The sequence below is a fragment of the Balaenoptera borealis genome (assembly GCF_965194805.1).
Source record: "Balaenoptera borealis genome assembly, chromosome: 5".
NCBI classification, from domain to species: Eukaryota; Metazoa; Chordata; class Mammalia; order Artiodactyla; family Balaenopteridae; genus Balaenoptera; species Balaenoptera borealis.
Genome location: NC_138862.1, coordinates 88,566,864 through 88,711,042, shown reverse-complemented (window position 1 = coordinate 88,711,042; position 144,179 = coordinate 88,566,864). Strand labels below are relative to the sequence as shown.

The following is a 144,179-nucleotide window of genomic DNA, read 5'->3' as shown; positions in this document are numbered from 1 at the left end:
TAAAAATATTTTAATGCACGCATAGCATTTCAATTTCAGTATGTGGGTGAACTCTAATTTACTGATTGACTCTGTTGTTAGATACTTAGATTATTTCAAATCTTTTTTATTATATAAAAATGTTCTGATGGCTAAATCTTCTTGCATAGCCATATTTGTTTCCTTAGGATAAATAGGTAGATCCAACTTTACTAGGTCTGAGTATATGTGCACATTAAGGTTCTGTTATCTGTTGGAAATTATCTTCTCAAAATACCCAAGCCGTGAATTCTCCTTACACTGGTATGCAAGAATCACCTGTACCCATCTTCATTTTATCTACATTCCCCATACTGGTAAAATGAAACAGCGTAGCATTTGTTTTTAGTGGCAATTTACATGTAACACAGTTTTAATGAATTAATGAATATTTTTCAATAATCTGAGAGACAAAAACACACCAGACAGTATATGGACAGCAACTCGATTTGTATTTTAGCACTTTTATGGGATTGCGGCATCTTGTCTGTGTTGTGACAGAAAAGATAGTGTGTGAGATTAGAACAGGGGTCAGCAAACTTTTCTGCAAGGGGCCAAATCGATATTTTAGGCTTCAGAGGCAACACGATCTTTCTCATTCTTACCCAACTCTACTGCTGTCCTTTAAAAGTGAAGTAGCCACAGACAGCATGTAAACAAATGGGGGTGGCTGTGTTCCGATAAAATTCTACTTATGAGAAGATGCTACAGGCAGCATTAAGCCAGCAAGTCATAGTTGACAATCTCTGCAATAAAATATGGGACTCCTCATATATGAATCTCAGGGTGATGAATGACCCAGCAAAATGAAACTCAGAGAATTACTTTACTTAATATTAGACTGTGTTTCTCTGGATGTCTAGTCTCAACAACCTGGAAGGGAACACAATGTTATCTCACGTTCTGCTCATTAGTTAGCTCTCCACTGGACTCCACCTGGATAGCTCCTCTGGGACTCAGCTCTCTACAACAAATACCTTTAAACCAAAAGCTTTCAAAAAAATCCTGTGCCCATGCCCACAGAAGACTGTTCAATATACCTTCTAATACAACTGTATCCTTTACTTTCACTTGCTCACCAGCCCAATTTACAGATCTCCAGCTCTTTCAGTACACTTAGTTTTAGAATTCTTCCAACTTTGCTATTTTATCTCATAACTCCCCTTGTATATTTTCCTCCACTTTTTAATTTTTTAAATGCCAGTCTTCTTAAATTTTACCATTCCATTTGTCTTGGCTCTTCATAACATAGTAACCTGCCAACACAAATTTTTGTAGAATTTAATTGAATGTAAAAAAATTATTAAGTTTCAAGTCTTTCCATGCTGACTGAGCAGTAAGTTTTTATTCACTCTTTCTACAGACATTATGGGACCCCTGTGTGTGAGATCCACTGCCACCTGTACAGGTGTCATGGAAATATAAGACTCAAGCCTATTCTTTGAAAGGTTATAGTTAGTGGAGAGTCAGCCAATAAACCATCGGTTAGAAGGGAATATAAGTGCCATGATATAAATATACACAAAAGCAAAAGGAAGGTGCACAATTAACTCAAATTGGGAATTTGGGAACATTTCCTGAGCAGAAGATGCTTAATATGACTCCTGAAGAATAAATAGGATTTAGGGTAAAGGGACTTCCAAGCAAAGGGAACTTTAAGCCCAAAGGCCCAGGAATATTAGAGAGAATGACCCTGTTGTGGGAATGAATCTGGATGATAAAGCTGAAGCAAAGACCTGTAGATTGAGCAGTAGGGTTAATCAACCAAGGAGGGCAGTAGTCTATCTGTGCCAGCCTGAGGAATATGTACTTTACCCCAAAGATCACAGAGTGCTGTCTCTACTAACCTAATTAGTAAGATAAAAAAGAATTTAAGACCTTGTATTTAACTGACACAAATGGGCAAAAAGCCAAAAGTAAATTGGCTCTACACAGGTCTCGGGATATTACTGGTTCTGCTGAGCCTGCATTATAAAAAGCTTTTCAAATCAAAGTCAACAGGAATGATTTCCTGAAGTTTTGAGTTCCCTCAGCAAACTACTACTAGCTCAAATTTTTTTCATTTATCCCCCCATTAGGCTGTGACCTCTTTCAAAGTTGGGCCCAGGCCTGACTCAGAGAAGGCATTCATTAAACAGTTATTGATTGAATGCTCTACTTCTTTCACTATTGTTTTAAGATTATTCATCATCTCTATCCACACCTCCCTCTACTCAGCAGTGCTCTTGATTTTCTCCACAATTTCTTTTTAAGTATAAAAGGCAAGTGAAATAAAAGAAGAGGGGGGTGGGTTCTAGAAGAGAATTACAGAGGTTTAGTGATTGAAGGCCCATCTAAATTTGAAGATGAGAAATTTCATCCAGTGGTGTTGAGCACTCATCAAAGTTCCATGGCCAGATACAACAGTAGTGACACTTAATCATATTGTGCACCAAATACTATGTGCTACATCATCTCATTTTACACTACAACAATCCTGGCAAATAAGTGGGACATGGAGAAGTTAAGTAATTGATCTAGGTTCACAGAGCTACTAAATAAATAGCAGAACCAAGACTTGAACCCAGTCTTTCTCTGATTCATATGTTCCTTATCTAAAGGGGTGCTCTTCATGATGAGGTCCATAGACTGGCAACACCAGAAAGCTTGTTAGAGATTCAATGTCTTAAACCAAACCTCAAATGTAATGAATCGGAATCTACATTTTAACAAGATCCCCAGGTGATTTCACTTGCTCACTAAAATTTGAGAAACACTGTTCTAAACCACTATACTACACAACTGGGATTCTTAGCTAAAAATGCCAAGTTAAGGAATGGATATTATAATAAAAATTTATAAGATTTTATATCTTGATCTTGGTAGTGGTTATATATATATATATATATATATATATATATATATATATATGTCACTGTATGACTTTATCATGTATGTATATAAATCAAAATAATAGATCTGTCAGCATATTTATTAACTAAACAATTCTTTTCAGAGTGTGTATGCTGAAAGAGTCTTGTGCTAGACACTGAGGTTTAAGCGCTAAAGAAAGAGAGGGAGGGAGGGGGAGAAAGAGAGAGATATGGAGAAAGAGGAGGCCTTTCCTCATGGAATATATTGTCAGGAAAGGGAGAAAGGTAACACACAAAATATTATAAAACAAGTTTATAATTATAATTGGAATAAGTGCTATGAAAGGAAAGAACATATATACAGCGTGTAACAAGAAGTTCTAATTTAGATTGAGAGAGTCAGAAAAGGTCTCACTGAAGAAATGACATTTAAAATGAGATCTAAGATATAAACAGGAATTATCTTGATGAATAGTCTAGGAAATAATTTTTCCAGCAAAAGGAGTGACATTTTTGCGGGTGCTGAGTTGGGAGAAGGTGTGGGGCATTTGTGCACACATAAGAAGGCCATGATATGTAAAGTACAGTGAGTAAGGAGAGAATGGCCAGAGCTGATGTTGAAGAGGTAGGCAGGGGACCAGCATCTACAAATGTTTGAAGATCATCATCATAAGGAGTTTAAGGACTTTTTCTAACTTAACAGGCACTGTTGAAGGTTTTTTAAAGCTGGAAAGTAATATTATATAGTTAACAGTTAAAAAAATTCACTCTGGCCACTGGCTAGAGAATATTTTGGAGAAAAAACAATAATGGAGAGGGAAGAGCAATTAAGAAGCTATGTAGTATCGTAGGCAATATTATTAGTGGCTTGAATTTGAATTAGGGTGTTTGACGTAGAGATGGAGAGATCTAGATGAACTTAAAATATGTTTTGGAGGTATGCTCAATAGCTCTTGGTGATTGAATGTGGGTGGTAAGAGAAACATAAGAGTTAAGGAGCCCAAGGTTTCTGGAGTGCATTGGAAGTGGGTGAGGGGTGGAAAGTACAATTTTAGTTTGATATATGTTAAATTTGAGATGCTCTTAAGAAATCTAAGTGGAGAGCCAAGTAGACAGTTGGATAGATGAGTTTGGAGCTCAAAAGAGAAATCTGAATTGGAATATAAATTTTCAAGTTGTTACCCTAAGTGGGGAGGGGTAATGAAGTGAAAATGGAAGAAGGCCTATAATCAATACATGGGTAAAAGTAGCTACCTGCTAACATTTAAAACACTTTAGCTACCTGATGCATATTACCCAAGACATATGAATTAAACCAGTTAACTAGAACTCTAAAGCCAACAATCTGGCAGAGTATAAAAAGTCAAAATCTGAATCTAAGAAGAGTTTATGCATAGAATCTCTAGACTGTAGGCTTTTTGAGGACAGGCAGCCATATAATTCCCTGCATGTTTCCTTGCATATGGTAAACTCTCAGTAAATATAATCAAACAAGCTAACTAAGAAATCAATACACAACAGTGTAATGGTAAATTGAAACCAGTGAGATGGGCTATCATCCTGGCATTGCTACTAATTTGGGGCAAGTCACTTAAAATGTCTGAGTCTCAGTTTCCACATTTGGAATATATTGGGAATAAACCAGAAGAACTCTGAGATCCTGTCCAGTTATAAGATTCTATGGCTTAACAATATACTGTGTGAATAGTGCTGCACCATATTTTCTCTCCTCCATAAATCTCTAGGACATGAGGAGGGCATACACAAACTGGGATATACGAGATAGAATATCTTAGAGCTGTCTAATCTACTTAGGAAATATGTGGCAAAGGATCAGATCCCAGCCACCCCGGTGCCTAGTCCTGGTGCTTTCTACTATCCACAGCATGGTTGTCTTCCAAAGGTCCATTAAATAGCAATCAGGAAATTACTTTCTGAGCAGTCAGGCTCTAGGACCTGTGAAATACAGTCAGTCTTCATCATTAACAGATTCTGTATTTGCAAATTTATCTACTCACTAAAATGTATTGTGACCTCAAAATCAATATGCGTGAGATATTGAGGTCCTTTGCAGAAGTGCGTACAGTGGTGAAAAACTTAAGTCACCTAACTGGTACATTCCCAGGTGACCTAGGACAGGACGATGCTCTGCCTTCTTGTTTCAGCTCTTACATTGTCTATTTAGTGCCTTGTTTTTCACATCTTCATGCTTTTTGTTGGTTACTTTGCTGTTTAAAGTGGCCCCCATGCACAGTTCGGAACTGCTGTCTATTGTTTCTAAGCACAAGGATTTGATGTGCCTAACAGAGAAAATATCCTTGTTAAATAACTATTGTTCAGACATCAATTATAGTGCTGTGTATTATGAGTTCAATGTTAATGAATCACAACTTTTATTAAATAAGGCGTACTGAAACAGAAACACATAAAACAAGGTTATATATTAATTGGTTGAAATGAAATGAAAACACTGTGACCAGAGTCTCTCAGGAATCTAAACCTGTATTTTTTCCAAGACCAATATTTCAGTATCCACTAATTCAGTGTTTGCAGTGACTTTACAGAACAAAACTACTGCAAAGAATGAGAATCGACATTCCTGTGTGCCACTCACTTGTATGTGGTATTTAACAGGTACAGGGAAGCCTCTCTAATTGTACTAGTTCACAATTCCCCCAGCAGGTTGCAGTTAGAGGTATGGTTTGTGGTACTTTCCTCAAATGTATATTGAATGAGTACTATGTGATATGCTCATGTGAGTCCATGGAGACTCAATTGCCATCAACATAAAGAGCGTCCCTGTCTTCAAGGCACTGACAGTGTGGTGCGTGATACAGACAATTAATAGGAAACCATGATAGAGTGTTGTTACATCTAAGTCCTTGAGATGGTGAGCTATCAAGTCTGGCTACCCCAAAGGGACATTATTTCAGCAGCCCTGGTGATGGGGAAAACAGATCTGTTAAAAACACTGAAGGAGGAGATGAGGGAAGAGAAGCACATAGGGCAACCACAAAATTCCAGAACTGAACACAGTTTTACTTATTTCTGAAAAGTATTTGAGGTTATTTCTACCGCTAGGCCTCTAAACTACAGAAAGGGTAACTGTGAAAAAAGAAATTGATCTGGGCTTTAATCAATACTTATTGTGAAGGAGACCTTCAAGATGGCAGAGGAGTAAGATGTGGAGATCAGCTTCTTCCCCACAAATACATCAGAAATACATCTACATGTGGAACACTCCTACAGAACACCTACTGAACGCTGGTAGAAGACTTCAGACTTCCCAAAAGATATATATATTTTTTTCCTTTTTCTCTTTTTGTGAGTGTGTATGTGTATGATTCTTGTGTGATTTTGCCTGTATAGCTTTGTTTTTACCATTTCTCCTAGGGTTCTGTCTGTCCGGTTTTTTTTGTTTGTTTGTTTGTTTTTTTAGTATAGTTTTTAGCACTTGTTATCATTGGTGGATTTGTTTTTTGGTTTGGTTGCTCTCTTCTTTCTTTCTTTATTACTTTTCAATTTTTAAAATTTTTCTTTTATTTTTTATTTTAATAACTTGATTTTATTTTATTTTTTTTCTTTCTTTCTTTCTTTCTTTTTTTCTCCCTTTTCTTCTGAGCTGTGTGGCTGACAGGGTCTTGGTGGTCCAGCCAGGTGTCAGGCCTGTGCCTCTGAGGAGGGAGAGCTGAGTTCAGGACATTGGTCCACCAGAGACCTCCCAGCTCCACATAATAACAAACAGTGAAAGCTCTCCCAGAGATCTCCAACTCAATGCTAAGATCCAGCTCCACTCAACGACCAGCAAGCTACAGTGCTAGATACCTTATGCCAAACAACTAGCAAGACAGGAACACAACCCCACCCATTAGCAGAGAGGCTGCCTAAAATCATGATAAGATCACAGGCACACCAAAAACACCACTGGACACGGTCCTGCTCACCAGAAAGACAAGATCCAGCCTCATCCACCAGAACACAGGCACCAGTCCCCTCCACCAGGAAGCCTACACAACCCACTTAACAAACGGTAGCCACCAGGGGCAGACACCAAAAACAACAGGAACTACGAACCTACAGTTTGCGAAAAGGAGACCCCAAACACAGTAAGTTAAGCAAAATGAGAAGACAGAGAAACACACAGCAGGTGAAGGAGCAAGGTAAAAACCCATCAGATCAAACAAATGAAGAGGAAATAGGCAGTCTACCTGAAAAAGAATTCAGAGTAATGATAGTAGTAAACATGATCAAAAATCTAGGAAATACAATGGAGAAAATACAAGAAACGTTTAACAAGGACCTAGAAGAACTAAAGAGCAAACAAACAATGATGAACAACACAATAAATGAAATTAAAAATTCTCTAGAAGGAATCAATAGCAGAATAACTAAGTCAGAAGAACGGATAAGTGACCTGGAAGATAAAAGAGTGGAAATAACTACCACAGAGCAGAATAAAGAAAAAAGAATGAAAAGAATTGAGGACAGTCTCAGAGACCTCTGGGACAACATTAAATGCACCAACATTGGAATTATAGGGGTACCAGAAGAAGAAGAGAAAAAGAAAGGGACTGAAAAAATATTTGAAGAGATAATAGTTGAAAATTTCCCTATTATGGGAAAGGAAATAGTCAATCAAGTCCAGGAAGTGCAGAGAGTCCCATACAGGATAAATCCGAGGAGAAACATGCCAAGACACATATTCATCAAACTATCAAAAATTAAATACAAAGAAAAAATATTAAAAGAACCAAAGGAAAAACAACAAATAACATACAAGGGAATCCCCATAAGGTTAACAGCTGATATTTCAGCACAAACTGTACAAGCCAGAAGGGAGTGGCAGGACATATTTAAAGTGAAGAAAGATAAAAACCTACAACCAAGATTATTCTACCCAGCAAGGATCTCACTCAGATTCGATGGAGAAATTAAAACCTTTACAGACAAGCAACACCTAAGAGAATTCAGCACCACAAAAGCAGCTTTACAACAAATGCTAAAGGAACTTCTCTAGGCAGGAAACACAGGAAAAGGAAAAGACCTACAATAACAAACCCAAAACAATTAAGAAAATGGTAATAGGAACATACATATCGATAACTACCTTAAATGTAAATGGATTAAATGCTCCAACCAAAAGACAAAGACTGGTTGAATGGATACAAAAATAAGACCCATATATATGTTGTCTACAAGAGACCCATCTCAGACTTAGGGATACAAACAAACTGAAAGTGTGGAGATGGAAAATGATATTCTATGGAAATGGAAATCAAAAGAAAGCTGGAGTAGCAATTCTCATAACAGATAAAATAGGCTTTAAAATAAAGAATGTTACAAGAGACAACGAAGAACACGACATAATGATCAAGGGATCAACCCAAGAAGAAGATATAAAAATTGTAAATATTTATGCACCCAACATAGAAGCACCTCCATAAATAAGGCAAAAGCTAACAACCATAAAAGGGGAAAGTGACAGTAACACAATCATAGTAGGGGACTTTAACACCCGACTTTAACCAATGGACAGATCAACCAAAATGAAAATAAATAAGGAAACACAAGCTTTAAATGATACATTAAACAAGATGGACTTAATTGATATTTATAGAATATTTCATCCAAAAACTACAGAATATACTTTCTTCTCAAGTGCTCATGGAACACTCCAGGATAGATCATATCTTGGGTCACAAATCAAGCCTTGGTAAATTTAAGAAAATTGAAATTGTATCAAGTATCTTATCTGCCACAACACTATGAGACTGGATATCAATTATAGGAAAAACTCTGTAAAAAATACAAACACATGAAAAAAACAAACAAACACATGGAGGCTAAACAATACACTACTCAATAACCAAGAGATCACTGAAGAAATCAAAGAGGAAATTAAAAAATACATAGAAAAAGATGACAATGAAAACATGACGACCCAAAACCTATGGGATGCAGCAAAAGCAGTTCTAAGAGGGAAGTTTATAGCAATACAATCCTACCTCAAGAAACAACAAACATCTCAAGTAAACAACCTAACCTTACACCTAAAGCAATTAGAGAAAGAAGAACCAAAAAAACCCAAAGTTAGCAGAAGGAAAGAAATCATGAAGATCAGATCAGAAATAAATGAAAAAGAAATGAAGGAAACGGCAGCAAAGATCAATAAAACTAAAAGCTGATTCTTTGAGAAGATAAACAAAATTGATAAACCATTAGCCAGACTCATCAAGAAAAAAAGGGAGAAGACTCAAATCAATAGAATTAGAAATAAAAAGGGAGAAGTAACAACTGACACTGCAGAAATACAAAGGATCAGGAGACATTACTACAAGCAACTATATGCCAATAAAATGGACAACCTGGAAGAAATGGACAAATTCTTAGAAAAGCACAACCTTCTGAGACTGAACCAGGAAGAAATAGAAAATATAAACAGACCAATCACAAGCACTGAAATTGAGACTGTGATTAAAAATCTTCCAACAAACAAAAGCCCAGGACCAGATGGCTTCACAGGCGAATTCTACCAAACATTTAGAGAAGAGCTAACACCTATCCTTCTCAAACTCTTCCGAAATATAGCAGATGGAGGAACACTCTCAAACTCATTCTACGAGGCCACCATCACCCTGATACCAAAACCAGACAAAGATATCACAAAGAAAGAAAACTACAGGCCAATATCACTGATGAACATAGATGCAAAAATCCTCAACAAAATACTAGCAAACAGAATCCAACAACACATTAAAAGGATCATACACCATGATCAAGTGGGGTTTATCCGAGGAATGCAAGGATTCTTCAATATACACAGATTAATCAATGTGATAAACCATATAAACAAACTGAAGGAGAAAAACCATATGATCATCTCAATAGATGCAGAAAAAGCTTTCCACAAAATTCAACACCGATTTCTGATAAAAACCCTCCAGAAAGTAGGCATAGGGGGAACTTACCTCAACATAATAAAGGCCATATATAACAAACCCACAGCCAACATCGTTGTCAATGGTGAAAAACTGAAAGCGTTTCCTCTAAGATCAGGAACAAGACAAGGTTGTCCACTCTCACCACTATTATTCAACATAGTTTTGGAAGTTTTAGCCACAGCAATCAGAGAAGAAAAAAGAAAAGAAAGGAATCCAAATCGGAAAGAAGTAAAGCTGTCACTGTTTGCAGATTACATGATACTATACGTAGAGAATCTGAAAGATGCCACCAGAAAACTACTAGAGCTAATCAATGAATTTAGTAAACTAGCAGGAAACAAAATTAATGCACAGAAATCTCTTGCATTCCTATACACTAACGATGAAAAATCTGAGAGAGAAATTGAGGAAACACTCCCATTTACCATTGCAACAAAGCGAACAAAATACCTAGGAATAAACCTACCTAAGGAGACAAAAGACCTGTACTCAGAAAACTATAAGACACTGATGAAAGAAATTAAAGATACCAACAGATGGAGAGATATACCACGTTCCTGGATTGGATGAATCAACATTGTGAAAATGACTATACTACCCAAAGCAATCTACAGATTCAATGCAATCCCTATCAAACTACCAATGGCATTTTTCACAGAACTAGAACAAAAAATTTCAACACTTGTATGGAAACACAAGAGACCCCAAATAGCCAAGCAATCTTGAGAAAGAAAAACAGAGCTGGAGGAATCAGGCTCCCAGATTTCAGACTATACTACAAAGCTAATCAAGACAGTACGGTACTGGCACAAAAACAGAAATATAGATCAATGGAACAGGATAGAAAACCCACAGATAAACCCACATACATATGGTCACCATATTTTTGATAAAAGAGGCAAGAATACACAATGGAGAAAGACAGCCTCTTCAATAAGTTGTACTGGGAAAACTGGACAGCTACATGTAAAAGAATGAAATTAGAGCACTCCCTAACACCATACACAAAAATTAACTCAAAATGGATTAAAGACCTAAATGTAAGGTCAGACACTATAAAATTCTTAGAGGAAAACCTAGGCAGAACACTCTATGACATAAATCACAGCAAGATCCTTTTTGACCCAACTCCTAGAGAAATGGAAATAAAAACAAAAATAAACAAATGGGACCTAATGAAACTTAAAAGCTTTGCACAGCAAAGGAAACCATAAACAAGATGAAAAGACAACCCTCAAAATGGGAGAAAATATTTGCAAATGAAGCAACTGACAAAGGATTAATCTCCAAAATATGCAATCAGCTCATGCAGCTCAATATGAAAAAAACAAACAACCCAATCCAAAAATGGGCAGAAGACCTAAATAGACATTTCTCCAAAGGAGATATACAGATTGCCAACAAACACATGAAAGGATGCTCAACATCACTAATCATTAGAGAAATGCAAATCAAAACTACAATGAGGTATCACCTCACACCAATCAGAATGGCAATCATCAAAAAATCTACAAACAATAAATCCTGGAGAGGGTGTGGAGAATTGGGAACCCTCTTGCACTGTTGGTGGGAATGTAAATTGATACAGCCACTATTGACAACAGTATGGAGGTTCCTTATAAAACTAAAAATAGAACTAACACATGACCCAGCAATCCCATTACTGGGCGTATACCCTGAGTAAACTGTAATTCAAAAAGTGTCATGTACCACAATGTTCATTGCAGCGCTATTTACAATAGCCAGGACATGGAAGCAACCTAAGTGTCCATCGACAGATGAATGGATAAAGAAGATGTGGCACATCTATACAATGGAATATTACTCAGCCATAAAAAAACCGAAATTGAGTTATTTGTAGTGAGGTGGATGGGCCTAGAGTCTGTCATACAGAGTGAAGCAAGTCAGAAATAGAAAAAGAAATACTGTATGCTAACACATATATATGGAATCTAAAAAAAAAAAAAAAAAGGTTCTGAAGAACCTAGGGGCAGGACAGGAATAAAGACGCAGACATAGAGAATGGACTTGAGGACATGGGGAGGGGGAAGGGTAAGCTGGGACGAAGTGAGAGAGTGGCATGGACATATATACACTACCAAATATAAAACAGATAGCTAGTGGGAAGCAGCCGCATAGCACAGGGAGATCAGCTCGGTGCTTTGTGACCACCTAGAGGGGTGGGATAGCAAGGGTGGGAGGGAGATGCAAGAGGGAGGAGATACGGGGATATATGTATATGTATAGCTGATTCACTCTGTTATAAAACGAAACTAACACACCATTGTCAAGCAATTATACTCCAATAAAGATGTTAAAAAAAAACCCAATAATTATTCTATGAAAATTTTAAAAATTACTTTGGAGAATTATTATAAAAATAATAATTTTTTGATACATGCAAAGCACTTTGTGACTTGCAAAGGCTTTACTGCATCAAAATAGTTTTCTCTTTAAATAGGCTTTATTTTTTAGAATAGTTTTAGATTTACAGAAAAATTGAGAACATATTTCAGAGAATTTCCATATATTCCACACTGAGATTCCCCCAACAATTAACATCTTAGATTACTATGGTACATTTGTTATAATTAATAAACCAATATGAAACATTATTGTTAAATCCATAATTTATCCAAATTTCCTTCGTTTTAATCTAATGTTCTTATTTTGTTCAGCATCCCATCTAGGTTTCTACATTACATTTAGTTTTTGTGTCTCCTTAGCTCCTCTTGGCTGTAAAAGTTTCTCAGACTTTCCTTGCATCTGATAAGCTTACCAGTTTTGAGGCATACTGGTAAGGTATTCTGTAGGATGCCCCCACTATTGGAATTTGTTTGATGTTTTTTCTCATGATAAGACTGGAGTTATTGGTTTTTGGGAGAAAGACAGATTGTTTTATACATTTGTAATACAGTTAGATTGTCTTGTTACACGCTGCACTCCTTCCTGAGATCCTCTGACTTCCTACATGATTTTTTCTTAAATTGCATACATTAAGGTTCACTGTTTGTGCTGTAAAGTTCTATAGGTTTTGACAAATGCATGTCATGCATCCACTGTGGCAGTATCATACAGAATACTTTCACCACCCTAAAAAATCCCCTGTGTGTTATTTACGAATCTCTCTTCTGACTCCCCTTGAACCATGGGAACTACTCATTATTTTACTGTCTCCATAATTTTGTCTTTTACAGAATGTCACATAATTGGAATCACACAATATGTAGCCTTTTCAAACTAGCTTCTTTCAATAACAGTAAGCATTTAAGATTTCTCCATGTTTTTTCATGGCTCAATAGCTCATTTCTTCTTATTATTGAATAATATTTCATTGTCTGGATATATCACAGTTTGTTTATCCATTCACCTACTGAAGGACATCTTGATTGCTTCCAAGTTTTGGCAATTATTAATAAAGCTTCTTTACACATTTGTGTGTAGGTTTTTGTGTAGACATAAATTTTCATTTCACTTGGGTAAATACCAAGGAGAATAACTGCTGGATCATATGGAAAGACTATGTTTTATTTTACAAGAAACTGCCAAACCATCTTCCAAAGTGGCTGCACCACTTTGCATTTGCTTCAGAAATGAATGAATGTTCTTGTTACCCTTCATCCTTGTTAACATTTAGTATTGTAGGGTTTTTTTTTTAATTTTAGCCATTCTGATAGGTAAGTGGTGTTATCTTATTGCTTTAAGATTGCAATTGAGGCATGACATGATATTGATCATCTTTTTATATGCTTATTTGCATCTATATATCTTTGGTGCGATGTCAAGATCTTTTGCCTGTTTCTAAATTGAGTTGTTTGGTTTTTTATTGTTGAGTTTTAAGTCTTCTTTGTATATCTTGTGTAAAAATTCTTTATCAGAAGTTTGGTGTGCACACATTTTCTCCCAGACCGTGTCTTGTCTTTATTCTCCTAACAGTATCTTTTATAGAACAGAATTTTTTATTTTAATAAAGTCTAATGTATCCATCTTATCTCTCATGGGTTATACTATAAGTGTTGTATCTAAAATCACTGTCAAACCCTAAGTTACAAATTTTCTTCTTTTTTTTCCTTCTAGAAGTTTTGTAGTACTGATTTTTATATTGAAGCCTATGGTACACTTTGAGTTAATTTTTGGAAAGGTGTAAAGTCTGTGTCAAGATTCTTTGTTCTGGTTTTTTGTTTGTTTCTTTGTTTGGTATGGACATTCCAGTTATTCCAGCATCATTTATTTTGTTTCTCCATTGAATTGCCTTTGCTGCTTTGCCAAAGATCATTTGAATATATTTGTGTGTATATTTCTTCCATTAGTCTACTAATTTAATTTAATCTACTAATCTAATTTATCTACTCTTTTGCCAATAGCATGCTCTCTTAATCACTGCTGCTTTATAGTAAGTCTTGAAGTCAGATAGTATCTGCCCTCCATCTTTGTTTTTCTTCAGTATTGTGCTGTCTATTCAAGATCTTTTGCCTCTCCATATAAACTTTAGGATAAGTTTGTCAATATCCACAAACTAGCTTTCTGGAATTTTGATTGGAATTGCATTGAATCAATACATCAAGTTGGAAAAAAACTGACATCTTGAAAATATTGAATCTTCCTAATCATGAATACAGAAAATCTCTCCACTTATTTAGACCTTTGGTTTCTTTCATCAGAGTTTTATATTTATTAACATATAGATTCTGTACATATTTTATTAGGTTTATACCTGAGTAGTTAATTTTTTTGGGTGTTATTGTAAATCATAATGCATTTTTTATTTCATATTCCAATTGTTCATTTCTGGCATATAGAAAAACAATTAACTTTTGTATATTAACCTTATATCCTACAACCTTGCTATAATCACTTAGTTGCAGGAGTTTTTTTGTCAGTTCTTTCAGATTTTCTGTATAGACAATCTGCCATCTGTGAACAAAGACAATGTTATTTCTTTCTAATATATATACCTTTTACTTTCTATTTTTGTCCATTGTGCTAGCTAGAACTTATAGTGTGATGTTGAACAGGAACGTTGAGAGGGGACTCAAAATAGTGATTTTTTTTTCTTTTTTTAACAACTTTATTGGAGTATAATTGCTTTAGAATGTTGTGTTAGTTTCTGCTTTATAACAAAGTGAATCAGCTATACATATACATGTATCCCCATATTTCCTCCCTCTTGCGTCTCCCTCCTACCCTCCTTATCCCAGCCCTCTAGGTGGTCACAAAGCACCGAGCTGATCTCCCTGTGCTATGCGGCTGCTTCCCACTAGCTATCGGTTTTACATTTGGTAGTGTATATATGTCCATGCCACTCTCTCACTTTGTCATATATATATGGAATCTAAAAAAAAAAAAAAAAAAAAAAAAATTGGTCATGAATAACCTAGGGGCAGGACAGGAATAAAGACACAGACCTACTATAGAATGGACTTGAGGACACGGGGAGGGGGAAGGGTAAGCTGGGACAAAATAGTGATTTTTACCATTTGTAACTGGAGATCCAGTATTATCTTCAGAGTTGAATTTTGAAAGATGTTATTTTAAACAATTGTTTTAATATGGGCATTACTCTTGGCAATCACTCAACATATCTTATTTCATATATTTCTAATAAAAATTTGTTTCTGAAATGATTTATCTTTTCTTTTGTGAAATGGTTTTCTACCTGTGTGAATTTTCAGGAAAAAGCTTTAGTTTCTTTTACAAGTCTATTCTGCTGTGATGAATTTTTCTATAACAACTATTAATTTTGCCCAAGTCTCTTTAAAAGTCTGTTGATAAAATGATTTATGATCCTGTTACTAGATGGTATATGTGTGACTGATATTGATGCAAAAAAGTAACAAAGAGATCGAGGTGTTTGTAGGCACTTGAATGTTTTAGGAGGAAACTAAGGTAGAGATTCCAGGCCCTTTGTTTTCCTATAAAAAGCGTATTGGTCACCAATTAAATGAAATATTAAGCTACACAGAACACAATATTCCACAGTTATTTAAAAAGTTATGTACTACATTCTTAACCTAGGATAGTATCAGTTTATGATTATAAACTCTGATCAAAAACAAAGATTTTGGAGAGTCAACCTAAATTGTCTTTAAGAAATGAACATTGATAAAAATCTATCTATATATGAATTGAAAGAGCTGACATGATGGTTCTTTCCTGTCAGTCTGTAGCTTTATATATAAAAAAAGGATACAGCAGTTGCCATGGCAAAATTCTGGCTCTGTTGAATACTGGAAGCTGGTGTATAAGCCTAGGATTTGATGAAACTATGTAATTTTGAAACAAACAGGCATATTTTACAGTCATTCACCTTATGTTGGTTTAGATTCTAGAATGTACAGCTATTCCATTTCACACAAAAGAACAGACATTTGAGTTTAAGAAACACTAAATATTCTTGAAATCACAGACTTAATTTTTAATGTCATGAATCTAGCATTTTAGGGCATATAAATTATTGAGCAAGAATTTAAGGAAATTATCTATGCCTCTTTTCCAGAAGCTGATTTTATAAGAAAAGTCATCACCACATTAATAAAAATATAATGCTTCTCTGCATTTACATCATAGATTATAAAATGTAGTTTCAAATCTCTTTCAGTAACTTGAGGTACATTGCATATATATCCACAGCTATCCAGTTGGGGTAACTTTTAAAGTTCTTTGGTCATTGGAATTCATTTGTATTCATCTCAATATTCAGGAGTATAATAAATGCATGGTATTCATGTTGATGACATATACTCCATAAAAGTTTGTCATTCTGCATTAATTAAGCCTGAATTAATGAACACTTTCAAAGTTTTGCAACAGTTGAATCACCAGTTCCCATCAAGCATGACTGAAGCAGAATTAGCTCATTCTGAATGCTAAAACTACACACACACACACACACACACACACACACACACACACACACACACACACAAGCAAGAAGAGCAATACACAGAATCTCAGTCAATTAAAATATTGAGGTAGCTGAGTGCATTGGCAGAAATGCCAAATTCCAGGCAGAACTTAAATCTAAGATCAATATATTTTGCTTTTAATTCTGTTGTAAGGACTAATTTTTTTCACACAATTTTCATCACTATGTAAAAAGCTTTGAACACTGTAGCATGAAACTTGCCTACATTACACCATGCTGGGAAAGGTGTCTACACTAAAGGTTGAATTTCTGACCAGTTTAGGGGTGGCAGGTGAATGGGCTTGATGGGGTTCAGGATACACTACCCCAAAATACGGCATTTTGGCATACTGAATATTTTAAGCTGAAGGAATCTGAGAAATGGCATGTAAAGGAGGGACTTTCTGAACGTCCCCTGAAGCAGATCATAAAACCCTCCTGTAAGAGGTGCCCTTCTTATGCCTAGAAGAAGGGAGCAGCCTCATCTCCAAGATGCCAAGAGGAATCTGAACAAACAGGCCTTGCTGTTTTCCCCAGTTTACTGCACTTAACTCATACCCTTTTATTTGTCCTATCACATTTTCCCACAAATTTCCACTCTTTATCAAACCTAGCATAAAAACACTCAGGCTTAATCAATTCTTTGGTTCTTCATTTCCTTATGAAGGCTCCCATGTCACACAAAATTTATATTAAATAAATTTGTATGCTTTCTCTTATTAATTTGTCTTTTGTTACGGGGCCCCTTTCTAAGCCGAGAACTTAGAAAAGTAGAAGAAAAAGATAGTTTTCTCCCCTATATGATCTAGGATAAACTAATACTGAAATGCTAAAACCCTGTCTCATTTAATTCCAGTGCCAATCCTTAAAGGGAAACATGGTTTCCCTTTCTAGAGGCATCAGAAGTGAGATTTAAAGGGGTGCAGTGACTCATCCAAGTTGCCAAAGGCAGAAACAGGAAGCAGATGCAGTATTTCTTATTCTAAATGTAATCACACCCTCCCCACTGGATAACTAATCCTGTCTTTGAATAACACAGAAAGGATAATTGAGAATCAAAACCATCTACACAGCCTACTGTCTACATTAACATGACTTTACTATTTCATTGTCCTCATCAAGGAAACTTTAGTATTCTAGCAAACTCTTACTCAGGAAGATAAAAGTTGTACATACCTTTATTGTTCATTCCAAGAACTTCGAGTTTTCAATAGAAAGCATCAAACAACAGTTTGTACTCTGAATCTGAGTCACTGCAATGCAAAATCCTCTTCTTCCTGTGTCTACCAATTCTAAGCTATTAATCATGATCTTAACTGAATCCTAACAAAATATGCCTCCTCCACACCTCTTTCCACATGGAAAGACAAGTCTTTCAATATGATTTCAGAATAATGCACCAGACTTCAGAATCTCAGTAAATATCCCAATGTTGTTCTTCTCCCCTCTGAGATGCTACTAAAATTGTTGAGGTGGTATTCTCCCTTACCATGGTAAGCAATAAACAATTCTGTCTTATCAGCAGGTTATTTTGTTGATATTTTGGGCAGCTAGATTTTGACAGACAGGGGAAGTTGACTTAGGTTAAACCAGAAGAAAACATGAGTTTATTTCAGAGATACTGAATTTGAGTTCCAGGTGGAACTTACAGATAGAAATGGTTATTTGCCTTTCAAAGTTATCTCAAGAATGATGGAGCTTCCTCTAATCCCCTACTCCAAATCTGAGTTTAGTATCTGTGGAAACAGAGAACCCTGTGCATACCTCATCATATCATTTTATAAAGAATCTATATGGCTTGGTAACACTTATGAGGCATAAAAATAAAATAAAACTTTATTACTCCTACCCAAGTTCTGAACTGGAACATCACCATTAGCATTCAGCGTACTTGAGGCAGGCTCCTGTCCCATCTCATCCTGCTGCTTTTCCCAGCTCCTAGTGATAACAATGTCCTATCTTGTCATTCAGAGCTACTTTTTAAATAAAATTTAAAATAACTTTATCATATATGTATGTCTGCCTCTATAATGTTTTTTAAGTTCATTTCAGCCTGTAGAAAAGGGAATCACATGTTTTTCCTCCCTTTTATACTGAATGTGATGTTGCCAAGACTTACCTGAGTTGTAGATAGCTATAGTACTTTCATTTTTACTGTTGTTTCCATAGCATTTTTCACACATGACAGAAGAGAAACAAGTTATAATTAAGCTTAAGGTGATTGCCCTAGAAAGATAGGAATTCTTCTTAGGGAGAAAAAACCTTACTTTTCTTTAGGAGGATACTCTGACTGACCTTTGTTAATTATGAAAAGAGAGACCTCTGTGCAAGATCAGGAAAGGGGAGACTGAGACAAAGGCGCTACATTGCTTTGCTTGTGCTGGGATGGGAAGGTAGGGGCTGTGGACCGAGGCTGGAGAGGGATAGCATCGTAGAAGAGAGGAAGTCCCCAGCACTAAGCTGCAGGCTGAGACCTGTGGAGAAAGATACCAAGAAGAAAACATCTGCAAAGCACCATAGCTCACTGTTTCCCCTTCTAGCCTTCTTCACTTCCGCCCCATTTATACCTAACACTTGTGTAAAAGTCTGTTACTGGCAAGAGTCTGTGTTTGTAGGCCTTAGGGAAATAAAATAGGAGAGGAGAGGCAGTAATGATCCCTAGGACAAAGCTGTGTGGAAACAGGACAGCAGCTTCAGGAGGGAACATGAGGTCATTAACACTAGGAGGGAATTTGGAGCAAGTACTCACCAGGTATATGAAAGAGCCCTAGGACCTCTCAAAACTGGGGCCTGAGGGGGGGTTACCAAACATCCCACAGTATGTAGGATGAGGGCTGAAGCCATATTGTCTAGAGATTAAAGGAAAGTGTGAGTGAGGCTCCAAAGTTCTAGGGGAATTAGGGACTGACAATTACACAGCGAAATGAAAATACTGGTTTTTCTATCTTCCTCACTGGAACCCTAAGGACTGTTTATCCTTGCTCTCTCCTTATGTCTCTGTATTGATATATCATGAATAAATGAATGAATGAATGAGAGGAATAAATAACCTCTGGAACAGAAACAGAGACTCAAGAAAGATCAAAGCTGAAGATACAGATATGGAGGTCATCTACCTAGAATTTAAAATGAGTTGCAGATAAAGAGGAAAAGGCCACCCTGGGATGAGGAAGGGGGCCTTCAGGTTGGGGAAGGGAAAGACTCCGTGTTCTGCATTGCCCGTACAGAATCCACCAGTTCTGCTGATTTGACCATCAGGCTGGCTCTTGCTCTAACCTCTGATTCATGGAAACTATTTGCATTGAGTCATTCTCCACTGAACAGATTTTCTTGGCTGCCATGGTAAGACAGGGAAGAAACATCTGAATCCAAGTGGAGCTGTTAACCACCCATTATAATCTTAGTGCCTCTATTGAGTCTTCTGTGACTGAATTTGCAGGTTACCAGTCCCAAATAGGGTTTGAGTTTCCTTGAAGAGTTTTCATTTTGTTTTTATTCTTAAACCTTGTTGTCTCTACATCCCCTATTCACTTTGATTCCTGAAAGAGGATTTATGGTACAATCTCCTTGATCATCCTACCTGGCCAGTGTCCAACTCCAAATGGAATATTCAAAATTGAAGACACATTAGAGGAATAATTACACATTACAGAGAATAAAATATCTGCTGTCTTGATCGCCAAAGAAACAGATATTCACCTCCTGAGAGACAAAACAATCAGAATGTTCTCTAGAATATAGTCAGCTTAAACCTTGCATTCAGACTTGGCACAGAGGAAATCTCCCTGGCTTTGCTCCCTAAGTGTGATCCGTGGGCTAGTAGCACTGGTATCACCTGGGAGCTTGTTAGAACTACTGACTCCCAGATCCCATCTGAGACCTACTGAATCAGGATCTTCATCTTTATAAAATTCCCAAGTGATTAGAACGCACACATATTTTTAAGGAGCTTTATTGCAGAGTACTGAAGAGCAACCTCAGGGCCTACCTTGGGGACAGTGAAGGCCTATGGAAGACCCCAGGCAGGGATGGATTGTCTAACTCAACACCAGAACAGTTTAGCTTTGGTCTGATTGTTTTAAGTGTTGATGTTTTATGTTAAACTTTTAAAAGGTAACCTCTTGCTTAGAGAAAATATGAAAACCATCACTCAGTGTGGCAATCAGAACCATGGTGAGTCCAAAATCACCCTGGAGTGTTTCCCAACCTGCAGCCTGGAGCTCCTGGTGGATAGATCCAAATATATCTACACCTGTTTTGTCTGGAGTCTTGATGCTTAATATCTTACACTAATTTTAAAATATATGTAGGTGCTATTAAAATTAATGAAACAGATTCATTTAAAAGTAGAAATTAAAAAAGGAAGAAAAGGGGAGCTAATAAAAGCATGATAATGGTCAGCAAATGGAGAAACAGAGAAGGAAAAATACTAACTCAAATCTAAATCATAGAAACTGGAAGAAGAAAGGTTTTCCACTTGCAGATGGTCAGCAGCAGTAAATATTCAGAGAGGAGAAGCAGGAAAAAATGTGTTCTATGAGATGTTGCAATGTGACTTCTAGGCATTTCTGTAGCTGTCGGTTTATTTGTCTGTCACAGGAAGCAGTTTGGTGGATTATGTCATTTTATAGCCATAATAATGTTCTGAGACAAACCAGCTGCCTCGGCCTGTTGCTGTGACCTCGAATGCAACAGATGAGGACTGAGAAAGGAACATTAGATTTGGCAATTAGGCAGTTACTGGTGACCATGGAGAGAGCAGTTTTAATTGAGTAATAAGGATGAACACCAAACTGCTATGGGGTGAGAAAGGGAAGCTAGCAGGATGGCAAATTTAGACGCTATTTCACTGTAAAGAAAATTTGCTAAGAGAAAGAGAAAAAAAGAGTAATTCGAAGAAACACCAGATTTAAGGATGAATGTTTTTAAGGTGGTGGAAAACTAAGCAAATTTTTAAATTGAGGAAAACAAAAACAATAGAAAGATTGAGAGGTAAAAAATAAGGGAGTTTATGATGGAACTAGTTCTCACAGGAGTTTCAATGACATGGGTGGAAAGAACAGGATCATTTCTGCTCTATTCTATGGATACCAACTATCTTATTATGAACTTTTTAAACATATAGTGAAAATGAAAGAATTTTTTCAGTGTATATCTGTATACTCACCACTATTTCTACAACTAACATTTTACCCTGTTGTTTACACGGCTGTCCATCCTTCTACCCCCTCAATTCTTCCATTTATTTTTGATACATTTCAAAGTAAATTGCTTTCCCCTAAAGGCTGTATCATGAATGTTATTGATTAAAATAAATCCACTTTCTCCAAATCCTCTCCCTTATTTGACATTTTTGGTCTTGCTATTCAGCTGGGTGTATAGTAGTATCCCATTGTGCTGACAATTTGGGGGGTGGGTGTTTATTTTTTGGTATCAGAAGGTAACCTTTCATAACACTTATAAAACAATATTATAGCACTTTTAACAGAAGATTGCAATTGTTAGTCTATAAATTTGTCTCCTCACCTAGCATAAACTCCTTATAGACAGGAGCCATGTTGCATTGTTCTTTATTTTTGCATAGCATTCAGCCCAGTGACTGTGTTCAATAGATGCTGGTTTAATTTAATTGAATCAAACATGTTTCTGCTGGCAATTCTATCAGTGTAGAAGCCAGCATGGAAGCCTCTCTCCCCCCTTCTCTTCGTTTTTTAGGGGATCAGTTGGCCAGTGACAGTATGAGTACAGAGAAGAATGACAGTCACAGTGGGGAAAAGCAGCATGGTATGTTCCCACTGAAGATAGATACGGGCTGGCAGTCTACTCTGCCTAATATTTAGACATATACTGCAGAGCAAAAACTTGCATATGAGATAAAAGTTTCAAGTTGTTTTTATCAATTTTATTTCAGCCATCTAGACTTTTGCTAATAGATACTACAGACAACCATAATGTGGACACTAATCAGAAAGTAAAACACAACTTCCAGGGAATAACAAAGGGTATTCATTTCCTTAAAAACAGCATGAAGCTGTATGCTAAAGGCTGTTTTATTTGTATGCAGTAATTCCCAAGAAATGTAATGAAATTCTTGAAGCATATTATTGCTCTAGCGACATATTAAACACACACCCAAATACACACACACACACACACACACACAACAACATAGCTTTGGCTCAGAAGCATCCTAAAATAGTCATGTACCATGCTTCTGAATTCATTCCTATAGGACTGAAGTATTCTTTTGTCAATTCACTTCCAAGAGCACTTGGATGAATAGCAAACTTCATAAAAAGGTATAAAGATGATAAATACAGAATGATTTGTGATATTATAATAAATCAAGAAATTATTTTGCTATAACAATGAAATGAATGGATTGTCAGAAACATTTTCAAGGAAAAATATTATTATTGGTATCATACTTAAATACTTCTACTCCACTCCATACTAGAACAGTATTTTTCAAGCACTTCCTAGATATTAATATATACCCATGTACCAATGTCTTATACATGCCTTTCAGAATATGATGTCTAAGAAAGAAGCAACTTTGCCTAGCAGAGTGTTTTTGATGTTTCTTCTCATTCCGCTGCTAGGATCTGAAAGATGGAGTTCTAATCAGGAAAGGGGGGAGGTGGTAATGAAAAAATGTTGAATGCCTACTGTGGCAGGGTCTGTTGTTAGTCCACAAAAAGGTTTTGTTTTCTGGAATGGCCTCTGTTGGTGAGACAAGGGCTGTATTTGGTAGCCCTCCTTGTATCCAAGAATAAGCAGATGTTGATTCTCAGCAGAAGAATGTGAACAAAAGTGATATGTGCTACCTCCAGTCCAAGACTTCTAAAAAGAAGATAAGGCTTCTCTGCTGTCTTCTTTTCCCTAGACCAGAGTGCAGGGGATTCCAAGACCCTAAGATAGTATAGCTGCAAGGTGGAAGAAGCAAAGTTCCCAAATCACACGGAGTGAAAAGCAGCCTCTTTAACAGGAACTTGCCTTGGACTGTGAGGACTTAGTTAAGCTCCTGAAGTTTTACCGATTATAAAACCAGTGACCTCCGTGACTCCAATAACTTGACCACGTGCACACATCGAGGAAAAGAAAAGCGGGGGAGGGGACTAGGATTTTGACCCAGATTTGCCTAGCTCCAAAATCGAGACACTACCAATCCACCCCATATATCCCTGTAAGTCGTAACATAAACGTTTCACAAGTGTAATGCACTTTAGAGGTAAATAAGTCCAAACTTGCTAACTTTATAAAAGAAAACTGTGGTAAGTGATTTAGCTAAGGTCACATAGGTCTATAAGTAACACATTTGGGAAAGTAGATCCAATATTCTTTTCGCTATACCATAATATAGAAGTGAGCAATATTTATTAAAATAATGCTCAACTCATACGTCAGCTAATGCAAGGAACCAATTCTCATTCTATTTAGAGTTTATCCTTTACTTCATTACAAACATTTTGCCGTTGTTCACTCGTCTAGGACGGGAGGAGTTGTATATATATACTTTCTCTGTTTGTTTATCTTGTGTCTTCTGTTTTCTATATTTGGATATCTTCCACTCATTTGAATCCGTTACTTTTTGCCATTAAGTTTTCAGAATACATAAATGTGGTAGAGTAAAAACAAAGCTCTTCAACACAGAATCATAAATTGTAGGCAATAGGAAAAAGTTTATGGTTCTTATAAACTTCTTATTTTACAGATAAGGAAACTGAAGCTTAGAGATTTGAAATAATTTTTCCAAATGTATAAAACTAATTATTAACAAATCTGAAACTATATCACAAATAATATCTGCCCTTTTTTCCACTGTACGGTCTCAAGTGAAAAATAAAATACTAATTTTAGAACTTTTTTGATAACATAAATACACTAAAGTCAAAATCAAGAAATTATAGAAATTGGGAGAAATAATAGGGCAGTGCTTGTCAATTTAGATATTCTTCATGATAAAGAGGAAGCCATAGTAATCAAAGAAAGTATGAGAAAAATTATGTAAAATTGGCATTAATATTTACTAATAAATGTTTAGTATAAAACTAGTTCCATTACTAACATTAAATAACACTATCTCTATTACGTTCATGATTCTGTTGTGCTTAAAGAATTTTCAAAGCTACTAAAAGAAGACTTTGTTCTATCTACTAGAAGTATGAGCCTCATTATTTTTTTCTTTTTCCTCACACAATTCCCATGAAGTATCATCAAAACACACTGTGTTGGAAAGAACGAAACCTCCCACAAGACTCTTGCTCATTGTGCAATTACCAAAAAAAGTGGTAGAATCTATGTGCAACATTTGTTTCCAATTTCAATTTAAGGAACCAGGATGTGAAGTCATAAATCATGAGTCTCCGTAACCATCTTGCTGGATGCGCACCAGCAGGATGAGTCCTGGAGTGCTCAATTAGCCCAAAGCTTCGGCTGCTTGGGATTCACATGGTTACCCAACAGTGGGTATTTGATGGGAAAAGAGGCTTTCCAGAGGCTTCTGAAAAACGCCACTGCTAAAACACCAAGGATATAATAAATGCACGTATTGGTCTTCCAGACTGAAAATAAGCAGTTATTTCATCCTATTATTGAAAGTCTGACAGATAACAAAGAAACAGGCAACCACAAGAGTTCTGTGATTGGGCATGGAAAATTGGAATAGGAGAGATGAGAAAGATTTCAAGACAAAAAGGGGACTGAACTATAAAATTGCCTATCACAATTAGGCATATCTTTCTTTTCAGCTCACTGAGTTTGGTGGACCTAAAAGCGCATGTTGAAAGACACTGTTTTTGGTGTGTTTTGTTTAAGAAATAGAGAAACTAAGTACAAAAAGGTATAAGAGTGGATATAATTAAGGCTATGAAGAGTCCAATTAAACCGGGACGCAGAATCCTCAATGAAACCAAGCTCTAACTTTATAAGGCTGTAATTTGATAATTTAGTAGGGGAAAACATAGCCAAAATACCAGGGTCAAATTTGGTTGTGATCTGTGCTGCAAAACGTGAGGATCCATTATCTAACTTTACTTTTCGTTGTACTGTATTTATGAAGAAGAAAGTTATTTTTCAGTCATAGCTGAAGCTAGAAACTTCCAACTTGGAACTCAGAGAGCACTTAGCTGCACCACCTTCCCAAAAGGACAAAGATTTTGGGTAGAAACAGGGCACCGCAGAATGTTCAGTAGTTACTGCTCTGGAAGAGTCAATCAGGAAAACTTGTGTTATCGCATTCTCTCATTTTTAGTTTCCTGGATTCAGGTACTTTCCTAAGGTAGGCTCTTCTGCTACTCTATATCTCTACCATGCAACACTTTTAATATCTTCTTAATACAGCTGTTTATCTTAAGGAGCTACAGAGTCTGAGGGTCCCAATCTCTACTTTCACAGATATCCCTCCTCTAATATTCAAGTTATAAATTACTTCCGTCTAACTCACATATAGTAGATTTTTTTAAGAAAGGGAGGAGATTTGAAACTTCAAGACCATTAGGGCATTTAGAAATTTGAGTACACTGCCAGTGACTATAAAAGGAGCAGATGTAAGGGTTCCCAAAACTTCAGAAACAATGTCTTGCCTATAAACAGAGCAATAAAAAGTGGTCTACCCAGATGTTTGGCTCCCAATGGCCATTTCAACACTTTGTGTTAAGTCATTGTTGGCTAACTACATAGCCACAGAGTAGGCCTGACTAATCACCTGATTCTGACAGCGAGTAGGAATGGCAAAGGGAAAGCACCTGCAAGTTATCAGTAAGCTCTTGCCTCCATTAATTAGACATCTTTCTCTTTTAATAAAGACTAAAAACAAAAACCAAAAAAATTCTGGCCTCCTCAGCTGTGTTACACACCACACCCATTGGGAAAAAGATGAAAAAAAAATGTAGAAAAATATATCCAACATATCAATGTGATCATGAAATAATGTAATGGGAGTTGGATACTTTTACGAGTATAATTGTCCTTATGAGATGTGATTCCATGAATTGGAGAATAGAAAGTGACTGCCATTATCTTGCTAAATGCTTTGGTTAATACAACAGGATGCTTACTTTCATCTGAGCATCACGGATTGTTTTGCTGCAACATGACGCTGGAACACAGATGTCAGGCAAATTATGCCTTTAGATCTGGCCCAGGCCTTTCTAAGTTCCATGGAAATGTGGGCTGATTTTTCATTCCAAATTGGCTAGAGCAAAGCAGGGAGGATTCTGAAGGAGGCATCTTTGCAAGAAGAGTGTCTCTCACGATTTAATTTCCATAGCAATTTAAGGAAAGCTTCTGGGGGCGGGGACAGGCAGTGAGTTGGTAGAATAATTGCTCAGATTTGACAGGATGTGAGAAAGCTGAAACACACAGCTTCATGTGCATAATATTAACCTCCACGCATTTCCAAAATGGCCTCTTTATTTTCAAATATATTCTCAACATCTGTGAATAGTTACTCTGAAGTTGAGTGGCATCATGACAGGTCAGAAAACGCCACAGGGCATAACAACATATATTTTTCATACCTAATCTAAAGTTCCTTGTAACATCAAGTAAGGTGGTTTTAAAATACATACTGACATCTCTCAAAGATTATAAATTTGTGGTTACTTCTGCCTTCTGTTTTATTAGAAATTCAAGGTGACAATAGTCGAAATAAAATCAGACTATGGCTATACACTAAGATGAATTTTTTCTTACACTGAAACATGGAATTCAGACATCTTAAAAATGGTGAGAATTTGGTTGTTAGAATTTAGCCTTTATAAGATAGTCTTTGTCTGTCAACATGGCTGTATGCGTTACACAGAAAATATGAAGTAGAAAATATTTCAAATAATAAACATGAGGCTGGGTGGAAAAGGGACTAAAGCGTTATCTTTCAAATCAGATGCACAGGGGTGTTGATCCCAGTTCTGCCATTCATCGACAATGAGAACTGGGTGAATCACTTTGCCTCCTGGGATTTCATTTCTTCATCTGGAACAGCAGTAATAATATCACCTTATAGGATTACCATGAAACTCAGCAACAACGTAAGTGAGGCTTTTCTCACAGGACTAGATTATTGAATGCACTTGATAAATGCTTCCTATTATGTATTATCATCTATAAAGAACCATATACTTGTTTTTCGTTCTGCCTACCTTGTACAGCTTGGAAAAAACATTACAATTTATTAAGTGGATCAATTTGTGATTTCTATTTTTTCTATCATAAAAAAAATGGTCAACTTGAGGTGAAATAATGTTGACCAAATTACAATTCTTAAGTTAATAATGTAACATATTTGCTGATTCACTAACTCTTTGTGTGCTATAAACACAACCTGATCTTTCTGAGACCAATAGCTTGAAACCTAAATTCAAAATTAGGTAAAAAGGTATTTTGCTCATTATTTTTTTTAATAAATTTATTTTTATTTATTTATTTTTGGCTGCCTTGGGTCTTCGTTACTGTGTGCAGGCTTTCTCTAGTTGTGGTGAGCAGGGGTTACTCTTTGTTGCGGTGAGCGGGCTTCTCATTGTGGGGGCTTCTCGCGTTACGGAGCATGGGCTCTAGGCGCGCGGGCTCAGTAGTTGTGGCGCACGGGCTTACTTGCTCCGCGGCATGTGGGACCTTCCCAGACTAGGGCTCGAACCCATGTCCCCTGCACTGGCAGGCAGATTCTTAACCACTGCGCTACCAGGGAAGTCCCTATTTTGCTCATTATTAAATGAACATTGATTGAATAAATCAAAAGACCTTTAAAAAACAGATTCAAGGAAACAGGCTTTAAAGAAATAAAATTTTAGGTGAATGACTTAATTTTTGGAAGAAAATAAAGCTCAACTTGGATCACTCTACTCCTCTGGTTTAAATGGCTATAGGACTCTCCATTGCATACGGAAAAATTTGTCCAAATTCTTACCGGGACATTCAAGTCTGCCCATAAATTTGTCCCATTGGGCTTCCTACCTCTATTCCTCACAAATCGTTCATATACACCAATGTCACTCAAAATGAGCTTTTCACTTTATACACATCTTAATTTAACACCTCTGTTGATGTGATAATTGTGTTTAACTTTTCCATAATCTCCTTTCCCATTATCATGCCATATCCACATGTTTGAACCATACAAATTTCTACAATACCAGTAGAAATATCACCCTTCCCACAATCCCACACTAAATTCATATCCTTTCTCTGAACTCTTTATAGAGTTCCCTGTATCTCTCTTATGATGTATCGTGATTAGAGATTATACCTCTTTTCATGTGTTATTTCGTTTATTTATGTGTCTGTCTGCTAAATTATGTCTTTCTACTAAATTACTCTTTCAGAGCAGGAACTGTATGACTGATCTTGATGTGAAGAGGTATTGTTATTTTCATTACCATATAGAGCTCCTGGTTTAAAAAATGTTTTATTACAGAAGAATGAATGAATAAATGAATGAACAAATGAATGAATAAAAATGAGTGTATAAATACCAAAAAATTATTAGAATAGAGCCAAAAGAAAACAGAATTTAAATATATATATAATACTAACAACATTTACCTGGTTGTTTCATTCCCCAGTATGTACCTTTTGTTCTGTTTGAATGGTGGAAATTTTCTTTTTAACTTTTTTAAAAAAATTTTATTTTATTATTATTATTTTTATACAGCAGGTTCTTATTAGTTACATATTTTATACATATTAAGGTATATATGTCAATCCCAATTTCCCAGTTCATCACACCACCACGACCCCACCCCCACTTTCTCCCCGTGGTGTCCATACGTTTGTTCTCTATATCTGTCTCTATTTCTGTCTTGCAAACCGGTTCATCTGTATCATTTTTCTAGATTCCACATATATGCGTTAATACGTGATATTTGTTTTTCTCTTTCTGACTTACTTCACTCTGTATGACAGTCTCTAGGTCCACCCACATCTCAACAAATGACCCAATTTCGTTCCTTTTTATGGCTGAGCAATATTCCATTGTATATATGTACCACAGCTTCTTTATCCATTCGTCTGTAGATGGACATTTAGGTTGCTTCCATGACCTGGATATTGTAAATAGTGCTGCAATGAACATTGGGGTGCATGTGTCTTTTTGAATTATGGTTTTCTCTGGGTATGTGCCCAGTAGTGGGATTGCTGGGTCATATGGTAATTCTATTTTTAGTTTTTTAAGGAACCTCCATGCTGTTCTCCATAGTGGCTGTATCAATTTACGTTCCCACCAAAAGTGCGAGAGCGTTCCCTTTTCTCCACACCCTCTCCAGCATTTGTTGTTTGTAGATTTTCTGATGATGCCCATTCTAACTGGTGTGAGGTGATATGTCATTGTAGTTTTGATTTGCATTTCTCTAATAATTAGTGATGTTGAGCATCCTTTCATGTGTTTGTTGGCAATCTGTATATCTTCTTTGGAGAAATGTCTATTTAGGTCTTCTACCCATTTTTGGATTGGGTTGTTTGTTTTTTTGATGTTGAGCTGCATGAGCTGTTTATATATTTTGGAGATTAATCCTTTGTCCGTTGATTCGCTGGCAAAATATTTTCTCCCATTTTGAGGGTTGTCTTTTCATCTTGTTTATAGTTTCCTTTGCTGTGCAAAAGTTTTAAGTTTCATTAGGTCCCATTTGTTTATTTTTGTTTTTATTTCCATTACTCTAGGAGGTGGGTCAAAAAGATCTTGCTGTGATTTATGTCATAGAATGTTCTTCCTATGTTTTCCTCCAAGAGTTTTATAGTGTCCAATCTTACATTTAGTTCCATAATCCATTTTGAGTTTATTTTTGTGTATGCTGTTAGGGAGTGTTCTAATTTCATTCTTTTACATGTAGCTGTCCAGTTTTCCCAGCACCACTTATTGAAGAGACTGTTTTTTCTCCATTGTATATCCTTGCCTCCTTTGTCATAGATTAGTTGACCATAGGTGTGTGAGTTTATCTCTGGGCTTTCTATCCTGTTCCATTGATCTATATTTCTGTTTTTGTGCCAGTACCATATTGTCTTGATTACTATAGCTTTGTAGTATAGTCTGAAGTCAGGGAGTCTGATTCCTCTAGCTCCGTTTTCTTCCCTCAAGATTGCTTTGGTTATTCGGGGTCTTTTGTGTCTCCATACAAATTTTAAGATTTTTTCTTCTAGTTCTGTAAAAAATGCCATTGGTAATTTGATAGGGATTGCATTGAATGTGTAGGTTGCATTGGGTAGTATAGTCATTTACACAATGTTGATTCTACCAATCCAAGAACATGGTATATCTCTCCATCTGTTTGTATCATCTTTAATTTCTTTAATCAGAAATTTCTTTATAGTTTTCTGAGTATAGGTCTTTTACCACCTTAAGTAGGTTTATTCCTAGGTATTTTATTCTTTTTGTTGCAATGGTAAATGGGAGTGTTTCCTTAATTTCTCTTTCTGATCTTTCATTGTTAGTGTATAGGAATGCAAGAGATTTCTGTGCATTAATTTTGTATCCTGCAAATTTACCAAATTCATTGATTAGCTCTAGTAGTTTTCTGGTGGCATCTTTAGGATGATCTATGGATAGTGTCATGTCATCTGCAAACAGTGACAGTTTTACTTCCTCTTTTCCAATTTGTATTCCTTTTATTTCTTTTTCTTCTGATTGCCGTGGCTAGGACTTCAAAGACTATGTTGAATAATAGTGGCAAGGGTGGACATCTTTGTCTTGTTGCTGATCTTAGCGGATATGCTTTCTGTTTTTCACCATTGAGAACGATGTTTGCTGTGGGTTTGTCGTATATGGCCTTTATTATGTTGAGGTAGGTTCCCTCTATGCCCACTTTCTGGAGAGTTTTTTTTTTTTTTTAACTTTTTTTTTGGGGGGGGTTATTTATTTATGGCTGTGTTGGGTCTTCGTTTCTGTGCGAGGGCTTCCTCCAGTTGTGGCAAGTGGGGGCCACTCTTCATCACGGTGCACGGGCCTCTCACCGTCGTGGCCTCTCTTGTTGCGGAGCACAGGCTCCAGACGCACAGGCTCAGTAAATTGTGGCTCATGGGCCTAGTTGCTCCGCGGCACGTGGGATCCTCCCAGACCAGGGCTTGAACCCGTGTCCCCTGCGTTGGCAGGCAGACTCTCAACCACTGCACCACCAGGGAAGCCCCTGGAGAGTTTTTCTCATAAATGGGTATTGAATTTTGTCAAAAGATTTTTGCATCTATTGAGATGATCATATGGTTTTTATTCTTCAATTTGTTAATATGGTGTATCACATTGATTGATTTGTGTATACTGAAGAATCCTTGCATCCCTGGGATAAATCCCACTTGATCATGGTGTATGATCCTTTTAATGTGCTGTTGAATTCTGTTTGCTAGTATTTTGTTGAGGATTTTTACATCTATATTCATCAGTGATATTGGTCTGTAATTTTATTTTTTTGTAGTATCTTTGTCTGGTTTTGGTATCAGGGTGATGGTGGCCTTGTAGAATGAGTTTGGGAGTGTTCCTTCCTCCGCAATTTTTTGGAAGAGTTTCAGAGGGATGGGTGTTAGCTCTTCTCTAAATGTTTGATAGAATTCACCTGTGAAGCCATCTGGCCCTGGGTTTTTGTTTGTTGGAAGATTTTTAATCACAGTTTCAATTTCATTACTTGTGATTGGTCTGTTCATATTTTCTATTTCTTTCTGGTTCAGTCTTGGAAGTTTATACCTTTCTAAGAATTTGTTCATTTCTTCCAGGTTGTCCATTTGATTGGCATATAGTTGCTTGTAGTAGTCTCTTAGGATGCTTTATAGTTCTGCAGTGTCCATTGTAACTTCTCCTTTTTCATTTCTAATTTTACTGATTTGAGTCCTCTCCCTCTTTTTCTTGGTGAGTCTGGCTAAAGGTTTATCAGTTTTGTTTATCTTCTCAAAGAACCAGCTTTTAGTTTTATTGATCTTTGCTACTGTTTTCTTTATTTCTATTTCATTTATTTCTGCTCTGATTTATGATTTCTTTCCTTCCACTAACTTTAGGTTTTGTTTGTTCTTCTTTCTCTAGTTCCTTTAGGTGTAAGTTTAGATTATTTATTTGAGAAGTTTCTTGTTTCTTGAGGTAGGATGGTATTGCTATAAACTTCCTTCTTAGAACTGTTTTTGCTGCATCCCATAGGTTTTGGATCATCGTGGTTTCATTGTCATTTGTTTCTAGGTATTTTTTAATTTCCTCTTTGATTCCTTCAATGATCTCTTGGTTATTTAGTAACATATTGTTTAGCCTCCATGTGTTTGTGTTTTTTACGGTTTTTTCCCTGTAACTGATTTCTAATCTCATAGCATTATGATTTGAGAAGATGCTTGATATGATTTCAATTTTCTTAAATTTACTGAGGCTTGATTTGTGACCCAAGATGTGACCTATCCTGGAGAATGGTCCATGTCTACTTGAGGAGAAAGTGTAATCTGCTGTTTTTGGATGGAATGTCCTATAAATATCAATTAAATCTATCTGGTTCATTGTGTCATTTAAAGCTTGTGTTTCCTTATTAATTTTCTGTCTGGATGATCTGTCCATTGGTGTAAGTGAGGTGTTAAAGTCCCCCACTATTACTGTGTCACTGTCAGTTTCTTCTTCTATAGCTGTTAGAATTTGCCTTATGTATTGAGGTGCTCCTATGTTGGGTGCATATATATTTATAATTGTTATATCTTCTTCTTGGGTTGATCCCTTGATCATTATGTAGTGTCCTTCCTTGTCTCTTGTAACATTCTTTATTTTAAAGTCTATTTTATCTGATATGAGTATTGCTACTCCAGCTTTCTTTTGATTTCCATTGGCATGGAATATCTTTTTCCATCCCCTCACTTTCAATCTGTATGTGTCGCTAGGTCTAAAGTGGGTCTCCTGTAGACAGCATATATATGGGTCTTATTTTTGTATCCATTCAGCAAGCCTGTGTCTTTTGGTTGGAGCATTTAATCCATTCACGTTTAAGGTAATTATCTGTATGTATGTTCCTATTACCATTTTCTTAATTGTTTTTGGTTTGTTCTTGTAGGTCCTTTTCTTCTCTTGTGTTTCCCACTTAGAGAAGTTCCTTAGCATTTCTTGTAGAGCTGGTTTGGTGGTGCTGAATTCTCTTAGCTTTTGCTTGTCTGTAAAGGTTTTGATTTCTCCATCGAATCTGAATGAGATCCTTGCCAGGTACAGTAATCTTGGTTGTAGGTTCTTCCTTTTCATCACTTTAAATATATTGTGCCACTCCTTTCTGGCTTGTAGACTTTCTGCTGAGAATTCAGCTGTTAACCTTATGGGAGTTCCCTTGTATGTTATTTGTTGTTTTTCCCTTGTTGTTTTTAATTATTTTTCTTTGTCTTTAATTTTTGTCAGTTTGATTACTATGTGTCTCTGCATGGTTCTCCTTGGGTTTATCCTGCCTGGGACTCTCTGTGCTTCCTGGACTTGGGTGGCTATTTCCTTTTCCATGTTAGGGAAGTTTTTGACTATAATCTCTTCAAATATTTTCTTGGGTCCTTTCTCTCTCTCTTCTCCTTCTAGGACCCCTATAATGTGAATGTTGTTGCATTTAATGTTGTCCCAGAGGTTTCTTAGGCTGTCTTCATTTCTTTTCATTCTTTTTTTTTTATTCTGTTCTGCAGTAGTGAATTCCACCATTCTGTCTTCCAGGTCACTTATCCCTTCTTCTGCCTCAGTTATTCTGCTATTGATTCCTTCTAGTGTATTTTTCATTTCAGTTATTGTATTGTTCATCTCTGTTTGTTTGTTCTTTAATTCTTCTAGGTGTTTGTTATTTAATCCTTCTAGGTCTTTGTTAAACATTTCTTGCATCTTCTCGATCTTTGCATCCATTCTTTTTCCAAGGTCCTGGATCATCTTCACTGTCATTATTCTGAATTCTTTTTCTGGAAGGTTGCCTATCTCCACTTCATTTAGTTGTTTTTCTGGGGTTTTATCTTGTTCCTTCATCTGGTACATAGTCCTCCGACTTTTCATTTTGTCTATCTTTCTGTGAATGTGGTTTTCATTCCACAGGCTGCAGGATAGTAGTTCTCCTTGCTTCTGCTCTCTGCCCTCTGGTGGATGAGGCTATCTAAGAGGCTTGTGCAAGCTTCCTGATGGGAGGGACTGGTGGTGGGTAGAGCTGGGTGTTGCTCTGGTGGGCAGAGCTCAGTAAAACTTTAATCCACTTGTCTGCCGATAGGTGGGGCTGAGTTCCCTCCCTGTTGGTTGTTTGTCCTGAGGCCACCCAGCACTGGAGGCTACAGGCTCTTTGGTGGGGCTAGTGGTGGACTCTGGAAGGCCTCATGCCAAGGAGTACTTCCCAAAACTTCTGCTGCCAGTGTCCTTGTCTCCTGGGTGAGCCATAGCCACCACCCACCTCTGCAGGAGACCCTCCAACACTAGCTGGTAGGTCTGGTTCAGTCTCCTATGGGGTCACTGCTCTTTCCCCCTGGATCCTGATGTGCACACTACTTTGTGTGTGCCCTCCAAGAGTGGAGTCTCTGTTTCCCCCAGTCCTGTCAAAGTCCTGCAATCAAATCCCGCTAGCCTTCAAAGTCTGATTCTCTGGGAATTCCTCCTCCTGTTGCCGGACCCCCGGGTTGGGAAGCCTGATGTGAGGCTCAGAACCTTCACTCCAGTGGGTGGACTTCTGTAGTATAATTGTTCTCCAGTTTGTGAGTCACACACCAAGCAGTTATGGGATTTGATTTTATTGTGATTGCGCCCCTCCTACCATCTCATTGAGGCTTCCCCTTTGTCTTTTGATGTGGGATATTTTTTTTTTTTTCAATTCCAGAGTCTTCCTGTTGATGATTGTTCAGCAGTTAGTTATGATTCTGATGCTCTCACAAGAGGGAGTGAGCACATGTCCTTCTACTCCACCATCTTGAACCAATCTCCCACCCTGAAGGGTGGAAATTATTATGTTCAAAGTAGTTTAAGTTGTGATTTTCCCATTTCATTGTTTGGAAGCTGTGAGATAATGAAAGAAATAGGCATTCTACTGTATTGTCTGCGGGTTCTTTCGAAGTGATAACTATCTAACTACGGACTAATTTTGCTATCTTTCTTTCAGATAATTTAATTTTTAGGTTTTTGCAATAATGAGCATTGATCTTTCCATTTAAGAAAGTGTTTTGCATATCATACCACTTAAAATCCCTTGTTAATGACTTCTCATCAGTATAAATTACAAAATATTTCCCAACAACAGAAGGAATTGTTTCAATATATTTAGACAGGAAGGTGACAACTGCTTAATTTTAGGTGACTCAATATCAAATACCAAAATAAATTCACTTTTAAAAACACCAAATCGTGCATAGCTAGCTAAAGTCTGGTAACTAAATATTGCCTGACAAAGATCAGTAAATTAGTAAACCGTTCTTTTAAAAGTTTTATCTCCAAGATGTCACTTATTTTAATGAACTGATGAGGACTATTATCAACTAACATGTGTTAAATGTAGTTACAAAAGTAACGAGGCTTGGGGACCAAAGATTAAGTATAAGCAAAACTTTACCTGTTTACCCAACAATGTGGATGTGAAAATAGTTCTTAATGAGGGTAACTTGAGGACTTAACAACTGTGAAAATTAACCCTTCTAAAAAAAAAATTGGTTGTGCCACTTTAAAAATGAGTAATTGTCCCCATGCTTACTATGTGCCAGGCACTATTCTAATTATCTTACACCTATTAATTCATTTAATGCTTACAACCACCTATGGAATATAGGTATTATTATTTCCATTTTAAGATTTGGAAACTGACAAACAAAGAGGATCATTTCCTGCATGAAGTCCCATGGCTAAGAAATCATGGAGCTGTTAATTAATAGTTATTAATAAACAAATATTAATAATGTTCATTTTAAAAAAGGAATAAATTTTCATTGCCAGTCTAGCCTCTTGTGTTGTACACTAGTAGTCCCTTGGGTAAGATCTCTTCTTCCTGCCCATATGACCCCCAGCCTTATGTATCATACTCCTTCCAAAACCTCCTCAAAGATTCTCTATCTGTACTGATAAATTTCTACAAGAACCCCTCTCAAGGTATTTGCATTATCAAGAAAAAGAAAAAGTGCTTGGATATAATCAGTGTAGTTTTAAATACTAACAGATGAGGTAGGGAAGAGCATCCATGATTATCCATGGGAAAGGGACATTTCCAGGGCTTCTGAAATCACATGCTTAACCTACAATCCTTGACCTACACATTCAGTTGGCTAACACCTCAGCGTTACTGTGTCACACCCCACAATAGGGAAATAATGTTATAATTAAAGATGACATCTATTATTAAAAGATCATTATGACAATAAGCAGTTTCATTGCCCATGTGTTTGCCTCTGACAGGGGAGTTGCCTCTGTCCAGCCCACAAGTGGATGTATGAAGACAGGACACAGGAGTGTGAGCAAAGATGACTCCTGACCCAGAGTACACACAATTAAGAGCCCCTGCTGGTCAGTGCAGACCCCACATCTGGCATTTTCCTCAAAACAACCCTAAACCTGATAGGTTTAATTAATTTACCTAAGAACCCACAGCTAATTTTAAGAGGCATTTAAAAACCTTGTCTATCTGACTTTAATACCTATGGGAACCAAGGCTTCTTGATGTCTTTCTCCAAAGTCCCTTACCTTTGATACATACCAAGATACAATCATCCTGGTGTATTAAAATAGCATAATTAGAGTGACCCTGACATATTTAGTAAGTTACATAATATTGTGAAGCTGTATTTGGGCCTGAAAAAAAATAATGAAAACATTGCCTATGCTAGCACTAAGTACTTCATTTTTTTCCATTTCACTTTGGTCGTACTTTCAAAGTCCTCTTGAATTTTGGGGCACTGGCTTGAAACTGATTTGATTATGGGATATACGGTTAATTGGTTTTTGCATTTGAATTAACTGCATAAATGTTAAAAGAATTTTTAAAAGAATTGTGCTCAGTTAAAATTGATGCCATGGGAGACATCACAGTTTTTAATATGAACAGTATTATTGTATTTCTAAAGAGATTTTCCTCACTTCAAAACCTTTGGATATACAAGCCTGTGAAAAATTCTGCTTCTCATGGTGGCTCTCAGCCAGGTAAAGCTGCATCACATGTTCTAAGGCAAACGTCTTTGTAGATCTATTGATTGCAACCATCAAGAGTCTACTAAAAACTGGAATGAAATAGCTATGAAATAACAGATACTTGTTTTATCTTTCTTCAGGCAGACACCATTGTAGCTTATAACTCTCTTTGAAATAACTATAGCATCATGCTCTAATTAATTCACCCAACTCTCAAGAACAATACATGTGACTTAAATATGAAAGGCATTATAATATCCATTTTGCAGATGAAGAAACTGAGCTTTATAAATGCTGAACAACTTGTTTCTGACCATAAAACTAGTAAATGAAATGAATCTACTTATTTTATAATAGGTTGTGGACACTGGCATATAACAATCACAGTTTTAACTATTCACAGGTCCTCAAGAAAAGACACAATTTGTACAAATTTATAAATTTCTTGGTTAAAACCTTGAAAACACTGTGTGTGCTAAGACAGGTGTAAGTTGGTTACTAGTCATTGGACCGAGTTACTGCCCAGAAGCTGCATCTCAACTTAATATTTTATTTTCTGTTATTTGCTGCTAATTTCATAAGGCTCCGAATAAATCAAATACATACTTTGGGTCATTCATTCTCCAAAAGTAGACTCTGTACCAAGGCTGTGCTAGATGTGGGAGATGCAGTAGTGAGCAAGGCTGACTCAGTCTCTGAATTGAAGGAGTCTGCAGCTAAGGACCAGCCATTAGGTAAGAAATTAGTAACAAAGCATAATAAGAATTATAAGAGGTGATTTTCAGGGTGCTGTGAGATCTAACCTAGGTATTGACCAGGAAATTTCTCCCTTGGGAAAGCTGAGACATGAAGAATAAACAGAAGTTGGGCAGTTTAAAGAGAGGAGGGCAAAATAATATGTTTCATTTTTGGTTTTGCTTTACTGCTTTATTGGGGAAAGAACATAGTATAATAATAGTGTTTATAAATTTAGGAATTTGTGATGGTCTCAGGATGTACCATTGTGAATGTCTAGATTCTAACCTGAGCTCTCCTCCACCTACTTAACTAGATTGGTTAGAATATGATGCACTTTCAAAGTCAGAAATTTGATTGCATTCTTAAGTGATGATGTTTTCCCCTGTCCCAAGTATGCAATCTGTGATCATAACTCTGTCGTAAGAAAGATGGCCTAAGAGAATGTGGATGGAAGGGAAAATTTTCATTGCCAATGCTGGGGGGAAAAATGTGTTTGAAGTACAGATGCTAGTTACATCATATACTTTTCTGTTTACCTTAAAGACATCAGCTTATTATACAGTTTATATACATACCATAAAAACACAGAGTCTTATATTTCTTTCTGCAGTGTTTGAAACAAAGAATTCATGTTAATTTGTATTGCTTCTTATAAACATTCTAATTTTTTTCAAAGTGTCACTAAGAATTTTTGCAAGTTTGCACTATATGTCTGAATATTCAGTAGTTATAGTACTATATTTTACATAACATCTGTTGGAAATATTATGTAGCATAGTGCAAATCTAACTGATTAATTTTAAAAAGTCAAATCTCAATTTAAAATTTCTTTTCTGAATAATGGACAATACCAGCTCAACATCAAGGATTACAGTCAGGGAAAGAGAATACAGTTAACACAAATCACAAAATGATATGTACAAAGGGAATTATATTTTTGACATATACCTCAAATTATTAATATTGTTCAAAATATTTGACTTTAAAATCCTAGAATGACCCTTCAGAATATTAACAAATTTGTAAAAATTATAGAATGTCAAATTTGGATGTAACATTTTTTAAGGTCAACTCTCTCATTTTATAAATGAGATGACTGAGGTTCAGAAATGAATGACATAACTAAGCTCACAGTACTGGTTAACAGTAATGTTGAGACAACTCACATATCTTGACTCAATATCTAGTTGTTGGGAGTCACAATACTACCAGCTTTATGTTTCACATAAAGTTAAAAATATTTCCAAGCAGACTTTTAAATGATTCTTCCACCATTTTGAATGCATGTCTGTTTGTATAGTTTGTGTATAACAGCAGAAAAGATAACAAAGCACAACTAAAGAAAACTCAAATCATGTTGATCATTGGTTTTGACCTTTGTTGATACGAGTATAGTTACAAAAATGTTTGAGAGTCATTGCAAAGATATCTTATGTCCCATCATTGACGAATAGGAGATGGACAAAACTGACGGGAAGTCAGAGATATCAATGTTCTTGAGTACTCTATATCTATCTACCTCTCTATCTGTCCATCTATCTGTCTGCCTGCATGCTATAATGAGCAGTTTGCAAGGAAATGAAATGATTGTATTGCCATGTGGAGAAAAATAGTTACTGTAATTTTCTAAACTGAGTAGTTAAATCATGTCTTTTGATGGCTATCATGAAAGCCAGAGGATCATAATTTTTGTGTTTTGGTTCTTGTTTTTGGCCATACAACATTTCAGCAGGTTATCTGGCCCATCTTTATTGTTGCATGGAATAAGTGGAAGTAGCATGGAATAAGTGGAAGTAGCATTCTTCAATGCAGGAAAAGGAAGACACTGGATCTGTCCAAAGTATAGACATGTAAATTGTTTGTAATTGCTGTTAGACAAAAGCCATTCTGAAAGTTGACATGCTAAAGTGAACAACAACAACAACAACAAAAACTCAAGATAAAGTAGCAGAATGCCTTGCATGTGGACAGGAAATATCGATGGAGAATTTAGCTGGCAACACTATTCTTAGAAGACCTTTCAGACAGGAGGGCAGAGCACTGCACTTTTGACAAGCATGCAGCCGTAGGCCAGTCATCAGGCTGACGGAGGGCGGAATGCAGGTCTGAGACAGAGGCTTTTGCTGCACATCTCGTAAGGACTGGGCATCAGAAAGGTATAGAACAAGGTCTTAAATGAAGAGTTATGAGACAAAAGTCCAGGAACTAGAACTGCAGTACAACAATAAGAAGGGGGAGGTGAGCTGAGGTTTAAGAAAAGAGGAGGGTTCCTGGCAATAGAACTGCCTGAGACAAGCCCCAGGACAAAGTATACGCTCAGATAGGTGGGATTTAGCTTGCTCTACCATCACAGCTTTGTGTCTAAATCATTGTGCCAAAGAATGGCACCCATTCATAAATCTATCTCTATCTTATACACAAGTCATGTGGATATGTGTCTGTGTATACATTTGCACCTAGGATTACCTTTCCCTTAATCTCAATTTCTTTATATTTTTCTTTAGAGTTTTATAGGTCCCCTTTCTGTCTTATATCTGACCATAGTCACCATCTATAAACACCATTTTGAAAATTGGTTCTAAAGCTATCCTTTACTTCATTCTGTGAAAGGAATTTTCTTTACCCCCACTAGTTATTTGGTGAATTAAATTTGGTAACTGTGTTGATATAAAAAAAAATGACTGAATTCAGGATGACGACGTTTAAAATTACTCTCTGCTGTGTAATATTTACTGACCACAGTCTAACAAATACCTCAATGACATATGGCTTTAAGTAGATAAATTGTAGTATCTTTTTCTTAACATGACAATCAGAAACAAATAAACTACAACACATAGGAAATAGAAAAACATGTTTCTGAGTTCCTGAGTCATACTTTAATATGACTACATTATAATTTTAAATGTGTATGTTAGGTCAAGGGTACTAACTTGTAGAAGTAATTTCTAGAGCAAGTTGGTCACACAAAGTAATATTAAGATATTTCTCCAAAGAATTCAAGGCAATTTTTTTTCACTCAACTTAACTAAGTCTTTTTCAAGAGACGTAGGAAATGAATATAAGCATTCCCACTATATGAATAAAAAGATGAAACATACAAGGTATTTATATAGTAACAATTCCAAATCTAGAAAAATGCATGAGGCTAAACCAATTCAAAATGTAACACTCAACTGCATTTTTAACTTTTTATAAACTAATTGATTTATAAATCACTGGATCACATTGCCAATTGGAGATAAAATATTTCGTGCCTTTTCCTGTTGCAGCTCAGACTCAATGTAAAGGATAAAAAGGGAGCATTTATTTGAATAAAAGAAATATTTAAAATCATATATAAAGATATCATTTTTCCTATTGAATTAGCAAAATATTTTAAATCATAATAATGTAAGAACATGAGAAATATACACAAATACAATCCTGGTTAAAGTGTAATTAACACTTTTTTTGGAAGAGCAATTTTCTTAAGTCTATAATGTTCAATCCAGTAATTTTACCTCAGGTTGTAACCTTAGAAAATAATAAGACATGCAGACATGGACTATATAAAAAGATATTCACTGATGTGTTATTTAATAACTAACACTAGAGGTTTGGTTTTAAAAAATTCTGATACATCCATGTGATGGGATATTATTAAAGCATTAAACATTTTTATACTATGTAATAAAATGATATAATAATAACAAAAACAGGATATAAAATAGCATATGCATGAGTTATGTTTCTTTGCTTGCAAGCAACAGAAACAAATGTTAGCTAATTTAAGCCAAAGATTATGATGCAGAAAAGAGAGCAAGGGGGTGGGGAGAGTTGGAGAGCAAGAAGGAGGAGGAGGAGGAGGAGGTGGAGGAGGAGGGATAGGCAAAGGGGAGCTAAAGAATCAGACTCAGAAGAAGCAGTTTTGGAAACCAGGGAGTGAAAGCTAATTGTCAGCTGCATCTGTTTACCACTACATGGCTCAAATCATTTTTTTTGTCTTTGAATCACTGTATTCAAAGTGTGAGGAAAGAGTCAGATTGGTGCAGTCTGAGTCAAGCATCTTTCACTTGGCTAGAGAAACTTCACTGGCAGTTCTTTCAATCCAGTGTATTATGAACAAAGTTTTGTTTTGTTTTGTTTTATGAAACAACTGGAAACCACCACCCCCCCCCCAAAATAAATAAAGGAATTAATGTGATAATACTTGTTTTCTTCCTTATTTTTTCTGTTTCCAAGTTTTGTACATTGAGTATTATTTTGTTTTCAGAAAAGTAACATTAATTTATTTTAAAAGAATGGTTCATGGAACAGAGCAAGGCAGGCTTAGGTAGGAGTTGTGTTTATTCCTTGCTTTCCCTAAAACTCACCAACCAAGCATATTTCTGAATGTGGAAACTCATATTTATTATATTCTTTTTTTTATTATTGGAGCATAATTGCTTTACAATGTTGTGTTAGTTTCTGCTGTACAACGAAGTGAATCAGCTATATGTACACATATATCCCTTCTCTCTTGGACCTCCCCATCCCACCCATCTAGGTCATCACAAAAGGAAACCATAAACATGACAAAAAGACAATCTTCAGAATGGGAGAAAATATTTGCAAATGCAAACGAAGCAACTGACAAAGGATTAACCTCCAAAATATACAAACAGCTCATGCAGCTCAATATCAAAAAAACAAACAACCCAATCAAAAAATGGGCAGAAGACCTAAATAGACATTTCTCCAAAGAAGACATACAGATGGCCAAGAGGCACATGAAAAGATGCTCAGCATCACTAATTATTAGAGAAATGCAAATCAAAACTACAATGAGGTATCACCTCACACTGATCAGAATGGCCATCATCAAAAAATCTATTATATTCTTTTAATGATGGAGGTTATTCTTTTGTCTAAAATCAGTACTACATAAAATGCCTCACTAATAATTCCTTTGCCATTTCTCTTATATGTTCCCAGGCTGTTCTTTTTTCTTTTGTTTTTAATGTACAATTGAAATGTGATGTTTTATTTTGCAACCAGCCTGTTAACCTTTCATTTAAAAGTTTCACTGCTAAGTTGAGATACAATAAAGTACAGCTTTTTTTCATCTTTAAAATGTATCTTTTGTTAAATACCAATTGATTACTAGAATATTTCATAGAAAATAACTTTATTTTTAATTAACTGTGGGCAGTCCTTCAAATAATAATACTTTTTTTCAGGTTTAGCTTTGGGGTTGATTTTGATACATTTTGATCATGATACATTTGCTTTTCTCATTAAACAAGGAACAGAGCAGTCAACTCAAAAACAAATTCCAAAGGAATCTGACAGGATTTGAAAACTGTTTTTGAAGTTTATTGGAAAGGAATCTCTTAATCCAGGATCACGGCCTTAGGTGATTGTGAGAAAGATGACTAGACTATGAGGAATCTAGGGAGGGAAGTAATAAAAGCGTTGTTTTTCCATCTTTCGAAGGATTGGAATGGAAGGAGAAAAAATATTTACTGGGGATAAATAATTGGAATTGATCCACATGGAACATTTTTAGAATCTATTTTTTATCTTTTAGACATATAGAATTTGCTCAAAGTCAGGAATGGGAACATTAACAGTAGTTATAGCTATCGGTTAAGATATTTTTTAACCATTAGGCATTTTTAATCATTATTTTATTTTTAATCATTAATCATAGAATGATAATTCTATAATTATAATTTTTAAACATTAAAATTCTTCATGGTATTAAGTAAATGTTATGTTGATATGGTAGAAGTATCACAGACCAGAAGTCCAAATAATCTTTTTCTTGTCATTCTGCCATTTTCTGGCTTGATCACCTTGGATTATTTACTTAATCTTGCTAATAGTTTCGTGTAGTAAAAAAAATAAATATAAACTGGCTGTGCCATTCACAACTCATACAGTAATTATGTGGATTAGATGAAATGTAAATATGAAAGTGCATGAAAAGCTGTAAATTTTCATAGACATGTAAGATGATAATACTGTTATTGTCATTATTATTATCATTATTAAGTGTAAAATGAGAAACTTAAGTTTCCAAATTATCTTTGGTTTCTGAACTACAGATATTTATCATTGTAGACTCTAGCACTTTAAAACTGAAGTAATTGAGCATCAATAATAGTGTTCTTGATATCGATGAGGGAAGATATTATGCAAATATTATGAGTTTTGATTTGTATACATTTTTTTAATGGATTAAAAAGCTTTCTTTCAAAAATCTATGAGATTTTGAGCAGCTTCCTATAAATTCTGTATGATTTTAGTGCTCATGAAAGGAGAGAGATTGACAGTGCCAGTAACTGTTTATCTTCAGGAAAAGACATCAGCGATTAAAACTTCTAAAGGCCTTGGTGAAGCACCGCCTCACAACAGAAAGACGGTGGGTCTGGCCTCCACGGGCTGTTTAATTCTGCAGGGAGGCCTAGAAAGGGCCCCATTGGCACCAGTGGTTTTCACGTCACAACCCATTAAGAGGTGAAATGGAGTCGGCCAATGTGCTTTATAGGCTGCGGGGCAAGGCTGTGTAGCAACAGTGAGACAGAGTAAGCCCTGGAATGGAAGGACTTCGGCCAAGTCAGGCTGCCTGGGGCTGAGGAATAAACAAGGTCATCTCTGGGGGGGCCTGTCTTACAGACCAGGGGGTGGCAAGCTTTTTCTGTGAAGGGCCAGATGGTAATGAGTTTAGGCTTTATAGGCAACATATTCTGTCTGTCATACTCTGTCCCATATTCATTCTCTCTCTCTCTCTCTCCACCCCCCACCCCTGCTGTGTATGTGTGTGTTTTTTACAGCCCTTTCAAAATATAAGAACCATTCTTAGCCAGAAGTCCTATAGAAACAGGTCATGAGAGTTAGCTCCATATGTAAATCCACTACAATACTAACCAGAACAAATCAATATTCTACCAAGCAACCAAATAGAGGGACAGGTAAGAATATCTTCTGTGCATTTTTTAATGACATACTGGATGAGCCTAACACAAACCATGTAATACAGTAGCTGTCTGGAAGCTACTAGATAAGCAGAAGAACAGAGCCAGGTCATAGGTCTGAAACGGTCTTTTAGGGTAGAATTTGGCCCGCTGCCTAGTCTGTGGAACCCTGTGATAGACAAAGACATTTGTCCATGTAAGGTGTGATTTAGTGACTCCCAAAATATGCTGTACCTCCCTCCAATCTCCTCAAGCCTCTTCAAACTAATGATCACAGATCCATATATTTTAATAATTAGAGCTTCGTACTTCTGGTTTCAATTTCCCTTCCTAAAATGAAGACTGTGTATCAGTAAAAAATTTAAAACCTTCACCTTCACCTGTGATTTAAATGTATCCATTACATTTTTTTTTTAATTAAGCCTGCTCACACCTCACTCTGCCCCCGTACCGTCCCCTGGTTGGGACATAAAAGCAAAGCGAGTCACATATAACTGTGAATATCCCAGACGATCACTGAGCCCTTTTCCTCACTTCTCTGCTGGAGCCTGGAGCTTGCCTCCTTTCTCAGGTCCTGAATCCTAAAACCTTTCTTCCCGTATCTGAAGCTCCTTTGATTCAGTCATCCTTTGTCTCCTATGTTTCACTTTTGGTCCTTGACTCTTGGGCTGTCTCCTTGCAATTTATCTTGTCTTCTCTGGATATGGCATTTCCTAAAGTCCTAAATGAGACTCAAATAGTAGAATCCACCTTACCAAATAATATGGAAACTAAATGAGATCATCAAAGTTAGGGGCCAGCATATAGGTACCCAAAAATCAATATTTATCAATAGGATGAAAAGAACTTCAGGGTGCCAAATGTCAGCAAGGTAGTGGGGGAGCAGTTGGAAGTTTTCTGCATTCACTCCTCCTTTGTTGGGGTGCAAAAGCAGAAGAACAGAGAAAATAATTATTTCCATATTTCTCTCAGAGTCATCCCAGCCTTTGGCTCTGGTATCCAAATTAGTACCAATAAGTTCTGTACAAAGAGTAGAAAAAGTTTGCCTAGTTGTCTAAGGAATATAAATACAAACTTTTAAAGAATCTAGAGCAGCAGCTACAATGTACTTCTAGTAAAAAGGTCTTTGTTATCTCTTCCAGATCCTGATTTCAATTATTTTAGATATATATCCAGAAGTAGGATTGCTGGATCATATTTGAGCTCTATTTTTAATTTTTTGAGGAAACTCCGTACTGTTTTCCATAGCAATTGCCCCATATTATGTTCCCACCAACAGTGTACAAGGGTTCCAGTTTCTCCACATCCACACCAACCCTTATTACCTTTTGATTATTGATAATATTTATGATGTTATAGCCCTCTGTAAGTAGCAGAAGACTGCCCAAACAATCTATGTAATATCTGGCCTTTGGAGACTAATGAAGTCTGGAAAAAATCACATAATGTTATGGTACCTTGATAGCTCCCCCACTTCCTCCACTCTAGAGGGTTGAGTACGGGTGTTCCCCAAGACCTCTATGGCTCCCTGCAACCCACATTAATACATGGTCTTTAAGCTGGAGGAGTAGGTGCTTGCTGAAGAGCAGCCACTCACTGTGAAGAGAGTTTCTTATGATTCTAGTCATCACTGGGAGGCACAAGGGCAAGGGGGAGCAATTCTGGATCACTGTGAGGAACGTGACTCTCAACAGACTCTCATCCCCCCTCCCCATATGAACTGTATGAGAAGTCGAGTAAACTGTGTGTTGCATGGCATTTGCAAAAGAAGAGCTCTTCCTCGCAAGAGACGTTAATTTGTGATCAATAAAGGTAAAAGTGCCTCTTCCAGAAAGTTTAAGTGGAACTCAGTAGGTAAATCTACGCACCACTCTCTCATTTCCGGTCACAAAATGGTAAACCTAAAATATTCAGTACATTTACTACACCCTCTGCAAAGGATACTCTTCCATTTCTTAACCCTTTTTTATTTACCCGGTAAAATATTCTTCTTTTAAAGCCGAATTTAAATGTCTCCAATGTCTGAGAACTCTTTTCTGATTCTCTAAGGCAATAGTTACCCTCGTTTGTATTCATACACTACCTTATATCTCACTTTGCATTTTAGTTATCATAAATATTTATGTTTCCCCAACATTATAAAGCCCTCTGTGATTAAGACAACATGTGTAATAAAGATATTTAAATCTGTGTCCTAACCTAGGGCCTGACTCATTATAGAAATGCAATATATATTTAGCTTACAAATAAAATAATCTACATAAAATGTACCAAAATTGAGGAGGAATTCCCCCAAATCTCAGAGATTCAGTCAGCATCACAGAAGTCGTAAACCTCAAGGATAACTATAGTTTGCTTTCAAAAGGTTGCATTGGCCAAGGATCCTCTTACCCCAATCACCAGCTATTGTTTTAAGATAAAACATAGCACATTTCATGATTTGATGCCATAACAGGTCAGCTGGCCAATGTTTCAGCTTCAAACTTTTCCCAGTATCCTTAACCAGTTCAGAGAGTGTTTAATAACACTAGTCATTTAGCACTTGTTGTCTCTAAAGCTCTTTAAAACACTAAATAATCGATCATCTCCCAACTCCCTGCAAGATGGGGAAGAATAATCATTCTGCCTTTACAGATGGAATATTTGAAATGTAAAATAGCATATTCAAGGCCAGACAGGAACTCAGCACCATGATTAAATAAAAACTCTGAGTTCCCAACATCCAAGCCTTGGCAAAGGAATTTGTCACATTGCCTTTTTATAGAGAAAGCATGGAAACCCGGGAGGGGGGTGCAGAAGAGAGAACCATGAATTTTAAAGCAATATGGAAATCTATTTCATTTAGGTTGAAGTTAATAGGTAATCAGCTCAATTCCTCCCCCTCCTGCCCATGAGTATCTGGCTGTCAGACCAGCAGTTTAGGTGACTTGAGGGACCAACACAGGCTGAATAGTGATAGAGGGGGCAAGAGAAAAATTAAGGGACAGAGAGGTCTTATATATGCTCTCATCTGTGCCTTTGGGGAACTTAAAAAAAGTATTAGCACTAGCAAGGCATTTACCTACTATGGGTTATTCTGTACAATGAGAATAGTGTTTTATGACCCATGGCAGAATTTTAGAACCAATTTAAGGAAGTTGTTCATCCAGGAGGTCTTCTTTGCTCTAGGCTCCTGGATTCACATTCCTGGTAGCATGTGCTTATGTCACTGACTGTTTAATGACTAACCAATGAAAAACTAGGTGTGTCCTACAAATCAGCCCTAGACAAGAGTTTGCATCTTCCTTGCCTCACATAAGTCAAAAGTTCATTTTACAAATTCATCATTGAGGGAAACGAGTTCTGATAGCAAGGACAGCCTATATCCCCAGGAAGTAATTTATCTTCCCACAGACATGCTCTGGCTTTAACAGCTGATAACAGAGCTGTGGGATAAGGAGAGCATTAGCCATAAATGAAATGTTCTCTTCTGGTGTTCCTCTTTTGGGCACTATTTAACTTTCAGTGGTTTCTGATTCTGTGACATGAGGTGGAATCACTAGAGGGGCAGAGTGAAGGACCTGAAAGGAAGTCACAGTGGCTTTCTGTTCAGGTGATTTGCAATAATATAAGAAGCCAGGTAGCTGACTCTCCTCAGAGTATCTCTCTCACTTGACTGCTCACTTGACACACCTTCACAGTCACTAAAGGGAGAAATGGATAAGATGGAGCTGTTGCCTCCAGGTGGCCAGAGGTGGGATGCTCATATAGTTATCTGACCCTTGCTGACAGGTTAGATAGGGATGGCAAAAATGAGATTATGCCTTCAATGTCTAAGAGTGTCACAGTTTGCACAGCATTTTCAGACACATTCTTGCAGAAGATCCTCTTTACAACCCTGTGAGGGGAGCAGGGCAGGGATTATTATCTCCATTTATTAGATGAAGAAACTAAGGCCCATCAGCATTCTGTGACTTTCCCAGAGTTGTATAGGTAGTTAGTGGTTGAGTCAGGATGGAACTTCAGAACTTCCAATGATGCCACCTTGTTTCTGTGCCCAGGTATGTCTGTGCAATTAGCTATTCATCCTGTTCTTATCTCCAAATCAAAGCAACCTATGTTCTATCAAATGAGAGATCTAAATGACCTCTTGGGATCGTTTCAGTGCCAGATATCCATCACCACACTGGTAGCTATAGCCCTCTGAGAACCAACCCAAGAATTTAGGAAATGTGTTTCCACATCTTTTCCAGATCACTTTGGAAAGAGCAACAATTAGGGCCTTTTGGTGGGGACCAAGACATCATACTCCATGAGGAATTATGAATTGTCATAACACTCAATATTTATTTGTTTATTCAAGTACTATGTGCCAGGAGTGAGGAGCTCACGGTATAGCAGGGAAGACAAGCACTGAATAAATAAATGCACAATGACTTAACTCCAAAAATGATATTTAATAAATAGCAATGCCCTGGATACTGGCCAATATGTGATGAACTTCTTATCAATAAACAAACCCCAAGTTGTAAGAGAAAATCACAGAAGAAAATATAATCCCCTTTGCGGACAATGATTTTCACTATTTGTGGAATTGACAGAAAAAAATAGTTAGGAGAGGCTATAAGCTATTTTAAAAAATCTGAAAACAGACCCTGTGGCCTCCATGCCACTTGTCCCTTAAGGAAGTAAGGTTTTTCCAGACCCTCTATCACACTGGACCAGTGACTGACTTATAGCTCAGGTGTGCATTTGCCTGCTTAAATCTGCCACTGTTCCAAACAGCTTGCCATGCTCTATATATAGAGATGACTTCACTCTCTATTGGAATGCAGCAGCTGTTCAGCAGTGCACACTGATATGCTACAAAGACTTAGGCCATATCTAATTGAGCACTTCAATACTGCAGAGATAGGCGCCTTGGAAATATTTAGATAAAATGCCTTTAGCCAGATGGAAGCTGGCCAGGACACCAGGATAAAATCTTCATCTCACAGAGCTGCCAGTACATCTTGGTGGGGGGTAGGGGGCTCCACAGAGGGCGGTGGCATCAGGAGAGATGCTGCTCTGTCCCATCCACCCCTCCTGCTATAAACATGACATAAAGAATAACAGGGGATAGGAGAAATTGACATTTTGCTGCTTCCTCCTTCTCCCTATGGCAGACCAAACAGAGCTTACTCTCTGTGAAAACAATCTGAATGGTGATGGTGCCCACATGTCAGAAAGGTGCCCAGTTTTAAGATTCCTCCACAAGACTGTGCCCCTTCCAGCTTCCAGATTTCCAACCCTGGAAGTTAATTGGTAAATATTATTAGATCAGGTGTTGCCATCCCACTGTTTCTAAATGAATTGGTTGTTCAAAATACTTTTATAAACTTATTTTTAAAGCTTAGCAATATCAGAAAACATTTCAAAAAGTGATAAAAATTGCAATTCCGTTTTAAAATGTGAAAGAAAACTCCTCAAAGTAGACAAAAAGTTACTGTTGACCATTCTAATACTTTAAACCAAAAATGAAGTTGTAAAGTTTCCCAGTAACTTTTTTTGTCACATCCCATAAACCATTCAATAAGTGTTTTCCAAAGAAACAGGAGAACACCACAAGATGAAACACACGAACAGAGGTAAATATCATCTGTGTGTGAATGCTGAGGGACACTAAAAAGAGCAAAACCCAGTGAAGATTAAGAAAAACATAATGGGTTTAATTATATTTAAAAGGTCCATTGTTATTGATGCTAAAAGAAGGTGGACATGTATTCTCTCCACTGGGGATTACCATTTGAGGTAAGACAAACATATTTTGTGTCCACATATCCTCAAGCGTTATCTTTCAATTCTCACCAATACACTGTGTGATAGATATTATCAGCTCCACTTTAAAGTCAAGGAAAAAAAACCCAGAAAGGCTAAATGGCTTATTCAGAGTCCTGGAATTTATTATAGAGTCCAGGTTTGATTCCAGACCACTTGATTCCAATACTCACCTGCCCACTGCCTACTTTTGTACAGCCTAATAGAGCAAGTCTTAGTAGAAGGGGGAGAAGGTGGAGCCATAAACACTGACAGAATTTGGATTTGAACAAAAAGTGGGGAATCCTCTCTTCTGACACTTGAGAGAGGAAGTGATTTTGACGGCAGATGTAAATTAGCCTGTAGGGCTTTATGTGAGAGGGACTCAGAGTCTATCATAGCTATGGCCTTGGTTTTCTAGACTAAAAATAAGATGTAGAGGGTGAATGGGGGTTTGAGAAGACCAGTGATTTTTGTAAAGTGTAGATACTCCCAATGTGGAGTCAAGCATTTCCTTCCTTTATTCTCCTGTCACTATCATTTAAACACCATGTAAGCATCCTAGAATCTCAAAAGTGACTTTCTCACCATGACCTCAAATATTTGTTCCTATTTAATCTGATGCTTCTTCATGACTTTCTTTCGTTTTGTCTTTTTTCATACATTATTTTCCACCTTCTGCTTATCATATGTTACTGTTCCCAAGATTATATAACTTTAGGGAATTATTTTGTTCATGTAATTCAGTCACCAACCTCAATCATTTCTTAATTCCCCCTGGATATTCTGTTTTGGATTATCATCATTTTACAAGTGACTTTTTGTGGTTGGAGAGTTCTTTTTTTCAGTCTTATGCTAGATTCAGATTTAAAGGCCTTGTTTTTAAAGATCTTATCATGAAAAAAATCTTCCATTTTTAACATTATACTGACCTCTAGAGTGCGAAACTTGAATATCACTAACAGAAAAAAAAGAAAAAAAAACCCAGCAAGATAATTGGCATCGACATGGAAAGCCTTATTTTTAAAAAACTCTAGTAATCCTTATTAAGGGATGCATTTAGGAGAACATTTTTTTTACTTAAATACATAACTGAAATAAATACTTGAATTTTCATACATGGTCACATAGGAAACATACCAAGAGAATCTCTACATAGTCTTAGCCACACTATAATATTTTAGAACAAGATTGGCTTAGGAATAAATAGCATAGCATTCTATTTCACATTTACACAGTGTCTTTTCTCTAAAGGAATTCAAGGTCTTAAAAAGCAAAATAAGAAAGGAAGAAAAATTGTCCAATTTTACAGAGATATGAAGAATGATAGAAAAAAGGGAGTTAGGACAGTCACGTAGAATCAAGATTTAATAATAGAAAAAGAGAGCTAAAAAGTAGATTCTATCACCATTTCTCTCTATCTCTCATTTTATAAATATGAAATTAGAGGCCCAGAGAAGACTTTATGATTTGCAAACTCAGATATCCTGACTCCTAATTCAGTGTTTTCCTTGTATAATGTAGCCTCTCCTTCTAGAAAGAGAATTGGAAGGAGAACTGCTGAGCTTCCCATTGACAAGAGGTAGTCCCAATGACAATGAGAAGGTGTATATATGTCCAGCTTAAGCTTCATGATGCTCTGTGAAAATACCACTTCAAGATAGAACTAGGGCCAACCATATGCTTTCTGAACTCAGCTGCCCGGCAAAGCCCTTTTTCTCAGGGAGCCCCAGGGCCATGAAGAGATCATAGAAATGGCTTATATACTCCTATACCAGATGCCCCTAGAACAAACCAGAAAATTTCAAGTGCCATTTAGCTAAAAAGGCCAAATCATACCATCTTAGTATACCAAACATATTCACATACATTTAATTTAGCCTTCTCAAGAATCAAAAAGCTAAGTATTGATATCCCTGTCTTACAAATGAAAATTTAAAGGAGTTAAATAATATAGGCTTCGCACTGATTTGAAATGATAAAACTGGCAATTGAACCCATGCTATCTTGTTTTTAAGTCTCATCTACCCACTCTACCTTTAGCAGGGAATATCTCTTGTTGAGAGTATTTCAACACTCAAGCAAGACTTATGACTAATGATGATATGTTTAGTGGTGAGTTCTGTTTCTTTTCTGAACTATCTTTCATATTTACTAGGTTTGAAATCACCCACTAGATGAACTCCTAAACCACTGGGTCATTTATTGGTCTTGACGGGATACAGGGATGACTATCAGTATGAAGTAATTTCCCATGGGTATACCCCAAGGCTGTTCCAGAAGTTTGGCAGTAGGAAGCCAGTCTTTCAAAATGATGTCAGTCTCAAAGTGAGACATCATTTTAAAGCGTATTTGATTTAAGTAAAACCACAGACTGATCTTACTCTTTCTTTCCCTTCAACCATCAAATAGCACACCGTTCATATCCTTGCACCCGGACTGTTACTTCCCCACACATGTATACCTTGAAATCATTCACCGCATCCTCAGACTGGGCAACTATGGATGCAGGGTCAACCCTGGGCATGAGCTGAAGTGGGTAACATTTGTCTTGACCCTCTACCACCTACATTTTCTCTTCTTTTCTTCCATATTGATGTCATACAAGGTCTCATAAACCAATGCATTCTGATTCTCACCAAAGTTTCGATTTATGCTAAAATGTAAATGGCAGACAACAGCATCAACTACTACTCAACCCAGAAGAATCTATATCTTACAGGTATCAATTCTTTTAAGCAAAAGGGAAAAAAAATCATGGTGATTGTGGCATTTTTATGGAGATGACAAGCCTTAATGTCATCTTCTACAGGGCAGGCTCTCTCCCATTATCTCAATGTATTCCAATGGGACATAAGAGCTCTATCCCAAAAAATGTCCAAAAAAGAAAAGATCTTATTTTCTAAACTGAGAGTTAGAAGACAAATGAAAGATAAGAATCCCCCGGTTTTGCCCTATATACTTCAGGGGGAAAAAAAGAGAAACCCAATATTTATTGGGTGCCTGTTATAGGTCACTCACGCTAATAACTCTCCCATATGTGCTATCTGATTCGTCTCATTTTGCTCTTCTTTCAAATCCTGTGATAGAAGTAATTTATCTTGTTGTAATTTTTCAGAACCATGTGGGGTTTGAATGTCAGAGTTGGAAATGAAATTCAAAATGGTTGTCAACCCTGTTTTCACTAATGCCACCTATAAGTGAACTAGTGGGTTTCTCTGTTGATATCCTTGCATCTGAAAAATCTCAGCACGATCTTCCAGAGTATTGGTTCTAGACTCAACCTTCCTGGGTTCAGCCCCAGCTAAACTGGCATGACTCTGGGCAAGGTACTTAACCTCTTTGAGACTCAGACCCCATTTTTTGTAAGAAAGGAGTGATAATTCTACCCACTTTATGAGGTTGTTGTGAGGATTAATTGCTATAAACCACATGAAATGATTGGCATGGAGGCTCAATAACTTAGATATCATGACCATTACCCCTAGGTCAGGGGTGATCTGTTGGCTTTTTCACATGCTAAGTCTGACTGAGTGGATTGGCTGCAGGAATATCGTGCTAAGAATTCACAGGAGGCCTCTGGGGAAAGAGTGATGTGCCTGATTCTGCCCTCGGAGCAGGAATGGGGCTGAAAACACCAAGTGTTCAGCAAATAGGCTTTCCTGGACCTAGGTGATGACTATCTCTCCTAGTGTTTTGCACAAAATTGTGCTTTGAAAAAATAAATAAATGATTGAATCAAGTAAATAGATAAATGAATTAGGGAATCACTATAAGACCTGCCTAGTACGGATCCTATATTAGCTGAACTTAGTCCCTCCTGACGCCTATTTCTCAGCTTCCTAATAACAGCTCACAGCAAACACTTTCTCTAAAACTTCAGTAGACCTCAGAGGAAAGGCATTTTTAAAATGCAATCTCCTTAGCTAGTGGGAAGCAGCCACATGGCACAGCGAGATCAGCTCCGTGCTTTGTGACCACCTAGAGGGGTGGGATAGGGAGAGTGGGAGGGAGACGCAAGAGGGAGGAGATATGGGGAGATGTGTGTATGTATAGCTGATTCACTTTGTTATAAACCAGAAACTAACACACCATTGTAAAGCAATTATACTCCAATGAAGTGTTTAAAAAGATGCAATCTCTTTCTTAGCATACAGTGTAATAGGCCAAGTGGATCTGCAGTTCTAAAATTCTATGACTCTAAGATTGGAACATGTTTTACTTCAATCAGTCACTCCAAATGGAACCTGTTTGTGGGATGTTGGACATGGCATTGTGCATAGAAGCAGAGCCATGTAGTTCACCTTTAGAACATCAAACATGTGGCTTGTCCACAGTAAGTTCAAGCCAGAGTATTGAGTTTTCAGTACAAAAATAAAAATCATCTTTTCTAGCCTTTGAGCTTTGTCTTCCACCTCTGAAAAGTTGTCAAGTTAGTTTCAGAGGGAGGCATATATTTTTCAAAAGAGAAAAAAGATCTCTACCTAGAAGATATATAAGTTTCAGACTCATGATGTAAATAAAGACCTTAGATTGAAGGGATTTGGGAAAATATGGGAATTTAGAAAAGTCTCTTATGAGCAACGTTAGAGAAAATTATTGAAAATGCTATAAAAAAAAAGAATCCAGCAATAAACTGAGCTGTTTGGATAAAAAACAAATCAATAGACTACAGCTTTAGTTGCTCTTTCTACTTCTTTTTCCAAGACTAGGAAAAAACCAAATTGTTTCATAACCATTATTATTCTTTGTACTGTGCGTGTACACCTAGAGGAGAAAGGTGCCATGGTATAGGCTGAGGTTCAAGAGAGAAGAATGAAAAGAATAAACCAGATGGAAGTTAATCCAGGAGACATTCAGGAAAGGCAACATATATACTTTTGCAATTGGAGTTGAATACAAAGAGATATAGTAAGTCATGTTGTAGGACCGTGAACCTCACAAAACAGAAAATTATGAGCCGTGTGTCATTATTGACCAAGAAGAGCATCTAGCAAGGCTCAGTGACTATTTTGGAATAAATAAATGTGCCCCAAAAGACCTAAAGCCCACTTTTCAGAGAATATCTGCGGCATTAGGTTTCCATGGAGCACACTTTGGGAACCACTGGTATATTGTTATGTGACTATGATATTAAATTTCTAGTGATATGTGAGTATAAAATAACAACTCTTTGTATACTTTTAGGGCTTACCATTCATTTTCACGTGCTTTTGCTCATTTAATTCTCAAAATTACCCTACTGGGTCAATATTAAATATTAATTTCAAAGATATAGAAACAAAAACTGAGAAAGGTTAAATAATTTGCCCAAAGTCTCACAAGTAATTATAGACAGAGCCAGGACTCGGGGCTAGACCTTTAGGCTTAAATCTGTGCTATTTCCAGCAATGACAGCAGTGACTAAGCAGGAAAAGGTTTGGGAATATATAGCCCCTTTCTTCTAAGGAGTATAACTAAGTTATGGGCACAGTCTCATTACTCTCTCAATATTTCAGAAGGGAGACAAATTATTGCATTTCCATTTTTCAGCAGTCTTTCTTCTGTTTCCCTTCACATTAGACTCCAAACAATATTTGCTGTTCCTTAAAGAATGCACAGTCTACAGATCCTATTAAACTGAATGATCCTTTTGTCCACTGCTTATGGATTAAGCTGAATGCCCCTGAATGGCTGAAACAAGCAGTGGACAAATTGGTCCCCCACGCTGATGTTATTGACAACATTCACCTGCTGAAGGGATATAGCCCTGACCTGCTTTAGTTACTTGGAGTCAGATCCTGCTTCTGTTGTCAAAGTTCTCCAGGAGGAGGAAGAGATCACTAGGCTGAGTTTTAAATGACTTTAATGAGAACAAAAACTGTAATCTTTTAAAAATTGGTAACAAGACGGAGGCCCTTTGGAAAATAAAACCCAAACAGAATTGGTCCAGAAACGTTTGAGGATTCTGCAGCTGATGACCAGGCGTGCAACAAAAACCAATCAGATTGATCTTTCTGTATATTTGAGCAAACTGCTTCTCATCTCTAAATCCAATTCCCCTTCTTTAAAACAAGGGTCTTGATGTCTATTCACCTTGTGGAGTTGTGAAGATTAAGTGAAAGCATGTGTGGTACCCAGTAAATGTCCAGGACCCTCTTTGTTTCATTTTTCTTGATACTCGGGATCATCACTTGAGAATATTGTCACTGAATTTCAGCCAAATGCCTTGGTATGATGATGAGTTTTGCCTCCATCAGAAACTGAATGCTCTAAACACTGCATACTGAGGGGGATGGGGGGGCAGGGGAGAGGAGTTTACATTGGTGGTGATACTTTTTCATTCTGATTTTTTGCAGCAGAGACTGTAGCATCCGAAAAGATTTTATAATCTGTTAGTGCTTCATGTCTAAGATTCTTTGGATCTCTGAAAGCCATGAGTGTTTATATCTAAATAAGAATCTGAAGCTAGCCTAGAGATTCTGAAGCTGAAGGAATCGGTTTTCTTCTATTTAATCTCCAGTGGGAACAGAGGAGCCCAGCAAACCTTTGCAGAATATTCCCTTTCCCTGATAGTGCAAAAAAAAAAAAAGCAGAAAAATCAGTAACACGATCTTGAAACCTGAACAATGACCTTTAGGAAATGTCAAAGTGAGAGTGACATAGAGGAAAGAGAGGTACTCTTGTGAATGGTTTTTTTTCCCCCAAAAAGCATACTTTGAAACATGAGATTAAAGCAATGAGTTTTGTGATCACAAAATAAAAATTTTATGCCACGAGCATAGCATTAAAGGCTAGATGTGCTGAGAATGAGAGAAATTTTAAAACAGTATTACATGTTCCTTAGTTGTCAAGATACATGAGCTTTCATCTCATTACATAGATGGCACAATTTCAAAATACCTATAAAATGGATTCCATACAACTTATTTCCAAATTTCAGAATTTTATATTTTTGTTAATTAAAGAATGAGAATGTATGTGAAAAGACATAACAGGTATAATTGCAGGGTCTGCTGTGACATATTATGCATATTTAACTCATTTTTCTAGATAGTAAATTCCTCAGTTCAAAGTAATTAGGATCTTTCATGGATCCCATAGGAGAGCATTTTCTGTTTCTTTAGGAATATTAGAGGTCAGTTCATAGCTAGGATTAATGCATAAAGATTTCTTTTACTTTATATATTATTCGTTTCTTAAGTATAGAGAAAGCATTGCTGTTTCTGCCTACCTTATCCCATACAAATGAAGCTTCAAATATAAGAAAATATTTCAAAATATAAATATAAGTTTTATCAATTTGCAAAGTGATTGCTTTGGTGATAATAGATTCTTATTAAACTTCCAACCAAGCCATCTGACAGAAGTCCCTGGCAATTAAACAGTATGAATCTCTGAAGGGGAAGAGAAAATACAGAGAAAGGGCTTCAAACCCAGTAGAGAAGGAAAGAGAGTGCAATGGCCATTATATCCTCTTTTTTTTTTTTTTTTTTCAATTTTAACTCTGCTCCTCTTTGGTCAAGGGTTAAAGGCATTTTCTTTGGGTGTTTAGGGTTTCTAAAATGAATAAGGATGAGATAAATTCTCCTCCTCTTAACTATCACAGTGTAAAAGTGCACATTCACAGTGATCGTTACAGCATCAAAAGCCCGAGAAAGCACTTTTGATGTAGAAGTATTTACTGTAAGCAAATTCAGAAAGTCTTATTTCTGTGGGCCCTGGATATTACTTTCAAGTTAAAAGAATTTCAAGTCAATAAAATGTATATCCCTAATAAAAAGTTCACACTAATCGGAGAATAGGATCTGCTCTGTTTCCTCCAGAACCCAGAAGCAAGATGCCCCGCTGTGAATGTGGCCTGAGTCTTAAGACCACCACTAAGCTGTGAAAATCAAAATGGCAGAGCTCAACTCCCCGACAACACATCAAAAATACATCTACATGTGAGAAACGCTTGCAGAAAACAAACTGAAAATGGGCAGAAAGGCTCTTCGACAGCAAAGGCTATAAAGAAAGATCACGGAGTTGGCTAAGAAGGGAAAAGAAATATCAGGCGAGGACCTGCACCCCTAGCAGGGGACACACAAGAGGAGAGGGATTACAAGGGCGCCAAGATTCTCCCACGAAGTGAGGGGTTCGAATCGCACATTGGGATCCCATCCCTGGGATCCAACCTCAGGATGATGAGTCCCTTTAGCTGGTTTGAAAACCAGTGAGACTTACCTGGGGCTGTAAGAAACCCAGACTCCATTTGTGAAAAGCATGTGCGTGCGTGCGTGCGTGCACACACACACACACACACACACAAGCTTACTCCCAGGAACAAAGAGGAGGAAGCAGATTGAAAATGGCTTGGGGCTCCAGTTTCCTGCAACCACCCCAGTGCACACCCCGACCCCCAAAGGGAGCCTGCTCCAGCCCCTCTTGATCCAGCCCAACTCTGCATTAGGGCAAAGGCTGCCATTGACTAGGAAAGTGCATGCTTGAGAAGGATGGAGCTGGCTGGGACCCAGCCCTGCATCTGAATAGGACCAGGGAAGCCCTTGCCAGTGTGGGTGGAGGTGGTGGTTGGAGAGTAGCCTGGGGCTCTGAGCGGACAGTGTGCCAGGACGGCTGAGTGCACAGCCGTGTGCACCTCGGGTGCCTGCTCCAGCCTCTCCTGCTCCAGTCCTGCTCCCTACAGGGGTAAAGGTGCCATTGCTAGGGGAGGTGCACGCACTTGGAGGAAGCAGAGCCAGCTCGGACACCCAGTCTCTGCACCGGGAGAGGGCAGTGGATCAGAAACAGCCTGGGGCTCTGACGGGCTCGCTGGGACTGTCCCCGCGTGCACCACAGCCCTCGCCTGTCGCCAGCTCCAGCCTCTCTTGCTTTAATTTTTTCAACTATTTTTTTAAACATAGGTGCTACATTTATATCTGCCTGTTTAAATTCTGTCATATTTCACCTCTAGCCTTCTAGTGTGGCAAATCACTGCTCTCCACTACTGTGGAGGTATCTTTCCAGGCGGGAGAGTGCACGCTTAGAGAAAATGGAACCAGCTTGGACCCAACCCTCAGGGCTTCTGTTTCAGCACCTTGGGTCCAGACCCCGCCCCCAATAGGGCAGTGATGGCCCTTGAGCACAGGAGAAGCACTCGTACCTGGCTGTGGCTCTAGCCCCCTCATCTCCAGTCACACCCTCCACCGAGGCGGTGGTTGCCAGCACACCCTGGGGGGAGATGTGGCCCATGCTCACTTCAGATCCAGCTCTCCCACCAAAGCCGCTGGGCACATGCAGACGGTACAGGAGCATTCCCACACAGGGACACCCATTCAAGATCAGGATAGGTAAATGATTTACCAAACTTCATAGAGACGGAGAAAGTTAAACAAAATGAGAAGACAGGTATTTGTTTCAAATGAAAGAACAAGGAAAAAAAACCTGAAAAAAAAACCCCTAATGAAACAGATGTAAATAATTTACCATAAAAAGAGTTAAAAGCATTATTAATAAGAATACTAACTGAACTTGGGAAAAGAATAGATGAACAGAGTGGAAATTTTAATGAGGAACTAGAAAATATAAAAAAGAACCTGTCAGAGCTGAAAAATACAATAACAAGTGACAAACACACTAGAAGAATTAACAGCAGACTAAGTGATACAGAATAACACATAAGTGATCTGGAAGATAGAATAATGGAAATCACCCAATTATTAATAGAACAGCAAAAAGAAAAACAATTATTTTAATGAGGATAATTTAAGGGACCTCTAGGACAACATCAAGCATACTAATATTCACACTACAGGGTATCCCAAAAGGAGAAGAGAGAAAGAAAAGGGTAGAAAATGTATTCGATGAAATTATGCCTGAAAACTTCACAAAGCTGAAGAAGGAATCAGATTTCCAGGTAGAGGAAGCAAAAAGAAAAAAAGTCTGAAACAAGATGAACCCAAAGAGACCCACACCAAGACATAATTAAAATTACAAAAGTTAAAGAGAGAATTTTAAATTCAGCAAGAGAAAAATAAAGAGTCACATATAAATGAACCCTCCTGAGGCCATCAACTGATTTTTCTACAGAAATTCTGCGGGCCAGAAGGGAGTGGCCATGATATATTTAAAGTGCTAAAAGGGAAAAGCCGGCAACCTAGGATACTCTACCCAGCAAGGTTATCATTCAGAATTGAAGGAGAGATAAAGAATTTCCCAGACAAGCAAAAAGTCCTAAACTGACCCTGTAAGAAATGTTAAAGGGTCTTATCTAAGTGGTAAAGAAAAGGCTACAACAAGAAATGAGATTTACAAGAAAGGAAAAAAAGTCCACTAGTAAAGGCAAATATATAGTAAAGGCTGTGGATCAACCACTTAAATATTCTATTAAAGGTTTTCTTTAACAGATAAAGAGCTATTCAGGTTATCTGTTTCTTCCTGAGTAAGCTTAGATAGTTTATATCTTTCAAGGAATTTGTCCCACGTCATCTAAGTTCTCAAATTTGATAGCAGAAAGCTGCTCAAAATATTTACACATTATCCTTGCAATGGCTATAAGATCTGTTATTATGATTTCAATTTGAAATATCTTCTATGTTCCTTTGTGATTTTTTTCCTTGACCCATAGATTATTATATTATATTGTTTTAGTTCCAAATATTTGAGGTTTCCTGAAGTTTTTACTATGGATTTCTAATTTAATTCCATTGTAGTCAGAGAAGTTATGCGGTATGATTTCAATTCATTTCTATTTATTGAGGCTTGTTTGATAGCCCAGCACATGATCTATCTTAGTGATTGTACCATGTGTTCTTGAAAAAAAGTGTATTCTAGGGTTTGTTGGGTGCTGTGTACTACATATATCAATTAAGTCAGGATGGTTGATAGTGTTGTTCAAATCATCCAAGGCTTTAATGGTATTTTTGTCCAGCTTTCCCACCAGTTTTTGAGAGAGAAGTGTTTAAATGATTGTCAAATTGTGTATTTCTTCCTTTAATTCTGCTGGCTTTTTCTTTATATGTCTTCTGTCTCACTATTACTTTTCAATGCAACTCTTCCAGGTACTGACTCAGTGTAAGGGAACCCAGCACTATGAGGCTGTCAAATGGGCCGTCCATTCTCTCGCGCTTTTGGCTGCCCTATAGATTTTACACCTGCTCCCAGGTGAAATATAGCTCAAATGCCAGTCTTAATTTCCAGGCCTCAGTCTTCCAATATATCCTAGCCTGATCATTTTTCACTATCATGCTGTCTCTCTCTTGTTTTCAAACAAGTGTTTATATTTTGCCCAGCTTTTTGTTTAACCTCAAAAAGTGGTTTGGAAAGATTTACCTAGTCTGTCGTACTGGAAGACATCAAAAGTTGCATAATTTGTTAAGCTTATAAGAGGACAACATAACATTTAACTATAGTATTATCATTCAATGGTTAATTCCAGAAAGTCAGAGAAACAATCAAATATTACCTATTCCAATCAAATTAATTATATTATGTACTTCAGCACATTTTTATTATTTTGACATATATACTATTTATTATTCTCATAAGAAAGGATATTTTCCAAAGCATTATTTCTAAATACTAGAGAGAATTTTTTGATGTAGATGTATCACAACTTACCCCCAGTACCCAACTTTTACAATAAATATTCTCATACATAAATTGTTATTAGATTTGCTAATAGTTTGTTTTATAGATTTTTTTCTTCTTGTAGAAAAATTGCTCTTGGAATAACTTAACAAAGTCAGCATATTTCCATTGCTCTATTCTTACTTGTTAATTTACACTTTTATCATTATTATTATCATCCTTTTGTTTTCCCATAAGTTTGACTAGTTATTTTTTCTAACATTACATCTTAACTGCTTGATTCACACATATTTACTTTTTAAATTTATACAAAAGTTTTTAAGGCCACAACTTTGTCATGGTCACATCATATCCATGTTGTTAATTCCTAATATAATTCATCATGTTATATGTTATATCTTATGTTTATATGTTCATTTCTAAATATTCTACAATTACAATTGTGTCTGGTTTACTCTTTAACCTGAGGTTAGGTTAAGTTTAGAGTGGGTATTTTTTTCCCATTTTTCAGGCACAACTAAAACATACAAGTTACTTGAGATTTTTGATGAGGTATTAAAAATCATGTTCTTCATATTCTGACACTCCTGACCTATGACTATGCACAATAGGCATGAGATTTGGGATTATCTTTTGGAAGTAAATGCATCATTTTGTTTAGAGGGTAAAATGTTTACTTCAACCTTTCACCCTCCAGGGCTATTTTTATTTTGCTCTTTTATATTGCTTGCTCTTGGTGAAGCCAGTTGCAATGTCATAAGTGAGCTTAGAAGTGGATCTGAGACCTTCCAACAGCCACAAAAGTGAGCTCGAAAGTGGATCTTCCTGCATTTGAGCTTCGAAATGACTGCAGACCTGGCCAACACCTTGATTACAACCTCTTACTGACTCACACAATCTATGACATAAAGAATGTTTGTTGCTTCAAGCCACTTCAGTTTTAGAGTAATTTGTTACTCAGAAATAGATAACTAGAGCACCTCCCATTTCTTTTTAACAAATATCAAATAATAATAAAAAAAAAATCCCAAGTGATAAGGCAATGTATGGGAAAAAGAGAATAAGACTAAACCAAGTATGGTTAAAACAAAATTATGGTCAAGTCTCAACTGTCTTTAAGTAGAGAAATCAGACGTACTGGTCTCCTAAGAGGAGGCGATAAGAAACCCTGGCTACCTGTCCCTGTGATCGGGAAGAGAAGATCCAATGCTGGGAACTAGAGGAGATGAATGGAGTCAAGTGCATAGTCTATGGCCCCCAAAACACTGCTCTACACAGGAACCAAATCCATGGCCATGGCCTCACCTTCACAATCCTATGTCTCAGTGATCTGTATCATGGAAGTGTCTGGCTTCCTTACAGACTGCCGATTGACATCTGCTCTGCAATTGAGCTTCAGGTTCATGGCAGTGCTCTGTATTCCAATCTGTTTTGTCCTTACATGTATTTATCAGGAATTATGATTTTAATTGGGTCCAAAAGCTAAAATTTCTGTGAAGGATATTTATTTAAAACCACACATGAAGTGCTATGCTCTATCAAATCCTTTGGGAAGAATCCTCAAGAGAATTACATTTCCTGCCGCGTGCTTTATCTCTTTCACAATATACAAGATGGGATTTTTTTCCTTCTGGAGTGTTTTAAGATCTCTGACATCTAGTTTAGAAAGTGATGAACGTGCAACTTTAGTAATATCTTGCTTTAGTCATAGGCAACATCAATTGACGGAGATGCCTGTGATGTTCATACTAGTGCACTCTATCATAGCCACATTTTTCCTGTTAAAATTTGGATTTGGCCCTGTCACTTGACTTGTAGAGAATGGGTTATCTTGTTTCAAAAATATCTTTGCCAACTATCAGTCATCATTAGTGGAAACATCTTTTTTTCTTCCTGCCTCATCCTGTCTAATAATTCAGTAAGCGTACTTTCTCAATCACATCTTTGTTGTCTTTTCTCTGCTTATCCTGCTTTGCTCCAATTTTTCATTTTAGTGTAGCTGCTCCCAATTCTGGTGCCTTTTGAAAAATTGACATAAAGCTTCCTTCCCTCTGCTTTCATTCTCTTCACTTGGCAAAGGAAGGATCCTGAAGCCCAGAATAGACACTTTTATTTCCATTTGTAAAAGGCCACCTATGAATATCTATAGATGTGCGATTGTAAACAAGAGAAGTATTTGGGGAAACGTTCATTAGCCAGTTGCTCCCAAAAAGCAGTAGGGCATACTACAAAGGCGTTCAGGCTTTGACACAGGTGGACCTGGGTTTTCACTCCAATTCTGCTATTTAATTGTGTGGCCTTAGGGAAAGTTTTAAATGCTTTCTGAGTATCAGACTCCTTACATATTAAATGGTATTTACCTAGGATATTGCTTTGAGTTTTAAATGCAATAATGTATGGTAAGTGCTTTAAAAAGAGCCTGGAATATAATAAATGCTTGAAAAGTATCAGCCCCACTTCCCCCCAAAAAAGTTGGTTTGCCAACTACACTGTAATATTATAGGCTTTTCTATAATAATGAGGTAGATATTTTCTCTGTCATTAAATATACAAGAAGGGAATTCAGCTGCAAAACAACCATATTTAGGGAATTATGCAGCCCTTTTAACAGGGTGTACTTCAGGTATTTGTGGACACACAGTTGGCTCATGAATAATGTATAACCACCTGTTATTAAATGTGTGCTCTATTGTCAAGAAATGCATAATGGCCACTAGATAGAGAGATAGAGAGAGAGATGGATAGATAGATAAAATCATAAGATCACAAAATCTGAAAATGAAAAAGACCTGAAATAATTTGTAATGCAACCCCTAAATTTACAGATGGAGCGGGGAGGGATGAAGCTGAATTTACAAGAACACAGTTTTCCCAAATTCCATTCCTGTGCTATTTCCACTATGCCAGTAGGTGGTCTGTAGATGTCTCCATAGAATCCTGCAATCAAATAACACCAAAGAATTTATAATCCTTTGCAACTCTTTGTACAACAAAAAACATTTAAAGAATTTGAATTTGTAAGTCTACTTATAGGAGATCATTACAGATTAGTTGCTTTTTTGATACAGCCAAGCATTTTGCCTGAACTATATCCACACCTCATTGACTCCTTTTGATCACTGTGGGTAGGACAATAAATGGCCTTTGGAGATAAAAATGGATTTCCCACTTAAATCATTCAACCACACACAATCAAAATGTGTTGAAAGTAATAAGTTCACTTATCAAGTAAAATTCCCGAAGTGTATAGCCTTGTCTAGGCCAGTATGTTAAGCCTTTTGGCGGAGTTTATTAGCACTTTAAAAACACTAGAATGAAAAAAAGAAAAGTCTCCCTGATTTCAGATTCAATTAAAATGTACTGAATATCAACTATGTTTTAGGCACTTTAAGGGACACTTTTACACACATAATCTTAGTTAATTTTATAACTCTGGAGGACAAGTGGAATTTATATTTAACTTATGATGAAACTAAGGTTCACAAAATTAAGTTATTTGTCTACAGTCACATACGTACAAGTGAGAGAGCTAAGTTTCCAACTCGAATTTCAATTCCAAGTGCAATGCATTAATACTATAATTGCTTCAGAAAGCCTCTTGGGTATTTTGTTTATGTGTTTGCTTTTACCAAGAAAGAGCAATATTAAAAAATGTTCAGCAAAATGAAAACAAATCAAATATAATCCTATTACTCTGGTATAACTTTTCTCTGTTTTTGTGTGTATTCCCCAATGATATTTATCCAAAAGCATTCATAATTTTATGCAGCCTTAATCCCAATGTCTGCTTGTTTTTATTATCATTTTGACTTGAACATGTACCATGTTTTTGCAAATGCTTTTTACTATTTTTATGATTGTATATTTAATCACTTTGTTGGACAATGATTTATTCCTTATTCCACTAATATTGGATATTTAATACAATAATAAACAATTTGTGAATATAGCTTTTTTTTATTTTGTTTGAATAATTCTTTATGATACATTTCCACTAATTAGAATCCTGGGTTTAAGAATATGGATTTTTTTCTCTTTATATTTTTTGACATATTGCTTTCAAAAAAGATTATATAAATTTATACTACATTGTTCACCAATCTTGCTCTAATATCTACAATACTGGGAGAATACTTCATGAAAAATAATCTAAGAATAGAATGGAAAAGTCCATTCATTTATGGGAGTGGACACTGTGCAGTTGTAGAGGACCGCACACGCAAAATGTTACAGTGTTTGGTTTAATGCTCTGCTGTTGCCGTCTTCAAATTTTTAATAACTTCATTTTTGACCTTGTGTTTTGTAAGTGAAGTCCAATGGGACAATCAAGCAAAAGAGATAAGAGCGAAAGGTAGCGTGTCCGAAATTCCTTGGGCCCTCATTTGTACATAGTGTTCACAGTGTCCTATGAGCACAAAGTTTTGATGCACCCACAATGTGTAGGAGCTCTGTGAGATTCAAGGTAAAGGTAAAGCCGCTAAGCTTATGCCTGCGTGAGTGGGGATGCTAACAGCCCTGAGAAACCACATCTTTCAATCAAATCAGAATTTGCTTCAAATGCAGAAAGAAGGCAGTACGTTCTAAGAAAGACGAACCACGTAGGAACTCTGTCATATCCTTTCTTATCAGTGTTCCTTTCCTGTAATATCCAACCATTTTCACTGAAAATCATGACCATAAGAAACAAAAGATAGGGCAACCCATAGTTCCTTTTCTTTTTAGTCCTTCCTTAGTCATAAATAAACTGAAGATGGTGTTGACAGAATGTACAAATGTCAAGAAATGAAATAAAAACAGTTGCTTAGGGTTGTGCATCATTTTCACCCTTCTGGTAAAAACAACAAAAAATGCATGTATGAACGATGGAAATACATATTGTGCAATTTTTGTGAGTTGCATATAAATCAAATGTTCTTATATTTGTATATAAAACTGGCATTGCATAATATAAACAGTGAAATTCATACTAGTAACTTAAAATTTTAATTTTCTTTACTTAGAACAACATTAAGCAGCAAATAAAAAAAGAAAATGCTTTCTATTTTAGTACCCTCAATGGCACTTTTTTCCTGCTTTTTGAACAAGGAGCCTTATATTTTCACTTTGCATTGAGGTCTGCAAATTATGTAGCCAGCCCTGTCTTTAAGTACTGAGAAGCTGTCAAGTTTATGGTAGTGGATACGTGTTTTCAAAATTCTGATTTTAACTTGAAAGCTCAGTTTTTATCATTGGCCACAAATACTGTCAGTTGTTTGCCTTGAAGTGACAGGCTCACTTCATTCTTTTTTGAGAAAACGTCTGCTGAACACTCAAGTCTGAATAACCATCGTTTCTTTCAAGCAAAAACAGTATTTCATTTTGAAAAAAAGGGGAGAGTTCAGCGCTCAACAAATGCACAATGAGACAGCCATCACCTTTTGTATACAGCAGAAGTGCTTTGTGCATATATTGTCCCACACAGTATTAAAAAGACTGGTACTCAAAAACTGAGATTGAGGGGACTTCCTTGGTGGTGCACTGGTTAACACCACACGCTCCCAATGCAGAGGGCCCGTGTTCAATCCCTGGTCCGGGAACTAGATCCCACACGCATGCCACAACTAAGAGTTCGCATGCCACAACTAAGGAGCCCATGTGCCGCAACTAAGGAGCCGGCCAGCCCCAACTAAGGAGTCCACCTGCCACAACTAAGACCCGATTCAACCAAATTAATTAATTAATTAATTATTTTTTTTAAAATTGAGATTGAATAAAATTAATAATTTTTACTGCTCCATCCAAGGCTTTTTTTCCCCTTTCCTGTACATGTATGACAATCAAGAAATGTCTACCAGTATGGTTTATTGCTACTACTGTGATTCCTGTTAAGACTATAGCAGTTTGTCCTGCCATGGCATTTGCATCAGCTGTATAAATGTCAACACAGTAAAAAAAAAAAAAAGAAAAGTAAATAATTTCATAGTATTATTATAACAATTTTGATTACATGGACCTCTAGAAAGAGGGTCTCTGGTGCCTCCAGAGGTCCACAGACCACACTGAGAATAACTACACTAGCTGATTGGTTTGTGAGGTGGAAAAAATATCATACATTCTTTGAAATGTAATTTGTATTTAAAACAAATAAAGAAATTAACCTTTACTAAATAGTTAATATACAAATGGACACCAGAACCCTCATTTCTGCATGTCAAATGATTATCTATCACACATAATAGGTAAAATATACTAAGGGAAGAACAAGATTTCCTCAGTCCAAAGAGGTTGACAGTGGTGACCTTACTCGTTTGTTCTTTTATATTTTTATTTATGATGTCAAGTGGATTTGCCTATTCTATAATGCTTTTGAGCTTGGCTAATCCCCACAAAAATGGTCAAAGACCTTTAAATATTTCTGCCAAGAAACAAGAGGCTAAAACTAATAAAGAAAACACAAGTAACCCAAACTTAAATGGTAGAGCTGGCACTTGTACTCCTGAAGTGAGCTCATCATTTGTCAAGCTATTAGGTTAAAATCAGTGATGAACTAATCAAATATGATAAGAAGTCAGTCAAAAATGTTCAAAAGTATCAAAAAGACTATTTGATAATGAAGGATGATGAATCTAACCCTAAAATGTATATACTCTATTTGAAACGTTAAAGAGAGATATATATAAAACACCTATATACAGCATATTCATGAGTGTTCTTAATTATTAAAAAGTAGATAAATTAAATAAAATTATGTAAATACAAATAAAAAGACTATCAATGATGATAGTTCATTAGGAGTTCATAGAGAAGAAAGAAAAGTACTCCAAGCAAATAATAACCAAAAGAAAACAAAAAGCTGGTATAATAATACCAATGTTAGACAAAATAGAATTTAAGAAAAATTGTTAATAGAAATAAAGAGGAACATAAAATCATGATAACAGAATAACCCATAAAGAAGATATAATAATCACAAATGTGTATCACTGAAACTATGGTCTTGTAATGTATGAAGGAAAATTAACACAATGGAGAAAGTGACAAATCCACAAAATGCAAATTTTTTACATCCCTCTTTCTGAAACTGACAGATAAAACAAGTTAAAAATAATTAAGGACATCGGAAAAGTGATCAACACTATTAATAAGCAAGTGTTAATAAATTTGGTAATACCTAATAAAATTAGATGTACAGTTGACCCTTGAACAACATGCAGGTTGGGGTGCTGACCCTCTGAGCAGCTGAAAGTATGCCTATAAATTAGAGTCAGCCCTCTGCACCTGTGATTCCTCCACCCTCTCAGATTCAACACCATGTAGGACTGTAGTATTTCCTATTGAAAAAAATCTGATTATAAGTGGACCCACAGCGTTGAAACCCATGTTGCCCAAGGATCAAGCGTATTCACAGTTTTCTACCCAGCACTACCAAATAGGTATTCATTCGACTATTATAATAAAGAAAAAATTGAAACAACCTAAAAGTTCACCGAAAAGAAACAAGATAAAAAACATACATCCACTAGTAAAAATAAACTTATACTGTTTCAATATTTTTAAGTGAAGAAAAAATGAAGACAGAACAATGCATATAGTTTAACATGTGTATGTAAAAAAATCACATACACACATATCAACAAAATATGTTTGAAAAATGGATTTATAAAACATGTGCTAACCAAACTATTGAGAATAATTACCCTTGAGAAAGGGCAAGGAAAAGATTTACATTTTATTGACATGCATAAGCATTGTTTGAGATTTTTTATGATAAGAAAGTATTTAAATATAATGTATGTAACAGAGATAGAGAAGAAGAGAATGTAGCCGTCCCTGGGTAATGGCAGGATGTTGCAGCAGAAAAAATAGAAAGGTCTGTATTGGCAAGAGTGTGGAGAAAGAGGTGTTTTCATAAATTGTGGAAGTGTAAATTGATATAAGAGAAGGAAACTTGTTAGTACCGATGATCCCTGACATCATCCAAATGTTTTCTGGTTAATGGTTGCACATCAAGCTGTGTTAAATCAAACTCATTTGCTATAGACACAAAAATCAATTTATAAAAGATTAAAATTGATGCCAGTAAAACAAAGGATTTGTACAATTAGTAAATACATATAAGTTATAGCATAAATGCATTTTGAAGGAGTAGGGTGGGGAAGGGTTCTTTTGAGAAATGGAATGCCTCCGACTTCATGCTACACAAATCCAGTGAAATTTGGAATGATTATTTTCCCAGTAAAGACTCCTTTAGCAGGAATTACTCATTGCTCTGAAGATGCCCAAATAATTTCTAAAAAATAGGGTTTTAGTCTTAGTTGATTGGCTGTACATGAATAACTTTGAAAGAGTTTGAGTGATTAACATAGGAAGAGACAATTTTTTTTAAATTAATTAATTAATTTATTTATTTATTGGCTGCGTTGGGTCTTCATTGCTGCCCGCGAGCTCTCTCTAGTTGCGGCAAGCGGGGGCTACTCTTCGATGCGGTGCATGGGCTTATCATTGCAGTGGCTTCTCTTGTTGCGGAGCACAGGCTCTAGGTGTGCAGGCTTCAGTAGTTGCAGCACGCGGGCTCAGTAGTTGTGGCTCATGGGCTCTAGAGTGCAGGGTCAGTAGTTGTGGCGCACAGGTTTAGTTGCTCCGCGGCATGCGGGATCTTCCCGGACCAGGGCTCTAACCCATGTCCCCTGCATTGGCAGGTGGATTCTTAACCACTGAACCACCAGGGAAGTCCCAGAGACAATTATCAATGGCAGCATCTTCAACCAACGTTTACTAGGCAAAGGGGATATGTCTCTAGGAAGAGTGGCAAAGGATGGTTGGTATTAGATTCAAAATATTCTTGTGAAGAAAACCATTTTCCCCTGTAAAATACATGAAAAAATCTTTAGGAAACGTGCCACAAACAGTGATCCAGAGAAGAAAATAAATTGTAGTATCACTAACAATATTTACCGGGCCTCAAGGGGCTTCCCTGGTGGTACAGTGGTTAAGAATCCACCTGCCAATGCAGGGCACACCGGATCGAACCCTGGTCCAGGAAGATCCCACGTGCTGCAGAGCAACTAAGCCCCATGTGCCACAACTACTGAGCCTGTGCTCTAGAGCCCACAAGCCACAACTACTGAAGCCCACGTGCCTAGAGTCTGTGCTCTGCAACAAGAGAAACCACCGCAACAAGAGAAACCACCACAACAAGAGAAGCCACTGCAATGAGAAGCCCGTGCACTGCAATGCAGAGTAGACCCTACTCGCCGCAACTAGAGAAAGTCCACGTGCAGCAATGAAGACCCAGAGCAGCAAAAAAAAAAAAAAAAAAAAAATTTACCTGGTTTCAATTCATCATTGTCTCATTTAAAATGTAATAACCAGGCATCAAAGAACTAGTTAATTAGTCAGTCATTATTACATCAAAATAACTGTTTACTATTGCTTGAATCTGTATTTGAGGACTATTAGAGAATAATCTTAAAGAAAGAAAACGTCAAAGGTATTTTGAGAAAAGGATTGAGAGCATGAGAAAATAAAATAATTATTTGCCTCTACACACAGAGCAGGAAAAAAAAAAAAAAAGATTAATGAAACCAAGTCCAGAAAAAAAATAAAGAAAGAAAATAAGTTCTAGTACACCCGCATAAGCCAAATGCATTCAAACAGCCAAAATTTCAAAGGACATTCATAGACTAATTATCAGCATTGGGAAAGACAATGAAATGTAATGACAACTAGCATGTGAAAAAAAAAAACTTATTTTCTAAATAAGTTTTAATCCCAATATATGAGTTTAGGAAACAAAACTTGTGAGCTTTTAAAATAAAGATATGGAAAAGAAAATCTTAAATGATAGTTGGTAAAATATGTATTTTATATTATCAACAGGAGATGCTACATTAAAACTTGATTTCAAGGAAACAAACAGATACTGACTTCATGCACAGATGTTTTGGAAAAATCGATAGGTCACAAACTGTTATTTGCCTAAATTGGCCCTTTCTTTGAATTGAAAACCAACTAGTGTAAGCCTGCCAGAAAGGAGGACTCTTAATAAATGAATAAATAAGTAAATGGAAGAATGCGAGAATGGATGGATGCATGGATGGATATATGAAGGTGAATACATCTTCAAGTTCAATTAGAAATTAAATTAAATCTATAATTAAATTAGAAATTAAATATAGAATAAGAATAACAACAAAACTGTTTCTCTCATAATAATCCCTAAATAAGAACCAAAATATAATTTGGAATACACAGATGGTACAGGGCATTATTGAAGAATACAAATAAATAAGGCAAAGAAAAGAACTGATTTAAATATAAGGGGAAAGTAATAGTTAGGCACTACACAAAATAAAGGAAACCAAGTTCTGTATTTAACCCAGATCTATTTTTTTCTATTTAAATTCCAAACTAACTGAGAGTTAGGGCTTCTGATGCAGTAATTGATGAACACAGATCAAAAGGATTTATAAGTAATGGGATTGTTCTGACAGCCCAAGATGACAGCTGAATATGACAGAAATGCCAAAGGAAAAAGCTCAAATTTCTTGCATCTCTAAACACTGAAATGGCTGACTGTTTCCTTCTCAGCCTGAGCATGTTTAGATGTCTGAGAATTTATTTCACAGATATAAATACAATCCTTTTTTCTCAGTTGGCATTAAGCAAGGGAGATCTCATATAGGGCCAATTCTAATTTTCTTAATCTCAAGGCAATGAGTCTTAATTATTCCCTGTAAATTAATTATTTTATAAAAAAAAATAGCATGCAGTAGTGTGTGCCACAGGGACCGGCTGCTGGGAAGAGTTAATGGGCAGCTGGCCTATTACCAGTGAAGGAAGAAAGCCTTTGGCCTGAGTTCTTAGACTTTATCCAGCTCACTTGTTAGATCCTATTAAAAAAAAAAAAAAAAATCAGAGAAGCATGGAAGTTATGTAGCATATGCAGAGGAAATATTTATGATACAATGTTGTTTTTAAAATTCCAGAGGAAAAAATAGCATATACACTATGATGACAGGCATGCAAGGACATAAGTGTGAAAAAAGACTGGAAGAAAATACAGAAAACTGTTAACAAATTGATTGGATTAGTGGGATTATGTACCTTTTTTTTCTTTTCAGTACTTACCAAACTTTTTTGATGGTGTAATATAATTATTAAATTTTTTAAATTACATGCAAAAGACATTTTAGATCAGATTTTTTAGATTGAAGGAGACTATTTATTGTTCATTAAAAAAATACCAGTGTGCAACTTGAATTCTCTCCAAAGGGCTCATATTTAAAGACAGACAAAACTAACAAGGACTTGTTTCCAATCACCTAATGATGGAATCTTGACTTGTTACCTGTTATTCACATTGCTTAAAATAAAAATTAGTCAGTGGAGTTATAGTTGTTTTGTTTTAGTTTTTTATTTTCTCTTACTGTGAAGCTAGAGATGCTAGAAAAACTGGTAGACATTATAATTTTTTACCCATATGGAGGTATTAGTGAGAATAAAAGTCATAAAATAATGGCAAGCAAAATGCTAAGCCTTGCAGTGCCACTAGAGAATAAAATAGTAGCAAAGCTTCGTTCACAGACTCTCCACCTATAAATTTCCTTAGATGGAAACAGATCTGAGTACCAGGGCAACTATGTCCATCACCGACAGATGTCTATGCAGTTGTACCTAATAATTTTCACCTCTCTGTTTATTTACCTAATGGCCTGTATGCCTGCCGTATTTGTGTTTATTTTGGGTGGTATGTTACAAACATCATTAACATTTTTATAAGGTACAGTAACTACTATGTATAAAATAAATAAGCTACAAAGATATATTGTGCAGCACAGGAAATATAGCCAATATTTTATAATAACTATAAAATAATATAATCTATGAAAATTTTGAATCGCTATGCTGTACACCTGAAACTATTATAATATTGTAAGTCAACTATACCTCAATTTTAAAAAGGCAGTAAAATATTGTTAAGTTGTAGGAGGAGGTACTAACAGTGTTATTATGATTTAGTAAATGGATTCCTGAATAGTCTTTCAGATAACTATCTATTAATAATAGAAGGACCCAATTATATAGCACAGTTACTCAGTGCAAAAAGAGGTAGAGAAAGGTAAGCTATTGGTCTGGGAAAAACAGGAGATATGAGAGATAGAAAATGAAGCTAGGAGGAAGTTAAATTCACACATGTAGGGTAATGACAGAGGAAGACAGTAAAATCATGGGGAGACCTATCTGAAAGTGCACCGAGCTTTGTCATTAACTCCACGCATTCGTACTTACAGGAGGACTGGTGATACGACCTGAAATGAGGAGGAGGAGAAATGGAGCATTTTAAAGACAAAACTGAGAAGTTTGGTTATAGGCACACTGAATTTTTCAGTTTTGAAGAAACCTCCAGGGAAGCTTTCTTGTAGGATGTTTGAACTAAAGGGCTGGAGCTTGATGGAGAGATTTGGCAAACGATTAGGACTTAGGAGGAATTGATTTATATATAGATGAAGATTTAAAACAGAAGTAGAGGATAGTCGCTTCCACAAAATAAAGTTTTAGAACAGAGGACCAAGAAATGAATTTGGGAGCTTCTGATGGTCGATGGACTGGAGAAAGAAGAGAGATAGTGGAAAAGCAGAAGAAAAAGTGAGGAGAATGGCAAAGGGAAGTGTGGGAAGGACTGCATTTGTCAACAGAAAAATATCACTGAGCTGTCAAGGAATAAGAGGACTGAGGAGAAGCGTTTACATCTGAATAATAGGGCATCATAATGCCATTGAAAAAACTGGGTCTAATTCAATGACAGAGGCAGAAGCAGAGGGAGAGGGGATCAGAAGCTGGATCCTAGCAGTTTGGCTGCTGAGAAAACAATATAAGGCAGGTCAATGACGACAAAGCACTGCAGAGGTAGTAAAGAGTCTTTGTTTTTACTTGGATGGAAAACTGGGTTTTTAATATATAAACAATGAGATCAGGAAACAACAAAGGAAGATTGGTAGTTATAAAGAGAGGAAGAAAAGTATGAATGGAATGTCCATCAGAGAAAGAGACAGATGGGGTCTGTAGAAAGAGCACGAACAATATGGTTAGCTTCAGAGGGGAAGGGGCATAGAACACAGAAATGACAAAACATACGGGGGCTTAGAAAAAACTATGCTTTGTTTTAAAAAGCCAAGAGCAGTTATCCGATGTAAATGATGATGAAGATAGAAAAAAACAGGTACATATAATATGAAGATAGATGAAACAGAGTGCCTACCAAAGGGACACATAAAAAAATCTGTTGAGAAGCACTAATGAAGTTTGACCAACACTGACTCTTCAAAGACTGAATTTATGTGTTGTTTCATCCAGAAAGAGAAGGAAAAGCAAGTTGGGAGTCAGGCATGTACAAAGTCCTTGAGTGTGCCAAGGCCTGTGTTTAGGGTAAGGTAAGGAATTCGGTGTGGCTGGAGCATAAGGTGTGTGTCAGAAAATGACGAATTCAGGAAAGAAAGCAAATGACACCTTCCTTAAAAAGGATTTTAGGTTAATGGCAGGAATCACTTTTGTTTCTCACCCTAGTAATAGCTTCTGTGAGAGTTAAATTACCTTATATGCCCCAAGACACAGTCCCATATTCCTCTCCAGGCAACCCCTCCCCCTCCACTGCCCCTACTTGATGTGTGTATTGACAATAATTAAATAGAACTGAATCTTGACACAGCTGGCTGGGTGCCAAAGCACTTTCTATTATGCAAACCTCTCCCTGCCAGTGTTTATTCATCCAACATAAATTGAAGAGCTAGTTAAGCACTTATATAATAAGTAGGAGGAGTAAGCCAATGTAATTCTGAATCTCTTTTTTAAAATATTTTCTAAACTAAGGGATAGCCTTATTATAATTGTTTGGAGAAGTGTTCTCCAACTTACACCTTTCTTTTAAATATATAATAAAGTATCAAAGGGTCTTCTCTTGCAGACAAAATCTATGCTTCTAGCTATAAGATATTAAAGGTGAAGTTATTTTATTTCCTGTGAATACATTTGAAATTACTGATAGTTGCTGGAAATTTTTTTTTACCAAGTCTCTTGCCAATTCATTTATATATTAATTCAACGACATTTTACCAGGAACCATGCTATGTACCTGACATAATAGGCAGTGAAAACAGAAACAATCCCTAGTCTCACTGAGCTTAAAATCAAATAACACACAAATAAACACATAAACATTGAAGTAAGTTTTTTGTAGGAAAGAAAAATATGATTTTATAAGAGTGTAACACATACACAAAAAAATTAATCTGGATTGGAGATTGGTGAAAGCCTTCCTGTAAAAGATGATACTTAAGTTAAAATCTAAACACTGAGTAAGCATTAAGTAGAAGGAGAAATAATAAGACTCTTTCAAACAAAGACTACTGGGAGTTTGCTAAGACAGTAGATTTCAGGCGCTCTCACCACACACAAAAACAGATAACTATGTGAGGAAATGATATATTAATTAGCATTACTGTTGTAATCATTTCATGATATATATGTATATCAAACCATCATGTTGTACACCATATATGGAAATTTTCTTTTAAAAGAGAATAAGTGAGGAACCTGAGGACACGGGGACGGGGGAAGGGGAAGCTGGGGCAAAGTGAGAGTAACATTGACATATATACACTACCAAATGTAAAATATTTAGCTAGTGGGAAGCAGAAGCATAGCACAGGGAGATCAGCTCGGTGCTTTGTGACCACCTAGAAGGGTGGGATAGGGAGGGTGGGAGGGAGACGCAAGAGCGAGGGGATATGGGGATATACATATACATATGGCTGATTCACTCTGTTATACAACAGAAACTAACACTGTATTGTGAAGCAATTATACTCCAATAAAGATGTATTTTAAAAAATTAAAAAATAAAAAATAAAAAAGAATAAGTGGGAGGATGCTGTGGCAAAAGGAAACCTACAGAGTCACCTCTACATGCGTATCCTCATCATATGCCCACATAATTGGGGTGCAGAAGGATGTGGTAGAACCCCCTATGGTCTTCTAAGAAGTGTTATGAATCAGAGATAATAGGATAAATTGGCTTCACCTTGAGAGAGGAGTCAGATTACTTCCTGCCAGTAAATCAAGGAAGAGTTATCTTTCTTTAAGGAATTCCATAGGGATACTCTACCAACTCTGTTCCCTTGAAGTCTTAATTCTTAACAAAGGAATGAATCGAGCAAAAGTCTCCTGCCAGGACACAGAGAGCAGGAATATTTCTTTGGTGGTTTCCAAAAAGGAAAATGTTAGTAGGGGACCGCATCAAATGATTGGTTTGAAACGTTTTTTTTAAATACCTTGTCCTAGACTAAATAAGAATGAGGCAGTGTAAGGCAGTAAAAACACCTAACTTTCTCAGGTTTATGAATGAGGGCTCAGAGCAAGAGAAGTAATGAACAGTCCAAAGAGGTAGTCTGGGCCTTTTTATGCCAGGAGGACTCTGGCACAAGGAAATATATTATCCTTTCCTTCAGAGAGCGACAGAGAATGATATTTTCCAACTGCCTATTGAATTTATTTCATTTTCTTAATGTAGTGTCTCTCAGTATATGGTTTCACATTTGTTTATGCTCAAGTAGCCAACTGTGCATTTCTACAAAAAGGAATCCGAGCTCTGAAAAAGCAGCAACATTTTTCACCAAAATGTAAATTCCTGAACAGATCACTCTTCCCTGAAATATAAAATGTGAATAACAATTTTTCTTTTAACATTTTGTAAAAGCCTTGTAATAGTTATCTCTCAAGCAGCTGAACAAAACTGGGTTCTGTTTACAGATCAAATCACTTTAATAAGCCGAGCAGAGAAGCAGAAATGTCAGTAATCGCTATCCTTTCATTTCCAGTCCTGTTTTGATGGGTTAAAAAAAAATAGTAAATCAAACTAGTCTCCAAAATCTCATTAAATAAAATCAGTCAAATGTGGTAGCCAAAATGGTATTATGAAATCCATGTTTTCATTTCTATTAAAGTTTACATAAAGCTATTCAGAATCCAGACTTACTGCTGTCTAAATTCTAAGTCATCCAAATGCTGTTGTGCATTGAGTGTGCTTGTACACAAATGGACAGTCTAAAAGAGCCATATTACCTGTGACAACTGGTCCTGTGAATTCTTAAATGAATGCAAATAAGAATTTATATTGATGTATCTGTGGCCCCAAACCCCTACTGTGTGGGTATCCTATGGATTTGTAGCAATCAATTCACCAAGTAGACCAAAGTAAAGCATTACATTATTTCTCAGTTTTCTTCTTCTTGCTTACACTTTTTTTCTGCTATTATTTGATAGTGAGAGTTTTTCCTTCATTAATAGCTCACATTTAATTCTAATGCTCCTTGTAGTAAAGATTCTTTTGCTGCAAGGCTGTTAAAAGGAGTGGAGCGCACATCAGGCAATGCTTGCTGCATTCCCTGTGAGCATCAAACAACTGTCATTCTGCTAAATGAGTTGTCATTAGCAGGCAGAGCCTTCTGGAGTCACGCAGAAAGAAATCTAACTGAAGTAATGACTATTGCAGGAGCCCTGATAGAGTTTAGAGGCTTAGGGGTCCCCTTCCCCCATTCCCCTATCCAGTGCATGAAGCAGTCTTTCTAGAGTGGGGATATTTGGCTTGGGACTGGTGACCTAAAATTACCTCTGAAATCTGGCACAGTATGTCAACTCTAGCATGAATATTCTCTCCTCTCAGCCAGCATAATTGGCAGGCATCTCATACACTGCCAAGCATGTACCAGAGTTGGGAATGATGAATACGTTAGGGTGACTTGCAAATATAAATTAGTAATGGTTTCCTTTATTCAGTTTAGAATTTCTGTGGGAAATTATGGCCTCAGCTTCCTTGGTCTTCCTTGATAGTTTTATTATGGGGATTTCAATACTTTTCCCCAATTCAGACCTTATCATACTAATGAATGTTCAACCCCCAGACACCTGTCACTGTCTCTCTGTCTTTCTTTCATATAAATAATACATCTTCATGTGCCCATATTCCATCTTCTCATGCCAAAATTTGTATTTTTGTGATTTATTGCTTTTCTATTGAACTCCTAAATTTGGACAAAATGAAAAGATAGTCATATTTGTGAAGTGACTGAACTTTTCTAGAGACAAGAGGTTATTACTCATTGATTTAAAAAACATGAATTAGACCCCTCTGAGAGTAGTTGTTCCCCACTTGAAATCCCTCACTTGAAATCCCTTAGGGGCTCACAAAGCTATTAATGGAAATCTTCAAGTTACTTTAAATATTTCAAAAGTTAAAATAGTAATCATGTATTTGCCCATAATGAGACTGCATGGGCTAACTAAAATGTCAAGTTTCTCTGCTTTGGCTGGAGTTATATCATTCCTTCGGCATTCCCAAAGTGATCTCAGCAATTTCATGATTCCTCCCCATGGATACGTTACAGTTATAATATCTACTGTTATGCTATATATTATAACTAAAGATATATCTTTACATATTCTTAATAATTTTTGAATTCTTGATTATAGCTATCTGCATAAATTTTCACACATCCCCCAATAAACTCTAAATTTCATTACGTAGCATAGTCAGAATAAGAACATTAACCTTGAATATAGATAAATTTGTGAAAAAACAAAGTTTGTAATCCCTCTACAAGAGTCATCAACTGGTTAATGAAGAGCAGAGAGCAGCAGCGCGGCCTGGAAATGAGGAGCTGGGCTGTCACCCAGGCTCCCCTTCCAGCCCCTTCATCAATTTCTCAACATTCATCAACTTCAGAATATTCAATGCAAATATAAATCTGGGCAAAATGTCTCTACATCATGTACCTTTATGAATGTTTATCTCAGACTGGTGATAAGTTCTTACTGGCCTTCACTCTTTTTAAAAGAGAAGTAAGGAAGTGAATTATATTAAATAAATGTAACTTGTTGAACAAAATCTTTCAGAGTATAAAATCCATTAACGAGGGATTAAGAATAATAAAAGTAGTCTTGGAAGGGGGAAAGTGTGAGATTCAGCATTCTAATCTATTCCTTAATGATCATTTTTATTTTTTATTTTAATTGAGATATAATTGACATGTAACATTGTGTTAGTTTTAGGTGTACAACATGATTTCATATATGTATATAATGCAAAATGATTACCACAGCGACTTTAGTTAACATTAATCAGCTCACATAGTTACAACTAGTTTTCTTATGATGAGAACATTTAAGATCTACTCTCTTAACAACTTTCAAATATACAGTACAGCGTTGTTAACTATAGTCACCATGCTGTACATTACATCCCCAGGACTTATTTATCTTATAACTGGAAGTTTGTACATTTGGACCACCATGTAATGAATGAAGGTGGTTAATGATCATTTTTATCTTTAATTTTTTTTCTTGATAAGATGGAAAAAATACAGAAAACTACAGAAAGGAATATAACAGCCTATATGTAAACCCTCCCTGGATGAGTAAAATTTATATTTTACTTAATATAAAGCTTAATTTATTTCATAAAAGAAACAAAGCTTTATAGTTAACATTGAAGCCTTCTTTGATCTCTTCTCCAATCCCAAGCTCCACCTTCCCTTCCCAAACTCAACTATTGTCATTAATTTATATCTTCCTAATCCATGTTTAAATGCTTTTATTAAATATATTCATGTTTCCATAAATAGAATATATTATCATTTTGTGTTAATTTAAAAATTTATATAAATGCTATCATATTCTAGATATCACTTGGCACCTTGCTTTCTTTAAACTCAACATTGTATTTTAAATCATTTAGGTTTAGTTTCATTTTACTACTGATTAGTTTTCTATTATATAACTGTATCACAATTTATTTATCTTAATGTCCTTACTGATGGACATTAAGGTTATTTCCTACTTTTGTGGTTACAAACAATACTGCTCTGAAAATAGTTACGTGTGTCTCCTGACACACGTATAGGAGGCAAGATTCTTTAAAAACACAACAAATTGAAAGTTTTCAAATGGTTCTAGGGTAAGGTCTACAAGGTCTGGATGATAAAGAGAGCTCAGTCAAGCAAGCATGGGAGAGGAACAACAGGATCTCTTTTGGTAACAGAACACCTTGTTGATGAGGAGGTTAATAGGTTTTAAATGGTATCTTTACAAAATATATTTAAACAGAGCTAAGAAAATATTACATTTCATTTTTGATTGCAGAATAACACTACTTTACTTGAGATAAAATTCTTCAAAACAGGTAAAGTGATTGCAGACATATTCAGTTACCGACAAGATAGTGTTCTCACCCCTGCATCCTCCCTTCTGGATCTGGTCTGAGCTCTGAATCTTTAACATCAACTCTCCAGCATGGTCCCTCCACTCTAGCCAAACCTCCCCACTTACCACACTCTAAACAAAACTTCTATTTTTCCTCTTCCATGCCTTTGCTCCTGCTGTGCCCGGCCTGGAAAGCCCCTGCTCTGGTTTATGGTATTCTTTCTCTCCTCTCCATTCCTATAATACTTAGTGTGAGCATCTCACTCATACTTAATCACTGGCATCCTTGTTGCAAGTGACATATGTTTTGACATAATGCAAATCAGGTCTTTAAGATCTCAGCCAAGCAATTTTCAGATTCTGCTGCCTTCAAGTTCCAAGTTTTGTATAACAATGATACATTTATCCTAGTCTTTTTTCTCAGAGGTGGAACTTTTCTTTCAAGGTTTAGTGAGTCATAACAATAGTACCCATGTTAATGAGACTATTATAATAAAAATAACCAGCACTTGTGAACAGTTTACTATGGATCTGGGTCTGTGCTAAACATCTGATCTGTACTATCTCATTAATCCTTAAATGGCTCTGAAGAAATGAAAGGCACAGAGAGATTAGGTGAGTTGTTTTAGGTCACACAGCTGGTAGGCTTCAAACACAGTTGAGTCAGGCTTCAAACCCAGGTCTGTCTCATTCCACAGCCTGATAACATTAAATTGCCTTTCATGTTAATAACTAGAGAAATATGTTCGTTTTCTCTACAGGAAGCTAATAAAAACCACGATATCCATGGAAGTAGGGAAGAGTATAAAGAGTGTTGAATCTGGACCCACTTCACCTTGAGTTCAAGCTCTACCTCTATTTTTTACTAGCAGCAAGGAAAGTTATTACTTACAGTCCTAATTTCTTTAAGACAGAATGTCCCCTGAGATCCTTGTCTGTTGATACACAAATGATACTCAGTCTTTGTAGATTTTCTTATTCTGTACTGTCATAGCATTTGGCGTATGTCTCTGCTTCAGCAGCTACATTGTTATTCTTTTATGTATTTTTTCATAATATCCATTTATCAGCACTTACTTGATATGCCATGCCCTATTCCAGATTCAGGAACACAGGCGTAAAATTCACACAATAGCCCTGCTCTCATAGAACTTAGATTCCAACAGAGAGAGAGAGAGACAGAGATAATAAAATATAAATAGATAAAATAAATACCTTTATAAAAATATAAAGCTAGATAAATTCTATACAAAGAGCTAAAATTGGGTGATAGAGAGCAACTGGGTATATTTTAGACTGGGGAATAAAGAAAGACTTCTGTGAGAGACTGAAATGTAAGCTACTAAATGAATCACAAGAAGGACTCCAGCCTTGCAAATATTGGGAGAAAGGAAGCCTCAAGCAGAGGAAAAAGCTAGTACAAAGAACCCAGGTTCCTTCCCTACTAGACCATGAGTTCCACCCAGAACCGCTTTTATGTGTTTCTGATTGTTTCCCTATGGTGTATTTTAACATGTTACTCTATTCCTTCTGTATTAATGAGCCATTGCTGCAATAATGCTGTGTACAATAAATCATATAATTTCTCTGCTTAAAATCTTTCAGTGACATCTTACTGGATACAGAATAATATCCAAAACTCTAAAGTGAAAGCTTCACGAAGATAAGAATCACATTCGTCCGGTTTGCCATGTCTCCAGTATCTGACATGAAATGGATGCTTGTACTCATAGCATAACAATAAATGAACATGTGAAAGAACCTGGGCTCTGTATCCCAGTCCTTCAGTTCCCCTGAAGGGATTACAACTCACTTTCCGCTTTATGTTTTAAGCCACTCTCTTACCCTTTGCCGTTTAACATATACATTTTTTCTACCTGAAAAACAAAACTAACTGACAGTAAAAACAACAAAAACCTTTCCTTTTCCTTTCGCTGCTACATTCTTCATTCTTAAGTAACACAAATTCACTTGTCATTCACACTTGGAATGTTGCTTCTACACACATTTGTAAGTTGCTCCTAACATACATAACCACCTAAGTCAATGGACATATTTTTTCTTCACCTTATTAGACTACTGCACTTCCTCTGGTGCTGTCAATCTCATGTTCCTGTAAATATTTCACACAGCATTGCTTCTGATCAAGAAACTCACTTCACAGCAAAAGAAGTGCAGCAATGGGCTCATGCTCATGGAATTCACTGGTCTTACTATGATCACCACCCTGAAGCAGCTGGTTTAAGAGAATGGTGAAATGGACTTTTGAAGACTCAGTTACAGTGTCATCTAGGTGGCAATTCCTTGCAAGGCTGGGGCAAAGTTCTCCAGAAGGCTGTATATGTTTTGAATCAGCATCCAATATAGGGTGTTATTTTTCCAATAGCCAGGATTCAGGGGTTCAGAAATCAAGGAGTGGAAATGGGAGTAGCACCATTCACTACTACCCCTAGTAACCCACCATCAAAATTTTTGCTTCCTGTTTCTGTGACTTTATGTTCTGCTGGCCTAGAGATCTTAGTTCCAGGGGAAGGAATGCTTCCACCAGGAGACACAGCAATGATCCATTGAACTGTAAGTTAAGACTGCCACCTGGCCACTCTGGGTTCCTCATGCCTCTGAATCAACGGGCAAATAAAGGAGTTATGGTGTTGGCTGGGGTGATTAATCCTGATTACTAAAAAGAAATTGGACTGCTACTCCATAATGGAGATAGGGAAGAGTGTGTCTGGAATATAAGAGATCCCTTAAGACATCTCCTAGTATTAACATGCCTTATAATTAAAGTCAATGGAAACTACAACAACCCAATCCAGGCAGGACTACAAATGGCACAGACCCTTCAGGATTGAAGATTAGAATCACCCTGCCTGGTAAAGAATAATCAGTCGAGGTGTTTGCTGAAGACAAAGGGAATACAGAATGGGTAGTAGAAGAAGATAGTTATTAATACCAGCTAAGGCTATGTGACCAGTTACAGAAATGAGAACTATAATTGTCATGAGTATTTCCTCCTTATTTTGTTATACATATGCTTGTGTGTATATATATATGTATATTAAGCAGCCTTTGTTTTCTTTCTTCTCTTATTCCCTTATGTAACATAAAACATATTGACTTTATATCAGTATTTAAATATTGTTAATTTTACATCATAGTATTTAAGTTATGATATATCAGGAGAAGAGTAAACATCATTCAAGGACTTTACTTCTTCTTCTGGCAAAGGGATTAGTGCATTTTCAGGTATATGAAGAATAGTTGTATCATGTAGGAGGAATTATGACCTTGTTATTGTCTTTATTTGGAGATTAATACAGTTTAAGGAGATGCATATGGGTGCAAAGTTGACAAAGGGTAGACTCATGATGGTTAACTTTACAAGTCAACTTGATTGGGCTAAGGTATAGCTGGTAAAACACTATCTGGGGATGTGTCTGTAAGGGTGTTTCCAGAAGAGATTAGTGTTTGAATCAGTAGACTGAGTACAGAAAATCACCCTCATCAATGTGGGCTGTATCATCCAATCCATTGAGGGCCTAAATAGAGCAAAAAGATGGAGGAAGGGTAATTTGGGTTTTTTTGCGTGAGCTGGGACATCCTTCTCTTCCTGCCCTTCATATAAGTATTCCTTGTTTTCAGGACTTTGGACTCAAAACAGTTTTTGAAAGATCAGCCCCCAGATTCTCAGGCCTTTGGAATCAGACTTATATCATCAGCTCCTCTCGTTCTCAGGTCTTTGAACTCAGACTGAATGACAACACCAGCTTTCCTGGTTCTTCAGCTTGCAGAGGGCAGACTGTGGAAGTTCTTGGCCTCCACAATCGCGTGAGCCAATTCCTATAATAAATCTCTTTTATACACACACACACACGCATCCTATTGTTCTATTTCTCTGGAAAACCCCAACTAACACACTCCCTCTTTCCTAAATTTTTGATTTTCTTTCTATTCTCCAGCCACCCCTTAATCTTCCTCATGGGCTGTTTGCTCCTCACCCTCCCGCCCTAAATGGTTTATCCTCACTTCTTTGTTCTTTTTTCTTTATGCCTAAAACACTTGAAGAAATAAACCCAAACTCATAGCAACACCTAATACCTATATGACTATGATACTCATGTCTTATTGTTACCCTAGATATCGCTTGCCCATCACAGACCTATATAATAATGGCCATTATTTACTGTTTGCTTATCACAACATAGGAACTGAGCTTAAAACTTTACAAATGTTGTTTATTTCTCCAAACTTTTGAAATAGATAAATAATTATTTTCATTTTACATAGGAGGAAACAAGAGCTTTGACAGGTTAAGTGTTTTGCCCAAGACCACCCAAATAATGCCAAATCTGGGCTTTGAATCCAAGTTACCTGACTCCAGAGTCCATGGTTTTAAACACTATATTATATTGCTTCATATTCAAGGGTTATTTAAGTTAGTTACTTTCAAGCATCTTAATTGCAAATTGTGTTGAATATAATTCATCAGGATCCAAACTGAATATCATGTATTCAGAGAAGGTTTTCCTAAAAATATGCTTTCTGCCTAGAAAACCTTATGTCTTACTGTTCCATTTGTTAAAAATTGCTTATCTGTACATTTCTTCATGAGGCTTCTCTTGGAAGAAGAAGAACCTTCAGGATGAAACAAAATATATTAAAGCACAGAATGTATCTGCTTTGATCAATCGTTCAAGGCTAAAATTTCCAGCTTGAATTTTTGTTTTGTTTAGTTTTGTTTTACTTTGCTTTTGGTTAATGCTCTAGTGGGCTCTTTACACCAGGAAATGGTGGATAATCAGTTTATTAATGGCTGGATTTCTTTTCTTTAAGGAAATAGATGGGACAGACATATGGAGAAGAGATGTTTAACCAGGTTATTAGACAAATGGATCAAACATTCAAATGTTTAAAGGCCAACACAAAAAGCTGAAACAGGGAATGGTTAAGGGCATGGGGCTGCAATCAGATGATATGAGTTCTGCACCCACCTTGAAACTTGGCCATGGGAAAGTCATTTAAACAAGGTAGCTCTATATTTCTCATATGTCATATATCTCATATGTAATAATAGTAGTAACTACCTCTTGAGATTCTTGTGAGTGGTAATAAGATCTGCTGTGGGTAGGACAGTGCCTTACATACAGTAAATATTCAACCAGAGTTGGCTGGATTATTATCACCTATGCTTTCTTCATGTCCACCAGCTCCACCACAAGATCACACACCAGACACTCACGGCTGCAGTCCATAGTGTGGCAGTGCATTCTCCCAGGCATGCCAATCTGGTTTAGATCAAGACATTAGTATATGTTTCGAATTCCACCTTAAAAGAGGAAGCAGGCTAGTGAGCCATGACTGCTTAATGACAGGAAAACCACCTGGGATTTCTACACACTTGGCGAGGTGCTGCAACATCTACCAGTTTGTGTGGAACAGAGAAAAATTAGATTTAATTCTACCTTTTGTCAGTCTCATACCTGACTTAAACTGTCTGAATATATATCAATAAATAGTATGAAGATTGAAAGGCAAGCCCAGGGGTATCTAAAGGAATATTTTGTATTTTTACATAGGATGTTTAATGCTTTGAGGAAATTGGATGAGACAGAGCCTACCTAGATGTTTTAGACTGTGTTATAGGTAAACTACATCATGGAAATTAATTAGAAGCTTCAGGGAGATGCTTACCACTTTCAGATTCTAATTTAGTGGGGTGTGGTAGAATGGTAATCCAAATTTACCTACAATAATTATATTTCACGTTTGTATTTACTGTGTATGGTACTTTTTCTGTCCATAATAGCTAATCTGATCCTTATAAAAATACTGTAGGTTAAAGAAGCTATCATTTACCTATCACTATTTTGTATATTCTAAATATTGTTACTTATGGAAGGTTGGTATAAATTTTCTGATTCCATGGTTAGTGTGCCACAAATAGGACTCAACCCAAAGCTGCCTCATTAACTATGACCAGGATACATTTATGCTCTAATAAAGTCCTAATTTATGGATTTATCCATTTACTGTATAATAGTGATAGTGTGAGGTTGTGCAAATCCCAGAGCTGCATATTATGGTGAGTCCACACGTATCTGCCCATCCTGTTTACATTCTCTAGCCCTAGAACACCTTTAGTCATGAGCTTCATTATTAAAACATGGTCTCTCAGAAAGAGGTTGCAAAATGTGAAAGGCGTAAAAGGAGGAAAGAGGTAACTGATGGCTCAAGGAAAAATTGTCTTTCTTCCTTTTCTCCACTTGTGCCATTCTTTCCATTTTCTATATATTTTCCCCACCGAGGCCCTCATGTTACCGAACCAGGTTCGTTTTGTTTTGCCCAACACACAGCAAGAAGCCAAAATGCTGAGACACCAGATTTGTAGCAAAGAGAGGGTTTATTCGAAAGGCAGCCAAGTGAGGAGACAGGAGTACAACTCAGAGTCTCAGGGGTCTTGTGGGATACACAATGAAAAAGCAGAGGGTCTGAGGTGTGGAGAGCATGGGAAAAGGTGATTGGAAAAAGGTGCAGAATCTTCGTTCTACACAGGCGTAACTAAGCTATAGGCCTCAGGCACGTTCAAAAGATCGCTGTGCAGACAGGCATGCCCAGTTGAAGGGTCAGTGGTGCCATCCAGTCTTAACCAGCTCAGCTCCAACAAGACACAGCTGACCCCAAGTTCCCAGGAAACAACTCAGGCAAACAATTTGTTTAGGCTGGGTGCTACTTGGAGGACATGGAAGTCTTTTGTAGCAACAATTAAAGCCACCTTGATTAGTGAAGACAGGTTACAGGTGAAATGGATTTCACTAATGATTACCCACGGTTTCACCCATGATGGCAGCATTATAGCCCCTCTCCTAGACATGACCCTCATTTAGCTAAAATACAAGATGCCCCTGAGTACGCATCACTGAGGTCCACACAGTTCTGTAAAAACAACTGACTAGGGACCATTTGGCAGGATTGTTAAAGGTGTTCTCTGCAACGTGTTTGATATCTCGCCCGCGGAGCCCACAGACAGATCTCTGTGGCCTGTGACATCCTCCCTCGAATACAGCTACAGCTTTGTCCGTCTCCTTAGGTGAGGCGGCACCTCACAAACATCTGTTCCTTCAGTGCTTCTCTGACCTTGATCTGGGTTACAGATCAGTGAACCTATCTTGCATCCCTCAGTGCACCCAAGTTCCAGGGCACCTGCACAAAATCAGGAAGAGAACTCGGTGTTCTTTCACACATTTTGAGCAAAAGTAAAGCACTCAACTTTGTATATAGTAAAAAAAATGCAAATCTTCCCCAAATCTAATAAACGCAAATCTTTCTCAATCTAGTAAACCTATATTTGAGAGAAAAAGTAAGTTCATCCAAATGGATGTTTATTTTAAAATCACTGAATGCATATGTAAAATCACTATTTTCTCACACATACTCTAGAAAATTCTATAATTAATATTATCAACATCATTTGGAGTTCAAGTTTACTAATGTGCTCTTTACTCTTGCACAAAAACTCAAAGCCCCATTCTGACAAGGTTGGAAGTGATTTCTTGTAGAATAGATTAATTATATTTGCATAAGGAAAAAGAAAACATTAGCATGACGTTTTCCCCTCAACTTGAAACTCATTTTTCATATAACTGTATATGACTCTCTCCTTTTAGGGGATCAGTGCAATTCTAAAATATTTCAGCGAACTCACAAAAAAGTGTCATTGGGTTCAATTAAAATGTGTTAAAATTAACACACTATTTTTTTCTTTATCTCACTCTGTGTAATAGGATACTAATGAGTGACCCTGTGGGCTCTGGTCAAGAGGGTACTCTCTTAGATCATTTAATATCTGGAATGAAGGCACAGAGTGGTGGACTAGCTAAAGTTGCTTTAGTTGCCACAATTGTCTTTATCACCTCTTCCCCTCAATAAAGATACAATCTAAGAAGAAAGTTTGCTTTATATTCAAACACAACTTCAATACAACTCCCATAGCCACACCCTTCCTCAGTGCTTTCAACCAGATTATCACTCCTAAACTTCTCCTTATAGAAATTTTGAGACCATGACTTGGTCCTTTATATTACAATTAATTCTTCTTCACTTCCTAGGGAAGGGTTATATCCCACCCTGGAATAGCCCACAATATGCTACGTAGGTAGTTATGAGAGAGTGCAAAGCAGAGATCCAATTCTGAGTTATGGACAAAGGAAAGTTTATACAAAAATTAGACCAAGAAGTTGAGATGGGAAGTGGGGAAGAGGGCAGAGGAGAATTGGGGAAGCCATGGAATATTAATAGGAAGCTTCCCTAATAAAACTCAAGCGCAGATGTACAAGGTCAGGTTCCAGGGGGTAAAATTCACTAAGGAAAAATAAATCATTTGGGGGAAAAAAAAGTTTAAAAATGGCCTCATTACAGTGACTATTTGGGGCAAAAATAAAATCAGAAGAGGAAAAGAGCTAGCAAGTCTTCATACACTACAAAACCTAAATTAGCTTTCAGTTTGGGAGAAAGTGCACTAACAGATGCCAGGTCCAACAGAAATGCCTCTGGCAACAGCAGAAACACTAACAAAGGCAACTTGCAGCTAAGGAACAAATGGCCAGGGCATTAAACAAAGAGACATCCTCTCACAACGGCATGTTCAAAAAGACTGATGTCTTCACGCTGGGACATCACAGGAATTTTCCACGTGAAATGTGACTTCGTGAGATCCATAGAGCTGCCACAAACCAAATCTGTTCTAGGTCCTAGAACTATAAACAAAATAAAAATAAAATAAAATGTTTATAGCACTTGAAGCTACCTAAGCAAAAGTTAAGCTTAAAATTTATTTAACTTGCCCTGGGATGGTTTTCCCCACACACTTCAAGGAAAAGGGGATACGTGCACAAGAATTTTGTTCTGGTAAGAAAACACAACCGATTTGGTAAAATTGTGAAAATGGTCATGAAAAGGATCAAGTGTCTCATTCATTCATTTATGCCCTCAAATATTCAATAAACACCTACTATGTACCTGTTGAGCTCTGTGCTGGACACTGGGAATACAAAAACATATCTGATTTTTTTTTAATGATTCCTCTCAGTATACCCTATGTTCATTGACTCTGACTCAGAATTTGCAGTTGGTTTGGAGCCCCAGGTTCTGATAAACCACAGAGGGAACCAGGAGAGTTCTGAAAATAGCATCATGGGAGGAGCAGTTGCAGGACTAGGAATGGGCAGCTTGGAGATCCTGTAGGCACTTGATCTCTTCAAACATTTAAAGAGCCGACTTGTCAAAGAGAGGGTAGATGTGTGCTCTCAGTCTCCAGAGGACAGAACCACAGGAGTCATAGGGATATTTTGACCTAATAAAAATAAGGAGCAGATGGGAATTCCCTGGCAGTCCAGTGGTTAGGACTCCGCGCTTTCACTGCCAAGAGTTTGGGTTCAATCCCTCATCAGGGAACAGCTAAGATCCTGCAAGCCGGGTGGTGCAGCCAGCAACAAAAACAACAACACTTAAGTGGCATGGACATATATACACTACCAAACGTAAAATAGATAGCTAGTGGGAAGCAGCCGCATAGCACAGGGAGATCAGCTAGGTGGTTTGTGACCACCTAGAGGGGTGGGATAGGGAGGGTGTGAGGGAGGGAGACGCAAGAGGGAAGAGATATGGGAACACACATATATGTATAACTGATTCACTTTGTTATAAAGCAGAAACTAACACACCATTGTAAAGCAATTATACTCCAATAAAGATGTTTTTAAAAAAAAGGGGGGGAGGTGGGTGGCAGGATGGGCTGCCTTAGAAAAGTGTGAGCTTCCTAACTCTGAAAATATTCAAATAGAGGCAGAATACCATCTTATTAGAGATATCCTAAGGGGGCTTTCAGCTCTTGTACAAAGTTAGATTAAATCTATTAATCTGAGATAGCAGAGCTGGTGGTTTTGGAAGAATCAATATTATTGATTCTTTTTATATTGAAAATCATAAGATTAGCCTTTCATAACTTTAAAATTATGCTTTGTTATCTATTTTGGGATTTTTTTACTGATAAGATTATAAAAAGGTAGACACATGTGGAGCAATAAATATGCTCACCTTTAGGGATTAGGGTAGAGTACGTGTCTTTAGTTCCTTAAGCTCCTAGTGGAGCCTAGGTCTTAGAAATTTCTTCAAAAGTTCATTTCTCCTACTGTGCCACAAGTTTCACTCTGAAAAAATAGTAAGGGTATCAATGATGCATCCTCCAAGTGCAGGCCTGAGCCTCCTTACAATTAGGTACCTTGTGGTCACTGGAGGTACACTGCTTTTTAGACAGAAATACTTCATTACCACTGGTTGGTCATGAAATACACGTTTTGAGTACCTTATGGCCAAGTATGCATCATTTGTATGAATGTTACCTATTTTAATTGAATATCTGGTCAGTCAGTAGTTATTTCGGTCCTGGGTATTACAAGGCAGCTTTATGGAGGCTATCAAATTGCTTTCCAAATCTGTTGAAGTGGCAGTTGTTATAGGATTAACTGGATCAACAGAGTCTAGAGAATCTGAAGTTGAATCAGAATTGGATTCCTCTACTAAATAATCTTTATCCTCTTTGGAATCATCCAAAAAAATCTTTAATACTCCTGTTTCTCCTTATAAGAGTTGTTTCTTTAACACTAATATCTTTTTACTCTTTTGTTGGGGCTTTTTTTTTTTGGCACTTTAGTTTCCTCCTACAATTGGATAAATAAAAAGTAGAGTAGAAACACATAAAAATGGGTGATGGGGTGAGATAGTATTTCTCAGATATTAATTGTAATTTAGAACTATAATATTTGGACAGCATGATGCAAAGTGTAAGAACAGACTAGTTTGAAACAAAAACATGTGTAAAAGTTTAGAATATAATCAAGAGGTACCCCAATAAGTGGTATTGGGAACACTGGCTAATTGCTTGGGGGAAAAAGTTAGATTCCTACCTCTTACCATTATACATTTATCAAGATTAAAATATTTATATATAAAGAGAGTAAGCCATACTGATAGTAGGAGAAAATAAATTTTTATTTTAAATGACATCATGGTGGAGAAAGTCTTTCTAGGCATGACACCAAAAGCAGAAGCCAAAAGTAAAAGACTGATAAATGCAATTATCTAAAAATTAGAACATCCCATATAATGACAAAAGAAATAATTAAATGCAAACATAAACTGGGAAAAGTATTTGCAACATATTTGAGGTGAATACATAAAAGTTCTTAAAATGAATATGGAAAAGAGAAAAAAGTAGCCCCCCCAAAATGACCTTAGGACATGAAGAAGTAACTGGTAAAGAAGAAATAAAAATGGCCTATGTTTTAAATGCCCTGACCCATTAATAATCAAATAAATAAACATTATAAAGACAATAAAAGGTAGCATTTATCTATTAGAGTGGAGGCAAAAAGGATATCGAAGAGGTAAAGAAATAGGAACTTTCATACTCTGCTGGTGGGAGTATAATTTTTAAAACATTAATCATTTAAACAATTAATTTAAATGTTTTAAAACCTTTCTGGCAGGCAGATTGCAAAATATATTGAATCAATTATTATATCCTTGACACAGAAATTCTCTTTCTAGGAATTTAGCCTAAGGGAAAAAATTAGATGTACATAAAAGCATAAAATGAAATAGCATCCATTAAGGATTACAATGTAAGCATTCATTATTTTCATGGAGAGGTATTTATGTGATTTCCATAATTTCCTGTTTTAAAGGATACTGTAATAAATTTGCTTCTACATATATTGATATATTTATTCACAATGAGAGAGTTTCTTTGTCAAGTGAGATTAGTCATCCGATGCCCTTACATTCTTTATACATAGGTGTCTCATTTGCCTCACACAAATTCCAGATATTCTCCCTTTGGATCTGTCATTGAGGATTCTTTCCTTTCTCTTTCTCCCTTTCTTTCTCCCTTTCTTTCTCTCTTTCTTCCTCTCTTTCTTCCTTCCTTCCTTCTTTCCTTCTCTCTCTCTCTCTCTCTTTCTTTCTTTCTAAAATAGCCTAATCTGGAATTAATGGTGCAATTAGTGTGCTATTGCCCACCCTGAGCCACAGCCATCAGATGAAGAGCCAACAGAATGGTATTAGCCTTTGGACCAACAAATCAGTTCAAGCACATGTGTAAATATAGGAGAAACACCTCTACCATTATGTCTGCCTTCACTTTGGATCATTTTAAGGGGCACGTTGAGAACATAGCTCCATTCCCCCACCTAAATAACCAACAATCAGTGCCTTGCAGATGAGTTGTTGCAGTTCCTCATGTTGAGATGTTCCTTAAGATTTTCAAGCATAAGTATTGGCCCCTTCATGCTTTACCGTCAGATATAACTCTTAGTTATCACTGGTGGAAAGACTTGAAGGACTTGAGGAAAATTTAAAGAGTGGGAAAAGACACGAAGCTTACTCAGTTTTCCACACTATCCATAAAACATCTTAGTGCCCAAGATTTAAGTTAACTACTGCCACTCTTCGTTACCTCTAGCCTCTGCTTTACCCACCTGAGTCTACCTGTACACTGGTATTGAGAATTTTTATACCTGCAGTGCCTTCCCCTATTCCCATTTCATCTTCTCTTTTATCATCTTTGCCAAGTCCCTTAACCACCTTATGTATTCTTTGAAGATAGAGGCCTGTCTCTTAGTGCTGCCTTACTTGCTGGCCAAAGAATGCTCCTTCTATATCCCACCACTTTGAAGAATTTGGAAAAGCCAAATTTAAGGGTAAGGAGACACCTAAGATATCTAATAATCTCATGTCCTGCTATTAATAATGAGTCTCACCATGGGAAAACCAAGTGTGAGGACAAAACGGAGCTCCTCTGGGGTGTCTCCTTTATAAGAGGGTCAGGATAAAACAAACAAGGAGGCACAAAGGCATCTGAATTTTAATGCTCAGCAGCTGGGGTCTCCCTTCCCACAACCTTGTCCAGGTAAAATTCTCTTTCTCTGAGTTTCTCTTTCTCTGAAATCCTCATTCTACCATTCATCTACGATAGGCAGAATTCTTGTCACATTTGTTGAGTTAGCCCAGACCCTACACAGACCCTGACATGCAATATGCACTCAATAGTGTGATGATTTAATATGAAGGAATAAGCTAAGTTCTCTCTCTTCTTTTGGGATTTCATGAGAGGAAAAGCATCCAATTTTGTAAAGATAATTACAAAATTTATACATCTAGTAAGGAGTTCAGTTGTATCTAGAATAAGCTTCCTTTCCCTGAAGCTGAAAGGCTACATATCAGTGCAAGACCTGTGTGCCTAAATTTACATTAGACGCTATAGGGAGTTTCAAAGATAATACAAGATAGACTATGTCTAGGAAGAGATTATAATGTAATAAGAGACAAGTGAATTTCAAACACATATATGACACTGACGTAAACTAAATAAAACATATATAGAAATACGTGTTTTCAAATTTAAAAAGAGGTTGCTGGAATCATTAGGAAAGCTGACGGATGGTAGGCTAGAGAGAGAGTCCACACTTTGTACCACTCTGGGCCCTGCTCCTTGGCTGTTTTCCACCACAATTAGTTATCTGGCAACCTTGCAAGATCTTAATAAAAATAACTCATAAGATTTAGTCACATCAGGAAGGCCATCAGAATGAGTGATCACAAATGTTTTGAAAGGGTCACAAGCTAAGTCAGCATATAGGATACTCTTTGGGAAAAAAAAATGTCTTATCTCTTTCATCTCCAAAGAAAACATTAGAAGACTATTGTTACAACCCTGGCACTCTCATTCCATTCCCCCAAAATCTATTAGTATCATGTTATGAAGTTTGTGCCATTGCCAGGGGGTCTGATAAAATCCCACAGCATTTCTTTCATTTTTTCTTTCTCAGAGGAATAAATGTTTTCCAATACTGTTCTACACATTGCCACGCTTTCTAACCTAGTTCATACCAGATGTATTTTTACCTGCAATTACTTCAGGTTTCATGATGCAAAGGACTTTAAAAAGACATAACTACAATATTTATATTAAAAATTACACTCAAGAGATTGTGTAAAGCCCCTCACAGTTCACAAAACCCATTTGCCCATAGTTGTCATTTTAAACTTAAAACCACCCCTATGACTTGTTTGGGCAGGTTGTGGGATTTTTTTCCCATTTTAAGGAGGAAAAAATTGAAGTTTCAAAAGGTTAAGGCAAATTCTCAAGGTTAACATAGCACAAATAATAAAGTAATTCTTGAAAGTCATGTGTCTGCCTCCAAAACTGTGATCACCTGTATCTATAGATAGGATGCACAGCTGGGGAAAAGAGGGAGAGCAGTAGTGTAATCTTTCGTAGCACCCCTAGCATAGCGGTCTGGAGGCCAATGATTTACTAAACTCAACATACCTTCATAACAAGAACTCCATTAATCACCTTTTCCTTGTTATCCTACCTTTACCACCAGGAATGGCACTTCTCAGGTAAGACCAGTTACATAATTTTCAGGAACCAATGTCCAGTTCTTAGGGTCTTCTCAGTGCAAAACTGAAAAAGATTGAAAAATGCTTTCCTGAGATTTTATTATTAACTCAATGTAACCCTCTTAATTTTTGGATACTTCTGTTTACCTCATACCTCCAGATTTCCATTGTTTCCTCAGGCTCTTACTATCCAGAACAATCCATCAGATCTACCCTCTCTGGGAAGAACCCTACACACTTTTCTGCCACCTTTCCCATGACATTAGAAAGAGGAAAATAAATGATTCACAATAAGACATTAATGATAGTAATCTGATGAGTGGATTTCTCATCTGATGGCAAAAGTATTTCTTTTGTGAATCTATAATGGAGTCACTTCGGACATTTGTGATCAGCCACAAGGGGAAAGAGAGAAAAAATTTGGAAACAGTCTTACTAGCAACTGCTAGCCTTAAGCCTCACCATAACTATTAATCTGGATATTCTCAAGTCTACAATCCTAGGTTTACATAAATAATTTATCCATATTGCTTTTTAAATAAATAATTACATTTTTTAAATGTTTAGACTATTACACTGAAATACTGTCCCAATGAAAATAATGAACTGTCATTCACAAACACATACTTTCACTGTCAACATGTTATATGAGAAAACTGTGAAAGAGTAAAGGAATTGAATTCTGTGGAAGTTCCCCAGTGGATCTTCCAAGGTAAATAAAATGTCCTCTTTCTCTGAGCCGTTTTAAGCCTTGATTACATTAACTTTTAAAAAATGCACAGAGGAAATACTATTTTAGAGAAGGTTCTGAAATTGCCATATTTTTTGGAACTCTGGTACCTCACGGATGACAGCATATGTCACTGTTAACCTTGTGTTATATTTCTGAACCAGTGTCCAGCACAGCCTCTGAGGCCATCTGCTTTTTATGGTTGTCAGCCCTGAAAATAGCCTGAGATGGCTGAATCCCTGGAACACATTTTTCCTACTGTTTGGATTAGAATAGCACTTCCACCCTAATCAATCTCTCTATTTTAACTTAAGCATGTATTTGACAAACTTGCTAGGTTTGATTCTTTAGTATACGCAGTAGACTTTAATATCCCAGGTGATATTTGACATGGGGGAAGTTTCAGTGCCCATGAAACAGAATGCTAGTCACATTTGCTTTGCTCTCTGTTATGGGGGAAAAGAACATGTACTAAATAAAACCACAAGAGCAGGGATACTAGGAAGCCCTTGTTCTGGTATTTTCCTCGAGTTAACACTTGCACTATCCTCCTTGCTCATTTAGATACTTCTGGTTATATAATTTTCCTATATCTATTATGATTTCTTGCCTCTCTACATAGCTCTTTGTTGCTCTCCTGACTATCTGTGTCTGATGGCTGAGGCACACCATCAAAAATGTGTGCTCAGACAAATGGTGAAAACAGAACATCTGAAAATGCAGGACTATTTCATGCAGATTTATGACTCAAACAGGATCACCTTTGTCCCAATTAAGCAAGCCTACTTGAAGAAAGATGGCTGAAACATTGTTTTTATAAAGAGAGATTTTTAAAAATGTCTCAAATAAAGCTAAAAGAAAAAGAACATAGGAGAAGATACAGGAAGAACATTACCTACTAAGTCATTGCGTTTGGAAACCTTGGAAACACGTATTAAATTGCTCTGTTTCTGAACTGGATGGAGCTCTGTGGAAATCCTCCTGTGACTTCTCTCACTGCCTTCATTCAATTTTATATTGTTTTGAAGGTCCAGGCAGAGAGGATATGTAATTGGACATTTGGTGAATGCAGAGGAGTGAAACTGTGTCCAAAGTTATTAGCTTATCTCCGTTTGAAGAGCAAGGAGAACATTTTACTTCATCTAACTTTTTTATAGCAATCAATTAATCCTTTGCTTCAAGGATGACAACAGAATGCCTTTATTCATTCTCATGGAAACACTGACATCTAGTGGGTCACTGCATTAATGCAGGGCAGCACGAAGGCTAGGGAAACTACTCCAAGTTTGGGGATATTCAATGTTTTATGCTCTCTTTGATTAATTAATTTGGCCCATTGACCTCTCTAGCTAGCTCCTGCTTAAAATTGTGGATAAAAAATAAAAATTCAAAGAAAGTTACAGAAAACAAACTTAGCACACCTAACCAATAGCCTTCAGACACCCTGTAACTAAATTCTTAAGGATTATTTTAGTTGAAGATTTAATTATTATTCATATGAACCAATATTAGCAATGGTTCACTGAGCTTTAATAATGATAGAAACTAATACTTAGTATTTGGAGACCTATATAGTCTGTCACAGTAGTTCCTAAACTTTATTTCAGAGGTGATGTTGACGAGCAGTATGAGCTCTCTGCCACGCTAAGTTCTGTGTACAATTTCAAGGGGCTCATAGAACCAGTGAAGTTTGAGATTTCTGGTAACTGACTATACTGCTGAACTGAATGAATAAGCATTTTCAGAACTCTAATGGAAAACTGATGAATTCATAAAAGTGTTAACAAAAGATCAAGATGAAAAAAAAAATAATTACATGGGACTGAGTGAACTGATGAGGATGATTATAATTTTTGTGACTTTCTGTTTGAATTAAAAAAAACAAACAAACGACATGGAGAACCTAGTGGCAAGATGGGAGTAAAGACACAGACCTACTAGAGAATGGACTTGAGGATATGGGGAGGGGGAAGGGGAAGCTGGGACAAAGTGAGAGAGTGGCATGGACATATATACACTACCAAAGGTAAAATAGATAGCTAGTGGGAAGCAACCACATAGCACAGGGAGATCAGCTCGGTGCTTTGTGACCACCTAGAGGGGTGGGAGGGAGACGCCAAGAGGGAGGAGATATGGGGATATATGTATATGTATAACTGATTCCCTTTGTTATACAGCAGAAACTAACACACCATTGTAAAGCAATTATACTCCAATAAAGATGTTAAAAAAAAAAAATCCCACAAGGACTCAGAGGCAAAAAATATACAAATCAATTTTCACTGCAAAGTAAAGGAACTGTTACAGTGGAGGATTACTGGACTGAATGTCAATATTATGACATAGTATGAGTGTGTTTCGTGTTTGGTAATTGCAATCATTGTTGCTTTTGTTGTGGTCATCCATTTACAATGTTTGGTGTCAGTTTATTTATCTCTTGTAAAAATAAAATACAGTGTGTGGGTGTGGAAAAAAAAAAAGAACTCCTCAACTACTAATAACAGTTGAAAACTTTCATATAGCCTTTACTATGTACCAAACACTGTTCCAAGTTCTGTTACTATATTAACTCATTTAATTATCACAGCTTTTTAAAGTAGATATTATTATTACCCTTTCCTTTTCTCAGAAAAGGAAATTGAAACACAGAGAGATGAAAATATTTGCCCAAAGCTACCTAGGTACTAGGAGGTGTAGTTAAGATTCAAACTCAGGGAAGCTGACCTCAAAGTCCATGCGCTGTTCCACTGTCTGGGGCCTCTCACAGAAGGGGCACTGCAGAGATGGCTACCTGGGCAGACAGAAACCTTACATATTGCTCTCATCATGGCCAATCTCTTTAAGCAATCTCTTCAGACTACTTATTTTATATTCTTCGGTTGCCCAGAGTTGCATCACAGCAAATAAATATGCACTACCTAATTGGGAGAGAAGTAGGCAGGCGGAGAAATAAGACAATATGCTTTGGAGCCTTTAAAAGGGAGACGTAGTGCAAGTCTGAGTTACTAGGTCCTTCAGGTCTTACAGCATTGGGCTGACAGCCATTGGGAGTATAAAAGACTAGTATATTAATTCCAAAAACATTGAACTTGAGCAAATAATGTTAGTTCTGGGGGCCAGAGATGTGACAGACCTTCTTTGTCCTATATGACCTTTAATCTTTTACTTTCATATCTTGTACTCCATAAAGCTCTTTCAAAGCAAACTACCTGGATTAACTCTTCTGTGGTCAAACCAGGAGAGAAGGACTATAACATCTGCTCTCTAGCATGCATTTCTCCGGGGAGGCAATGAGGTTAGGAACCAGGGTGTATGTACTGGATTACCATCCTCCAAGACGTCCCTTAATCCAGCCCTGGACCATCCTACCTGCATTCCTCCCCAGAGATTGGAAGGAGATGAGGGGAAGAGGCTGTTGGACAACAATAAACCTGCTTCACTAGAGCCCTTCCCCCACACCCCAGAGCACTCAGCTGCCGTTTGGAATCCATTTTCAGGTGGTAAGAGAGGGAGGTCTTGGAAAAGATCTGCTTATTTCCAATGCGTCCTTTATAAAGTAGGCACTCGAGTTCTTTGACCTTGCCATGCATCTTTCCTTTGAAATGGAAGCAGTGAAGACTTTAAAAACATTATCTCGGGCTTCCCTGGTGGCGCAGTGGTTAAGAATCTGCCTGCCGATGCAGGGGACACGGGTTCGAGCCCTGATCCGGGAAGATCCCCCATGCCACGGAGCAACTAAGCCCGTGCGCCACAACTACTGAAGCCCGCGTGCCACATCTACTGAAGCCCGCGTGCCTAGAGTCCGTGCTCCGCAACAAGAGAAGCCACCGCAATGAGAAGCCTGTGCACCGCAACGAAGAGCAGCCCCCGCTCGCTGCAACTAGAGAAAGCCCGTGTGCAGCAATGAAGACCCAACACAGCCAAAGATAAATAAATAAAATAAATAAATTTATTAAAAAACAAACCAAAAAAACCCCATTATCTCCTATTCTAGAGAGTTTTCCCTTTTCCACCCTTGGCCCAAACACTTAACCAAGCTAGAAATAGGGACTGCGTCACATAAATACAACTGGGTTTGTTAACACAGAACTTCTAATGCAGATAAGGAGGAACAGATGTGAATGTCCATAGATGGTAAAATGTTTTCTCCAGGGTATCCTGATGAATCTAAAAGAAAGGCACACATGTTTCCCAATTAAGAAAATGCCTGCCAAGCAATGGGTAATACCATATGTCTAACCTCTTAAATGAAAATGAGTGGCCAAAAGCTTTTTGATAAAAAAGAAAAGAATTATTTGTATTTGTGGCCTGGTATTCTGAACTTGCAAAATATCATCTTTGCATTTTGGTTATCTCCACTATTATCTTAAGTATACTTGGACTATTTGATGGTGCTGTCGTAATTCTACAATTAATCTAGGGATATTTACCCTTCTCTTCTTTGTCTTTAAAAACACCATTTTCTCATTTAAGGAGAGAACTCGGTGCATTCCCAGTATAGTTTTAAGTAATTTTTAATATTCAGTGATAAAGTTCTGTGCTTCATACTTCACCACTGGGCTATCAATTTCTCCTCACAAACTCCTGAGGGATCAAATCAAAAGGCTTTTGAAAAATCAGAATAAATTCCATCTACTAACTCACCTTTTCCTTAATCTTTTCTGAGAAATTTGAAAGACTTGCTCAATAAATGTTAAAAAAATAATAAAGGTCAGAGAAAGTTCATAGAATTCTTTCTAAGAGGAACATTTTCTTAAGTTCATCAAACTGGAATTTTCTAACTATAGGGGAAATAAGTAGCCTCATTAAGAGAGAATTCTGCTTTCATTTGTCCACTCAGTGTACAGAATTGTGTTCTCCTGATCTAGGTATCTATATTTAACTTAATACTTTGTAAAAATGAGAGAAGAATTTATTGCAAAGAACTGAAACTTGCAATACAGTGATAACCAGGCATAGATTATAACACATAGGACACAACTAACGAAGAATATTAGGTTGGTTCTGAGATGAATACCTCTTTGTTAAAGACCAACGAAGCTCCTTTACCAGTGGGATTAAGGGTATGAGCTCTCTTCAGTCTCATTCCAACTCCTTGGGTGCCATATGGCTATTGCTCCACTAGGGTGTTGTCAAAATATTTAAAACTCAGATTTGAACTTTGCTTAGGTACTTGTTAAATTAATAAAATTAATCTATAATGTTATAGTATACATATATGATTTTATAATAAATGTAATATATATAATATCATTCATTCAGGGTTTACTCTTCTAAGTGTCCTACCAAACACTGCATTGTTTTTATTTCATTTAGTTCTCCTCTAATGAAACATAAACTCCATAAAGGCAAGGACATTTTTTTCCTATTCACCACTTTATCACCAGTGACTGAAACAGTGCCTGCTATGTAATTTGTCAAATAAATGTATGAATGTTGAAAGTATTATGATAAATATTTGACAGATGAAAAAACTAAAGCTCAGCAAAATTGCCTTGTCACAAAGCTATCAAAGAACAAGTCCCTTATCCAAGGTCAAACAGTAAGTTTTGAGGCTGAAGTATAACCCAGTTTTATCTGACTTCAAAAGCCAAAAGATATATTTCAGAGTAATAAAGTCTACTGCTATAAAAAGCACTGCTTTTTTCCATATGCTGTCTGTGAATTGTTAGCCTTGTCCCTCTAATCTGAGTGGGACACTTGGTTTCTTGGTGTTCTTTGTAAGAGACTCCACTCTCTCCTCTGCTATTAAGATAGGAAGCATTAAAGCCCTCTGCAGGAATACTGTTCCTACTTGGTGCCAAACTGAAAAGTGGTCTCCCATATGGGCAGGAAGGTGATATTCCCACGTACCACAATTACACACAGCTCACAGCAATAGCTCAAGACAGTACATACTTTTTAATACCAAATATCATATAGTTTGTATTGGGTCCCTCTATTCTCTCAGCCATTTACCTTCTTTGCATTGGATACTTACAATTTTCCTGCTTTTCCCCAAACTAGCTTCCTATCCTCAATTTTTTAAGATACAGGCTGCATTCAGAAACTGAATGATACTCATATTAAAATCTTGTGTTCAAGATTGAGCAAAAACTAGGAAGCAGTAAAACATGGATGGACCTTGAGGGTATTATGCTAAGTGAAATAAGTCAGATGGAGAAAGACAAATACCATATGATTTCACTCAGATACGAATATAGAAAACAAACAAACAGGGCTTCCCTGGTGGTGCGGTGGTTGAGAATCTGCCTGCCAATGCAGGGGACACGGGTTCGAGCCCTGGTCTGGGAAGATCCCACATGCCACGAATCAACTGGGCCCGTGAGCCACAACTGCTGAGCCTGCGCGTCTGGAGCCTGTGCTCCACAACAAGAGAGGCCGCGATAGCGAGAGGCCCACGCACCGCGATGAAGAGTGGCCCCCGCTTGCCGCAACTAGAGAAAGACCTCGCACAGAAACGAAGACCCAACACAGCCAAAAATAAATAAATAAATAAATTTATTAAAAAAAAAGAAAACAAACAAATAAACAAAATAAAACAAAATAAATGAACAGACCAAACCAAACAAAAACAAACACATAGATACAAAGAACATAGTAGTGGTTACCAAGGGGAAAGGACAGGGAGGAGGATGAAATAGATAAAGGGAGTCAACTGTATGGTAACTGATGGAAACTAAATTTTTGCTGGTGAGCATGCTGTAACGAATACAGAAGTAGAAACATAATGTTGTACACATGAAGCTTGTATAATGTTATAAACCAGTTACCTCAATAAAAAATAAAACAAACAAATAAATAAAATCTATTAATTTTATTAAAAATTAATAAAACATGTTAAAAACGTGCTTCCTTGACTGTTTGTGTGTGGGTCTCTGTTCCCCGCTCCTTGAGGAGGAGCGCTCTGGTGTAGCTGAGGGAGTCCTGGCTGCACCGTTTCTAGCCATGTGATTTGGGGCAGGTGTTTTATCCCCGAAACTTTCATTTTCTCAATGTGTGAATCTTGGGATAAGTTAAAACTTACCTTAAGGGCTGTTATTTGACCACTGAAATTTTTTAATTTCTTGTTTTACTCTGCAGGTAATAATATAAGCACATGTTACAAAATTCAAAAATACAAAAGAATATTTAGTGAAAAGTAAATGTCCCACCCACCCTTGTCTTCCAACTCTGAAACTAAGAACTGTTTCCTATGAGTCCTACCAGAGGAATCCTTTGCATATTCAAGCAAATGTAATTTTTATTAATGTTTTAACAACATACCTGGTGTTTTGTCTTTCTTTTTTTTAATCTATCAACATTTCCTTAAGGTCTTTCCATACAGGAGAGTTCACCAAAATCTTACTCATACTTTTGAAAAGCTGTATGGGATTATTTCTGTACCACAAAAAATTATCTTTTGATTAATACGGAAGAACAAACAGGTAAAAACATTCAAGACATTTTGAAAAGAGAATAATGATAGAGAATTGGCCTACCCAGCTATCTAAATGTTGAAATACATTCTGAAACAGTAAGTAAAACAGTACAATACTAGTGCAGAACAGACCACAAACAGAAAGAATATTAAAAAGACCTAGTATACATTTAAAAAATTGGTATATGATAAAAGCTATGTAATTATTTGGATATCTGGAAAAAGTTAAATTATATAATTATCACATCCCATATATATTCTAAATGGATTAAAGAGTTAAATATAAAAGAAAAAAATGAAACCATAAAAGAAGTAAAAGAAAATGTAAGTAAGCATCTATTTGATCTTGGAGTTAATAAGGACTTTTTAAGCAAAAGATGAATCTATATCAAAATCAACCATACCAAAGAAACTACAGCAGAATCAAAAGAAGAAACTATAAAGAAAAGTGATAGATTTCTATGATTTCTATTTCTATAAGTTTGACTGTGTGTAGAGTAAAAAATTCATTACATGAGAAAAATTAATAGGCAAATTACAAAAAGAAATATTTTGGAACATATATGACAGACAAATGGCTAACAACCTTTACACTGAAAGACGTCTCACCGATAGCAAGAAAAATAAAAACCATCCAATATAACTGTAAGCAAAGTACATAATGTGACAATTCACTAAAGAAAAGCTTATACAAATGGCCAATAAACATTTTTAACCTATATCTAACTTGCCAGTAATACAAAATGGTAAGTAATGCTACATGAACAATGAAGTGTCTTTTTTTTTTTCCATGTGTAAAGTTGAGAAAGATAAATGCACAATTCTCAGTACTAGCAAATGCTCAGTGAAATCGATGCTTTCATATTCTTACTACCTTTCTGAAGGGTAATTTGATATGTTATTCAAAAGCCTTAAAGTTGTGAATTTTTTGTCTTGTATTTCTTTTTATAAGAAGTTATTCTGGTAAAATGATCAGATTATACAAAAAGATTTATGTATAAGAATGTCCATAGAACATGGAGAAAAGTTTCAAACAACTTATATGGCCATCAGTGGTATGTTAGTATATACATATTTTGCTACACTAGGCAATTGTTAAATTTACGTTTTATAGAAAATGTAATGAGAAAAAAGTTCTCCGTAAATAGCTAAATGAAAATCAGATTATAAAAGATTGTATGCAGTCCATTTTAAACATGTGTACATAAATGTACACAAACATATATATGTCCTATAAAAAAAGATAGAGTTTTATACAAACTGATGCTTTTCTGAGTGAACTAGTAAAGAATAATTTCTTTAATTTTGTACAGAAAAGTATTATCTTTATAATCAGAAAAAGTCAAAAAATGTCATTTTTAAATTAGGATCAGAGCAAACATCCCTGATTTAGATATCTAACTATTATTGTGTCACATTATTTGTATCAGACCTTACTGAATGTTGCTTGGATATAAATTTTCTTTAAAAAATTGCAAACAAATAAATACTATTTCAGATCATCTTTAGGGAATCTCTCAGCTCTAAGACTAAAGTCCAAAATATCCCGAGAGGCTCTAAATATTATTAAAATATTTTTATGTTTTATGTTTCTGCTTTGTGTTGAAGCAGTTGTTTAGATAAAAAAAAAGTAATTGTGTAAACAAACACTGCTGAAGCCTAATTAAGAAACTAAAATACCAGTAAGTGTGACCATGTAGGTAAAGGACTAGGATAGTTCCTGTAGGCATCAGCCATGGAATTTGCCAAGATAAGTCTGCCCTACCCAGCAACAACTATGACATCACATGTTCAAGTTCTACCATTGGCACAAAAAACAAGAATCAGGCTGGTAATCTAGGTCAAGAATTCATTTCAGCATGAATCACAATTTTTTAAGAGTGATTTGCCAATAATTTTTCAGTTTCTTTTCATGGTTTTCTGAGAAAGTCCAAAGCCATGATTTAGTTACATTACTTGAATTGACAACAAAGCTAGTCATGCATGAGAAAATCATTACTAATGTGTTTAAGCACCCTTAAATCTGTTTCTATTTCACTTCTCCCACGCTATTAGGACAATCAGCTCCACTCTAGTTTTCCAGTACTTCTAGTCAGGGTTCAATTCCCAAAATCAGATGAAACTGAGGACTACTTTAATTATCTAGAGATCTTCTGAGATACCCAAAAATGTCTGCTGATGCCCAGTTACCCAAAAATGTGCCAGCACCAAGGGCAGCAATACTTGCAAGTCCATTTTACATAAAACTTTCTAGCTAGCATTTCTTGATTGATTGATAGCTGATACACAGCAGTATATATCAATCCAAAATAGACTGTGGTAGATTATTACTTAAAAATGGAAGAAATGGATTTTAGCACACCAATGCTGCCACTGAGAACAAGAAGAAAAACCAAGATAAAAGATGGTAATCATCTGTTTGAAGTCAGCAGACTGCAGCAACAGAAAAGAGAATTGGAAGAACCGTACTCCAGAGAGGGGAGAACGTAGCAGAAGTAAATGGACTTCTGCAGTCACTTTTACCCTAGAGGCATTTGCCAATTCTGTGAATGGGCACACGGAGGAGAATCCATTTCGTACCCGAAAAAAGGATGCTACTGGAGGACAGAGAAAGAAAAAAATACTAAGCCTTTGGTGGAGATACGTGGGGGGAGCCTCAGGCATACTGCTGGTTTTCCTCTCACAGCAGTTACCAATTTCTGGAGCAGTAGCAGGCAGAAAACTAAACCTTAAGCAGACAGTTTCTGAAAGATTAGGTAAAGCTTTGGCAGTCTCATAAAAATATACCATTAAATAAGTGAAAAGCCAACCCACAAAGTGAGAGAAAATATTTGCAACAATATATCCAACAAAGGTTTATAGCTAAAATATGCAAAGAATTAAGTATCATTATCATACTAAGTGAAGTAAGTCAGACAGAGAAAGACAAATATCATGATATCCTTATATGCAGAATCTGAAAAAAATGATACAAATGAACTTATTTACAAAACAGAAACAGACTCAGAGACTTAGAGAACAAATTTATGGTTACCGGGGGGCAGGGGGGGCAGAGTGGGAGAGGAGGGATAGATTGGGAGTTTGGACATGTACACACTGTTATATTTAAAATAAAATGCCTTTCCATGAAATAAATAAATAAATAAATAAATAAATAAACTTTTGTTACATTAAGCCATCGCTGGCCGGGGGGGCGGGGGGGGGAGAAATTTTTCTATCTGTTAATACATTTCCTTTGTAATGTAAAAATACATGTGCATTTTCTCTCACCATGATGATATTAGCCTTAAATTGTCTATTTTATGATTCATTCATTTAAAAATCACTCTTGGATTTGTCTAAACTGCTGTTTTTGTTTTAAAATGAATTAAGTTTTTGAATAAATTTTTAAATACTGAAAAATAAATAGAAGGGAGCCCGTCTAGGACTTCCTAAGAAGTCAATAAAGACAACCTATAGAATGGGAGAATATATTTGCAAATGATGTCACTGACAAGGGATTAATTTCCAAAATATACAAACCACATACAGCTCAATAACAAAAAGACAAACAACCCAACCAATAAATGGACAATAAAGCAAATAAATGCAATCAAGTGATCTAAAGCATTGTAATGAAAAAAAAAAATAAAAAGAACTCATGATATAATCCACTCAGAAACAAATGGGCAAAAGAGATGAATAAGCACTTCACAAAAGGACAAATCCATTTGGATAATCACCATAAGGAAAGGTGCTTAATTAACTTAATTAATCATCAGGAAAGTGAGAATTTAAATCACAAAGCCATTACCACTACGCATCTACCAGGAAAGCTAAAAATAAAACAAATAGATAAAAATTCCAAACGTTGGTGAAGTTGTAGAGCAACTGGTACTCTCATACATTGCTGGTGGAACTATACACTGGAAAAATGTTTGACAGTATCTACTAAAGCTAAGCATATACACATCCTTGATCCAGGTATTCCATTCCTTGGTAGACTAAAGCTAAGCATATACACATTCTTGATCCAGGTATTCCATTCCTTGGTAGAAACTCTATAGAAATGTATAAGTGTATGCCCAAAGAGACATATACAGGAATGTTTACAATGGCACTGTCATAATATCCCCAAATTGGAAGCTACCCAACAATCTAATAGTAGACTGGATAAATAACTAGTTGTATATGTACACAACAAATACTATTTAGCAGTAAGGATGAACAAATTATAACTGTATACAACAACATGGATAAATCTAATGGACAGTAAAAGAAACTAGACCCAAAAGAGTGCAAATGTTATGATTTTACTGATAAAAGTATCCAAAACAGACAAACTTAGCCTATGGTGTCAGAAGTCAGGAAAGTGGTTACTCTTAGAGGCTTAACAACTATAAGGGGACAAAAGAGAGCTTCTGGGATCTGGACAGTGTTCTGTTTTTAATCTGGGTGCTGGCCACATGGGTTTGTTCACTTTATAAAATTTATTCTGATACACACTTTTATTCTACACTTTTTGAAGATATATTTAAATTAAAAGTTTGCATCAAAATCTATATGCATATAGAAAGAGGAGCTGCCATTAGTTAGATTAAGATAACTGTCTTAGACTGAGATCAGTATCAACACCCCAGTGTGTATTAAATTCTTCTGTTAGATGCAATTGATTTCTATATTTGTGACTATCAAACTACTGAACAAATATTACTTAAATGCCTAATTGCTATGTTAGTGGTAAAAACTTAAGTTGAAGATATATGATCCCCACCTTCATTTTACAAAAATACTTTGTTTTTACAAAGTATTTACAGTCTGTTTGGGGAGATAAGATTAGAAACAAAATTAGCAAACAGAATTTGAAGTTGAAGTCTAAACTCCTCTTGAATCCTGGGAGTTTTCAGCTGATTGAATTTGGGAAATTGCTCCAGCCACCAAGATATCCTTTGAGGATCACATTTTCTGCTTGCAGAATATGATGTTTATTTTTAAGGTTTTTTGCATCTATGTTTACGAGGAATATTGACTTATAGTTTTCTTTTCTTGTAATGCCTTTGAGTAACACTGGCCTTATAACCTAGGAAGTATTTCTCCTTCAAATACCTGGAGGAGTTTTTGTAGCATGGTACAAACATTTGATAGAATTAGTAAGTGAAGACATCTCACTTGGAATGTTCTTTGTGCATAGGTTATCTTTAATAGATAGTGGACTATTTAAGTTATCTAATTATTATTTTTCCAATTTTATTGAGAAATAATTGACATATATCACTGTAAAAGTTTAAGGTATACAGAATGATGGCTTGATTTATATAAATTGTGAAATGATTACCACAATGGATTCAGCTAACATTTATCTTCTCATAGAGATACAATAAAAAGGAAAGAAAGAAAAAAAAGGAAAACAATTTTTTTCAAAATTATGGAATACTTCATGAATTTGCATGTCATCCTTGCACAGGGGCTAATCTTCTCTGTATCATTACAATTTTAGTATATGTGCTGCTGAAGCAAGCATGTTATTTAATTTTTGAATTAGCTTTGGTAGATTGTGACTTCCTATGAATTTGTCTTCTGCTGGTAATAAATTCTTTCTGTATTCATTTGGGAAAAAATATTTACTTTGCCTTCAGTTTTGAAATATATTTTCACTAGGTACAGAATTTTAGGTTGCTATGTTTCTACTTCAAACACTCCATTATCTTTTTTCTTGAATGGTTTCTGATGAAAAGTTTGCTATAATTCAGATTTTGTTCCACTTTTTTATTGTTTTACCTTTATTAAGCTGCCTTCAAGAATCTCTCCTTAGTTTTGGTTTTCAGCAGTTTGCCTATGATATATACAAATATGTTTATATTATATTCTGCGTGGGGTTTTCTGAGCTTCATATATCTGTTGTTCATTATTGCTAATTAATTTCATAAATTCCAAGCCATTATCTATTCAAATATTTATTCTGTCTACTTCTGTTTTTTTTGTCCTTCTGGGAATTCAATTATTTATATTTTTAGACCATTTGCTGTTGACCCACAGCTCTTGAATATTATGTTGGCATTTGTAACTCTTTTATTCACTTTGCATTTGATTTTGGATAATTTCTGTTGACCTACCTCCACATTTAGTCATTCTTCATCAACGGCATCCAGTCTGCTAATCAGCCCATTGGAACAAATCTTCCTTTCTGATATCCTATTTTTCTTAATTTCTAATATTTTAATTTATCTCTTAAAATAATTTTTCTCTCTCTGCTGCAAGTCCCCATCTGTTCCTGTATGTTGTCCACTTTTTTCACTAGATTTTTTAACATATTAATCAGAGTAATTTTAAACTCCTGTCTAATTGATCTAACATGTATATCATCTCTGTGTCTGGTTCTGTAGATTATTTTTTCTTCTTACAATGAGTCTTTTTCTTTTTTCTACTTTATGTGTATTATGCAACTTTTGATTGACTATTGAACATCACATATCAAAGAATAGTACAGTCTGCTCTTTGAGGCAAATACCTTTTATTCCCAGAGATGGGCATGACACTTCTCTCAGGCTGTTAGTGGAGGTAGGGTTTGATTCAATCTAGTCAATAACTGAATTGGGTTTGGTTTTGTTGTTATTGTCATTATCCTTAGGGCATCATGGAATTCACCTTCAGTGTTGGGTTGCCACTACCTTCTTAATGTAGAACCAGGGCTCCTGGGTCCACACAAAGCAGAAGGCTTCTAGTGTTCTTATCCTACCCTACACTTTCAGAAATCCCTGAATGTCTGAATCACAGAAAGAGTCTCTCTACACCCCTGTCCACTGGTGGGTTGCTCCTGCTTGTTACTTGGTGCTAGGTTTATAGTGGGGGTGAAAAGGGTGCTTAGTTCTCCTTGTCCAATCTCAAGCTCAGGCAAGGCTTGTTCACATGGGCCTTGTGGGTGAAGCATTTTCAGCGTTTCTTCCTCTTCTCCCTCCCATAGAAGCCAAACGTTTTAAAAAATCTGTGTCAGATTTTAGGCGGGAGATCATTTTCTGGCCCTTCACAAGTGGTAGCAGATCTTGCGTTGTACTAGTGCAGGATTTTAGGACCAAGAGGTTTTTCTGCCCCTCCAACGGCATACTTGATGGCAACTGTTTTGTATCTTCCCCCAATGGCTAAGTATTTTGTTTCATATGAGAGAAGGATCTGGTGAAGTAAGCTGTGTTTTTTGCTGTGTTTTGTCTCCCGTGTTATCAAATCACCTCCTGCATATCTCAGTTAGGAGGTAGAGAGGGGTTCTCCAGTCTCCTGCCCTACACCCAGTCTCTCTTTGAGCACTTATTGTATTGATGGATCAGTGGAGAAGAGTTCGTGAGTGAAGACAAATTTTCCTTCTCTCTGGGGCTTTCAGTTTTTTTAAACTGAAATCTTCACCTACTCTTGGCCTTTAAGAAGTATTTACAGTACTGACTGGTTTTTTTCTTACGTACTTTTATGACAGCAAGTATTCTTCCCACGCTCTGCCAAAGTTGAAAAGATTTGTGTCTGCTTTCCTCCTGCCAAGGGATCTGTCACTTTTCAGAATTCAGTTTTCTTGGTTGTCTTTTGACCTCAGCACTCTGATAGCTTTGGGATAAGTTATAATTTTGTAGATCATCTGCTTTTTCTCATCAATAGGATGGGAGCAAAATTCTTTTGCAGCTTTCAGCATCCTAAGTTGAAGAACCACCTGTTAGGATTTTCACTGGGATTAAAATCTACAGATCAATGTTGAAAGAATTTTCATCTATACAATATGAGTATTTTAATCCACTTAATTTAGTGTAAAATTTTTGAGTGGTTAATTTATAGCAATCATGGTTTTTTATCATTGTCATAATATAATACTGTAAGTATCCACCCTTGCTGAAAATTACCCTTACTGAAGTCCACATCTCCTCTGGTGGCAAAGGCAGGGAGCAAATGTGAAAGGAAGATAGTGATATCACCTTTTTTCTCCTTTCACAGGGCATAATAACACCCATTCAAAGTCAAACAGCTACTAATTGATTACAGATATGTCTACAACCCCGATCTTATTGACCCCAGCCCACGGGTCTTTCCACTATACACTTTTCAAATTTTTTTTTTCTGTTCCTATAGCCAAACCTTTCAACTTTGGATATTTGTGCTGAATCTTTTGATGAAAGGAAGGTCTTTACTTCTACAGAGTTTTTTCATATTCATCTTTATCAGTGCTTTTATCCAGGCCTATCATTTTTGTCACTTTACTTCCCATATACATTTGTATTCTTGGTAGTCTCTGGGATTTCATCACTTGAGGTTCTTTCTTTCATCAAAATTAGAAGAAAAAAAATTTTTTTAATTAAATAATCTAGCAGATAGTCTTTGCCATTCTCTACTTGAATTTGAAGTCCTGAAATTGGAAGACTAAGGCTGGATTTTAAGTTAGTTAGCTAGTCATCTTATTACTCAAATAAACATAGCCATTGTCATGGAACTGGAAATCAGGATCCAGATATGAGGGAAGGGGGACATCAGAACAAGGGATGGAGCAAATTACCCTATAGAAGGACAGTGGTAACAGTATTCAATGCAGTAAAATAAAATAGGTGTTGTCTGAAGTTTTTCCCAGACTTACTGCTTTCTTTCTACGCTTCATGTATATTTATAGACTTCTCATGGACTTCTCCTGGAAGGAGAAGAAGAGTTCAACAGAACTTGATAGTAAATAATTATAATAATTTCCAAAAAAACCAGTTAGTTAAGGAACAAGATTTCAATCAGGTTGTCTAACTCTGCAGCAGGGTTCAGCAAAATAAGGCCCACAGACTAAACCTGACCTGCCACTTATTTTTATAAATAAAGTCATATTGACACACAGTCATTTCTACTCCATCCTCCTTGTGCATCCATAGAGATATTTTAAACCACAAATTTAATCTTGTACTTCTTACTAAAAACCTTCTAAAGGCTTCCTATTGCTCCAAAACTCTTTATATAGCATATAAAACTACTCATAATATGACCCCTGCTTACCTAAGCAGACTCCACATTTATCTCTATTTTCCATCTTATATTCTGTATTTCAATTGTGCATTTACTATATTTACTCTGTTGCCTCTGGGCCTTTGCACATACTTATCTTTGGCCTCAATCAACTCATCTTATCTCATCCTTCTGGTCCCAACATAGAAGTCCTTATTTCCTTGGGAAAGATCCAGACACCCAAAAGTTCCATGTGCTCCCATAGAACCCAGAAAAACTGCTACCAACAGTGATCATACTGTTATCTATTTTGTTTGTGGTATATATCAGGGGTTGGTAAACTACACCCCATAGGCCAAATCCAGACTACTGTCTGCTTGTATAGTCCATGAGCTAAGAATAGTTTTCACTTTTTAAGAAAAGTGATATTTCACAGCATGCCAAAAAATTATACAAAATTCAAATTTCATTGTCCATACATTCAGTCTTACTGGAGCCCAGCTACACTCATTTATTTACATATTGCCATTCATTAGGGGAAGGTGTTGCAGATATAAGGATAAAAGAGAAAATACTATCTCAGACTCCCCAGCTTACAGCAACCACAATACCTTTCCCAGTGTGTGGCCCATAGAAAGCACTCAATAATTATTTATGGCATTAATAATGTGTGAATAAGTAAGTAAAACTATTTTGCCCAGGAATCAGCTGCAATTAAGCATAGAATCTAGCCAGATTTTTCAATTCCTAGCCGAGTACTCTCTGCAACTAGGTCAGGCCTCCTTCCATATGATTTTAGAACAATATTACTCTTAGAGTAATCACGGAATTAAAATTCCTTCCAGTTGCTACATAGTCTTAGATAGTCCCTAGAATAGGGTTCTAATATGCTGAAGTGTTCCTAAGAAAACCTCCCCTGTTATGCCCACAAAGAGTAAATAATGATAGAGGATCACTTCTGTTCGGAGCTCCACTTATTTAAAGCAGCATTTTGATAAGTTCAGGCATACCTCAAAAGCACAGCTTATATGGAAAAAGTATATAAAAGCAAGCACTGTGATTAACCATATCCAGATGGGAGAAAAATGTGTTGACATTTCAGCAAGAACCATCTTCAGTTCAAGCCAAAAAAAATCCCTATTTATACTTTCTAGTCAGCCAAAATTTCCAGCTGCATGGATTCTCTGGTGAACAAACAGTCCAGTGCACAGAATAAGGTCACTGAAGAATGTGGCAGTAATCACAGACTGTAATTAAGCAGTAATGACCTCAACCTGAAGCTTTCTTCAGGATTAATGAATACCTGAGAAGCCAGTGGCCTGAGGCAGCCCTCATTCCATCCAGAATGCACTGGGATAAAGTGAGCACTATAAACAAAATGTGTTTCCAGTCTAAATCACTCCCCGAAGTTACCTTTTCCACTATTACGTCACAGAGTTGGACTTTTTATGACACTCATTGTGGAAAAAAAAAATGAAGTTTAATCAAGAAAAGAGAAAGAAAAGTTTGGAATTCAGAAACAGTAGGGGATTTCTCTGGAGTGGGGAGGTGGAGGTGAGTGTGAACTATATTTAGTAGATCCAGCTTTAATTTTCAGTTTAGCTCTGAATCATAGGAATAAGAATACTTATTATGTGCCAGATGATGCCAATAAATTTACCACTTTAGTAAATGTGAAGTGAAATAATGATTAATATCAATAACTGTTATAGTTATCATTACTATGGCTTTTTATGCCTTGGCTTAACTGATGAGAAGAGAGGGAACAAGCAGACTATCAGGTTAGTAAGGTGACCATCAAAATATTAGCCATCATTTACTTGCTGCTTACTCTATGGCAGGCACTTAATGGATATTCTGTCTCTTCCCTTAGAGGTTGAACATCATTATCTCCTTTTCATAGATAAGGAATCTGAGAATCAGAGAGGTTAACTAATTTGTCCTAGGTCATTCTAATCAGTGTAGGGGTTGGGATTCAAGCCTGGGTTCCTCTGACTCCAAGGCCCAAACCTGAAATCACTATGTGCTATGAGTTCGCTGATCTGAAAGTTCTCTGTCAATCATTTAGAAGTAACGAGATAGGATTGTCAGGATGAATGTCAATGGGGAAACTGAAATGGTAGTAGAAGATCAAAGTCATTAACAAGCTACTAAAAGGTCCTTTTATGTGTATCGGGAATGTTAGATGGGACAACTCAAGAGAGACGAGGATTTTAATGTGGAGTCTGCTCTTTGTGCCATCCTCAGGGCTTGGTAGCACTTCCATGTCTTGATATGAATGTAGGAGCCCCATTGTAACCATAGGTTCCAAAAGGTACCCTACAGTCACACTAGCCAACCTCAGTCCACCATGTCGGAAATTTGTTCAGTAAAAGACTAAGGTTTATTTTTTAAAAGAGACTTAATTGTAAATATGCCTGAGAGAGTTACCGGTTGTGACTTAAATCCATCCTGAGATGGGAAAAACTGCTATTGGTATCTTTCTTAAAGATAAGAGCAGGAGGCTAGTTTTACAGCTTGAGGAATTAAATACTGTATTGGATTATAAAAAATCCTTTATATGAATACTAAATTAAGGAAAAGGAGAGGTGGGAAAGGGCATATTTATTTGTCTGCTGCAGACAAACATGGAAAAGATAAAGTAACCAGATGCCTACCTCCCTATTCTCATCGCCTGGTCCCAAATTGGGTAGCCAGGCATTCCTTCTTCCTTAAGATAGAGGGGTCTGATGAGAGAGAAAACATGAAAGATGTTTTGGACAACTGTTGGGTTGGCCAAAAAGTTCATTCTGGTTTTTCCATGAGATGTCATGGAAAATAGTAACAATGGTTGACTTCACCGAGACTTTATTTTCAGGTATGTCTTATTCTTTTAGGAGAAATGAAAGCTTATAGTGGGGTCGCAGAGCCTCCTCCAAAGACACAAAATGTGACGGGTCCATTCCATTCATGGACTGTTCCTCAGTGTGAGAAGCAGACCTGTTCCTAGTGGTCCCTTTCTTCCTTGTTGTTACATCACTATGACCTCAACTGATTTACCTTACTTAGGAAGACAACATTTGGCAATATTCAAGCAAACAAAACCTTGGCAGCCAGGTCTCAGATACTAGGGTAAAATTATGTTTGAACTATCGTATTTTTAAGCCAAAACATACTCAGTTCTTAAACTAAACTTTATATGACCTCTGCCTTCCTTTTTCCAAGGGGAGAAAAATTTAAGACTATTTGGGGGGAAATTCTCAATACTTTGAGACCATTTGCTTTACCTTTCCTCATTTTCAAGGTCAGATTATCACAAACACAACTTGAAAAATCTCCCATTTGGCCATGAGCTACCAAATTCAGAGAGTAAAGTAGAGTGAACAGAAAGAGAAGAGTGAAGAAGCTATAGACATGGATGACTAACTTTACTTAATTTGTAATAAATAGAAATCTTGCAAACTTTTCAAAGCAGAAAATTATCTTACATTCAAACACAATGGCCAAGATTGGGACAGAAGAGTGTCAACTTCTGAATGGGTAAGAAACCTGTTTGCAAACTGATGCTAAGGCAATAATTAGAGAGAGAAGAGGAGAGGGTGAAGAGGAAAGGAGAGGGGTACGTGTGTGGGAGAGAGAGAGGGAGAGAGAGAGAGATGGGGGCAGGGAGGAGGAGAGTTACTGAATAAAGAGTTCAATAAGGAGTCACTAAATTTAATAACTTTTCTAAATTATGAATAATTTACAATCTAAGGTCTAGTCCCATTCAAGTCCCAGTCTGGGCTCCCTAGTACAAGATGAGTGTTGAAAGAAGGAATGAAAAGGAGATAATAAAATCCATTCTCAGCTTCTGGTTATAGAATATAGAGGAAAAGAAGCACAATGATTCTATGCCTCTCTGCTGATATTGTTACCTAAAAGACATTTCCCTCAACCACAACTGGTTAGCTGTTAATTTTGGAAATAGTAAAAGACCCCAGGTGGGAATTAATTAGCTGGTTTTCCGGAGGATTCAGTGAGTAAAAATTTTGTCATTTTTGCATTTGTAGACAATTATTCCATCCCACTTAATTTCATTCTCTAAGCTACTTCTAATTTGATGATTCTCAATCAGAAGTATGCATCTGAACCATCTGTAAAACTTTTAAAAAATGCATATCCTCTCCTCATTCCAGGTCTAAGGAGTAAGAACCCTTAGAAGGAGGGGCACCCATATGTGTATTGAATAAAATGTTAAGAGCATGGTATCAAGGCTGTTTCAGATCAACTAAGTAATCACCTAACACTCTACCTCTTTCCAAAGTGAGAGATCAGTAAAATAATTCATAAGAAAAAATAGGCATCAATAACTTGGACACTCCACAGGTCAGAATCACAGAATCACCTTATCCGCTATGATATATCCTCTTGATATGTAATATTTCTCCTTTAAAAAAGTCATGCTAGAAAGATTTTATAGCTCTTAGAGGAAATAGTTATGAGATTTACTATCATGAACCAGTTTATTTTGGAGCCCTACTGAAACTATGGGTAAGTAATTTATTATTGAATTAAAATAAAAATGATGCCACAGACCTTAACATCCATCCATCCATCCGTTCAATCATTGGATACTTACAGAACACTAACTGTGCATCAGAAAGGCACTATGCTAGGCATGGAGGATAAAGTGATGACCTAGATAAACCTATTCCCTTACTTCAAAGAGCTAACAGTCAAACAGAGGAAGATAGACATTAAAGGAGAAATAGTTTAAAAATTATCCTATCTGGACTACTGAGGAATCCTCCTACTACATTATAATCCATTACTTTGACACCATTTGAAGAGAACTGTCTAGTAAACATTGTTGAATTTCAAAATGCTGTGGGTCCACATATTTGAGAGGCATATAAAGAAACTAAAATTGTTTCAAGAGAGCACATCCTGGACGCTAAGGTGACTTGAAATCATGCTATATGAAGAACAAGAAAAGGAATAGTAATAATTAGTCTAGAGAAGGCAGACATTTTACTAATCACCAGGCCTCTGAAGTTTGAAATGTGGCAAAGGAAGATGATCTAGTTCGTAGGGTCTTTCAGAGTTGAACAGAGAACAACAGACAGAAGCAAGGGAAGGCAGATTCCATTTCAGAAAAAGAAATTTCTTTATTTGATTTTCTTGATCAGGATTGTATCAAGATCAAATGGGTTTCTAAAGAAACAATGAGATTTCTGTCAGTGTCATATTGCTTCATCTCTTAGCAAGGATACTGTAAAATTTTCAACTGAAAAATGGGCAGTTGGGGTGTGGCCGAGATGGCAGAGTAGGAAGACCCTGAGCTCACTTCCTCCCATGGGCACAGCAAAATTACAACTATTTACAGAGCAACTGTCTATGAGAACAACCCAAAGACTAGCAGAAAAGAGTTTCCACAACTAAGGATATAAAAAAGGAACTGGGCTTCCCTGGTGGCAAAGTGGTTGAAAATCCACCTGCCAATGCAGGGGACACGGGTTCGAGCCCTGGTCCAGGAAGATCCCACATGCCGCGGAGCAACTAAGCCTGTGTGCCACAACTACTGAAGCCTGCGAGCCTAGAGCCCGTGCTCCACAACAAGAGAAGCCACCGCAATCAGAAGCCCGTGCACCGCAACGAAGAGTAGCCCCCGCTCGCAGCAACTCAGCTAAAGCCCGCGCGCAGCAACGAAGACCCAACGCAGCCAAAAATAAATAAATAAAATAAATTTAAAAAAAAAAAGGGAACCACAAGAAGACAGGTAGGAGGAACAGAGACACAGATCCATACCCCTGAATAAGTGACCCACAAACAGGAAGACGATCACAATTGCAGAGATTCTCCCCAAGCAGAGAGAGTTTACAGTCCCATATCAGTTTCCCCAGCATGGGGGTCCTGCACCGGGAAGATGAGCTCAGAGAATAACTGGCTTTGAAGGCCAGCAGGGCTGGCATATGGGAGAGCCAGAGGACTGTAGGAAACAGAGACTCTTAAAGAGTGCTCACAAAATCACACAACCTCCAAGACCCAGCAAAGAGGCAGTAATTTGAAAAGAGCCTTGGTTAGACCCATTTGCTAATCTTGGAGAGCCTCCTGGAGAGACAGGAAGCAATTGGGATTCCCTCTGGGCACATACATACTGGCAGCAGCCATTCTGGGGAGCTTGTTCTACCACAAGGACATTGGTGATGGTGATCACCATTTTGGAGTCCTCCCTCTGGCCTATTAGTGCCAGGGGCTTACCCATCCACCAGCAAGCCAACACCAGTACTGGGACCCCCCGGGTTCCATAGTCAGCTATTCCAGGACCTGGCCACATCCCCCAGTAGGCCAACCCCAGGACACCCCAGGCACTACTGCCAGCCACTCTAGGACCTGGCCCTATTTACTAGTGGGTCAGCAGCCTCCACACAAGGCAGGGCCTGGCAGCCAACTGGGCCTGGGGCCAGCCCTGCCTATCACTGGGCCCACAGTAGTCACCCCTGACCTCACAGCCAACATAACGGGCACTCTCTAGAGCATATACCTCTGGTGACCAGAGGGAAGTGTGCTGCTGGGTCCCATAGGACATCTCCTACATAAGGCCACTTCTTCAAGATCGGGAAATGTAACCAACCTACCTAATACACGGAAATAAAAACAGAGAATTAGGCAAAATGTGGGACAGAAGAATATGTTCCAAAAAAGAAACAAGAGAAAACTCCAAAAGAAGAACTAAGCAAAACGGAGATAAGCAATTTACCCAAAAAGTGTTCAAGGTAATAATCATAAAGATGCTCAATAAATTCAGGAGAAGAATGGATGAACACAGTGAGTTCTGAATAATTCTCCTCCTACAGCTATATTTTTGCCTTTTCCAAGGATAAATGACCTTGTCTTTCTATACAATATCATCCAAATCTTTTGTTAATATTTCATTTCAGGAATTGCTTAACCTTTTTTCATGGAGAGGATGTATCTAAATCACCCAACAGCCTTTAAAAACCATTGAGGATTCACTAGATCTCAGTAGATCCTGGGAATCTCTGTTTTGAAAAAGCTGCTTCCAGTCTTTATGACGTCAGACCTAGTGAGGGAATTTCTGCTTTGTCATCTTATTCCAACCCACACTTTTGTACTCATCCCCTCCCTTTCACGAGCACATATTCCCATAAGGACAAAGCACAGAATTTCAAATCCTGAATATATAGATTTAAATCCCAGACAATCTATTAACTAGTTGTCTTTTAGGCAAGTGGCAATATCTTCAAGGCTCTTCTCGACAGGGATATATTAATAGTTAATCTGAAGGACTGTTTTAAAAGCTAAATTAGATTATGTACATAAGGCACCTATCATAGTCACTGGCACATATGAGTTTAATAGAAGGAAGCACTTACTGTCAATTTCTCATCACTACTCAACTCTACACATGTTGAACATGATTCCTCTAATAATCTATTAAATCATAACTGAACTTGAAGGACCACAGGTATACACAGAGAACCTCAAACTCCTCTTATTATTCTCAACAACACTGACCACCATCCAAGGGAACTTGGTCCCTTGAAAATGGTCAAATAGTATTGAGATATATGAGAATATTTGTGCTTAGAAGGTCAAAATAGAATCTTCAGCAGATGAATAATTTGTTGTACTTTGCAAAAAGAAAGGAATTTTAAGAATTAAAAAATAGATAATTTCACAATCTAATTTTAATACTATTCTCCCTGAATTAGAACTTTGCATTCTGAAAGGCATCCCTCTTTATAGGGAAGGGTGCAGTTAATGCTGTGTCATAAATTTTGGACTTCCCTTCCTTTAATCCTAGGCGGGACAAATTTTTGTAAAGCAAGTTTACCCCTTATGTTTCTGACTCTCCTGAAATAAATACTGAGAGTATCAGAGTTCAGAAATTTCTAAAATGGGCTTGCCTTTAAAAACTTCAGCTGACTCAAAACAAATTTTTTGTCCACACTTGCCACCAGTCTAAATGTAGGACAAACCAGAATGTGTATGCTTGATCATCATTCTTGCCATAGCTTTCTTGCTGGACACCTGCAATCTTATTTCTTATAGGGTTGCTCCTATCAGGGCTTCTAGTTAACTCCCAACCTGGAACATAGTACGTGTTCAATAAATGTCTATTTAATCTATGAATGAGTGAATGGGTATTATGGGAACATAAGCAACAGGCATTTAACTCAAGTTATAAAAGAGAGAGAAAAGCTTTGGGGAGAGATTAAATTGAAGTTGAGTCTTGAGCGATGAATGGAAGTTTGTTGGGAGTAGATGTGGAATGTGTGAAAAAACAGCCAGGCAGAGAGAACTATATGACTTAAGAAACAAAGAGGAGAAAGAGCATCTTCAATGTGAGGACCAGCAAGTTGCTTTTCAAAGCAATAGTTAGAGATAAGCCTGAGGAGTAGGCAGCATTCAGGTCATAAATGAATTTGATATCACATTTAAAAGTTTAAACTTGACTCTGTAGGTGATGAATAGTTGCTTAATACAGAAGAAACTTTTTAAGAAAGGAAATAACTGAATCAAGTAAATCAAGTGTATATATAATTTTTTTTCTTTTTTTTTTTTTTAAATGGGTCACTGTGGTAGATGCATATAGGATGGATTTGAAGAGGGCAGGGGTTGAAACTTGAGTACTTGAGTGCTGGAGACCAAACCACTGGATATTCAATACATATTTGTTGAAATAATGATGGTGAAAATGAGGACAGTAGTGATATTAATAATTACAGGCATAACTATGCTAATAATGATGATGATTATATACCCAACTTTTGTCAAAGGCTTACTATACATCAAGTCTTATGTTGAGCATTCTACATTGTTACCTTATTTAATTATCACAACAGATCTATGAGGAAGGCACTTATTTCATTTTACAGATAAGGAAATTTAGACTTGAAGAGGTTTAAAAAAATGTGTCTCATCACCCCTGTGGTATTCTTCCCCAAACACATAACCTCAGTCTAAGAAGAGAAAACATCAGACAAACCCAAATTGAGGATAACTCTCCAAAATACCCAACCAGTACTCTTCAAAACTGTCACATTCATGAAAGATAAGGAAGGATGGAAGAATTGTTTGCTTTAATAACTGTATTATTGTTATATAAGATGTCAATATTAGGAAAAACTGGATGAAGTTTATATAGAAACTCTCTACTATCTTTGCAAATCTTTTGTATGCATAAAAATATTTCAAACTAAAATTTTTTTAAAACTTCTATGTGCCCATAGAATATAGCAGGCAAAATATATGATAAGCCTGAAGTATTCTGTAGTGCTAGAAGGTAAGGTAGTTTAAAAATAAAAAAAAAAACAGATACAGGACCCAGTCTGAAGGAACTCCCAATAGCCACAATTTGAGCAACATGATAAAAAACAGAAAAGTTGGATTACAAGACAAAGAATAAAATAAATATCTATGTGTCCATACTAATATAAAGAAAAGATTGGATGGATAACTAAATGGGGTTTAAGAGACAAATCTTCCTTACAAAAGAATTCCAAATAATAAATGTAGAAGAAATTGGGAAAATGGAAAATCACCACTAGAACACCACATAATAATTGTTGCAGACAATATCCACTGGAAAATGTTAAAATTAGTGGGTAGTGGACTTCAGACTATACTACAAAGCTACAGTAATCAAGACAGTATGGTACTGGCACAAAAACAGAAATATAGATCAATAGAACAGGATAGAAAGCCCAAAGATAAACCCACGCGTATATGGTCACCTTATCTTTGATAAAGGAGGCAAGAATATACAATGGAGAAAAGACAGCCTCTTCAATAAGTGGTGTTGGGAAAACTGGACAGCTACATGTAAAAGAATGAAATTAGAACATTCCCTAACACCATACACAAAAATAAACTCAAAATGGATTAAAGACCTAAATGTAAGGCCAGAAACTATAAAACTCTTAGAGGAAAACATAGGCAGAACACACTATGACATAAATCACAGGAAGATCCTTTTTGACCCACCTCCTAGAGAAATGGAAATAAAAACAAAAATAAACAAATGGGACCTAATGAAACTTCAAAGCTTTTGCACAGCAAAGGAAACCATAAACAAGATGAAAAGACACCCCTCAAAATGGGAGAAAATATTTGCAAATGAAGCAACTGACAAAGGATTAATCTCCAAAATATACAAGCAGCTCATGCAGCGCAATATCAAAAAAACAAACAACCCAATCCAAAAATGGGCAGAAGACCTAAATAGACATTTCTCCAAACAAGATATACAGATTGCCAAGAAACACATGAAAGGATGCTCAACATCACTAATCATTAGAGAAATGCAAATCAAAACTACAACGAGGTATCACCTCACACCAGTCAGAATGGCCATCATCAAAAAATCTACAAACAATAAATGCTGGAGGCAGTGTCGAGAAAAGGGAACCCTCTTGCACTGTTGGTGGGAACGTAAATTGATACAGTCACTATGGAGAACAGTATGGAGGTTCCTTAAAAAACTAAAAATACAACTACCATATGACCCAGCAATCCCACTACTGGGCATATACACTGAGAAAACCATAATTCAATAAGAGTCATGTACCACAATGTTCACTGCAGCACTATTTACAATAGCCAGGACATGGAAGCAACCTAAGTGTCCATTGACAGATGACTGGATAAAGAAGATGTGGCACATATATACAATGGAATATTACTCAGCCATAAAAAGAAACAAAATTGAGTTATTTGTAGTGAGGTGGATGGACCTAGAGTCTGTCATACAGAGTGAAGTAAGTCAGAAAGAGAAAAACAAATACTATATGCTAACACATATATATGGAATCTAAAAAAAAAAATGGTTCTGAAGAACCTAGGGGCAGGACAGGAATAAAGACCAAGACATAGAAAATGGACTTGAGGACACAGGGAGGGGGAAGGGTAAGCTGGGACGAAGTGAGAGAGTGGCATGGACATATATACACTACCAAATGTAAAATAGATAGCTAGTGGGAAGTAGCCGTATAGCACAGGGAGATCAGCTCCGTGCTTTGTGACCATCTAGAGGGGTGGGATAGGGAGGGTGGGAGGGAAACGCAAGAGGGAGGAGATATGGGGATATATGTATATGTACAGCTGATTCACTTTGTTATAAAACAGAAACTAACAAACCATTGTAAAGCAATTATACTCCAATAAAGATGTTAAAAAAAAAAAAAAAGAAATTAGTGGGTAGAACTCCAAGGAGAAACAGGATATTTTCATACCTACAAAGTATCTCCAGAAAAATATTTTTCAATTACTATGATGGTTTTAACATATAACCACCAATTCTTTTATACTTTCCCTCTGAGGTGGAATATAATTCTCCTTCCTTTGAGTGTGGATAGAACTTACTTACTTTTAACGTATAGAATATGGAAGAGGGGAGGGAAGTAATTTTATAGTGGAGAAACCTGGAAGAAACTGTTTTAACCAAGAGATCAAGGTTACATCACCAGTTATAACTCATATTGATATCATATACCTCGTATATGATACAATGAGAAACCCTTCAGCTCTGTGGTATTTTTTCCAAAAATCTATAACTCAGCCCAATCATGATAAAACATCTGACAAACCTAGGGGCACTCTACAATACTCTTCAAAAGTTTCAGGGTCATGAAAAAAAAAAAGAAACGACTGGGAAACAGCTAACAGATTGATTGGAAGAGACTAAGGAGACAGGACAACTACATGCAATGTAGTGTTCTGGATTGAATTTTGGACCAGAAAAAAATAATATTAGTGGGAAAACTGGTGAAATCTGAACAAAGCCTATAGTTCAGTTAGTAATATTGTATCAATGTTAATATTGTTCCTAGTTTCAGTGAATGTACTACTGTAATATAAAATGCTAACATATGAGAGGCTGAATGAAAAGTAGAGGGGAACTTTCTGCACGACCTTCACAACTCTTCTGTAAATCTCAATTTTTTTCAAAATTATAAAATAATTGTAAGTACCCCCAGTCAAAAGACATTAATAAAGTGTTCATGGAATATAAAAGAGAAAGGTAAATGGTCCCATAAGAAAACAGGATTAATACCACTCATAATAAGAGGAAATCAAATTAAAATTATCCTGAGATATCATTACAGTTGACCCTTGAACTGGGTAGGTCTACTTATGTGTGGATTTTTTCAACAAACACATACAGTAATACACATTTGGTAGCTGGTTAAATACATGGATGCAGAATTTCAAATGCAGAGTGCCGACTAGGGACTTGGGCATCCACTCGGTATCTGCGGCAGGTCCTGGAACGAATGCCCCTGCAGATACCAAGGGTCAACTGTAGTTTACTTATGGAAAGTCATATAAATGATCAAATTTAGCATCCTTGATAGAGGAGCCATCTTAGATTATATGTCTCCTTATGTTATGCAATATGAAGAACACCATACTTATGAAATATTTTGCCAAAGTGTTTAATCTGAATCTAATCAAGACTTTAACTCCCAGTTTATTAAAGGTACAGGAAACAGAGGAACTGTTAATGACCCAAAGAAGAAACAACCAGATAAATCCAGAATTGGGAGCATTCTAAGGAACAATTTGTTGGACTCAAAAACTCTAGTAATGGGGGGAAAAGTGAAGGGACTGTTCTAGTTTAAAAGATTCTAAAGACATCAAATAAACGCAATGCAAACCTTTATTCGAATCCTAGTTTGAAAAAATAGCTTAAAAAGACATTTTTGCTACAATTTGGGTACAATTTAGGTAACTGTGTATAGAGACTAAACATTAAATACTACCATGTTAGTGCTATTTTTCTGAGGTTAGATAATGGCATTATGGTTGAGGAGACTGTCATTATTTGGGGGAGATTCATGCTGAAATATTTAGGGGTAAAGTCTGCTGATACCTGCAACTTAATATAAAATGGTTAAGCCAAAGAAAAAGAGAGAGAGAAAGAGAAAGAAATAATGTAAAAATTGACAAAATGTTAACTACTATAATCCAGGTCTAGATATTTGGATATTTTTGTACTATTTTTCTTCCAACTTCTCTGTATATTTGAGAATTCTCAAAATAAAAAGTTGGGGAAAAATACACTAAACCTGACTCGAATATATATAGGGGCTGGGCAAGAACAAAAATGAAGGTCTCTAATCATATACCCCAAAATTTTTAAGTTATAAATCAAGCTAGCAAAATGTTGAACAAAGTATACTCTATCATCCTACCTTAACAAGTGGATCTTTATATATTTTCAAGGCCAGATTTTTTTTTTTAATAAAGAAATTTTTTTTAAATTTTTTTAAATTTATTTTTTATTTATTTATTTTTGGCTGCATTGGGTCTTCATTGCTGTGCGCCGCCTTTCTCTAGTTGCAGCGAGCGGGGGCTACCCTTTGTTGCGGTGCGCGGGCTTCTAATTGCGGTGGCTTAGCTTGTTGCGGAGCAAGGGCTCTAGGCGTGCAGGCCTCAGTAGTTGTGGCACGCAGGCTCAGTAGTTGTGGCTCACGGGCTCTAGAGCACAGGCTCAGTAGTTGTGGCACACAGGCTTAACTGCTCTGCAGCATGTGGGATCTTCCCGGGCCAGGGCTCAAACCCGTGTCCCCTGCATTGGCAGGCGGATTCTTAACCACTGCGCCACCGGGGAAGCCCAAGGCCAGATTTTTATTTAAAATTAAAATTCTTTGCCTCCTTGGAGTTGTGCACCTGTCAGGTACAGGTAGAAGTAGGCTTCTACCCCAACCTTCAGCTCCCTGACTCACCCCCCTTCTCTTCCCATCTGAGGATTCCATGGATAATCAGTAACATTACAGCCCAGTCCAAGCTGTCTCCACATGTCTTACAAACAGCCACTCCTGGTCACCTTTTCAGGCCCACTTAGTGGTCCTGGGAAAAGGCCCACATGAGTCCTGGAAGCAGGCTTAGGGACATTTAGAAAGGCACTCAGGGGTCCTAGGAAACAGAAGCATGATCTAAAAGTGAGGATACCGGTGAAAGCACTTACCTTTGGCCTTATGAAATCATCATCTAGGAGTGACATTCTTGTTTTATACCAGGGTCTAACAGTAGTATTCGTCCAAATTTCCAACAACTAGCAAGCAGTAGAGCAATAGTCTAGAAGTAAGATCCTCAAACTTGTAGGAGGCCAAGGGTCCTCACATGGAAATAACTGGGGGAAGAGGTTTTCACCTTGTGAACATATACCCACTTTGTAACTCTTAAGTCTCTAGAAGTCACCCTCTTTGGGGATGAAGCGCAGAGTAGTATCCACTAACCAGGTTCACTGACCCACTCCTACTTGCCCACTTCCTAGCCCACAAGACTGTGTACCACTTTCACATCCAAACACTCCTCCATCTTCCGCTAACATGAAAACTGAAGGCTCCTGTGCATATCAAAGGATGCAAATGGGCCAGTATCTTTGCCGGTGATTACAACGATATCACTTATTGGTCTTTGCGGGAGGAGGGAGATAGAATGCAATTTAGAATCTAGAAAAAAATGTTTAAATGAATACATTATTTTATGGATTTTTTTCATTTATTTCCAGGCATATTATGTTACAGTAACAATACAGTTTTGAGAGTCTTTCTGTTTAAAATAACACGCACAGGAATAAATCCACAACAAAATACCTTTTCCTGTTTAAAAGTTAAAACATTGTTTTTTCATCTTATTGTACATGGATGTAGATGTCAAAGATGCCAATCGTTTCAAAGCAGAGAAACTGGTTAATGTTTTTCTTCCTGGGTAACCTCTTCTCAGAACCAACTACTTTGCCTATATGCTCTTTTTCCAGGGCTTTCAGCCAGAAATTGCTATAAAAGTGGGCTTTTACAGCAGCAAGTCTGTTTTATAACTTGAGTTGAAAACCAAACTAAACCATTTCCAACAGTTACTGAAACAAACAGCAGGTTACATTTTTATGCCCCTTATACTACTCTATATAATTCAGAGATGTCAACAAGCTATTTTCTTTGCACACTGTATGCTGTGTTAGTGTATAAGTGTATGATGTGCCTTATTTATGCAAATAATGCACAGGCAAAAAAAAAAGACAGGTTTCAGTATGTCCCTGGGCTTAAGTAAGCATTTCAACATCTAAGAAGCATGTCTGTATACACACTGCCAAATGTAAAATACATAGCTAGTGGGAAGCAGCTGCATAGCACAGGGAGATCAGCTCGGTGCTCTGTGACCATCTAGAGCAGTGGGATAGGGAGGGTGGAAGGGAGACGCAAGAGGGAGGAGATATGGGGATATATGTATACATATAGCTGATTCACTTTGTTATACAGCAGAAACTAACACACCATTGTAAAGCAATTATACTCCAATAAAGATGTTAAAATAAATGGATAAATAAATAAAAAATAAATTAATTAAAATTTAAAAATAAAAAGCATGACTATCTGTGAGCTCTTTATGCTAACACAGGTTGGAAATCAAGGGACAGTTCCAGAGGAGGAGCCCTCCCTCAGCTCTCTCTGTTGCCATTAGCACAGGTCTTCAGGGCACACTTTTTCCCCTGGGTTTCTATGTTTGTTTTACTCACTGCTTTCCCGTTCCTCTGCTTAAGCCAATTTTATGAATAAGCCAGAAAATGCTTGGCACAGAAGCCTCCTTACCACCTGAAAAATGGGCTTTAACTTCAAACATCACACAGATACAGTAAGGTAAGTCATCTTTTTTAATGATCATTAGAATGATTTTTAAAAGAAATAGTGTTACTGTATTATAGGATATTCCTATTGGGATATTGGCCTAACTTTTCCCACTTCCCAACAGGGAAATATGACTTAACGATAGTATGAAAACAAAAAATGGTTTGTGAGCATTTGGTAAAGTTTACAAAAGTACTTTTTCCCCTTTATTTATGTAAAAAAAAAGTAAAAATTATAAGAAAACTTAAAGGCAATCAAATGTGTTAATTATTTATACCTCAAACTTACAAGTTAGTCTTTTAACCTTTTACTTACTGTTACGTTAGGTAAAATTGCATTTGATAAAAAAAGTTGAATTTCTACAAGGTCTTGCTTTTGTATCCCGTCATTTAATATCAGCAACAATCAGGTACTAGAACCAAAAATGACCCATGTTATTAAGGAAATGGTTACCTATTCTAGTGGAAATGTCCAAGCATGATGAATAAATTTCAGAATAGGTTTACTTGATCAATCTCTCTTTAAAATCATCGTCCTCTGATTTATCTTGAATAATATTTGAAACAGTATTGAGAAGTTAAGTAAATAAATGTATTTGGTTAGAACTCACCATGAAAATTTAGGTAAATAAGCCCCAAACCAAAATTATGTCTTTCTTTCAAGTCTCAAGACAGTATGAACTTAAAGTGAGGGCCTGGCCCCCAAACATGTGAAAAGACTTTTATTAACATTTTCCAGGGCAGTGAAGAAGATCACCTCTTTTATTAACCTCCCTTACCATAAAAACCAGCAGGTGAGCAAATAGAATGGTCATTGCGGAAGAGCAAACGATAGAAAAAAAATGTATATTTTTGAAATGTATATGCATATTGAAAATGAAAATGTATACTTAGGAATTGTCTCCAATCTCCTAATAATTCATATCTAATACACTGCTGACAATATCCGTACGAGTTTACTTATGAAATGATGTGATGCCAATGGGTCTTAATACAAGACTTCAATATCTGTAACGATATAATTTGGATCCCCTCCTTTATACAATGTTAGAATCCACCCTTCCTTTATAACCCATACACAAAGCAACTTCCTGACATATGGATTCTTTGGGCAATCTTAATATGATACACAGTAAAACTAGGAAATTATCTACTGAATTTTTATAAATATTTTCCTTTTCTGCATCTAGATGTTGTTTTTTTAATAACTTAGAAATGTTTTGTATAGAACATGATGTTATTTTCCGTAATAGTTTAAAAGTACTAAATGAGATTTTTCAATTTATTTCTTAATTCTATAAGAAGCCTACTAAAGAAATCATTTATAAATGTAAATCCCCAAATTGGCAACCAGTAAAGTATAAATCCATTCTAGTGGATTTTTGCTAGTGATCACCCATAATGAATCTTAAGATATAACTCTTTATAGATATAAAATTCATACATTCTCAAATGCCTTCAAAGTATTGTGTAAAATGTAACAATAGTATTCTGCTTCAGTTTTACTTATGAATTCTTTCCTGAAAAAGCAAAAGAACTGCCCAGTGCTGGGCATTTAATCAAAAAAAAATCCAAATCTAGACAGATTGAGTTTTCCCTAGATTGAATTTGCTTAAACTGCAAATTGAGTCAGCTTTGAATAGTTAATTTATTTTTAAGCATGCACACTTCTTCTACTATAAAGTCCCCCAATTTTGTTTATCTGTTAATTTTGTTTGTTTTAAATAAGTGAAACAAAAATAATCATAGCTCAAGCTTTCTCTGTGTACTTCAAACAGAAGAAAGAGGGTACATCATGGTGCCAGTCTGGTGATCATTGATGAAGAAGCATCAGGAAAGAGCAGTCACCTTTATTTGTTCAAGGAAACCTGATCCTAGTAAGCAATATTTTACAGACCTGAAGTCCCACTTATGGATTAAAAAAAATCAGTATACATTCTACCCAGCATGTTTGCTGTAACTGCACATATTATGGACCATGCACCATCACTTCCTCTTGCCTGCAGTGCTTGTTTCAAATATGTGTACATTCCTCTCTGAGCACTAAGTAACAGAATCATTACCATCATAATAATCAGTTTAGGATTTGCTACATGTAACCTTATTTAGTAGCACATTCCACTGTAAATTATAACTGTACTTTAGTAGAGTGCATTCTTCTCTCTGGAAAATTCATTTTTAACAACAGAGCTTGCAGTCACTAATGTGTGACTGCACATATATGACTTCTTAATCATGAAAATTAATATGTACACAAAGGATCAAAAGAAATCTTCTAATAAACATGGATTTAGTTTCTGTGTCTAGAGATGGATACTAAAAAGTATAAAGCATGATCCCTGGTGTTTAGGAGTTTGTGATCTAGCTGGAGGAACTGAGGGAAATACACAGGAAACAGTGAATAACAGGTGATGATAATGCCAAAACAAGAGACAACAACAGTAGTTCCAAAGGAGTTTTATAAAGTGTTGACACCTTAGGCATTTTAGAGGCATTGCACCACTGGATGGATGCCTGAACAGGATCTGGAAAGATTGAGAAGGAGAAGAAGACCTGTCCAAATGTCACCTCCACTTTCTAGTCTTTCCTGAATGCCTTGGACACAGCTATGGCATTTTATATTCCCGATAAACCCTTTACAAGCAGTGGCACTTGTTGCACTGTATTATAATTAATTACTTATTTGTCTCCCCTCCTTAATTACCTTTGAGCTAGTAAGGGCAAAGCAGGATCTTCTAAATTTTTATATTCTCCTTGCCTTGAAAGTGCTCAATAAGTGTTTATTGAATACATATTTGAATGACTGGGGAGCCATACGAGCAAAGGTACCGGGCAGAAATAAGCACAGCACGTCCAAGATTTATTGAAAGAACTGGCTGTGTAGAAGAAGGATTTTTATGTTTAATAAAAGATCAATTTAAATGATTAGAGAGAAGACCTAGAAGGGTCTTTCTTGGTCTAGACTGGCATTATCTTCTCTTGGCCGGACTCACAATCCTAGTTTCTCTTGGTCAACTAGGTCCATCATTTCCCAGCCCTCTGCGATTAAAAGATAGCACTAACCAGACTTGAGATCCTTCAGCATTAGTCCTTAGAGTTCACTCTGCCCAATATAGAGCCTGTGACATATACAAAATGAATTTTATAAAGGTTAAGCCAGCTGACTATAGGATGAATTAGAGGACTAAGAGACTACTGAAAAAGTTCCATCTAGAAAAAAATACCAGTGGAGGTTTAAAGGAAAGTACACTAGAGAGGAATGATGGAAAGAAATTGGTATTGATACACGGTGAGGGAGGATGTTGAGGAAAGGGGAAGGGTTAAATATGACTCCACAGTTCTGGGCGAGGATAATTGCACTGTTGAAAGAAAGAAACCTAGGGAGTGACATCTAATGGGTTTGTTAGAGGGAAAAGACAATCGGTTTATGTAAGACATGTTGGGGGTGATGGTGAGATACATAGTGAGAATATTTTAGAAATATGAGAGAGGAGTTCTGGAAATTAAATGGCAATCTAAAAGTAGTGAGAGTTGATGCTGTGAGTGCGGGAAAGATTTCAAAGGCAGAAGAGAGCTCTGGACCAGGACTTGGAAAATAGCTGAGTGTCTTTGAGTGAGTAACTCAATCTCTTCCCTTCTATAAAAGGAGGATAATACCTTGCTCTTTATTGCATGGGGAAGAATTAAAGGAGGATAAGACTGCAAAGTGGTTTTGAAGACATAAGGCATTATGCAAACACATATTGTTATTTATGTTCCTACTTTATTCCCTATCTTTCCAATAATCATTTTTCATAATAAAAATAAATCAACGTATGATAGAGCAATAATTTTAACAACTAAGTAATCACACAAAAAACTCATATACTCTTACTGATGTGAAGAATTAATCTAATTTACATTCCACCTTCTATCACAGAGATAGTGTAAGAAGAAATATGAAATAATGTAATAAAAAACATATAATTTTATTTCTGTAGTTTATTATGTGCCGAGTGTTGTGCAGTGAGAATCAGTGTGGGATATATGGCACAGAGCATTTAAGTAACTGGTCTACGGTTCACATAGCTAGTGCCATATCATCATCTAATCTGAGATGACAGTACCATTATTGTTTTATCTACCATTCATAGAGGACAAAAATGCAGCCAATTAAACTACAATATGTCATCAATTCCAATTTGGGCCCCAATTTCAGAGACGTTAAAGTGTAGAGGAAAGAGTACATCTTATAACTGATGAAATGTTGAAAGTGATAGATACTAAATGCTTTTTTGTTTCTAACCACTGTGCAATACCACTTCCCATAGGAAAGGTGATTTATAAATCCCTGTTGCAGGGGCATCACCATTTCTTTAATGCTTGGTAGCACACTCAGTTAAATTTGGAGTATGGTCCTATGAGTTTAAAGGAAAGCAAGAAAGGAGACAAATACTGCTCCCCAGCTATTCCCCGTTCCTTTCCATGGTCTTTCCTGTTGGGAAGAATCATGGCAGGACCTGAGGACACTCAAGGTGCCCTGAACATAAGACCACTGCTGACATCACTCAGTCTTTGGGACTCTAGCCAGAACAGCTCTACTGTGATAAGAATGAATTAAGTGTTCTGGAGATTCTCAAGAGACTGGAAATTCTTCTTCACATGGAAGAGAGACCATAAAACCCAAATCAGTTGTAAAACAGACCAGTTGGCCTCATAAGAAGTCTTATGATCAATGAGAATTCAAGATGCATTTCATTGCCTTGCTAATATAAGTTTTTACTCTACCAATTTTGCCCCAAATAAAGAGTAAGTACCTAAACAGTACAAGGCACATTTTGTTTGGTTCCACAATGTATACTGAAAATTACTTCTGTTGTTTCATCCATATGTATATCTTTATTTTGAGGTTATTCCTCAAATTAATTAATAAATATAATACTGAAACCACTTATGAATCATATTCCTCAAACCAGAAATTGCAGTTTAAGTAACTAATAAAACATTCTTTCAAAATGCTTTAATTATCTTCTGTTCTTTAATGTCATTCCCAACCTCCAGTCCTAAAGATCTGTCTAAGGCCATATATTACCATCATATGATTAGTAGAGGCAAGTGTCACCTAAGAATCTACCATCAAGCCCAGAGCACTTTAGGTCCTTTGGACGTGAACCCCAAAAGGCTATGGGACAAACCAACAACCAAAGGTAAAGGGAAGGGAAACACACTCAACACAGTTTTTTGCACTGAGTTTAAAATTTTCAGATAGAATCACAGGTGGTTATCTGATCCACATAAGACTGTGAACCCATAGAGGGCAGTACTGGGACTCACTCATCTCTGTATTCCCAGAGCTTAACTTTGGAGCTGACACAATAAATGTTGAATGGATGAATGAACAAATGAAAAAGAAGGCAAATCAGTGATTCTCCATAATGAATTAGATATCTACCCAAGTTAATTAACCATGTATCACCATGTATCATGTATTTTGATAACCATGTATCAAAAACCATCAGGTTTTTCAGCTTTGGGGCAGTGTGTGTGGGTGTGATGTGGTTCATGGCAGCCGAAAGGATGGACTGGATTGCTTCTTACTGGGTGCTGTGAAGCACTGAAAGGTCAACATGGTACTTTGGTCAGACAGTTGGGGAATCACCTTTCAGCAGAGAATAAAGAGAGAAGCAGAACATCAGCGTTGGTCAAGAAGTCCACAGGGGAAAGCTGAGTGGTCAGGAAAGGATCTGGAAGCCCTAGATGCAGGATAAATGAGGAAACCAAGGACTAGGAGAAATTTTATCAAGTAATATTTACAGACAGAAATAAACCGTGTGACAACAGATTTCTGTAGAGGACATAGCTTTCATGGATGTATCCTGTGTGGGCACCAAAATTCTGACCTTTGTAGTCAGATAGGGGCCATTCAACTCAGTTTCATGTAATTAGCCATACATAACTTACAGGGATTTTTGACCAGGGGATCTATGCCAAAGGATTTATTAAGAATGATTGAAGTCACACCTTTCAATGATAATGATACAAAGCATACCAGATACATATTTATAAAATAAACTCTAAACGATACCTAAAAGATATTCAGTTGATTATACTATCAAACTCCAAGTTCTCTTCCACATGGATATAGTGATAACTATAGCTATGGTCCTCTCATAGTTGCCAAGCTGTTATTTGTTTTGATTGTAAGCAACTGAGATGAACAGTCTTGATTCCAGAGGCCTTGTTACTAATTCCTGGTTTTATTTACTTGCTTTTAGTGTTTAAGTATTAAATTTTATCACATTTTTGAAACATCTTATTCCCTTTGCTATACATTTCGTACACGGTACTTGGGATGTAATTGGTGCCTTGATAAACATTTTTTGACTGTAGGAATAAACAAACAACCATATTAGTGCTATCAAATACTCATTACATGCTGAGCTGAAAACAAGAATCACAGCTTGGTAAAGTATGCAATGTCTACTAAAAATAATTCTATAGGAGCTTTATGGTTCAAAATGTATTCTTATGAGCAACATCTCATTTCATTCTTAGCCCTTTACTGACATGAATATAAATGAATTACATCATAGTGAATGGCAGTAAGTATGAGGGACAAAAGAAGGAATGATTGACTCTATCTGGAGGGTCTGGGAAGGCTTTCTGTAGGAGTTGACCTATGAACTGGGTTTTGAAGGCGTAACAGGATTTTTCAGGTAGGGCTGAGGAGGATAAATATTCCAGGCAAAGGACTATCACATTCAAAGGCAGAGTAGGCATCATTATCCTCATTTACTAAGGGCTTGATGCCCAGTCGGTGCATGGTAGAGCTTGAAACTACTTCTGATTTTTAAGTCTTGTGTTATTTCACTACAGCCTGCTGTCTCTCTGGCTAATGAGGGACTAAACAGACAGTCAGAATATCCTGAAAGATAGAAACTGTAATGCAGCTACAAGCTTCCTAAGATATAACTCCCTGGGTCTTAAGAGTGATATCTATAAAAATGGAAATCCAAAGATAAGTAATACTCTGTGAAAATGAACCTGGAACACAACAGGAAATAAGGACCCAGCAACCAAAGCAACCAGCTGATAAAGAAAGGAAACCAAGCACCTGATAGATGCCCCAAGTACACATAGTAACAATAATGATCTTGACAATAATAAAAGCACTTTAAATCTCCCACATTGGAACACACCCCAGAAGATTAAATTAGTCACCATGAAAACAGACTGTTTCTGATGTCACTAAAAGGAAAATAAATGAAAAAAAAAATAGCCAATCCAGATAAATAACTATTTAAAAAATAAAAAGAGGCAACAGAATAAGACTTATGAGGAAATTAGTACCTTAGAATCCACTCTTCCAAAATAATAAGAAACATAATTTTGGACAAACTCATACTAGTTGTTGACTATAGCTGTGTAGAGACCACAGATGAATAGGACAGTCCTAAGTGGTCATGAAAAATGAAACTCATATGTGCAAGTTGCAATGAAAGCTTGTGTAATAGATGCCCAGGTCTTAAAATTAGAGCCATTTGGCAATGAAACTATTCTGTATGATATTGTAATGGTGGATACACATCATTACACATTTGTCAAAACCCATACCGTGTACAATACCAAGAGTGAACCTTAATGTAAACTATAGGCTTTAGCTAATAATAATGTAAAAATATTGGCTCATCAATAGTAATGAATGTAGCACACTAATGCAAGATGTTAGTAATAGGAGAAACTGTTACAGGGGAGGAGTATAAATGAATTCTGTTCTTGCTGCCCATTTCTCTGTTAACCTAAAACTACTCTAAGAAATAAAACCTATTAATTAAAAAAAATTAGGGCCATTTTATGGTTGGTGTAGACCCTATGGCTATATCTCACATTATATCAAATTTATTGAAATGTCCCCACATCCCACAGTAAATATTATTTTTGCTATGAAATATTTTCAGAAACTATTTTATAATTTTATAGTATTTTTATAATTTTGTTTTTTAACTTACTTGAGGCTGACTAACTCATTTGATTTGTGATCCTCAATTATCTAGCAATCATGGCATATACTCAAGTATTCTTCTGAGGTGAAGAAGTTTAACCCACAAATTGTTCAAATATAATAAATGTTTATGACTATTAATCAACTATGGGTCCTGTTTATATAATGTTATATTTTGAGACAACTAGATATTTTAAGTTTAATTTACCATGCCTTTTTATATTTGAGGGCCAGTAAATTTTATCTTTCAACTCCTAACATTTTGTAGACCCTAAGAAGCCATTAATCCCTGGCATTATATCTATATATCCATATTCCCAGAGTGTAAAATGGACCTACTTAAAAGATATATATATATGTGTATATGGTATATAGATTTAAAGTAATAAGGCTAGGTTACAGGCACTGATGCATAAATATATTTATTTTTTTGTTATTATACTTCATATTTATGATATTTCATTTTTATATTTTACCTGATCTCCATAACAAATTTCTAATCTTAAAAACAGCATCCAGGCATATTATTGCAGCTTCTTTTCTAATGGTATGTAACATTTTCAAACCTAGACTTGATCTTTTGTCATTTACGTAACTCTACATAGGGATCGTATGATACATACGAGACTTGTCATATTGCTGCTTCCCAGCACAAACTATCAGGAACTTAAACAGTTTTAAAGTGCTCATTTTAAAAAAATACTAAATAAGATGAAGTGGAATAAAATGAAATAAGAAAGGTAACCATTTTATATTTTCCAAAAAACACTGTGTCAGTAATCTTGCCTCCAGCCTTCCCTAATAGCTTTCTTCCAGAAGCACAGGGTAGGAGACTTTAGCTAAAGAAAGGAATTTAATCTAGCTATAAATGAGATTAAGTCTTATACCTCATTATACATCTGAGCATATTTTGTGAAGGAGGAGCTTTTCTCAAGGAAATACCTTATTCAAAGGATGAAGATATTCAAGTTTGAATACTTTAAAATAGTGTTCTCAGATTAACCTAAACAACCAATTCTCATAAAACACCCAGGAAATCAGTGTGGAGACAGGCATCAAAATCAAGCCACCAACCTTTTTTTCTTTTCATCCTAGTTATTTTATTTTCCTTCTAACTCTGTCTGATCAAAATTGGAGCAATTAAAAAAAAAAAAAAGGCTTGTCTGGGTAAATCTTTCCATCAGGCTTGTATTGGAGCCCTATAAGGTGATAGGGGGATAAAGAATAAGCATTCAACATAGGTGATGGTAACTAGATTAATAGATATTCATCTATTCATCCACTTATTGCACATTGATAGTAAGAATGTGCTCCCTTCTTGACTCTCAGGATACAGAGATGATAAGTGAACATCTTTGCTCTAAAGAAGTGCAAAATCTAGTAAAAAGCTATGAACAAAATTTTTACAAATGTAAATCAATATATTACAATAAAGAGTGATGGTCGGCAGACATTTGGTCCTGTCCAAAAGGTCCATTAGGCATTTGGTCCACACCAAAAGGTCCTTGATATTTGTTTTTGTCCAAAACCATTTGGCATGGACCAAATATGTTTATGGATATTTTGGATAGGACCAAATTTCAAGGACCTTTAGGCATGGACCAAATGTTTTATGCACCAAATGTCTTGTGGACATTTTAAACAGGATTAAATGTCCTGCAAAGGAGAGGGGTAAGTATAAAATAGAACTATGTACAAAGTAGTGGCAGAACAGAGAAGAAAGAGATTTGTAAAATTTGCAGAGAGTTAAGAGAGAAGTGATGGAAAAGGGATATTTGTGCTGGGTTTTTTAAGATGAATAAGAGTGTGCCAGATTGGAGAAAGTTCATTCCGGGCAGAAATAAAGAAGAGCATGTGTAAAGGCATGTGAATTGAAACAAAAGTCTTATATTGGGGAACTTATATGTGGCTTGAGACTCCTAGAGCTGGGACTACATGTGTCTATTGAGCACTTGACATGTGTGTAGTGTCAAATGTTAAAATGATAATACTCTGGGTTATGTATTGTTGTTTTGGGGTATTTGGTTGGTTGGTTTATTGGTTTTTCCTATTTTAATGTGGCTACTAGAAAGTTTAAAATTACATATTTCTATTGGACAATGATGCCTAGAGTGTTGAAAACAAAGAATTAATTATGAGCGATAAGGCTGGATAAATCTTCAGGGGCCAAGTCATAAAGACTATTTTGTGACATAGAAAAGAGTCTCGACTTGCTCTTTAGAAAAACCCCATATAATAATCAAAGAGCAGTCATGGGAGGTGATGTGGTAGCAACTATGGGGAACATCGTAGGAACAGGAAAAAGAGGGAAGTCTTCTGGGGAGGAGAAAGGGAGCATTGAGGTGAGATTCCAAAGCTAACCAGAATCCAAAGCCCCTGAGAAAAAGTCTTTTCATAAGCAGAGCGATACGGCCAAAGCACAGAGCTGGACCAAAGAGCAATCTAATGACGTAGGTGGTTAGATCTGTACTTGTGAGAAGAAGACTGGCTGGACAGAGCAACCAACAGCCAGAGCACAGTACACGTTGTTTTTCAGTGGCTTGCATCACAAGCTCCTAACAACCAATTGTTTTCCAAAGGAGGCAGGAAATAGCGTCTGGCTGCCTTCCGCACTGTAATTGCAGGCTGTGCTGGACCTGGTAACTGGGCAATGTGACCTCACTTAATGAGCACTCTTCCCGTCATTTAATACCTCCCTGGAGCAGACCCTACCTTGGCCAGGATCTGGTCCTGCTCTCTGGGAATAAGCAGTAAATTGCAGGAAGTAATGTTTTCAAGGCAGCAGATGGCACTCTCTCCTATGCGTCAGTACTGAAAGTTTTAATGATAGGAGAGGCTGTCTTTTACAGAGACTCAAAGATTTAAAGACTATAGTATTTTGCAGGAAAGTTAGGGGTACTTAATTCTAAAGTCTAATCTACATAGAAATTCTCATTCCCAATTCTAGAAATGTATCCCAAGGAAATAGTTTGAGAGAATGAGGAAGTAGGAAATATATGGGCAAAGATGCAAATTGCAACATCATTTATAAAATTAGAAGCAATCTAAATGCTCATAGATAGGAGAATGGGGAAATTTTTGTCTATCCAATCTATAGAATATAATTCAACTAACAAAATGATAGATGTGGAAAATGCTTCTTAGCTAAGATTCAGTGAAAATAGTATAATGGACAGTATTTCCATAATACAATCTTTGCTCTGTAAAATATACATGAACATTAGACTGGAAATTCTGTACCAAAAGAAAAAATGAAGATAGTTGCTTTAGGGTGCTAGGATTATTAACACCTGTGCTTGTTTTTCACATTTTAAGTAAAATGTAATTGTCTAAGTATGATATGGTCGCTTCCCCTCCTAAGAGAGCCTAACCTAGAAAGTGCCTGGGTAGTCTGTGCTTTGGTTAATTTTGAAACAGGGAAAGAGGGTTAAAGTAGCTTAAGGCTCCCCAAAGCTCTGCCTGGTGGTCTGACATTGGGAAATTTTACCTACTGTATTCTTTAGAGCCTGTTTTGTTTTGTTTTGTTTTGTTTTCCTAAACTTTCCCTTCAGAGTTGCTGTTGGCGCTGACACAGAATTCATTACATTCCTGGGGGAGCTCTAAGAACTGGCCACTCTGAAGTGAGATACTGGTGTTGGAATTCCGGGGCTTGCACCGAGAGCGCAGCAGGTTGTAATGATGGATAGCTGTTGGAATAGTCTTTTTCTCCCTGGTCCCTGCAGAGGGAGTCGTGGCTCTGCAGTGGGAAGAGAGATGGTTGCTTTGTTCCCCACATCTGCAGTGTGACTCAAGAAAGAACCTACTGCAGCAGTCCCCTTAAGGAAAGATGTGACACAGTCTCCAACAGGCTATCAGGGGTTCCTGCAAGATTCATTCCCCCTTAGAAGAGGCAGGAAAGGCCGACTGTGCAATGCGTAACTACCATTTACTGAGCCACAGTGTTAAGCCATCTTTGTGCTGGGTGCTTTATGCCTGTTACCGCCCTTACCTTCACAGCAACTCTACGCAGATGCTACAGCCCCATTTTACACAGGAGAAAACTGACACAAAGAGACTGGGTATTTTATCCAGGGTTTCTCAGTATGGAAATTGCTGAGTTGGAATCAAATCCAATCATCTCACTCCATGCTCTTTCCACTATATCTGAATGCAGATGGTCTCCTGTCCTAGGACTTGGACACAGTTGCCGCTGGAGAAGCGTCTCTTTCACTGTAGAATGTGAGGGGTTAGAGAAATGAGAGCACAATAGACTATTACAGTTGGAGTCACTCAGAACACCCTCAGGAAAACTTCTTTGTTTTACAAACTGGAAAATGAAATTTAAGGAGTTAAGATTCTTTTTTAAAACAATATTTGTACAGTGCTTTAAACACAACTTTTATGGGCTGAATTATCTCCCCAAAATTTGTATCTTGAAGCCATAATACCCAATATCTCAGAATGTGACTACATTTGGACATAGGGTCTTTAAAATGGTAATTCTGTTAAAATGCGGTTATTAGGGTGGACCCTAATCCAATACGACTGATGTCCTTTTAAGAAGAGGAAATTTCGACACAGACAGATACAGAGGGAAGGTCACATGAAGACACAGAGAGAAGCAGCCACCAAAAAGTCAAGGAGAGAGGCCTCAGAAGAAATCAACCCTGCCAATATGTTAATCTCAGACTTCTAGCCTCCAGGACTATGAGGAAATAAATTTCTGTTGTTTAAACCACCCAGTCTGTGGTACTTTGTTATGGCAGCCTTAGCAAACTAATACAACTGTTTCCACTTCTGTTACGTAACTAAAATAATTCTGTAAGGGAAATTGATAGCACTATTATTATTATTTTTACTGATACAGAAAACGTGGCCTGGAAAGAAAAGGCAAAGGCACTTGGGAGTTCCAAAAACATTTAGGTTAGTTTTTATAAAACAAGAAGTTTATATGATGTCAGAGAACAGACCTTCATTCTAAAGGTGGTTCTTTCTCCTTTCTGAGGCTACGCTGAGCAAAATATCTTTAGAGTAGAATCACAGAATATTAGAGAGTGCTTTTTGAGATTATCCTCTCATTTTATAGATGAATAAATAGAGGCCCGAAGAGAGTTTTTTGTGTGTCTCTTGTCCAGGATTTATTCCTTCCTGCAATGCAATTGAGGGGACTAGAAATCAACAAGTAATTGGCAGCAGTACAGCTAATTAGTAGTAGTACAGCTCTTAGGCACTTAGCTGTACACAGAATGGCCTTAATGTTTTCTTTACTTAAAAAAGAAACACGAAAATAAAAATGTTATTCTTGTGTCATGATAAAAATTCTTTGTCTATTCCCCCCAATTCACAAATAGCACAAGGGTTTATAAGATCTTGACAGAACCCGCAGGATCATTTTTTAAAATGCTTTAATCTTCTATTGTGATTTTTTCTGTTATGTCCAGTAGGTGGCACCACTTTAACCACACAAGGCAAGAGAGCTGTTAAAAGGCTAGAACGCTTGTGGTACAGATCAGTGGTTCTCAAATCTCGGTCTCTAGACCAGCAGTATCAGCAACACCTGGGAACCTGTCAAAAATGCAGATTTTCCTGTGTCCCACCCAATTTAATTATGATCTTTGGGGGTGAGGGTGCTAGCAGTCTGTTTTAACAAGTCATCTAGGAGATTCTGTTGCATACTAAATTGTGAACACCACTGATAAAGATTATTCACAGAAAACCAGGTTTGCATGAAAATCAGGCAATAGTTTTCCACATTGAGGCAACATGAAAATATGCAACATTAAAAATGTTATTTCCTAATAGATCCAATGCTCTCTTTTCAAATTTGATAGGATGGGCAAACCTCATCAATGTCTCTGCTATTAGCCCTATGATTAACTGCCTACTATGGGCCTAGCCCTTTACATGTATCAACTCATTTAATCTTCACAGCAACCCCACATGGGAAGTGTTCTTATCTCTCTTTTTATAGTGAGGAAACAGAGGTTCTAGGGTCATAAAACTGCCTCCTTTACACAGTTAGTAAATGACAAGCCAGGACTTAAAGTCAGCTCAATTTTAATGCCAAAACAACACATTTTTTTTAGTATAAGGATGTGCCATGCAATATTTGGGACATATCAACAAAGTATCTATTGTTTGTCTGAAATTCGATTTACCTAGGTATCTTGTATTTAATCTGGCAACCCTATCCCATTGTTTCCTTCAGTCTGCTTTCCAACCAGTTGAAGAAAAAGAAACTGGAAAAGGGTCTTTCCTGAGGGTCATTAAGACTAAACTGGAGCCTGGGTCTCACTCCAGAAGCTACATTTTAACACAATGCCCAAGTGATTTATATGAACACTACTGTTCAAGAAGTAATGAACTAGAATGTTACAGTCCAAAATGATTTTGATCTAGAGCTAGGGACCACATTCAGAGCCCCCTCTAGACCTGAGATTCTATGATTCTATCAGAAAAGATGATGTGAGGTAGGTTATCAGTTTACTTTTTTTTTTGCTTTTATTTGAAATACTGATATAAATCTATACAAGGCAATGAGAAATGTTGAAAAGTCAATAAATATTTCATTTACAGAATTATCATTATTGATTAGGTTTTTGAGGGTAGGGGTAACATTGAGAAGAATTTCATAATTATTAAAGTATCACCAAAAATGCCTTTAATATTGGATTTCAAATCTCTCATTCAAGTAACTAATGGGGAGTCACAGCAGAAGCAATGCTACTCATTTACAAATAAGAATACATTAGCCATCAAATATGAGACACAAAGGGAGAAAAATAATTTCCCAAATGATACTTTTACACCCTCAATCATAGTTTATTAAACACCTGGGGGAAGTAAAAGTCCTTCTCCCATTATGACAGACATATACAATTTGTGTAAGATGCCATAACATTCTTTCATGCAAAACTATAAATGAGTTTTTGGAGGAATCAGCCTCAAGCTCCCTAAGACAAGAATGGCATCCAACAGCTCCTACTATAGTGTCTATAAAAATCACTATAGCTCAAATAAATGTATGAATTAAACACATATTAATTTCCTACTATGTGCTGGGTTTGGAGGATAGACTT

General features: G+C 36.7%; 1 long non-coding RNA gene across 1 annotated transcript; it reads left to right on the top strand.

The window, feature by feature from the left end:
• Window positions 1-68,497: 68,497 nt before the first annotated feature.
• On the top strand, window positions 68,498-125,155 carry LOC309629850. Its single transcript, XR_014245270.1, has 2 exons — window positions 68,498-91,739; window positions 124,678-125,155. It is a non-coding gene; the product is annotated as an uncharacterized lncRNA (long non-coding RNA).
• The last annotated feature ends 19,024 nt before the right edge of the window (window positions 125,156-144,179 follow it).